Source organism: Oncorhynchus masou, chromosome 19 (genome assembly GCF_036934945.1).
Source record: "Oncorhynchus masou masou isolate Uvic2021 chromosome 19, UVic_Omas_1.1, whole genome shotgun sequence".
Lineage (NCBI taxonomy): Eukaryota > Metazoa > Chordata > Actinopteri > Salmoniformes > Salmonidae > Oncorhynchus > Oncorhynchus masou.
The window spans coordinates 32,589,384-32,733,562 of NC_088230.1; the positions used below are offsets into that span (position 1 = coordinate 32,589,384).

At 45.1% G+C, this 144,179-nt stretch overlaps 4 protein-coding genes across 10 annotated transcripts in view; all 4 read right to left on the reverse strand.

Moving 5' to 3' along the window:
- Window positions 1-58,323: 58,323 nt before the first annotated feature.
- On the reverse strand, window positions 58,324-87,393 carry LOC135506186 (serine/threonine-protein phosphatase 4 regulatory subunit 3). Of its 3 annotated transcripts, none has more exons than XM_064925673.1 (15): window positions 86,160-87,393; window positions 85,548-85,603; window positions 85,340-85,438; window positions 84,399-85,019; window positions 81,211-81,288; window positions 80,879-80,995; window positions 79,712-79,828; window positions 74,674-74,805; window positions 74,341-74,443; window positions 72,305-72,463; window positions 67,276-67,445; window positions 64,198-64,340; window positions 63,204-63,418; window positions 62,724-62,938; window positions 58,324-59,592 (listed from the first exon to the last, which is right to left on the reverse strand). In XM_064925673.1, exons 1-15 carry the CDS (start codon window positions 86,299-86,301, stop codon window positions 59,473-59,475), a joined length of 2,487 nt encoding a protein of 828 aa, XP_064781745.1. In that variant the 5' UTR covers window positions 86,302-87,393; the 3' UTR covers window positions 58,324-59,472. The 3 variants fall into 3 exon arrangements, with proteins under 3 accessions (XP_064781745.1, XP_064781742.1, XP_064781743.1); XM_064925670.1 differs by having other exon boundaries at window positions 86,151-87,392; XM_064925671.1 differs by having other exon boundaries at window positions 64,198-64,337; window positions 86,151-87,391.
- Window positions 87,394-94,206: 6,813 nt separating this feature from the next.
- On the reverse strand, window positions 94,207-97,247 carry LOC135506187 (enhancer of rudimentary homolog). Its single transcript, XM_064925674.1, has 4 exons — window positions 97,067-97,247; window positions 96,466-96,553; window positions 95,948-96,068; window positions 94,207-95,200 (listed from the first exon to the last, which is right to left on the reverse strand). Exons 1-4 carry the CDS (start codon window positions 97,067-97,069, stop codon window positions 95,098-95,100), a joined length of 315 nt encoding a protein of 104 aa, XP_064781746.1. The 5' UTR covers window positions 97,070-97,247; the 3' UTR covers window positions 94,207-95,097.
- A 560-nt stretch (window positions 97,248-97,807) lies between these two features.
- LOC135506188 (papilin-like) lies at window positions 97,808-114,018 on the reverse strand. Its single transcript, XM_064925675.1, has 13 exons — window positions 113,889-114,018; window positions 113,736-113,798; window positions 108,162-108,271; window positions 107,768-107,828; window positions 107,576-107,678; window positions 107,330-107,460; window positions 106,599-106,907; window positions 102,913-103,089; window positions 102,454-102,604; window positions 102,236-102,310; window positions 100,116-100,263; window positions 98,614-98,692; window positions 97,808-98,273 (listed from the first exon to the last, which is right to left on the reverse strand). The coding sequence occupies exons 2-13, from the start codon at window positions 113,790-113,792 to the stop codon at window positions 97,980-97,982; spliced, it is 1,695 nt and encodes a 564-aa protein (XP_064781747.1). The 5' UTR covers window positions 113,793-113,798; window positions 113,889-114,018; the 3' UTR covers window positions 97,808-97,979.
- A 10,976-nt stretch (window positions 114,019-124,994) lies between these two features.
- LOC135506189 (tumor necrosis factor receptor superfamily member 10C-like) overlaps window positions 124,995-144,179 on the reverse strand; it is a 28,679-nt gene continuing 9,494 nt past the window's right edge. Inside the window, exons 2-7 of one of the 5 annotated variants that reach the window (XR_010450349.1) lie at window positions 131,643-131,843; window positions 131,541-131,576; window positions 130,536-130,607; window positions 129,955-130,058; window positions 129,411-129,458; window positions 124,995-125,139 (exon numbers count right to left, since the gene is read on the reverse strand). Coding sequence is in view for 4 of the 5 variants with exons in the window: in XM_064925676.1 (XP_064781748.1) it covers window positions 125,030-125,139; window positions 129,411-129,458; window positions 130,266-130,607; window positions 131,541-131,576; window positions 131,643-131,843 (737 nt within the window). In the remaining variant the exon portion in view is untranslated. Of the gene's footprint in view, window positions 125,140-129,410; window positions 129,459-129,954; window positions 130,059-130,265; window positions 130,608-131,540; window positions 131,577-131,642; window positions 131,844-144,179 lie in introns of all 5 variants that reach the window. The other 4 variants (XM_064925679.1, XM_064925677.1, XM_064925676.1 and 1 more) reach the window with 4 other exon arrangements.

Sequence of the window (144,179 nt, forward strand, 5' to 3'; positions counted from 1 at the left end):
GTAGGGATGACCAGTGATGTTCTCTTGATAAGTACATGAATTAGACAATTATCTTGTCCTGCTAAGCATTGAAAATGTAAAGAGTACTTTTGGGTGTCAAGGAAAATGTTAGGAGTAAAAAGTACATTCTTTTCTTTAGAAATGTAGTGGAGTAAAACTAAAGTTGTCAAAAATAGAAATGGTAAAGTAAAGTATAGATAACTAAAAAACAACTTAAGTAGTACTTTAAAGTATTTTTACTTAAGTACTTTACACCACTGTAGTGCACTATGTACAGTTGAAGTCGGAAGTTTACATAAAGTTAGGTTGGAATCATTAAAACTCGTTTTTCAACCACTCCACAAATTTCTTGTTAACAAACTATAGTATTGGCAAGTCGGTTAGGACATCGACGTTGTGCATGACACGTCATTTTTAGAATAATTGTTTACAGACACATTATTTCACTTAAAATTCACTGTATCACAATTCCAGTGGGTCAGAAGTTTACATACACTAAGTTAACTGTGCCCTTTAAAAAGCTTGGAAAATTCCAGAAAATGATGTCATGGCTATAGAAGCTTCTGATAGGATAATTGACATCATTTGAGTCAATTGGAGGTGTATCTGTGGATGTATTTCAAGGCCTACCTTCAAACTCAGTGCCTCTTTGCCTGACATCATGGGAAAATCGAAAGAAATCCACAAAGACCTCAGAAAAAGAATTGTAGACCTCCACAAGTCTGGTTCATCCTTGGGAGCAATTTCCAAGTATGAACACCATGGGACCATGCAGTCGTCATACCGCTCAGGAAGAAGACGCGTTCTGTCTCCTAGAGATGAAAGTACGTTGGTGCGAAAAGTGGAAATCAATCCCAGAACAACAGCAAAGGACCTTGTGAAGATGCTGGAGGAAACAGGTACAAAAGTATCTATATCCACAGTAAAACGAGTCCTATATCGACATAACCTGAAAGGCCGCTCAGCAAGTTAGAAGCCACTGCTCCAAAACCGACATAAAAAAGCCAGACTACGGTTTGCAACTGCACATGAGGACAAAGATCGTACTTTCTGAAGAAATGTCCTCTGGTCCCATGAAACAAAAATAGAACTGTTTGGCCATAATGACCATTGTTTTGTTTGGAGGAAAAAGGGGGAGGCTTGCAAGCCTGAAGAATACCATCCCAACCGTGAAGCACAGGGTGGCAGCATCATGTTGTGGGGGTGCTTTGCTGCAGGAGGGACTGGTGCACTTTACAAAGTAGATGGCATCATGATGAAAGAAAATAATGTGGATATATGGAAACAAGATATCAAGACATCAGTCAGGAAGTTAAAGCTTGGTGGCAAATGGGTCTTCCAAATGGACAATGACCCCAAGCATACTTCCAAGGTTGTGGCAAAATGGCTTAAGGACAAATAAGTCAAGGTATTGGAGTGGCCATCACAAAGCCCTGACCTCAATCTCATAGAAAATTTGTGGGCAGAACTGAAAAAGCGTGTGCGAGCAAGGAGGCCTATAAACCTAACTCAGTTACACCAGCTCTGTCAGGAGGAATGGGCCAAAATTCCTCCAATTTATTGTGGGAAGCTTGTGGAAGGCTACCCGAAACGTTTGACCCAAGTTAAACAATTTAAAGACAATGCAACCAAATGCTAATTGAGTGTATGTACACTTCTGACCCACTGGGAATGTGATGAAAGAAATGAAAGCTAAAATAAATAATTCTCTCTACTATTATTCTGACATTTCACATTCTTAAAATAAAGTGGTGATCCTAACGGACCCGGAGACAGGGGATTTTTAACAGGATTAAATGTCAGGAATTGTGAAAAACTGAGTTTAAATGTGTTTGGCTAAGGTGTATGTAAACTTCCGACTTCAACTGTAGGGAGTAGGGTGCCATTTGAAATAACCCAGTAACCTCAGAATTTGGAGCGATCTGTACGATATGTTTGAGGTCCCCGGGTTCTGTGTCCGCCCGTATGTTTTGGGCCACGCTGTGTGTGTCCCCTGGCCTGTACTGCCCGGGATAAGAGCCCTGTCTGACCAATCAGCAGTCAGCCATCATTTCCATGGGAAAGAGAACAGAAAAAGAACCATCAATTAACGAACAATGTCTTCAAGCACCGGGAGAAAATAAGACAAAACGTTATTTTCCGTCTTTGAAGGCTGTCGCTGTTGGGACGGCTCGGGCTTCATGGAATTGAGGGTGACAGGCTCCCCTTAGCCCAGTGGGGTTTGTGTGTGTGTGTGTGTGTGTGTGTGTGTGTGTGTGTGTGTGTGTGTGTGTGTGTGTGTGTGCCATGCTTCCGTGCTAGGGTGTGTATGCACGTACCTGCATCAAGTGTTTTTCCGCATGTGTGTGTTTGCTATTCATGCGTGTGCACGTGTGTGTGCGCCCCCCAGAACAATGCCATTGTCCTATACTAGTAGGGACTGGAGGCTGGCATTGAGGGCAGCTGCAGATTGTCAGCCTGTAATTTGTCCCTCTGTTGATGTGGAGGGATCAGGGGGAAGTGAAGCGTGTGTAATTCCCTCTGTGGGGATCACATGGCCCTACCGGCCTCCAATCAAACTCCAACCTCCATCGTCCCGGTTACATAACCAAGTCCCGTCGTCACGGAGACCACCCAGCACTCCCCGCTGTAACCACGGCCAAGTAGGTCATCGCCGGTGCACACGATCGATAGGCATCAGACATAACGGCTCCGTAACGTCTGGTTAACGCTCCACTAACGCTCAGCTAACGCTGGGCTAACGTTCAATTAAAACCCCCATGAATGGTTTATCGATGATCAATAGGTAGCTTTGAAGCAGACAGGGTCGGATTGGGTGCACAGCTAATGTTCAGCAAACGTTTGAATTATGTGACCGTTGTGGCGTGCGTTGTGCAATCGATTATTCCTGTACATGATCAATGGCAAACAAACGTGTGTCGGTGCGGCGACAAACGTGGAGCTAACAACGTCTCTGCAGTGCTTTACCCTAATCCCATACTGTGGAGTTTCAACTGCTCATGTACGATCAATATTCTGTTGAAACTGATCTAAGTCACGTACCCCACTGTAGTTTATCAGATATTCCAAAGCTTTGCCGTAGTTGACATGACTAACAAGGAAAGAGAGAGAGAGAGAGAGAGAAAGAAAGAAAGAAAGAGGGTGGGGCGAGATGCTGCTAGCTAATGTGCTCAGACAGTAGCTTTGTGTCACTCATTGTCCTGTCCCGTTGTTTGACGGCTTCCCTGAGGCCTCTCACTAACCGGCCTCTCACTAACCGGCCTCTCACACTAACCGGCCTCTCTCACTAACCGGCCTCTCTCACTAACCGGCCTCTCTCACTAACCGGCCTCTCACTAACCGGCCTCTCACTAACCGGCCTCTCACTAACCGGCCTCTCTCACTAACCGGCCTCTCTCACTAACCGGCCTCTCTCACTAACCGGCCTCTCTCACTAACCGGCCTCTCTCACTAACCGGCCTCTCTCACTAACCGGCCTCTCTCACTAACCGGCCTCTCACTAACCGGCCTCTCACTAACCGGCCTCTCACTAACCGGCCTCTCACTAACCGGCCTCCACTAACCGGCCTCTCACTAACCGGCCTCTCACTAACCGGCCTCTCACTAACCGGCCTCTCACTAACCGGCCTCTCACTAACCGGCCTCTCACTAACCGGCCTCTCACTAACCGGCCTCTCACTAACCCGCCTCTCACTAACCGGCCTCTCACTAACCCGCCTCTCACTAACCGGCCTCTCACTAACCCGCCTCTCACTAACCGGCCTCTCACTAACCGGCCTCTCACTAACCGGCCTCTCACTAACCGGCCTCTCACTAACCGGCCTCTCACTAACCGGCCTCTCACTAACCGGCCTCTCTCACTAACCGGCCTCTCTCACTAACCGGCCTCCACTAGTCTTCGCTGGTGGCAATTTTCCTGTGTCACATCGGGTTCATTTCAAGCCACATGTTTACATGTTGACACACATCTAAAAAGACCTGCGGAGTGAGTGTCCCTATGGTGCCCTTTGGTTCCTGGTTCAAAGTTCCAGCTGTGGGTCCAACAGGGGTCTGACAGGCTAAGCCATGCCCGAGGTGACAGCTCTCTGTTTGGGGTAAAGAGAGACCCTGTAGGGGGGGTAACACTGAGGTCCCGGAGGGGTCCAACAGAGGTTCACAGACTGGGTCTGGACACTTGGGGCATGGGCAGCTATGAGGGCCGGGGGCTAGGATGGTGGTAGGGGGTGGAGGAGGGCTCGACGGGTTATTTTCACCACCTATCATCTCTCATTGCTCTGGTGGGGGTTGAACGGCCTGTTTTGGCTATTGTAAAATTCTCTTTCTTTTTTTGGATCCCATGACATTGGCTTCTCTCTCCTCCCCCCTTGTCTCCAGAGTATAAACACTACAGTCCCTCTTCATTTTAAGGGAATATCTACAATAACCAGAATGTCCTCTATTCCCCTTCAACGTCAATGACGTATTCACAGTACCACAATGACAAACTAACAAAGGGTCAGCAGACATGGAAACACTCCCGTTCTCCCCTCACCTCCCTCTAGCTACAGTACAGTAAACCGATCCATGAGATAGTTACTGCACACAGGGCTATCAGAGACAACCCCGAGGGTTCGGCTGAGGACACAAACAAGAACAAGAAGTCCCGCTACGACGTCCACAGAGACATCAAACAAGCAAATATGGGAATAAGGTGGAATCTTATTACACAGCCTGACGTATGTGGCAGGGGCTACAGTCCATTACGGATTACAAAGGAAGGCCCAGCCGTCATCTGCCCAATGATGCCCCTCTACCAGACGAACTCAATGCATTGTATGAACGCTTTGGCAAAACAACTCTGAGACATGCACGAGGGCCCCCGCTGACCCAGGGGACTGGGTGATCTAGCTCTCCAAGGCCGACGCGAGTGAGGTTTTTAAATCAGGTCAACACTCAGGTCAACACTTAGGTCAACACTAAGTCCGCGGGGTCCGGACGGTATTCCAAGGTGTGTTCTCAGAGCATGCACATAACAGCTGGCAGGCATATTCACAGTCATTTTCAATCTCTCCTTGTCCTCGCCTGTAATCCCCCTGTTTTAAGATGGCCACAATGACTACCACCCTGTAGCACTCACATCTATAATCATGAAGTGATTTGAGAAGCTGGTTATGGCACACATTAACTCCACCATCCCAGACACCCTAGACCCACCCCAATTTGCAAACCGCACCAATAGATCCATAGACGACGCAATCTCAATTGCTCTCCACACTTCCCTCACCCACCTAGATAAAGGGAATACCTATGTGAGAATATTGTTAATTCACTACAGCTTAGCATTCAACACCATAGTTCCCTCCAAGCTCATCACCAAGTTTAGGACCCTTGGACTGAACACCTCCCTCTGCAACTGGATACTGGACTACCTGACAGTCTGGCCCTAGGTGGTGAGGGTAGGTAACATTGCCTCCACCATGCTGACCCTCAACACGGGGGCCCCTCAGGGGTGTGTGCTTAGTCCCCTCCTGTAATCTCTGTTCACCCATGACTGCATGGCCCCGCACGACTCCAACACCGTCATCAAGTTGCTGACGACACAAAGTTGGTAGGCCTGATCACTGGCAATAATGAGACAGCCAGAACTGCAACAGCTTGTCCCTCAACGTCAGTAAGACCAAGGAGCCGATCGTGGACTACAGGAAGCTGGGGGGGGGGGTGAGCACGCCCCCATCTACATAGACAGGGCTGCAGTGGAGCGGGTTTGAGTGCTTCAAGTTCCTCAGTGTCCACATCACTAAGGACTTATAAAGGTCCACACACACACACACGCACACACACACACACACACGCACACCACAACAGTGGTGAAAAAAGTGTGACAGTCCCCCATTCCCCTTCAGGAGGTTGAAAAGATTTGTATGGGCCCACAAAAAGTTATACCACTGTACCATTGACTGTCTGGGCCGCCTTCGGCAGTATTATTTATGGCTAGGATACGGGGATTGAGCTCAGCCCGATTCTGGTGTGAGTTATCTGGCCCAAATATATTACTTAGCCTATAAGGCTCCTCTCTGGCAGAAGAACACGGGCTGCTTAATATAATTAACATGTCATTATTTATTTATTTTTCCATATTTTCCTAATTGTTTCTGTGATCAAACAATACAATTAACATTTAAACTCTTCAAGTGTCCTATGTAGTATTTTAGTAGATACTTTGTGCAAGACAATTGAATTGTGGATGGAGCTCTCCGAGTGGCGCAGTGGTCTAAGACACTGCATCGAAGTGCAAACTGCGTTTCTACAGATGCTGGATTGAGAACAGTGCCGGCCGCGACGGGGAGACCCATGAGGTGACGCACAATAGGCCCAGCGTCATCCAATTTAGGGGAGGGTTTGGCCGGCGGGGTGTCCTTGTCCAATCGCGCTGTAGCGACTCCTCTGGCGGGAAAGGCGCATGCACGCTGACATGGTCACCAGGTGTATGGACAAAATGACAAAATGTTTTTTGTGGGTGTGTATAATTTGTATGTATAAAATGTATAATAGTAATCTTTAAAATGACCAAATCAGGTAATTTTGTATACATTTATTTACATCGGGCTTCTGGGGCGATTCTGGTAAGATCCCGACAATGTCGGCTGAATTCCAGTAGACAGAAACGGCCCGATGTACTTGGGCCGATTCTCGCCAGTCATTCATTTAGATTCCGGGCCGAGTCTGACACCCGATTCCGGTCCGATTCAATCCGTTCCGGCCCCCCAGAAGAGGGCCGCTTCTGGGCCGATTCCTCATTACTAGCTGGGCTCTGACCTCCTCCCTATAGGCTGTCTCATCGTTGTTGGTGATCAGGCCTACCACTGTTGTGTCATCTGCAAACTTCATGATGGTGTTGGAGTTGTGCCTGGCCATGCAGTCATGAGTGAACAAGGAGTACAGGAGAGAACTGAACACGCACGTCAACAAAACAAAGGAGATGATTGTGGACTTCAGGAAACAGCAGAGGGAGCAGCCCCCTATCCACATCGACGGGACAGTAGTATCCACATCGACGGGACAGTAGTATCCACATCGACGGGACAGTAGTATCCACATCGACGGGACAGTAGTATCCACATCGACGGGACAGTAGTGGAGAAGGTGGAAAGGTTTATGTTCCTCTGGATACACATCACGGACAAACTGAAATGGTCCACCCACACAGACAGCGTGGTGAAGAAGGCGCAGCAGCACCTCTTCAACCTCAGGAGGCGGAAGAAATTTGGCCTTTCACCAAAAACACTCACAGACTTCTACAGATGCACAATCAAGAGCATCCTGTCGGGCTGTATCACCGCCTGGTACGGAAACTGCTCCGCCCACAACCGTAAGGCTCTCCAGAGGGTAGTGAGGGCTGCACAACGCATCACCGGGTGCAAACTACCTGCCCTCCAGGACACCTACACCACCCGATGTCACAGGAAGGCCAAAAAGATTATCAAGGACAACAACCACCCGAGCCACTGCCTGCTCACCCCGCTATCATCCAGAAGGCGAGGTCAGTACAGGTGCTTCAAAGCTGGGACCGAGAGACTGAAAAACAGCTTCTATCTCATGGCCATCAGACTGTTTAACAGCAATCACTAACATTGAGTGGCTGCTCCCAACACACTGACTCAAATCTCCAGCCACTTTAATAATTAAAAATTGGACGTAATAAATGTATCACTAGTCACTTTAAACAATGCCACTTTATATAATGTTTACATACCCTACATTACTCATCTCATATGTATATACTGTACTCTATACCATCTACTACATCTTGCCTATGCCGTTCGGCCATCGCTCATCCATATATTTATATGTACATATTCTTATTAATTCCTTTACACTTGTGTGTATAAGGTAGTTGTTGAGAAATGGTTAGATGACTTGTTAGTTATTACTGCATGGTCGGAACTAGAAGCACAAGCATTTCTCTACACTCGCATTAACATGTGCTAACCATGTGTACGTGACCAATAAAAATGGATTTGATTTGAATTGATTTGTTGAGGATCAGCATAGTGGATGTGTTGTTACCTACCTTTACCACCTGAGGGGCGGCCCGTCAGGAAGTCCAGGATCCACTTCCTGAGCTGTAGTTAATGAATAGCATTCTCACAGAGGTGTTCCTTTTGTCCAGGTGGGAAAGGGCAGCGTTGAGTGCAATAGAGATTGCACCATCTGTTGATCTGTTGGGGCGGTATGCAAATTGGAGTGGGTCTATGGTTTCTGGGATAATGGTGTTGATGTGAGCCTTGACCAGCCTTTCAAAGCATTTCATGGTTACAGATGTGAGTGCTACGGGTTGGTAGTCATTTAGGCAGGTTACTTTAGTGTTCTTGGGCACAGGGACTATGGTGGTCTGCTTGAAACATGATGGTATTACAGACTCAGTCAGGGAGAGGTTGAAAATGTCAGTGAAAACACTTGTCAGTTGGTCAGCGCATGCTCTGCGTACACGTCCTGGTAATCCGTCTGGCCCTGCGGCCTTATGAATGTTGACCTGTTTAAAGGTCTTACATCAGCTACGGAGAAGGTGATCACACAGTTGTCCGGAACAGCTGATGCTCCCATGTCAGTGCTTCAGTGTTACTTGCATGGAAGCGAGCAAAGAAGTTATTTAGCTCGTCTGGTAGGCTTGTGCCACGGCTGTGCTTCCCTTTGTAGTCTGTAATAGCTTGCAAGCCCTGCCATATCCGACATGCGTCGGAGCCGGTGTAGTACTATTCAATCTTAGTCCTGTATTGACGCTTTGCTTGTTTGATGGTTTGTCGGAGGTCATAATGGGATTTCTTACAAGCTTCCGGGTTAAAGTCCCGCTCCTTGAAAGTGGCAGCTCTATCCTTTAGCTCAGTGTGGATGTTGCCTGTAATATCCATGGCTTCTGGTTGGGGTATGTACGTACGGTCACTGTGGGGACAACGTCATCGATGCACTTATTGATGAAGCCATCGGAAGAATCCTGGAACATATTCCAGTCTGTGCTAGCAAAACAGTCCTGTAGCTTAGGATCTGCTTCATCTGATCGAGTCACTGGTGCTTCCTGTTTAAGTTTTTGCTTGTAGAGAGAATTATGGTCAGATTTGCCAAATGGAGGGTGAGGGAGAGCTTTATATGTGACTCTGTATGTGGAGTAAAGGTGGTGTAGAGTTTTTTCCCTCTGGTTTCACATTTAACATGAAATTAGGTAAAACGGATGCATTAAAGTCCCTGCATTAAAGTCCTCAGCCAAAAGGATTGCCACCTTTGGATGAGCGTTTTCCTGTTTGCTTATGGTGGTATACAGCTCATTGAGTTGGTCTTAGTGCCAACATCGGTGTGTGGTGGTATATAGACAGCTATGAAAAATGTAGATGGAAACTGTTGGTAAATAGTGTGGTCTACAGCTTATGATGAGATACTCTCTCAGGCGAGCAAAACCTTGAGACTTCCTTAGATTTTGTGTACACTGTCCACAAAATGAGGTGGAAACTGAGCTGCACTTCCTAACCTCCTGCCAAATGGATCACCATATTAGTGACACATATTTCCTTCAGATTACACAGATCCACAAAGACTTCAGAAACAAACCCGATTTTCATAAACTCCCATATCTACTGGGTGAAATTCCACAGTGTGCCATCACAGCAGCAAGATTTGTGACCTGTAGCCACAAGAAAAGGGCAACCAGTGAAGAACGAACACCAAGGTAAACACAGCCCATATTTATGTATATTTATTTTCCCTTTGTACTTTAACTATTTGCATATAATATGACATTTGTAATGTCTTTATTATTTTGGAACTTTTGTGAGTGTAATGTTAACAGCACATTTTAATTGTTTATTTTCACTTTTGCTTATTGTCTAGTTCACTTGCTTTGGCAAACATCTGTTTCCCCATTCCAATAAATCCCTTAAATGGAAATTGAATTGAGAGAGAGAGAAATAAAGAGACAAAGACAGTAATCAGTGAGACAGAAGGAGACAAAGATGACATTATCATCAACACCTGAACATCTCCTATAGTGTCTACTCTTAATAAAAACTGCTGTCTACATTTCTAACAATGGTTGCCTCCCAAATGGCCTAGGGGCCATACTCAATAGTAGTGCACTATATAGGGAATAGGGTGCCATTTGAGATATTTACTCCATGTCAACCTCCAAGCAAACAACGTTAAGCAATGAGTGCAACCTCTACAATGACATCATCTATACATTACAGCATGGACTGAGAAAGGGACAAAGAGAAGGAGGGAGAGAGAAAGAGAGAGGAGAAGGGAGGGAGGTAGACCACATGTCAGAAAGAGGGGAAGGGTGGAGGGGAGGAATGGATGGTGGGAAGGAGGGAGGGATAGGGAAAGTACACATGAGAGAGAGGGAGATACAGAGGGTAATGCTCTCTCTAAGACAAAGAGAAGGGAGGGAGGGATAGTACACATGAGAGGGAGATAGAGAGCATTACCCTCTAAGACAAAGAGAGCAAAAGACAGATGGGAGATTCATTTGTCAGAGTGCTCCTCCCCCTTTCAACACCCTGAAGTGCCGTCTTCTTCGTTGAGTGTGTAGGCGGAAAAATTACCAAGTCTCCAGCATAAAACACATTACTTAGCACCCCCTCCCTCCATTTACCACCCCATTCTCTTTGTTCCCATGCCCAGAAACAATAGAAAATATAGTACAGATCACCTCCTATTTTATTTGATCTAGGATAATGAATGGCCATCATGGAAATATTGGTCATCAGTCACGACATGAATAATGTTACTATGGTGCGACATTTTTTCTTTACCTTTATTTTACTTGGCAAGTCAGTTAAGAACAAGTTTTTGTTTTCAATGATGGCCTAGGAACAGTGGGTTAACTGCCTGTTCAGGGGCAGAACGACAGATTTTGTACCTTGTCAGCTCGGGGATTTGAACTTGCAACCTTTTGACTACTAGTCCAACGCTCTAACCACTAGGCTACCCTGCCGCCCCAGTAACATACATTGTGATGTGTGAAAATGCGGCCCAGATAAACCAAAGTACGATTCCTAATTTTGCTGGAGGTAATTTAAAGTCATTCTCAACCGAATGCCAATGAAATCTGTAGATATTTTTGAAATAAACTTCCAATTTATGACACGTTGTGAGAAATCCTTACAAAGAGAACACATTGGGGATGTATAGGCATACCACACTGGGCAGGTGAACTGTTAAATACATTAAAAACATCCATTTCAAAAAAGAGAACACTGCTAAAAACACATTTGGGGGAAAAAAAACAAGGTTTAAAACATCGTCATATTGAAAAGAATACTGGAGTCTTAGACCCCTCGACAGTGTTACTGTCACGGTCGTCGGTGGAAGGTGAGGACCAAAGCGCAGCGTCGTACTTGTTCATATTATTTATTTAAACTGAACAACATCAAAACAAAAAAACAAAAAGCACAACCGAAACAGCTCCGTCAGGTACAACACACACTAAACAGAAAGTATAATAACCCACAGCTCAAGGGTGAAAAAAGGCTGCCTAAGTATGGTTCTCAATCAGGGACACCGATTGACAGCTGCCTCTGATTGACAACCATACCAGGGCAAACACAGAAATCCCAAATCATAGAAAAAAGAACATAGACTGCCCATCCAACTCACGCCCTGACAAGATGTTATAGAATACAGTATATAATATGAGTAATGCAAAATATGTAAACATTATTAAAGACGTTTAAATGTCTTACATGATCTACATCCACACTACTGCAAAAACAAAACATGCCTCCCAGAAATGTCCGTTGTTAGTTTATATGAGAGTGCTTCTCTAAGGTACAACACCTACACTGTGTACCCTCACAGAAGACGAGGACAGAAAGGCAGGGGGCGACCCAGGGGCTATGAAAGGGGGCCACAGAGCCAGTTCTGACACCGCGGGAACTCTTCAGGAATTTACCGTGACAACAGAAACAGACTCCTCAGGTAGACCCTTATAACAAGACAAGAAACAAAAACATGTTTTGTCATCACATCCACTGGACAGGTGCAGTGAAATGTGTTGTTTTACAGACAGGTGCAGTGAAATGTGTTGTTTTACAGACAGGTGCAGTGAAGTGTGTTGTTTTACAGACAGGTGCAGTGAAATGTGTTGTTTTAGACAGGTGCAGTGAAATGTGTTGTTTTACAGACAGATGCAGTGAAATGTGTTGTTTTACAGACAGGTGCAGTGAAATGTGTTGTTTTACAGACAGGTGCAGTGAAATGTGTTGTTTTACAGACAGGTGCAGTGAAGTGTGTTGTTTTACAGACAGGTGCAGTGAAGTGTGTTGTTTTACAGACAGGTGCAGTGAAGTGTGTTGTTTTACAGACAGGTGCAGTGAAATGTGTTGTTTTACAGACAGGTGCAGTGAAATGTGTTGTTTTAGACAGGTGCAGTGAAATGTGTTGTTTTACAGACAGATGCAGTGAAATGTGTTGTTTTACAGACAGGTGCAGTGAAATGTGTTGTTTTACAGACAGGTGCAGTGAAGTGTGTTGTTTTACAGACAGGTGCAGTGAAATGTGTTGTTTTACAGACAGGTGCAGTGAAATGTGTTGTTTTAGACAGGTACAGTGAAATGTGTTGTTTTACAGACAGGTGCAGTGAAATGTGTTGTTTTACAGACAGGTGCAGTGAAATGTGTTGTTTTAGACAGGTACAGTGAAATGTGTTGTTTTAGACAGGTACAGTGAAATGTGTTTTACAGGGTCAGCCATAGTAGTACAGCGCCACTGGAGTAAATTAGGCCTACATGCTTTGCTCAAGGGCACATCGACTGATATTTCACCTTGTCGGCTCGGGTATTCAAACCAGCAACCTTTTGGTTACTGGCCCAACGCTCTAACCGCTAGGCCACACATGCATGCAAACCCCCATGCACAGATGGAGGATCTAGGCAGTGAACCCTTCCCATAACCTCCCCATAACCTTGGTGATGGTTCTATGACAAATGTGAGCCCCACGCTCAACCCTTTTGATCCCTCAAATGTTCTCCCACTCACTCAGTCATTGGTGCTGTCAACAATGTGTCAGGTGGAGACACTTTAAAAATAATAATTCTACGCAAATAATCCAAACGTAAGTCTTTTTCTCTGGTACAGGGGCCTAAATCCACATTGTTGTTACAACTTGAATTCAAAATCGATTCAATATCATTTCTCTCACCCATTTACGCACAATATCCCAATAACTGTTTGCAAAGATATTGAAAATTAAATACAGAATCTCATTTATATAAGTATTCAAACCCGAGTCAATACTTTGTCGAAGAACCTTTGGCTGTGATTAAAGCGATGTCTTTTCGGTCTTTAAGAGCTTTGCACACCTGGATTGTACAATATTTGCCCATTATTATTTTTGTTTAATTATTCAAGCTCTGTCAAGTTGATTGTTGATCGTTGCTAGACAGTCATTTAAGTTGTCATAGATTCTCTTGAAGATTTAAGTCAAAACTAACTACGCCACATTCAATGTCATCTTGGTGAGGAACTCCAGTATATATTTGACCTTGTGTTTCAGGTTGTTGTCCTGCTGAAAGGTGAATTTGCCTCACAGTGTCTGTTGGAAAGCAGACGAAACCAGGTTTTCCTTGAGGATTTTGTCTGCTCTATTCTATTTCTTTTTATCCTAAAAGACTGCCTGCCGATGACACGCATACCCATAACATGATGCAGCCACCACAATGCTTGATAATATGAAGAGTGGTACTCAGTGATGTGTTGGATTTGCCCCAAACATAAAGCTTTGTATTCAGGCCAAAAAGTTTTTTTGTTGCAGTTGCAGTTTTACTTAAGTGCCTTTTTGCAAACATGATGCATGTTTTGGAATATTTTTTATTCTGTACATGCTTCCTTCTTCTCACTGTCATTTAGGTTAGTGGAGTAACTACAATGTTGTTGATCCATCCTCAGAATACAGCCATTAAACTCTGTTTTAATTCTCCTTCCTTTACAGAATATGAGTTAGGAAGGATGCCTGTATCTTTGTAGTGACTGCGGGTTTTTATACAGCATCCAACACCCAATTAATATCTTCACCATGCTCAAAGGGACATTCAATATCTTCTTATTTTAATATTATTAATACCCATCGGGTGAGTCCATGCAACTTATTTTATGAATCGTTAAGCAAAGTTTTACTGAACTTTTTTAGGCTTGTCATAACAAAGGGGTTGACTACTTATTGACTCAAGACATTTAAACCTTTCCATTTTTTTTTTTACAAAACAATTCCACTGACATTATGGGATATTGTGTGTAGGCCAGTTTTTTTCCCCTCACCTTTATTTAACCAGGTAGGTTAGTTGAGAACTAGTTCTCATTTACAACTGCGACCTCACCAAGATAAAGCACAGCAGTTCAACACATACAACACAGAGTTGCACATGGAATGAACAAACATACAATCATTAATACAGTAGAAAAAAGGTCTATATACAGTGATGATATTCAACATCTTGTGTAGGCCAGTAACAAATATATATTTTTTTAAATCACTATTTAATCCAATTTAAAATCTGTCTGTAACAAAACATGTGTAAATGGTAAAGTGGTGTGAATACTCTGAAGGCTCTGTATGTCAGACAGCTAAATGAGACATCAAGGTGTTGAGTTGTATGAGCAACACCGTTTGGTTCCTAGAACTCTCATTTCCCAAGGGCATCATTAGAGGGTGAAACTTCCTGTTGCACAAAAAAATAAAAAAATAAATCCCCAAAAGCAGCGACAGTGGGGCCTTCACGTTACCGGGATGTTTGTTTAGCCTGTAGCAAATTACCTTTGTTGCAGGTCCAAATTGACCACACAAACACGACAGTACAGCCATGAAACGTTCAATTAACAAAGCTGGTAAACAAAAGCTGGGTTGGGATGCTTGAGCAGGCCTGTGCTTGATCAGCAGGGGTCGAAGCTAAATGGAGCCAACCTGGTTCTATAGGCACCAACGGGGAAAAAACGGACTGAAGCTGGGAGAGAACCTGAACTTGTCTAATAGGAACCACTTGTTCTATGTTTTCCGTTGGAAAATGTTTTGCTACAGTGTGCACTAACGAATACAACCTTGGATCTGCCTGAGCCCAGCGCACTGCCTGAGGGCAGAAAATTCCCTGGTTCTGATCCAGACCAATCAAAGAGGTATGCCTCTGAAGGTAGGTTGAACTCTGGCAACCTCAGAGAGGCAAGATAAAAACAACATGCATCCTGGGTAACTTCCAGGTATTTCCGGAGCGCTCCCGGTCTAACGCACCTTGGGCCGACTTTACAGTGAACTTCGTGGATCGGCTTTCAGCGCGTGCGCGTGCAGACATACAATCATGCCTGTGTGTCTTGGCCCAACATGTGTTTCTGATGAGTCAATATACATCTGCATTTCAAATAAAACTTAATGGGAAGCAGGAGAGAGGGATGGAGTGGGAGAAAGGAGAGAGGGATGAGTGGGAGAAAGGAGAGAGGGATGAGTGGGAGAAAGGAGGAGAGAGGGAGGACAAAATCTTGGGGGGGGGGGGGGTGACATTCTTGCGGCCTGATGTAGAATGGATGCAAAATTAAAAAATATCCCACGCTCCTGGAGGGGGTCCAAAACCTTGGACACACACACACACACACACTGTCAGGGGATCCTCCCCCAAAAAGAAAGGAATCGCTCTGGATCCGCTCACAACCAATTGCACTCCCCATACACCCCAGCCTACGGTCTTACTCCTCTGGCATATCAAACGCCAGTGAGAGGGAGCTGTCAAACCGCTGGGATCAAAAAGCAATGAAACGTGAGACTGACAGAGTCACAGGTGATGATTAATGAACTGTGTTTCTGTGTCGCTGAGAAGAAACGAAAGAAGCGGAGCAGGGAAATATACAGATGGGAGCTCTCATTGAAAGTAGAGTACAGTAAGTAGCCCAACGTGCTAAGAGAAGATGTGTGAGAGACTCACACGTTTCAGGGATGGACATTGACGCAATTATCTTTATTGGAGATGAAAGGTTGGAGTTTTGTTCAGTTGAGGGCAGAGGCTGTCCTTCAATTTTCTTAGGCTTCCCAGAGAATTAACAGTGGATACAAGGTTTTCTATTCATGTCTCTCTCAGGTTTCCACTGGCATACAGCCATGCACACACACACAGTCTCTCTCTCCTTCACTCTTTTGCCACTGGCGTAAAACCGGGCACAACGGTGGAAACCAAACACTCCAGTATTTTGACTGGCCGTGATCCGTGGTTCCGGGCGGGATGAGGCCAGAGCGGGATTGATGACTCTCACCTGGAGAAGGACATTTACAGGAAAAACTTCCTCGCTGGAATTCCCAAGTTCTTATATTGGATCCTGGACACACAAGGCCACAGTCATGCCTGTGTGAGGGCCAAGTGGTCCCTGAGTGAAAGTGAAGAGTCCCTGGCGACACATACCACACACATACAGACACACGTGAGCTTGAAAACTCATCGAAGCACAGACAAGCGAGCATGCACGCATGTGTGTGTGTGTGTTTGGGTTAGTGTTTTTAAGCTCACGTGTGTGTGTGTGTGTGTGTGTGTGTCTCTTTCTGTATGTGTCGCCAGAGACTTGCTTTTCACTCAGGGACCACTTGGCCCTCACACAGGCATATGAGAGAGAGACACCCACACACAGAGAGACCGAGAGAAATAATCTAATCAAAATGTTATTTGTCACATGAGCTGAATACTACAAGTGTAGACCTTACAGTGAAATGCTTACTTACAAGCTCTTAATTAACCAACTACGCAGAAGAGAGAAAATTGAGAGAGAGAGAGAGAGATCGATCATGAGCTCCTGCATTTTCCAGTATGTTCTTAGAAAAATATGTAGTTAGATAAACGTGGATTTTGTGGCAGAGACATATACAGGATGCTACCCTCCACAACATAGCCTTCACTCAAACACTACAACCTGATTTTGGACGGAATTAAATGGAAGGCCGAAGCTATACATCAAATGCTCTGGCAAAACAAACAAACTGAAAACAACATCCAACCTGGACATGAGTGAGTAATGTTGAGTCTGAAACTATATTTTATATTCAAAAGCCAAGAAGAAAAATACATTACAATGATATATTTGACTTTATAAGGACTGAATACTAAGTTAGACTACCAAGCTGCTTGGACAAGAGCTTCAATTAGCACTGACGTGTCAAGTGTGAATGTTGCCAAAGTCCTTTAGCCCAGCAATGGCAGGAGAATCAAAACAGGCTACCCCAACCAAATTCAGAGCTGCCTCCCGCTGTTCAGAGGTAATTAAAATACCCTCTGTATGTAATAAATGACAAGGCAAGAAAATACACTGCTCAAAAATTAAAGGGAACACTTAAACAACACAATGTAACTCCAAGTCAAATCACACTTCTGTGAAATCAAACTGTCCACTTAGGAAGCAACACTGATTGACAATACATTTCACATGCTGTTGTGCAAATGGAATAGACAACAGGTGGAAATTATAGGCAATTAGCAAGACACCCCCAATAAAGGAGTGGTTCTGCAGGTGGTGACCACATCCTGGCTGATGTTTTGGTAACTTTTGAATGCTGGCGGTGCTTTCACTCTAGTGGTAGCATGAGACGGAGTCTACAACCTACACAAGTGACTCAGGTAGTGCAGCTCATCCAGGATTGCACATCAATGCGAGTTGTGGCAAGAAGGTTTGCTGTGTCTGTCAGCGTAGTGTCCAGAGCATGGAGGTGCTACCAGGAGACAGGCCAGTACATCAGGAGACGTGGAGGAGGCCGTAGCAGCAGGACCGCTACCTCCGCCGTTGTGCAAGGAGGAGTAGGAGGAGCACTGCCAGAGCCCTGCAAAATGACTTCCAGCAGGCCACAAATGTGCATGTGTCTGCTTAAACGGTCAGAAACAGACTCCATGAGGGCCCGACGTCCACAGGTGGGGGTTGTGCTTACAGCCCAACACCGTGCAGGACGTTTTTCATTTGCCAGAGAACACCAAGATGGGCAAATTCACCACTGGTGCCCTGTGCTCTTCACAGATGAAAGCAGGTTCACACTGAGCACGTGACAAACGTGACAGTCTGGAGACGCCGTGGAGAACGTTCTGCTGCCTGCAACATCCTCCAGCATGACCGGTTTGGTGGTGGGTCAGTCATGGTGTGGGGTGGCATTTCTTTGGGGGGCAGCACAGCCCTCCATGTGCTCGCCAGAGGTAGCCTGACTGCCATTAGGTACCGAGATGACATCCTCAGACCCCTTGTGAGACCATATGCTGGTGCGGTTGGCCCTGGGTTCCTCCTAATGCAAGACAATGCTAGACCTCATATGGCTGGAGTGTGTCAGCAGTTCCTGCAAGAGGAAGGCATTGATGCTATGGACTGCCCCGCCCGTTCCCCAGACCTGAATCCAATTGAGCACATCTGGGACATCATGTCTCGCTCCATCCACCAATGCCACGTTGCGCCACAGACTGTCCAGGAGTTGGCGGATGCTTTAGTCCAGGTCTGGGAGGAGATCCCTCAGGAGACCATCCACCAACTCATCAGGAGCATGCCCAGACATTGTAGGGAGGTCATACAGGCACGTGGAGGCCACACACACACTACTGAGCCTCATTTTGACTTGTTTTAAGGACATTACATCAAAGTTGGATCAGCCTGTAGTGTGGTTTTCCACTTTAATTTTGAGTGTGACTCCAAATCCAGACCTCCATGGGTTGATAAATTTGATTTCCATTGATCATTTGTATGATTTTGTTGTCAGCACATTCAACTATGTAAAGAAAAAAGTATTTAATAAGAATATTTCATTCATTCAGATCTAGGATGTGTTATTTTAGTGTTCCCTTTATTTTTTTGAGCAGTGTAGTTTAAAATGAAGCTCCTTATGGAAAATCAAGAGACAATTTTTGCTGACTTATTAATCTTCCACACAGATGGCACAGTGCTATATTAACTAGAGGACGACCGATTAATCGGAATGGCCGATTAATTAGGGCCGATTTCAAGTTTTCATAACAATCGGAAATCTGTATTTACTTAACTAGTCAAGTCATTCTTATTTTCCATGGCGGCCTAGGAACAGTGGGTTTACTGCCTGTTCAGGGGCAGAACAACAGATTTGTACCTAGTCAGGTAGGGGATTTGAACTTGCAACCTTCTGGTTACTAGTCCAATGCTCTAACCACTAGGCTACCCTGCCACCCCAATAGTCAAAGGTTAATGAAATACAAATGGTATAGAGGGAAATAGTCCTATAATTCTTATAATAATGACAACCTAAAACTTTTTACCTGGGAATATTGAAGAGTCATGTTAAAGGGAACCACCAGCTTTCATATGTTCTCATGTTCTGAACAAGGAACTGAAACGTTAGCTTTCTTACATGGCACATATTGCACTTTTACTTTCTTCTCCAACACTTTGTTTTTGCATTATTTAAACAAAATTGAACATGTTTCATTATTTACTTGAGGCTAAATTGATTTTATTGGTGTATTATATTAAGTTAAAATAAGTGTTCATTCAGTACTGTTGTAATTGTCATTATTACAAATAAATAAATAAAATCGGATGATTAATCGGTATCGACTTTTTTGATCCTCCAATAAATCGGTATCGGCGTTGAAAAATCATGATCGGTCGACCTCCAATACTGTTAAAACTCCAGATATTAGACAATGAGGACTCGGAGTCAGCCAATATAGATAAGTCTGGAACAGTAACGGTACAGGGTAACCCCAAACAGTTTCAGCTGGACTTTCACCCAAACAAAGAATTAGCTCAGCAGGAGAAGCTCTCCCTTGAGAAAGATACCCCCACCCCGAGTGGGTCAGACCAGACCTCTTCATTATATAACCCCACCAACAAGCAACCCCAGGCTGAAAGTCAACCTCCCAGCCCAGAGTACTACTCCCTCATTGAAATGAAGGATGAATTCACCCAGCTGGAGGTAAGGCAGGTGGAGCTGGAACAGCAGGTGAACACACTAGTCAGCACAGACCCAGACCACAGTCCAGCACAACACCCCCTTAACTAGACCTGGAGAGAGACATATCTGCACTCTGGACTGTAGTGAGACAACATCAACAGGAGAAAGAGCAGGAGAAGAACAGAGCACTGGAGGAGAGGATCAGACTGCTGGAGGAGAGGGTGAGGGGATGGCGTGTGACAGAACAACCTACTAGAGAGGTGGACACCCCTACAGAGAAGCCAGCAGAACAGCCCACTAGAGAGGTGGCCACCCCTACAGAGTAGCCAGCAGAACAGCCCACTAGAGAGGTGGCCACCCCTACAGAGAAGCCAGCAGAACAGCCCACTAGAGAGGTGGACACCCCTACAGAGAAGCCAGCAGAACAACCTACTAGAGAGGTGGCCACCCCTACAGAGAAGCCAGCAGAACAGCCCACTAGAAAGGTGGACACCCCTACAGAGAAGCCAGCAGAACAACCTACTAGAGAGGTGGCCACCCCTACAGAGAAGCCAGCAGAACAACCCCCTAGAGAGGTGGACACCCCTACAGAGAAGCCAGCAGAACAACATACTAGAGGTGGCCACCCCTACAGAGAAGCCAGCAGAACAGCCCATTTCAGCTCCTGACAAAAGTCTCGACATCATAGCAGAACAGTCCACCCCAGAACCTGACCATAGCGTCAAAATCACAGTGGGACAGACAAATTAAGAACCCCAGGCTAGCGGCATGGTAGCCTAGTAGTTAGAGCATTGGACTAGTAACCAAAAGGTTGCAAGTTCAAATCCCCGAGCTGACAAGGTACAAAGTCTGTCGTTCTGCCCCTGAACAGGCAGTTAACCCACTGTTCCTAGGCCGTCATTGAAAATAAGAATTTGTTCTTAACCTCTTACACTTATGGTGGCGCTATTTCATTTTTGGAAGAAAAACGTTCCCGTTTTAAACAAGATATTTTGTCACAAAAAGATGCTCGACTATGCATATAATTGCTACTGTTCGAAAGAAAACACTCTGACGTGTCCAGAAATACAAATATCTTCTCTGTGCGTGCCCTAGAACGTGAGCTTCAGGCAAAACCAAGATGACTTGGCATCCAGGAAATGACAAGGATTTTTGAGGCTCTGTCTTTCATGATCTCCTTATATGGCTGTGAACGCAAGAGGAATGAGTCTGCCCTTTCTGTCGTTTCCCCAAGGTGTCTGCAGCATTGTGACGTATTTGTAGGCAGATCGTTGGAAGATTGACCATAAGAGACCACATTTACCACGTGTCCGCCCGGTGTCCTGCGCCGAAATTGGTGCGCAAAAGTCACCTGCCAGTATTTTTCCATGGGGCAGAGAGAGAGAAGCAAGCTTCCAAGAACTGCATGTCAATGAAGAGATATGTGAAAAAACACCTTGAGGATTGATTCCAAACAACGTTTGCCATGTTTCGGTCGATATTATGTAGTTAATCCGGAAAAAGTTTCACGTTGTAGGTGACTGCATTTTCGGTTCGTTTCGGTAGCCAGGCGCAATGTAGAAAACGGAACGATTTCTCCTACACACAGACGCTTTCAGGAAACACTGCGCATTTGGTATGTGGCTGGGAGTCTCCTCATTGAAAACATCAGAAGCTCTTCAAAGGTAAATGATTTTATTTATTTGGTTATCTGGCTTTTGTGAAAATGTTGCGTGCTACATGCTACACAAAATGCTATGCTAGCTTTGCATACTCTTACACAAATTAGTCAATTTCTATGGTTCAAAAGCATATTTTGAAAATCTGAGATGACAGTGTTGTTAAGAAAAGGCTAAGCTTGAGAGCAAACGCATTATTTTAATTTTATTTGCGATTTTCAGAAATCGTTAACGTTGCGTTATGCTAATGAGCCTGAGGCTTAGTCACAATCCCGGATCCGGGATGGGGAGTTTCAAGAGTTAACTGACTTGCCTAGTAAAATAGAAGGTAAAAAAAATAAAAAATAAAAAGCCCCCTCTGAGAACACCCCTACATCTACTGAGGACATACACAAAACAAATTGTACTCCTTATGGACTCAAACGGGAAATATATACAAAACATATATACTTTTTCCCCAGACACAGTGTCTAAACACCCAGCGCGCCCTAGACCTTCTGTCTGAGGACCAACTAGGTTCACCAAGCCACATAATAATACACACAGGCACAAACGACCTGAAAGCACAGCACGGAAGGGTGGCCACAGCACTGAAGGGAGGGATTGAAAAAACTTCTCCCACTTTCCCCAATGCACAAGTGGTTATCTCCACCCTGCTACTACGAAAAGACTTCCACACAGCGGGAAAACGCAAGAATTTCCTGTGACTGTGCCTGAAAACCAGATGTTTACCTGGTCCACCACTCCACCCTGGACTTGAACAGACTTTACGACCAGTTCCACCTATACAAGGCAGCAGTGCCCATCTTCGCAAGGACATCGCTCTCAACCGCAGCCCCAACACTTAAAAACAGGAGCAGCAGATCAATAGACACCAACACCCCCGGACCTACACATAGAGGACCCACGCCAAGAGGACCTACATCAAGATCACACCCCCACCAATCAACACCCCCCCAAGTCAGCCATGCCCACACCCCATTTAGACCCCTAGAGATCAGACCTATGCCCCTTCTGCCCACCCCATGCCCCCGCAAAGAGAGCCTCAACATGGAAGTCACACATACACCCAGGCTGTGAGCAGGGGCAGGCCAACCCCCACTCTTTCACTAGCCCAAGTCAATGGAATGTACCAGATGCTCTGCAGGCTCTGCTCACACTTACTGGCCTGAGGCCAAACCACACAACACTTTATGGAACACAAAGCCTTCACTATCTCATCCTGGAATATCCAAGGCCTGAGGTCATCTGCCTTTAGCCTAAATAGCATGAACCTGGACTTTATCAAAGAAATACAGACATTGTCATACTACAAGAAACATGGTGTAAAGGAGACAGACCCACTGGTAGCCCTCTAGGTTACAGAGAGCTGGTAGTCCCATCCACCAAACTACCAGGTGTGAAACAGGGAAGGGACTCAGGGGGTATGCTAATTTGGTATAGCGCAGACCTAACTCACTATTAAATTCATCAGAACAGGAACATTTTACATTTGGCTAGAAATTCAAAGGAAATGATCTCAACAGAGAAAAATGTCCTCCTGTGTGCTACCTAAATCCCCCCACTAGAATACCCATACTGAAGACAGCTTCTCCATCCTGGAGGGGGAAAATCAGTCATTTCCAGGCCCAGGGACATGTAGCCTGTAGCGACCTAAATGCCAGACCTGGACAAGAACCTGACACCCTCAGCACACAAGGGGACAAACACCTGCCTGGAGGTGACAGCATTCCCTCCCCCATTTGCCCCCTAGGCACAACTATGACAATATAACCAATAAAATAAACAGGTCACAACTCCTGCAGCTCTGTCACACGCTGGGTATATACATGGTCAATTGTAGTCTTCGAGGGGACTCCTATGGTAGGTACACCTATCGCTCATCTCTTGGTAGTAGTACTGTAGACTACTTTATCACTGACCTCAACCCAGAGACTCTCAGAGCGTTCACAGTCAGCCTACTGACACCACAATCAGCCCACTGATCACAGCAAAATCCTAGTCTACTTGAACAGAGCAATACTCAATCATGAGGCATCAAAGCCAAAGGAACTGAGTAATATTAAGAAATGCTTTAGATGGAAGGAATATAGTGTGGAAACCTACCAAAAAACAATTAGACAACAACAAATTCAATCCCTTTTAGACAACTTCCTGGACAAAACATTCCACTGTAATAGTGAAGGTGTAACCGTGGCAGTAGAAAATCTTAGCAGTATGTTTGACCTCTCAGCTTCCCCATCAAATCTAAACATTTCAAACAGAAAACCAAAGAAAAATGAACAACAATGATAAATAGTTTGATGAAGAATGCAAAAACCTAAGAAATTGAGAAACCTGTCCAACCAAAAAGTCCAGAAACCCTGAGTCTAATCCTTCACTATGATGAATCACTAACAATACAGAATCACCATGGGAAAAGGAACGTTACAGAAATCAGGACAAATGTAATTGAAGAATCCATAGACTCTAACCACTTCTGGGAAAATTGGAAAACACTAAAACAACACAAAGAATTATCTATCCAAAATGGAGACGTATTGGTAAACCACTTCTGCCATCTGTTCCGCTCTATCACAAAAGAACAAACAGTAAAACATATACATGATCAAATACAAATCTTAGAATCAATTATTAAAAGACTACCAGAACCCTCTGGAGTATCCAATTACCTTGAATGAACTACAAGACAAAATAGAAACTCTCCAACCCAAAAAAAGGCCTGTGATGTTGATGGTATCCTCAATGAAATGATAAAATATACAGACCACAAATTCCAATTGGCTATACTTAAACTCTTTAACATGATCCTTAGCTCTGGCATCTTCCCCAATATTTGGAACCAAAGACTGATCACCCCAATCGAGGAGACAAGTTTGACCCCAATAACTACCGTGGGATATGCGTCAACAGCAACTTTGGGAAAATCCTCTGCATTTCTCACACCCTGATCTGTTTCACCTGTCCTTGTGATTGTCTCCACCCCCTCCAGGTGTCGCTTATTTTCCCCAGTGTATTTATCCCTGTGTTTCGATGTTCGTCTTGTATGTTTCCAAGTAAACCAGTGTGTTTTTTCCCCCGTGCTCCTGTTTTCTAGTCTTCCTGGCGTTGACCCGTCTCTTTTTCTAGTCTTCCTGGCGTTGACCCGTCTCTTTTTCTAGCCTTCCTGGCGTTGACCCGTCTCTTTTTCTAGCCTTCCTGGCGTTGACCCGTCTCTTTTTCTAGCCTTCCTGGCGTTGACCCGTCTCTTTTTCTAGTCTTCCTGGCGTTGACCCGTCTCTTTTTCTAGTCTTCCTGGCGTTGACCCGTCTCTTTTTCTAGTCTTCCTGGCGTTGACCCGTCTCTTTTTCTAGTCTTCCTGGCGTTGACCCGTCTCTTTTTCTAGTCTTCCTGGCGTTGACCCGTCTCTTTTTCTAGTCTTCCTGGCATTGACCCGTCTCTTTTTCTAGTCTTCCTGGCGTTGACCCGTCTCTTTTTCTAGTCTTCCTGGCGTTGACCCGTCTCTTTTTCTAGTCTTCCTGGCGTTGACCCGTCTCTTTTTCTAGTCTTCCTGGCGTTGACCCGTCTCTTTTTCTAGTCTTCCTGGCGTTGACCCGTCTCTTTTTCTAGTCTTCCTGGCGTTGACCCGTCTCTTTTTCTAGTCTTCCTGGCGTTGACCCGTCTCTTTTTCTAGTCTTCCTGGCGTTGACCCGTCTCTTTTTCTAGTCTTCCTGGCGTTGGCCCGTCTCTTTTTCTAGTCTTCCTGGCGTTGGCCCGTCTCTTTTTCTGGACCCGCCTGTCTTCCACTCTTTACCTCTTAAACTCAGAATCTCGTTTTGACCTTTTGCCTGTCCATGACCATTCTCTTGCCAACTCCTTTTGGATAAAAATAAACAACAAAGACTAACCATCTGCCTCCTGTGTCTGCATTTGGGTCTCGCCTTGTGCTCTTATAGCATTATCATTAACAGCAGACTCGTACATTTCCTCAGTGAAAACAATGTACTGAGCAAATAACAAATTGGATTTTTAGCAAATGATTGTATGACAGACCACGTATTCCCCATGCACACCCTAATTGACAAACAGACAAACCAAAGCAAAGGCAAAGTCCTCTCATGCTTGGTTGATTTCAAAAAAGCCTTCCGACTCAATTTGGAATGAGGGTCTGCTATACAAATTGATGGAAAGTGATGTTGGGGGAAAAACATACAACATTAGAAGATCCATGTACAAACAACAATTGTGTGGTAAAAATTGGCAAACACATTTCTTCCCACAGGGCCATGGGGTGAGACAGGGATCCCGCTTAAGCATCACCCTCTTCAACATATATATCAACGAATTGGCGAAGGCACTAGAACAGTTTGCAGCACCCGGCCTCACCCTATTAGAATCTGAAGTAAAATGTCTAATGTTTGTTGATGATCTGGTGCTTCTGTCACCAACCAAGGAGGGCCTACAGCAGCACTTAGATCTTCTGCACAGATTCTGAAAGATCTGGGCCCTGACAGTAAATCTCAGTAAGACCAAAATAATGGTGTTCCAAAAAAGGTCCGGTCGCCAGGACCACAAATACAAATTCCATCTAGACACTGTTGTACTAGAGCACACAAAAAAACAATTTATACCTTGGCCTAAACATCAGGCCACAGGTATCCTCCACAAAGCTGTGAACGATCTGAGAGACAAGGCAAGAAGGGACTTCTATGCCATCAAAAGGAACATAAAATTTGACATACCAATTAGGATCTGGCTAAAATACTTGAGTTATAGAATCCATTGCCCTTTATGGTTGTGAGGTCTGGGGTCCGCTCACTAACCAAGAATTCACCAAATTTGACAAACACCAAATTGAGACTGCATGCAGAATTCTGCAAAAATATCCTCAGTGTACAACGTAAAACACCAAATATTGCATGCAGAGCAGAATTAGGCCGATACCCACTAATGATCAAAATCCAGAGAAGAGCCGTTAAATTCTACAACCATCTAAAAGGAAGCGATTCCCAAATCGTCCATAACAAAGCCATCACCTACAGAGAGATGAACCTGGACAAGAGTCCCCTGGGGCTCTGTTCACATACAGACCCCACAGAGACCCAGGACAAAAACACAATTAGAACCAACCAAATCATGAGAAAACAAAAAGATAATTACTTGACACATTGGAAACAATTAACAAAAAAAACTGAACAAACTAGAATGCTATTTGGCACTAAACAGAGAGTACACAGTGGCAGAATACCTGACTACTGTGACTGACCCACAATTAAGGAAAGCTTTGACTATGTACAGACTCAGTGAGTATAGCCTTGCTATTGAGAAAGGCCGCCGTAGGCAGACATGTCTCTCAAGAGGAGACAGGGTATGTGCACACTGCCCACAAAATGAGGTGGAAACTGAGCTGCACTTCCAAACCTCCTGCCAAATGTGTGACCATATTGGAGACACATATTTCCCTCAGATTACACAGACCTACAAAGAATTTGAAAACAATCCCGATTTTGATAAACTCCCATATCTACTGGGTGAAATTCCACAGTGTGCCATCACAGCAGCAAGATTTGTGACCTGTTGCCACAAGAAAAGGGCAACCAGTGAAGAACAAACACCATGGTAAATACAACCCATATTTATGTTTATTTATTTTCCCTTGTGTACTTTATTAACTATTTGCACATCATTACAACACCGTATGTAACATAATATGACATTTGAAATGTCTTTCTTCTTTTGGGAGTATTTACTGCTCATTTTTATTGTCTATTTCACTTTTGTATATTATCTACTTCACTTGCTTTGTCAATGTTAACATATGTTTCCCATGCTAATAAAGCCCCTTGAATTGAATTGAGAGAGATTGTTGAGAGAGAGAGAGAGAGAGAGAGAGAGAAAAAGAGATCATTGAGAGACAGAGAGATCATTAAGAGAGAGAAAATATAGGACAAATAGATGGGGGTAAGGGTGGGGTAGGAGGAGACCCCAGAGACTAGTCAGAGGGGCGAGCCCATCGATCTGGTACACTGAGTGGGGTTGCATTTCACCTCCTCAGCAGAACACTGGCGCTTGGCCCATGGAATTGAGCCCTGTCCCATCTGTTCAGGGTCACCTCCAGGTGTGTGTGTGTGTGTGTGTGTGTGTGTGTGTGTGTGTGTGTGTGTGTGTGTGTGTGTGTGTGTGTGTGTGTGTGTGTGTGTGTCAAATCACATTTTATTTGTCACATACTTTGTGAACAACTAACAGTTGTCAAACAATTTCTGTATGGACCTCACTTTGTGCACGGAGGCGGTGTTATGTTGAAACAGGAAAGGGCCTTCCCCAAACTGTTGCCACAAAGTTAGAAGAACAAAATCATCTAGGATCTAATCAAATTGTATTTGTCACATGCGCCGAATACAACCTGTCACAGACCTCACAGTGAAACTTACAAGCCCTTAACCAACAATGCTTTAAGAAACAAAAAAAGTGTTAAACGTGTTCACACTACACGTTCCCCAAGGGCACCCCCCCACCCCCTCAACTCAAAAAGTGGCGCACAGAATGCAAAAATATTCTTAGAAATATTTAACCTCCACACATTAACAAGTCCAATAGCTCAAATGAAAGATAAACACCTTGTTCATCTACCCAGCGAGTCAGATTTCTAAAATGTTTTACGGCGAAAACATAGCACATATGTATGTCGAACCACCACAAAGACACAGACGATATGTAGCCATTTTGTCGAACAAAAGATGCAATCACAAACGCAGGATTAAAAGAAAAATAATTCACTAACCTTTTGAAAATCTTCATCAGATGACAGTAATAGGACATGTTACACAGTACATTTGTTTTTTTCAATAATATGCAATTTATATCCATAAATCTCCATTTACATTGACGCCATGTTCAGAAAATGCTACAAAATGTCCGGAGAAATTATAGATAGCTCCGCCAGATAACGCCAGATAACAGCAATACACATCATAAACTTTGACTAAATATACATGTTCTACATATAGTTAGAAAGATACACTGCTTCTTAATGCAATCGCTTTGTCACATTTCTTTTTAACGTTACAGAAATCGGTTACTATTCAATAATCTGAGACGGCGCTCAGACATAAGCAATATTTCTCCGCTATGTTGGAGTCAACAGAAACACAAAATTACAACATAAATATTCCCTTACCTTTGATGGTCTTCGATCAGAATGTAGTGGAAGGAGTCATACTTACCCAAAACATCGTTTGGTTTCAAGTCGTGTGTCTTTGTATTAGCATATGCTTCAAGTTCCAGCTGAAATACATCCAAAATTACTTCTGGTCCCGAACAGTTGCGCATCAAAACTTCAAAATTACATAATATATGTTGACTAAACTGGTCAAACTAAGTGCAGAATCAAGCTTTAGGATGTTATAAACGTACAAAACAATTGGCGATTCAACTGGACAAAAGCAATTCCTCTTAGACAATCTGGAACGGAGGAATGACTGTGTACAATTCGCGCCCGAACGCGCATCTATTTTCTCGCGACACCCACTATTTTGCCTGCCAAAGGGTCAAAGCTCGCGGGAGTTGCACAATTAAACGCTCTACTGATAGAAGACATCTCGCTGAAGACATAGAAACTGTTCCCAGATCCATAGCTGGTTGGGAAGGGTGGGGGCGATGATGTCAAAGTTGGCCCAACTTTATGAATGAGAAAACTAGTTTGGGAGATTGGCTGCCCTGTGAGTTCTGCTATACATACAGACATAATTCAAATGGTTTTAGAAGCTTCAGAGTGTTTTCTATTCAGTAATAATTATTATATGCATATATTAGCAATTTTGGACAGATTTCAGTTTACTATGGGCACGCAATTCATCCAAAGGGGGCAGTATTGTCCCGAGCCTTAACAGGTTTAAGTAAAAAAATAGATAATTTACTCCGCTACTTGAGTCATCCCTCTCCTGTCTCTCTCTCTCTCTCTCTCCATGCTGCTTTCCACACAGACCTAGTCCCGCCCCCTGTCACTCAAGGAGCGCATTTGTTGTTGTTTGACCGCAAGATACTTTCGTTCAGTCTGCATCGTCTATACAGCACATGCAACAATGTTGATGACAACAATGTTGTTTCCACTTTGATCTTAATGTAAATCCACAAGCATTCTATAATTACAACATTAGTGTTTCTTACATCTTCAAAGAGATATTTTCTTAGCAAGTTAAGCTAAATAATGTTAGCCACTAATGCTAATCCCTAGTTAGCTGGCTAGCTAACTTGCTAATAAAAGTACTGAGTCAGAGCAAACGTAGCTAGCTAATACAGCCTGATACCAGTGCTGGTGAAGGCTTAAATCAGCATGTTGTTTGTGCAACAGTATCTTCTAAATCAAAGAGGAATAGGCTAAGCATGAATATGTCGGCTATACGAATAAAGATTTTATGTATCCTAAGATTATAGGGTCCCCTAGGAAACACTGAACATCACTTTGGTTCCTACCCTGTCACAATAATCCATCCATGGTATTTTCATTCATTGTCATGTCAAACAACACTGTATTCAATGTGCCCACTGTTATTTATGTTCTAACTATATAATTATGTCCCTAAGTTTGTTTTACTCACTGCTTTAGCACACTCTGCCAACCCGGATGTCTTTGTCGTGTCTGAATCCTGGCTGCGGAAAACCACCAAAAACCTTGAAATCTCCATCGCTAACTACAGAATTTTCTGTCAAGATAGAACTGCCAAAGGGGGCAGTGTTGCAATCTACTGCAAAGATAGCATGCAGAGTTCTGTATTACTATCCAAGTCTGTACCCAAACAATTCGAGCTTCTACTTCTAAAAATTCACCTTTCCAGAAACAAGTCTCTAACTGTTGCCGCTTGCTATAGACCTCCCTCTTCCCCCAGCTGCGCCCTCGATACCATATGTGAATTGATTGCCCCCGATCTACTGAGCTCGTGTTAATAGGTGACCTAAACTGGGACATGCTTAACACCCCGGCCATCCTACAATCCAAGTTTGATGCCCTCAATCTCACACAAATTATCAATGAACCTACCAGGTACAACACCAAATCCGTAAACATGGGCACCCTCATAGATGTCCTCCTAACTAACTCACCCTCCAAATACACCTTTGGTGTTTTCAATCAAGATCTCAATGATCAATGCCTCATTGCCTGCATCCGTAATAGGTCATCGGTCAAACGGCCTTCACTCATCACTGTCAAACGCTCCTTAAAACACTTCTGCGAGCAGGCCTTTCTAATTGACCTGGCTGGGGTATCCTGGAATGACATTGACCTCATCCCGTCAGTAGATGATGCCTGGCTATTCCTCACCATCTTAAATAAGCATGCCCCGTTCAAAAAATGTAGAACTAGGAATAGATATAGTCCTTGGTTCACTCCAGACCTGTCTGCCCTTGACCAGCACAAAAACATCCTGTGGCGTTCTGCATTAGCATCGAATATCCCCCGTGATATGAAACTTTTCAGGGAAGTTAGGAACAAATATATACAGGCAGTTAGGAAAGCTAAGGCTAGCTTTTTCAAACAGAAATTTGCATTCTGTAGTACTAACTCAAAAAAGTTCTGAGACACTGTAAAGTCTATGGAGAATAAGAGCACCTCCTCCCAGCTGCCCACTACTCTGAGGCTAGGAAACACTGTCACCACCGATAAATACACTATAATTGAGAATTACAATAAGCATTTCTCTACGGCTGGCTATGCTTTCCACCTGGCTACCCCTACCCCGGTCAACTGCCCGGCACACCACATTCTTATTGGCAGACTCGACAGCCTTGGTTTCTCAAAATATTGCCTCGCCTGGTTTACCAACTACTTATTCGACAGAGTTCAGTGTGTCAAATCAGAGGGCCTGTTGTCCGGACCTCTGGCAGTCTCTATGGGGGTGCCACAGGGTTCAGTCCTCGGGCCTAGTCTCTTCTCTGTATACATCAATGATGTTGCTCTTGCTGCTGGTGATTCTCTGGTACACCTCTACGCAGACGACACCATTCTGTATACTTCTGGCCCCTCTACGTGGACAATTACAAATACCTAGGTGTCTGGTTAGACTGTAAACTCTCCTTCCAGACTCACATTAAGCATCTCCAATCCAAAATTAAATCTAGAATTGGCTTCCTATATCGCAACAAAACATCCTTCACTCATGCTGCCAAACATACCCTCGTAAAACTGACCATCCTACCGATCCTCAACTTCGGTGAGGTCATCTATAAAATAGCCTCCAACACTCTACTCAACAAACTGGATGCAGTCTATCACAATGGCATCTGTTTTGTTACCAAAGCCCCATACACTACCCACCATTGCGACCTGTACGCTCTCGTTGGTTGGCCCTCGCTTCATACGCGTCGCCAAACCCACTGGCTAGAGGTTATCTACAAGTCTCTCAAGTCCCCACCTTATCTCAGCTCACTGGTCACCATAGCAACACCCACTCGTAGCACGCGCTCCAGCAGGTAAGTCTCACTGGTCACCCCAAAAGCCAATTCCTCCTTTGGTCATCTTTCACAGATCACTGCACCTGTACATAGCCCATCTGTAAACAGCCCATCTATCTACCTACCTCATCCCCATACAGTATTTATTTATTTATCTTGCTCCTTTGCACCCCAGTATCTCTACTTGCACATTCAGTGTTTAATTGCTATATTGTAATTACTTCGCCACCATGGCCTATTTATTGCCTTAACTCCCTTATCTTACCTCATTTGCACTCACTGTATATAGACTTTTTGTTTTCTTTTGTTCTACTGTATTATTGACTATGTTTTGTTTATTCCATGTGTAACTCTCTGTTGTTGTATGTGTCGAATTGCTATGCTTTATCTTGGCCAGGTCGCAGTTGCAAATGAGAACTTGTTCTCAACTAGCCTACCTGGTTAAATAAAGGTGAAATAAAATAAATATTTAAAAAAATATAATAAACATTATATTTCCATGATTCCAAAATTTTACCCAAGGGTTTTGATCTAAATCGCAATTGCAACATTTGGTTAAAAATAAGGCCTAGTATTTTGGCCCATATCATGGCAGTTTGGATCTCAAATGAGTGCAGGAAATGTAGAAATGGATGGAAATGCGGGATATTATTTTAGGTTGAAGTTGACTGGAACAGTATAAAACAATCAGAATGGAGAAAGACACATTGAAATCACTTAGAATATATATGTTGCCACCCCTAGGATCATTCACTACTCATTAAGCAAATTTAGAACTTTAATTCATCATAAACATAGAACCATGATATGATATTTTGGCCAAATCACCCAGCCCTACATCTAGGTAGAGTTAAAGTGACTATGCATAGATCATAAACAGAGAGGAGCAGCAGCGTAAAAGAGGGGTCTGGGTAACCCTTTGATTAGCTGTTCAGGAGTCTTATGGCTTGGGGTTGAAGCTGTTAAGAAGCCTTGTGTATCAAGAACTGGCGCTCTGGTACAGCTTTCCGTGTGGGACCAGAGAGAACAGTCTATGACTAGGGTGGCTGGAGTCTTTGACCATTTTTAGGGCCCCCCTCTGCCACTGCCTGGTATAGAGGTCCTGGATGGCAGGAATCTTGGCCCCAGTGATGTACTGGGCCGTACGCACTACCCTCTGTAATGCCTTGCAGAGGTCTTGTGGTCAAGCAGTTGCCACCCCAGGCAGTGATGCAACCAGTCAAGATGCTCTCGATGGTGCAGCTGTAGAACCTTTTGAGGACCTGAGGACCCATGACAAATATTTTCAGTCTCCTGAGGGGTAATAGGTTTTGTCGTGCCCTCTTTTTACGACTGTCTAAGTGTGTTTGGACCATGATAGTTTGATGGTGATGTGGACACCAAAGAACTTGAATCTCCCAACCTGCTCCACTACAGCCCCGTCGATGAGAATGGGGGCGTGCTCAGTCCTCCCTTTCCTGTAGTCCACAATCATCTCCTTTGTCTTGATCACGTTGAAGGAGAGGTTGTTGTCCTGGCACCACACGGCCAGGTCTCTGACCTCCTCCCTATAGTCTGTCTCATCATTGTTGGTGATTAGGCCTACCACTGTTGTGTCATCTGCAAACTTGATGGTGTTGGAGTTGTGCCTGGCCACTCAGTCATAAGTGAACAGGGAGTACAGGCGGGGACTGAGCACGCACCCCTGAGGGGCCCCTGTGTTGAGGGTCAGTGTGGAACATGTGTTTTTACCTACCCTTACAACCTGAGGGCGGCCCATCAGGAAGTCCAGGATCCAGTTGCAGAGGGAGGTGTTTAGTCCCAGGGTCCTTAGCTTAGTGATGAGCTTTAGTCAATGAATAGCATTCTCACATAGGTGTTCCTTTTTTCCCGGTGGGAAAGGGCAGTGTTGAATGCAATAGAGATTGCATCATCTGTGGATCTGTTGGGGCGGTATGCAAATTGGATTGGGTGTAGGGTTTCTGGGATAATTGATGTGATTGTATGCTGTAGCGTCACATACATGTTTAGCAGATGTTATTGCGGGTGTAGCGAAACGCTTGTGCTTCTGTACCTACGGGACAGGTACAGGATGGCAACAACAACTGCCCGAGTTACACCAGGAACACACAATCCCTCCATCAGTGCTCAGACTGTCCGCAATAGGCTGAGGGAGGCTGGACTGAGGGCTTGTAGGCCTGTTGTAAGGCAGGTCCTCACCAGACATTACCGGCAACAACATTGCCTATGGGCACAAACCCACCGTCGCTGGACCAGACAGGACTGGCAAAAAGTGCTCTTCACTGACGAGTCGCGGTTTTGTTTCACCAATGGGTGATGGTCGGATTTGAGTTTATCGTCAAAGGAATGAGCATTATACCGAGGCCTGTACTCTGATGCGGGATCGATTTGGAGGTAGAAGGTCCATCAAGGTCTGGGGTGGTGTGTCTCAGCATCATTGCAGGCATTCTCAATGCTGTGCGTTACAGGGAAGGCATCCTCCTCCAACATGTGGTGCCCTTCCTGCAGGCTCATCTTGACATGACCCTCAAGCATGACAATGCCACCAGCCATACTGCTCATTCAGTGCGTGATTTCCTGCAAGACAGGAATGTCAGTGTTCTGCCATGGCCAGCGAAGAGCCCGGATCTCAATCTCACGTCTGGGACCTGTTGAATCGGAGTGTGAGGGCTAGGGCCATTCCCCTCAGAAATGTCCGGGAACTTGCAGGTGCCTTGGTGGAAGAGCTGGGTAACATCCCACAGCAAGAACTGGCAAATCTTGTGCAGTCCATGAGGAGGAGATGCACTGCAGTACTAAATGCAGCTGGTGGCCACACCACACCAGTTCTTGCTGTTGGTGTGGCCACCAGATTTGCCAGTTCTTGCTGTTATTTTTGATTTTTGAAACCCACCCAACTTTGTTCAGAGACACATTATTCAATTTCTGTTAGTCACATGTCTGTGGAACTTGTTCAGTTAATTTCTCAGTTGTTGAATCTTATGTTCATTTTAATATTTACACGTTAAGTTTTCTGAAAATAAACGCAGCTGACAGTGAGAGGACGTTTCTTTTTTTGCTGAGTTCATATACCTGTACATATATGTCATAGCGGCATTGGGCTAAGATACAGTGGCATATTATAGAATACAGTATCTACATATGAAATGTTTGATGCAATATTTACACACAATTGACCCTTACACACCATTAAAGGGACTAAGATACCGTATAATATTATAGAGTTTATACATATGGGATGAGTAAATACAAGATACAGAGACATTATTAAAGAGGCAAATTTTTCATTTCCTTAAAGTGGCCAGTGATTCCTAATCTATGTCTATAGGCAGCCGCCTCTGATGTGCTAGTGATGGCTGTTTAGCAGTCTGATGGCCTTGAGATAGAAGTGTTTTTTCAGTCTTTCGGGCCCTGCTTTGATGCACCTGTACTGACCTCGCCATCTGGATGATAGTGGGGGAAACAAGTAGTGGCTCGGGTGGTTGTTGTCCTTGATGATCTTTTTGGCCTTCCTATGGCATCGGGTGCTGTAGGTGTCCTGGAGGGAAGGTAGTTTTCCCCCGGTGATGCGTTGGGCAGACCGCACCACCCTCTGGAGAGCCCTGCGGTTGCGGGTGGTGCAGTTGCCGTACCAGGCAGTAATACAGCCAGACAGGATGCTCTCAATTGTGCTTCTGTAAAGGTTTGTGAAGGTTTTAGGAGTTAAGCCAAATTTCTTTAGCCTCCTGAGATTGAAGAGGCGTGTCTTCTTCACCACACTGTGTGGGTGGACCATTTAAGTTTGTCAGTGACGTGTATGCTGAGGAACTTGAAGCTTTCACCTTCTCCACCGCGGTCCCATTGATGTGGATAGGGGGGTGCTCCTTCTGCTGTTTCCTGAAGTCCGTAGTTTTGTTGACATTGAGTGAGAGGTTATTTATCCTGGCACCACACTCCCAGAGCCGCTCTTATATGTTATTCAATTATTGCACGAGCGTCTGCGACACCATGGGCTAAAATAGAACTCATTCCTATTTCTGATGCAGATCGCGCTGATAGTCCTGCATCTCCCATCTCCTCAATTGTTTATAGAAGCAGGTACCCACATGCCATCTCCTCATTGTTTATACCCACGTGGGTGACTGAAAGACTAACTGTTTTGCCGGTAGTCGTGGTAATACAATGAAAGTTTAGATGCGATCTCCATATAAGTTAAACAAAGAAAAAGCCTGGAAGGAGGAGAGATGACTAGAAACGATTCGGTTGGCTGTTTTTGTCAGAGTAGAGGTCCTTGTGCATTTCAGGTAAAATAACAACTCAATGTTTATACCCCAGGACAAATTAGCTAGCAAGCTAGCTAAATAGGACAAATTAACGTTAGCTAGCAAGTGCAAGCTAACTAGCTAAATTGCCATACATGTTTAATGATTTTCAACCTGTCCCCAAATGAATGCCATTGGTTCTGAGTTTGTTTTGATATTTTAACCTACGTGTTGTGATCGTTGTGGGGGGGCAAAATGAATTTATGCACGATAGCTCACGATAGCGCATGACGGCGCACGTGCGGAGCCGGTTTGGGTTCCGTGTTACACTATTCCAGCGGACGCTTGGCATTGGGCATAATGATCTTAGGCTTGTGTGCAGCTGCTCGGCCACGGAAACCCATTTCATGAAGCTCCCAACGGACAGTGATTGTGTTTACATTGCTTTCATTGGCAGTTTGGAACATGGTAGTGAGTGTTACAGACTATTTCTACGTGCTACGCGTTTAGCCCTCGGCGGTCCCGTTCTGTGAGCTTGTGTGGCCTACCACTTCGCGGCTGAGCCGTTGTTGCTCCTAGATGTTTCCACTTCACAATAACAGCACTTACAGTTGACCGGGGCAGCTCTAGCAGGGAAGAAATTTGATGAACTGACTTGTTGGAAAGATGGCATCCTATGATGGTGCCATGTTGAAAGTCACTTAGGTCTTCAGTAAGTCCAGTCTACTGCCAATGTTTGTCTATGGAGATTGCATGGCTGTGTGCTCGTTTGTATACACCAGTCTGTATTGGATGTGACTGAAATAGCCAAATCCACAAATTTGAATCCACATACTTTTGTATACATAGTGTACCTTGTGAAAAGCCTGATGACCACCAACAGCGGATTTGTCTCTCCCGTTGGAACAATAAACACCTGGTACAGTGATGTTATAGTACTGTTGGATTGTTTCACACTTTATTCACTAGCGGATCAAGGCAAGAGAACTTGTGAGGGGAAACGGCTCATATCCCCTCTTATCCTCTTTCGCTCGACCGAACCAAACCCACCAACCCTGTTTCCTGATCATAATGTAAATATAGCTCACCCCATGAAGAACACAGACTGTGCTGAAAACACAATATATCCTCAAATAAAACATGAAAGAAAAAGAAAAACACTATTTACAGTAAGGTTTAAATCACAGTTAACATGAAAGAAAAAGAAAAACACTATTTACAGTAAGGTTTAAATCACAGTTAACATGAAAGAAAAAGAAAAACAATATTTAGAGTAAGGTTTAAATCACAGTTAACATGAAAGAAAAAGAAAAACACTATTTACAGTAAGGTTTAAATCACAGTTAACATGAAAAACGAAAAAAAGCTGTAATGTATAAAATAACTTATTGTTAAATCTTAGGACTTCTTACACTTATCTTAGAATCTTTTCTTTTTTTCATGACAGAAAAGTGAACCTTTTCAAGTAGGCACTCCCTGTACTTCTAAACTCTGGTTCCATGTCAGATTTTAACACAGGGGGGTAGTTTGAAGCATTCCTAAACTCACAGACCTTTAATTCTAGGGTCAGATTGAAAACACTGTGGGGAGCTCTACAGCATTCCTAAACTAACATCAAACTGGTCTTGAGTCAGATATTGAACAGTGGGGAAAAGCACAGATGAACACTGGGTCTTGTTCTCTGGTCTACAGAAATCTAAGACATTCCTAAACTAACATCAAACTGGTCTTGGGTCAGATATTGAACAGAGGGTAAAAGCCCTGGGAAACATTACTGAACACTGGGTCTTGTTCTCTGGTCAGGTTGAGACCACTGGGGTGTAGTTTTCTACTTTTTAGTAGGATGGTTCACTTGTGTTTTGCACACGTTCTTGACTTAAAGTTCAGCAAAGTCTCGTACACACACACACACACACACACACACACACACACACCAGTCGTCAGAGACTGTGGACAGATTTACCTGTCAATCTCGAGGGTTTTCTCCTGAGAGGTGGTGCAGACAGTCATCCTGGTCTTGTTTTCTTTGTGTGGGTGTTCGTGCCAGACACAGAAGCCTCCACTCAAAGTACATTTGCTCACTTTTCTTTCACTTTCCTTTTGTGCCTTTAATAACTCTTCTCAATTTCTATAAACCATTTAAAAACGTGTCAATGTCTATAAACCATTTAAAAACTTGTCAATGTCTCAATGCCCTTTAAATTATTTTCAATGTCTCAAAGCCCTTTAAATTCTTGTCAATGTCTCAAAGCCCTTTAAATTCTTGTCAATGTCTCAAAGCCCTTTAAATTCTTGTCAATGTCTCAAAGCCCTTTAAATTCTTGTCAATGTCTCAAAGCCCTTTAAATTCTTGTCAATGTCTCAAAGCCCTTTAAATTCTTGTCAATGTCTCAAAGCCCTTTAAATTCTTGTCAATGTCTCAAAGCCCTTTAAATTCTTGTCAATGTCTCAAAGCCCTTTAAATTCTTGTCAATGTCTCAAAGCCCTTTAAATTCTTGTCAATGTCTCAAAGCCCTTTAAATTCTTGTCAATGTCTCAAAGCCCTTTAAATTCTTGTCAATGTCTCAATGCCCTTTAAATTCTTGTCAATGTCTCAAGGACACAAACAAATCTGGACTTAATGGGGCTGAATTAAAGTGTCAGGACATCAAAGCCAGGATGTGGGCCCGGCATGGCATGGGAAAGTGTGTGTGTGTGTGTGTGTGTCTGCCAGTGTGTAAGTGTATGTAGGTAGGTATGTATGTAGGTTCAAACCGATCTACACACTGATTAGCTACATCTACAGATCCATCTATATACAGCTGTGTCAGATTGAGAGCAGTCTGTATTTCATGTAGCTCAGATTCAGAGCTGTTTGTATTTCATGTAGCTCAGATTCAGAGCTGTCTGTATTTCATGTCACTCAGATTCAGAGTTTTACTTCTAAATGGCACTCTATTTCCTATATAGTGCACTACTTTTGACCAGAGCTCCATGGGCCCTGGTCTAAAGTAGTGCACTACATGTGGAATAGGGTGCCATTTGGGAAACACCCAGATTATGAAACACTAGTATAAAAAAGTGGAGGGGGAAAAAAACACAACCATGGAAGAGAGGGCTAAGAATAGCAGCTAATTGTGTGAAACCTGCCACTGGCTCTCTCTCTTACACACACACATTCCTTGGAAACGAGTCTGAACAGTAACCTAAGCTGTCCCACCACAGAAACCAAGGCAATCAGAAAATCAAAGTGCTGTGTGTGTGTCTCTCTCTGCAATCTGATGTATAGGTGAATGAGAGATTTTGTTCACTCATCCCCTCATCTTCCCCCTTCCTTCACTCCTGGAGAGCATCTGAAGTCCATTCTCTCCCCTCTTCTTCCACCACACACAAATACAACATCTCTCTCTGATGGGCCACTCTCCTCTAACTGTGCCCGGACAATTTCTTAACATGAGATAAAAGGGAACGAAGGATAGTGGAGGGGTTCAGTGAGGAAGGAGAGAGGAGGAGAGGAGTGGAGGGGTTAGGTGAAGAAGGAGAGCAGAGTGGAGGGGTTAGGTGATGAAGGAGAGCAGAGAGGAGAGGAGAGTGGAGGGGTTAGGTGAGGAAGGAGAGCAGAGAGGAGAATTGGTGAAAGGAGGGTGAGTGCAGAGTTGGAGAGACAGAGACAAAGAGACCGAGAGAAAGAGAGCGAGATGAAGGGTGAGGGTGAAGGAAAGAGTGGAGAGGGGTGGAGAGGAGAAGAGAGAGGAGTGGAGAGGAGTAGAGAGGAAATGAGAGAGAGAATGGTGAAGTGGAGAGGAGAGGGGTGGAGTGGAGGAGAAGAGAGGGGTGGAGTGGAGGAGAAGAGAGAAGAGCAGGGTGGAGAGGAGAGGGGTGGAGAGGAGAGGGGTGGAGAGGAGGAGAGGAGAGTGGAGAAGGGTGGAGTGAGAAAGAGGAGAGGGGTAGAGTGGAGAAGAGAGAGAGAGAGAGAGAGAGAAGAGAGGAGAGGAGTGGAGAGGAGCAGAGAAGAGTGGAGAGGAGAGAGAGGAGTGGAGAAGAGAGAGAGGAGAAGAGTAGAGAGACGAGAGCGAGGAGAGAGGTGGAGAGGAGAGGGTGGAGAGGAGAGGGTGGAGAGGAGAGAGAGGAGTGGAGAAGAGAGAGAGGAGAAGAGTAGAGAGAAGAGAGCAAGGAGAGGGGTAGAGAGGAGAGGGTGGAGAAGAGAGCAAGGAGAGGAGAAGAGAGAGAGAGGAGAGGGGTGGAGAGGAGAAGAAAGAGAGGAGAAGAGGGAGAGAGGAGAGGAGTGGAGAGGAAAAGAGAGGAGTCAAAGGAGAAGAAATTAAGTGTTTGTTCACAACCACCAGCTGATAACTTCTCTTATCTCTTGCCCAGCTAAACCACATGCCCCTAGGCCACACCGAGGGAGCTGTGTGTGTGCGTGCATGAACAAGACAGGGCACGTGCCAGGCAGACAGAGAAGAGAGAAAGTGTGAAAGAAAAAGGTCAAATAGGATGAATGGAGAAAGTGAGAGAATAAGAGAAAATATGGCCATGGAGAAAGAAGGCGAGAGAGCAAGAGAGTAACAGACAGACAGATGGGGGAAAGATGAGTGGAGTTAGCAGGGGCTCGGCTTTGACCTGGTTCCACTCTCTCCCCCATGGTCACCCAGTCGCCTGATGACCACACACATCGCCGGCTCGCCGTGGTGCAACTGGCAGGGCACAGACGCCATCGCCCCACGACACAGAGCCGCCGCCACAATCCTCCAGACACCCCAGCGGGCCACCATTTTTGCTTGACAGCCCTGACTTAACATCTTTGGAGATGATAGTTCGCCGTAACAAAAAAAAAAATGACCGTTGTGTCCGTGGAAAATTTTGGAGGGAAAGTGTGAATGTCAAACAACACTTAGACTGCTACCATATGTAGAAAACATATATATATATGTTGCTTAGTTTTGTATTACTAGCAAAAGATAGCGGCTGCTAAGACATTAACATAAAATCTACAGGTTTATGAATTATTGAGTTAAACGTGAAGTTAAATAAGGAGTGAAATGTACACAGAGTATAACAGTGTGTATCCAGACAACGGTGACTGGGGGTTGGGACGCAAATCAGCGACTTGCTCTACATGTTCCGTCTCCGGTTGAACCTTTAGGTCCTCGACTTCTGACTCCCCTGTTAATTGCTTATCATTCATTTATTAAAATTACTATTTATTACTGTTTATTTGGGACGCGATATCTTTAAGGCTTTATTTGTTCCAGCTTTAAAAGGCCTGGTGCAGTCAAAAATGTGATTTACCTGTGTTTTATATACAGGAGTGTACAAAACCTGCTCTTTCCATGACATAGACTGACCAGGTGAAAGCTATGATCCCTAATTGATATCACTTGTTAAATCCACTTCAAATCTGCATAAATGAAGGGGAGGAGACTGGTTAAAGAAGGAGTTTTAAGCATTGAGACAGTTGAGACATGGATTTTGTGCGTGCCATTTAGATGGTGAATGGACAGGACAGATTGTAGTAGGTTTGAGTGGGTCAACAACTGCAATGCTGCTGGGTTTTTCACAATCAACAGTTTCCTGTGCTTATCAAGAATGGTCTACCACCCAAAGGACATCCAGCCAACTTGACAACTGTGGGAAGCCAGCATCCCTGTGGAACGCTTTCGACACCTTGTAGGGTCCACGCCCCAACAACGTCAGGCTGTTCTGAGGGCAAAAGGGGGTGCAACTCAATATTAGGAAGTGGTTCCCAATGTTTTGTACACTAAGTGTATATTTCCACACTATGAGTTTGTAATAATAATGTGAAATTGTGAAAAATACGATAATGCCCTTTTAGTATAAAAGCTGTTTGAAAAGGCTGATTTAAATTTCTGCCTGTTTTTGGGCTTCCTTGTGACATCACCAGGTGGTAAATGAGTTAGACTAATAAGGAAGAGGGATCCAAACATTTCTGCCAAAAACAACTCGTTTTCAGTTTCCCCCTCCACACTCAGGTCACTTCCAGACGGTCCTTGAAACATTTTTTGCTTGAGAAATTGCTCTTTGCTAAGAATGTATTTTTTACCTTTTTAATTTCAAACAATCAACACCATAGTGCCCACCAAGCTCACGACTAAACTAAGGACCCTGGGATTAACCAGTTATTTATCTTTATTTACCTAGGCAAGTCAATTAAGAACAAATTCTTATTTACAATGACGGCCTACCCCGGCCAAACTCGGACAACGCTGTGCCAATTGTGTGCCACCCTATGGGACTCCCAATCACGGCGGGATGAGATACAACCTGGATTCAAACCAGGGACTGTAGTGACACTGAGATGTGATGCACTGAGATACAGTGCCTTAAACAGCTGCGCCACTTGGGAGCCCAAATGTAATCAAAAATCTACATAAAACCCTAAAGTCATTATTTATCATGAGAGGGTCATAACCAATAACTGGTAGTGCTGCATACTCAGAGAAAGGATCAAATCCTACTTTTCTGGTTTAAAATTAAGAGTTATATATTGCTGAGGTCACAAGTTCACAGTACAAATGTGAAATATTTGATATGATGCATTTCCTATTCAACAACACTATGAATCAGGCTGGAAATGACATAAGCTTTCTAAATTTAACATAATCAAATTAGAAAACGACTAACTAAATCAAATCAAATCTTTTATTTGTCACATACACATGGTTAGCAGATGTTAATGCGAGTGTAGCGAAATGCTTGTGCTTCTAGTTCCGACAATGCAGTAATAACCAACAAGTAATCTAACTAACAATTCCTAATCTACTGTCTTATACACAGTGTAAGGTGATAAAGAATATGTACATAAGGATATATGAATGAGTGATGGTACAGAGCAGCATAGGCAAGATACAGTAGATGGTATCGAGTACAGTATATACATATGAGATGAGTATGTAAACAAAGTGATTTCCCCTGTAAAATGCATATGTTCATGTTAGATAAATGTGCTTATTTTCTTAAGGTCTCTTCTCTTCCCACATCGCTTTGAACGTCTCAGAGCTCATTTCATTTCATATTAGTCTTGTCCATCTATGACAAACAGAAAGTGTTTTTGTTTGAAATCTATTAACTATTTTAGATGAATGGCTATAAATAGATCTCTGAATGTGCTACCGTGATGAAACCACTCTTCTACTGCGCTCGCATGTAACAATTACAGGCAGGTGTGTTTTGTCAGTGGCTGCAATGTGGGGTTCAGTGGGGATTGATGGACAGTCAGAAGAGCTAATTAAATGGTATATGGAACATCCCAGCTTCAAATGGTTTCAGATTGCACGTCCTACGTCACACAGGCTCAAAACAAATACTACTGGGTCCGTGAAAACCAAGGCTATCACTCAATGTAAGGCATTTCAATCTACCGTGTCCACAGATCGATGTATAAGTGAAAATGTCAGTCGGAACCAGTACCAGAACCACACAGTTCCCCAAAACAGGGGTCCTTACATCGCAGAGGTTTTAAACTCTTCCCTCTGCAACTGTATCCTGGACTTACTGACGGACTGCCCCCAGGTGGTGAGGGTAGACAACAACGCATCCTCCCCGCTGACCCTCCACACAGTGGCCCCACTGGGGTGCGTGCTTAGTCACCTTCTATACACACTGTTCACCCACGACGGCGTGTCTGCGCACAACTCCAAAGCCATCATTAAGTTTGTTGACGACACGATGGTGGTAGACCTGATCACCGACGACGACGAGGGAGGAGGTCAGAGAGCTGGCAGTGTGGTGCAAAACAACGGAGCTTATCGTGGACTACAGGCAACGGAGGGCCGAGCACGCCCCCATTCAGATCGACAGGGCTGTAGTGGAGGAGGTCAAGAGCTTCAAGTTCCTCAGTGTCCACATCACTAAGGACCTATTATGGTCCACACACATCAACACAGTCCTGAAGAGGACACGACAATGCCTCTTCTCCCTCAGGAGGCTGAATAGATATGGCATGGGGCCTCAGATCCTCAAAACGTTCTACAGCTGCACCATTGAGAGCATCCTGACTGGTTGCATCACTGCTTGGTATGGCAAATGCTCGACATCCGAACGCAAGGGTAGTGTGCACGGCCCAGTAAATCACTGGGGCCGAGCTTCCTGCTGTCCAGGACCTCTATACCAGGTGGTGTCAGAGGAAAGGCCTAAAAATTGTCAGAGACTACAGCCACCCAAGTCATGGACTGTTCTCTCTGCTACCGCACGGCAAGAAATACCAGAGCGCCAAGTTTGGTACCAAAAGGATTCTCAACCGTTTTTACCCCCAAACCATAAGACTACTGAACAGTTAGTCAAATTTATTTCCAGACTACTTACATAAACCCCCTTTATTTTAAATTCAGAAACATTACACTGACTCTATGCACACTCACTAGACTTTATCCACACATACTACACTGACTCTATGCTCACTAGACTTTATCCACATATACTACACTGACTCTATGCACACTCACTAGACATTATCCACACATACTACACTGACTCTATGCACACTCACTAGACTTTATCCACACATACTACACTGACTCTATGCACACTCACTAGACTCTACCCACACATACTACACTGACTCTATGCACACTCACTAGACTTTATCCACACATACTACACTGGCTCTATGCTCACTCACTAGACTTTATCCACACATACTACACTGGCTCTATGCACACTCACTAGACTTTATCCACACATACTGCACTGACTCTATGCACACTCACTAGACTTTATCCACACATACTACACTGGCTCTATGCACACTCACTAGACTTTATCCACACATACTACACTGGCTCTATGCTCATTTGACTTTATCCACACTGACTCTGCACACTAGACTTTATCCACACATACTACACTGACTCTATGCACACTAGACTTTATCCACACTGACTCTATGCTCACTAGACTTTATCCACACATACTACACTGGCTCTATGCTCACTCACTAGACTTTATCCACACATACTACACTGGCTCTATGCTCACTCACTAGACTTTATCCACACATACTACACTGGCTCTATGCTCACTCACTAGACTTTATCCACACATACTACACTGGCTCTATGCTCACTAGACTTTATCCACACATACTACACTGGCTCTATGCTCACTAGACTTTATCCACACATACTACACTGGCTCTATGCTCACTAGACTTTATCCACACATACTACACCCACTCTATGCTCACTAGACTTTATCCACACATACTACACTGACTCTATGCTCACTAGACTTTATCCACACATACTACACTGGCTCTATGCTCACTAGACTTTATCCACACTGACTCTGCACACTAGACTTTATCCACACATACTACACTGACTCTATGCACACTCACTAGACTTTATCCACACATACTACACTGGCTCTATGCTCACTAGACTTTATCCACACATACTACACTGGCTCTATGCTCACTAGACTTTATCCACACATACTACACCCACTCTATGCTCACTAGACTTTATCCACACATACTACACTGGCTCTATGCTCACTAGACTTTATCCACACATACTACACTGGCTCTATGCTCACTAGACTTTATCCACACATACTACACTGGCTCTATGCTCACTAGACTTTATCCACACATACTACACCCACTCTATGCTCACTAGACTTTATCCACACATACTACACTGACTCTATGCTCACTAGACTTTATCCACACATACTACACTGGCTCTATGCTCACTAGACTTTATCCACACTGACTCTGCACACTAGACTTTATCCACACATACTACACTGACTCTATGCACACTCACTAGACTTTATCCACACATACTACACTGACTCTATGCACACTAGACTTTATCCACACATACTACACTGACTCTATGCTCACTAGACTTTGTCCACACATACTACACTGACTCTATGCACACTCACTAGACTTTATCCACACATACTACACTGGCTCTATGCTCACTAGACTTTATCCACACATACTACACTGACTATGCTCACTCACTAGACTTTATCCACACATACTACACTGGCTTTATGCTCACTAGACTTTATCCACACTGACTCTGCACACTAGACTTTATCCACACATACTACACTGACTCTATGCACACTCACTAGACTTTATCCACACATACTACACTGACTATGCACACTCACTAGACATTATCCACACATACTACACTGACTCTATGCTCACTAGACTTTATCCACATATACTACACTGGCTCTATGCTCACTAGACTTTATCCACATATACTACACTGGCTCTATGCACACTAGACTTTATCCACATATACTACACTGACTCTATGCACACTAGACTTTATCCACACATACTACACTGGCTCTATGCACACTCACTAGACTTTATCCACACATACTACACTGGCTCTATGCACACTCACTAGACTTTATCCACAGATACTACACTGGCTCTATGCTCACTAACTAGACTTTATCCACACATACTACACTGGCTCTATGCACACTCACTAGACTTTATCCACAGATACTACACTGGCTCTATGCTCACTAACTAGACTTTATCCACACATACTACACTGGCTCTATGCTCACTAGACTTTATCCACACATACTACACTGACTATGCTCACTCACTAGACTTTATCCACACATACTACACTGGCTTTATGCTCACTAGACTTTATCCACACTGACTCTGCACACTAGACTTTATCCACACATACTACACTGACTCTATGCACACTCACTAGACTTTATCCACACATACTACACTGACTATGCACACTCACTAGACATTATCCACACATACTACACTGACTCTATGCTCACTAGACTTTATCCACATATACTACACTGGCTCTATGCTCACTAGACTTTATCCACATATACTACACTGGCTCTATGCACACTAGACTTTATCCACACATACTACACTGGCTCTATGTACACTCACTAGACATTATCCACACATACTACACTGACTCTATGCACACTAGACTTTATCCACATATACTACACTGGCTCTATGCTCACTAGACTTTATCCACACATACTACACTGGCTCTATGCACACTCACTAGACTTTATCCACAGATACTACACTGGCTCTATGCTCACTAACTAGACTTTATCCACACATACTACACTGGCTCTATGCTCACTAGACTTTATCCACACATACTACACTGGCTCTATGCTCACTCACTAGACTTTATCCACACATACTACACTGGCTCTATGCTCACTAGACTTTATCCACACATACTACACTGGCTCTATGCTCACTAGACTTTATCCACATATACTACACTGGCTCTATGCTCACTCACTAGACTTTATCCACACATACTACACTGGCTCTATGCTCACTAGACTTTATCCACATATACTACACTGGCTCTATGCACACTAGACTTTATCCACATATACTACACTGACTCTATGCACACTAGACTTTATCCACACATACTACACTGGCTCTATGCACACTCACTAGACTTTATCCACAGATACTACACTGGCTCTATGCACACTCACTAGACTTTATCCACAGATACTACACTGGCTCTATGCTCACTAGACTTTATCCACACATACTACACTGACTCTATGCTCACTCACTAGACTTTATCCACACATACTACACTGACTCTATGCACACTAGACTTTATCCACACATACTACACTGGCTCTATGCTCACTAGACTTTATCCACACTGACTCTGCACACTAGACTTTATCCACACATACTACACTGACTCTATGCACACTCACTAGACTTTATCCACACATACTACACTGGCTCTATGCTCACTCACCAGACTTTATCCACATATACTGCACTGGCTCTATGCACACTAGACTTCATCCACATATACTACACTGACTCTATGCACACTAGACTTTATCCACATATACTACACTGGCTCTATGCTCACTCACCAGACTTTATCCACATATACTACACTGGCTCTATGCACACTAGACTTTATGCACACATACTACACTGACTCTATGCACACTAGACTTTATCCACACATACTACACTGACTCTATGCTCACTAGACTTTATCCACACATACTACACTGGCTCTATGCTCACTAGACTTTATCCACACATACTACACTGACTCTATGCTCACTCACTAGACTTTATCCACACATACTACACTGACTCTATGCACACTCACTAGACTTTATCCACACATACTACACTGGCTCTATGCTCACTAGACTTTATCCACACATACTACACTGGCTCTATGCACACTAGACTTTATCCACATATACTACACTGGCTCTATGCACACTAGACTTTATCCACATATACTACACTGGCTCTATGCTCACTCACCAGACTTTATCCACATATACTACACTGGCTCTATGCACACTAGACTTTATCCACATATACTACACTGACTATGCACACTAGACTTTATCCACATATACTGCACTGGCTCTATGCTCACTCACCAGACTTTATCCACATATACTACACTGGCTCTATGCACACTAGACTTTATCCACACATACTACACTGACTCTATGCACACTAGACTTTATCCACACATACTACACTGACTCTATGCTCACTAGACTTTATCCACACATACTACACTGACTATGCTCACTCACTATACTTTTTCCACACATACTACAATGACGCTTCAACACACACACAATATATACGGTCTCACACACACACACACACACACTTTCACATATGCTGCTACTCTGTTCATTGTCTATCCTCATCTAATTTGTTTTGAGTAGGCCTGAGGTTCTTCATTGTTTCCCAGAAATGATTTGATATTGAGATAAAAACAGCTGCATTGGACCTTTCTACTTCCCTACCAAGCAAAAAAAGACAGTAGCTGCTCATTGCGTGGAAGTGAGAAAAACAGCTTTTATTTACCTTTGGTTTCATAGTAACTTTATACAGTTACTGCTAACATGACCCCCATTCTCTCCAAAACACAAGAGGCAGGATACTTGTACATTGTTAAGCATGTATTTAATGAAGCAAAAATGTCATTAGATCATTTTCAACCAAATGAGCAGTTACTGCCTTTTTGCTTGGTAGGGCAGAATACTTCGGTGAATGAAGTGAATTGATTGCTGTTGGCAGTTTCCCTCTATGCCAAGTGATGTTACACTGCTGTGAGTGAGGTTGGCTAACCCCTGGTCCCATTCATTAGGCACGAAACAAAAAGAAACAGGGGAGGGACTAGCTGAACTTGCCCAATGTGAAACGCTCATATTCGTTTTCCGTTGTAAAACATTTTGCTTTGGCATGCCCTAATGAATACGACCCCTGTCTGGATGTTTGTCTCTCTCTGCCTCTGGGCTGCGTTCAGAGGAGTTATGTTCCTGAATGTTCCCCAGCGCGCTCCCGTTCCTCAATAACACCTCCTGAACAGCCTACTGTACAAGCCTTTGGGGCCTTTTCACTGTTAGTTTCACTCAGTGTGAGTTTTATACGTCTGTTAATGGAGGGGAGAAATTCACACCTGTGGACGTTTTTATCTGCTTGATCACAATGCATGACTTTACATAGCAATTTTTAAAAATTGTACCTTTATTCAACTAGGCAAGTCAGTTAAGAACAAATTCTTATTTACAAAGATGGCGTACACCGGCCAAACCCGGACGACGCTGGGCGAATTGTGCGCCACCCTATGGGACTCCCAATCACGGCCAGTTGTGATACAGCCTGGAATCGAACCAGGGTGTCTGTAGTGACGCCTCTAGCACTGAGATGCAGTGGCTTATACCGCTGCGCCTCTCGGGAGCCCTTTCTCTAGACTCTAGAGAGTAGTAGTACAACTGCAATTGGGAGTCGTAGCGATTGTGGAATAGTCTCTCTCACACACTCTCTGTCTCTCACACACTCTCTGTCTCTCACATTATCTCTCACACACATTCTCTCTCACACACAAACGCACTTCCGGTGCTGGAGGTGCGCTCTTTATCACTGTGACAGTTCCATTTAACACGCGGCTCGAACGCACTTAGCCTCACATCCTTGTTTCCTCTGCCCCCATAGTGAGCAATAACACCCCCCCACCACTTAACATTTGAGACGGGCGTAAAGCAGGAACAGATCCCATCGCCATTCACTGAAACGCTCATCATATCCCTCCAGATCTGGAGTGACAGCAGACTGATGGTGGGATTGGGGGTTTGCTGTTATCCAAGACAAAGAGAAGAGGCGATGTATTCAAGCTGCAAAACGTATTGAGAATTGAGAAACAGATGTATGTAACCGAGTCACATTGAATAGCTGGGTTATACTGTATGCCTATACACTGAGTATACAAAACATTAAGGACGCCTGATCATTCCATGACATAGCTTTCCCTTGGATTCTCCTGGTCAGTCTATGATCCCCTATTGATGTCACTCGTTAACTCCAAAAGATTTAAGTGCCTTTGAACGGGGTATGGTAGTTGGTGACAGGCGCACCGGTTTGTGTCAATAGCTGCAATGCTGCTGGGGCTTTCCTGCCGAACAGTATCCTGTGTGTATCCAGAATGGTCCACCAACCAAAGGAGATCCAGCCAACTTGACACAACTGTGGGAATCATTGGAGTCAACATGTGGAATGCTTTCGTCACCTTGTAGAGTCCATACCCCAGATGAATTGAGACTGTTCTGAGGGCAAAATGGGGAGCAACTCAATATTAAAGGTGTTCCTAATGTTTTGTACACTCAGTGTATGTTGCCACTTGAGAAAGCACAATTTGTACTGGTCATCTGACCTGGTAGGCCTTCCGTTTTCTTATGGAAGACAAGTCTGCTTATTTAAGTAGTGTTGTACAGGAAATCACAGATGTACAACACGTGGCCATTTGTAGATGGGATAAGGGATATGAGTGATATAGGCAGGCAACGAACACACGCACACACACTTCAGGCCTACATATTGGATAATGCTTGGCACAACTCAAAATACAAATTAGGTTACTGAATAGGGCAGGACGACATGTTTTATATCCAAGAATACGGGATTCATCCAAGGCCTACATCTGACCTTTCCAGTGAAGCATGTTATCACCAGAGACCCTGAGCTCTAATGTCTCTCATCAACGCACCTACTGACAATTAAAAAGAAAACTCCAGGGCTGGCAGAAAGCCAACAGTGTAGTGCTGCAGTGAGGCCTCTTCTCTCCCAGCAGCGGCATTAAATCTAAAACACATGGCGAAACAGATGACTTTTTTTCTCAGGTCTTTCATTACAGCTACCGACGGACGGATGCTGTTGTGGAGACGGATGCCGACTTGCTGTGACCTCGGGCATGGGGCGGCTACTACCAATTTCGCAACGCGAGCGGCAGCCATCTGCACAGTTGGACCTCCCGCCACTCTCTCACCCCGTAGGACACAGAGATCCGGCCGTTTTCACATGGTGATTAATCACAGCGGACACGCTGTGCTGAACATGGCCAATCACCTCTATTAGCCCGGGAACCGCCGCCAAACACAAGGCGAGACAGAGGAGACTTTGTTGGCGAGAACACAGGTCATTGTCCGCCGGTCGCGGCCGCGACGCCTGGGTCCATTTTGCGGACATTGTGCGGGGCTTGTTTCGACAACCTCGCCATGCACGGCCATGTATTTCCTCCCCGGCATAGGCTACGTTACCTATTTCATATTTTGCCACAAGATTCATTTTTCATGAATGTTTCATATTAGGCCTACATGCTAGAAGATTAAAAAGGGCACTTACTTAGCAAAAGGTAGCAGAAATTACATCTGGGGTGGCTTCCTCCACAGCAATAATTGGCACATGAAAGTTGTTTTGCACGTTGATACTCAAACCCTAACTTCTAATTATATTTCACTTTCTCCGAAGGGCCCGTGGCGGGGGTTCGATGAGAAAACGACCAGGTTACAATGAATTTCCTTTCTACAGTTGAATCCAAGCCCAAGTAGCAGCAGCAAAGACTCAATCACTCTCCTTTGTTACAGCTGACGGGTGATTCCTCACTAAAAATATACCACTTTGGAACGTATTATTTTTAATATTCATGTTTATATATTTCTATATTCATAAATTTAGAAAATTGTTATTGAAATCAACTTACTACTCATATTACAGCGCAAGAGGTAGAGCTTCATTTGACACACAGTCCTTTATAGCGCATACATATGAAACGTTACATAGTATTAAAGGAGGTCTGGGTAAGGCCAACAAAAATTCAAAATTAAAACATAATTGAGAAATAATTAAGATACAAATGTCAATTGTACTGTACGTCAACAATTCTTTCTCCAAAAGACCATTTGATGGATAAAAAAAGAATATATATGTATATATATCCTGGTCGTGTTTTCTTATAGTTTGGTGAGGAATCACCCTCTCACCTCTCAGGTGCAGGTGAGCATTAGAAGGGTAGCCTACTGTGAAAATAAAAGTCCCTAACGTCTCAATGGCAATGCCATAATAAAAGTATCAGATACACAACATTTCTGATTCGGATTATAAAACATTTATTTCAAATCCATGGCTTCTTATAGCAGGTAGCCTAACGGTTAAGTGCATTGGGCCAGTAACAGAAAGGTCATTGGTTTTGTATCCCTGAGCTGAAAAAATCTGCCATTCTGCCCTTGAGCAAGGCAGTATACCCCCAGCAACAACTGCTCTCTGGGAACCGTGGACGTGGATTAAGGCAGCAGCCCCCCGGACCTCTCTTATTCGGAGGGGTTGGGTTAATTGCCGAAGACACATTTTGGTTGAATGCATTCAGGTTGTGCAACTGACTAGGTATCCCCTTTCCATTCCCTGTACCTGCTTTCAAGACCAGATAAGAGGACAAGATTGACCTACCTGAAGTGTGAGGTGACCAATTCAGGACTGTACACAGCAGAAGGGCCGCTGGTTGCTCTAGTTATAGTGTCATACAGAAGGTTCAGGGCCCATATCCACAAAGTATCTCAGAGTAAGAGTATTGATCTAGGATCAGTCCATATAACCTTATTATGATCTAAAAAGAAAAAAAAAATGATCGTAGATCAGCACTCTTACTCTGAATTGCTTTGTGAATATGGGCCGTGATCCTCATCGACCTCCTAATTAGGGGATCCGAAGCCATCTCACCGTTCAACACATTGTGTTAGCCTACCTCACAACCTCGATATCAAGGGTGGAAATCAGTCTGGGAACCCACTAATGTAAAATCCTTGAATTCACCTTATATTAATTCTTTTACATGTCAAAATGATTTCACTCCCAGAATCAGGTCCATGCCTGTATATAAACACTCAATTCCAAGGCTACTGATTTACATACACAAATTACCACTGCCATAAGCATTCTGTATGCTTAGCCGGTTTCATCTCAACCAAATGCCATTGACATTTGCCGACATTTCCCTCTGCAGGAACCCACGACAGTCACAGCCCATTGGCACGAAGATGATGCAGTCGTCTGGATTCTTAATACAACTGGGGTAGTAGGACTTAACATATGGGCTAAATATAGGCTACATACCTACGCCCTCCCAGGCCCACCCATAAACTAGGGGAAATACTGGCCTAAGGGACCTAGGCTAGATAGCATTTAAGTGAACCAGTTATGTAGCGTTGTCAGTTACCTGCATTGCTGTTCATGCTCATCCTGGACTGGCCAGACGACGGAACAGCTCCTGATCGCTCCCAGACAAAACTGTGGGCAGCAATGCCGGCGAAGACAGGGAGTCATGCCAATCAAAAGAGCTGTCAAAGAGGGTATTCAATGGCACGCCAGGATGTCCACGGCACGCCAGCAGTTCCGCCAGTGGGGATGCCTTCAGGCTGGCAGACACACAGGCGGGCAACGCAAGGGGGCAAGGGTCTTGGCAAAAACCTTGCGTTGGGTTGGCATGCCTTTTGGTCGAGTAGAGCTGGCATCACTAGGCCACTACCAGACTGCCCCTGTCCCCAGTCCGATAGGGAGTCGAGAGAGAGAACACACAGTCATGCTGTGGAACAAAAGTAGCATTGGCAGGGAGAAAGGTTGTTTTTGAAACGCATCTTGTCTCTGAAGTCAATAAAGGCTTTGTAGTGAATGGGGTTGGAAATAGGCGTTGTGAATCACAATGAATCGCGGCCTGCTGAGCTTTGTGGATCAGATGGGTTTAATCAGATGGTTTTAATTAATAGCAGACGTTTGATAGCCGACTCTGCTATTGAAGGGATGAGGCAGGATAATGCGAGGCGCACCATGTCACAGTTAGCTTTTTGGTTTAGTTCCAGGGCCCACTGAGGAACAGATAAGACAAGACTAATCAATGTTTATCGTAAAGAGAACTGTCAGTCACACATCTATCCTGGTCTTAACCATAAAAATGGTGTGTAGTTACCTTCAACAATTGCCCCTTGGGTATTAATAGAGTGGATGGAATTAAAACTAATCTCCCCTGGCCCATAGACTACCTGCAAATTGGGAAATATTTAAATCATTGACATTTTAAATGAGCATACGAAGGCAATCTAATACAGATGAGATACAATACAATTAAATGTAAAGTGTTATTGTAATCCCAGAGGAGGTGCTTGTTGCTTTAGCGGTCAAACCCTGCTATCAAACGTTACACAGCGGGTCTAAGTGGACTACAGATGCTCTTCTCTTTGAAGAAACCTGCACGACTGTAGTAGAACAAAGTAGCAGTTTATCAAAATAAGCAAGTTTGTTGAGAAAATAAGAACCATGACAACCTGATTAACCTGCATGTGAGAACTCAAAACTCAATATAGACAAAGGCCCACAAAGGCCCTCAACAAAGGACCTCAACAAAGGCCCTCAACAAAGGCCCACAAAGGATCTCAACAAAGGCCCACAAAGGACCTCAACAAAGGCCCACAAAGGACCTCAACAAAGGCCCACAAAGGACCTCAACAAAGGCCCACAAAGGACCTCAACAAAGGCCCACAAAGGACCTCAACAAAGGCCCACAAAGGACTTTGAATGGAGAGGATGGCTGCCATTATACGGGCTACTAACCAACTGTGCTATGTTAGTTTTTTTGCATTGCTTGTAACACATTTTGTACATAATGCTGCTGCTACCGTCTCTTATGATCGAAAATAACTTCTTTGAACTTCATGAAGAACAGATAGAGAAAAAGGGGAAGGTGGGGTGCCGTGTAAGAATTTGCTGATGAGTAGGTAAACCACCACTACCCTCCGTTTTATTGGAAATGTGCAATCACTGGAAAACAAACTGGACAATCTACGATTAAGACAATCCTACAAACCGGACATTAAAAACAAATAACTTATGTTTCACCGAGACGTGGCTGAACGACGACACAGATAATATAGAGCTGGCTGGCTTCTCCGTGCAGCGGCAGGACAGAGCAGCTACGTCTGGTAAGACAAGGGGTGGGGCTGTATGTCTATTTGTCAATAACTGCTGGTGCACGATGTCTAATATTAAAGAAGTCTTGAGGTGTTGTTTGCCTGAGGTAAAATACTTCACGATAAGCTGTAGACCACACTATCTACCAATAGAGTTTTTAATCTAGATTATTGGTGGACATCTATTTACCGCCAAACTGATGCTGGGACTAAGACCGCTGTATAAGGACATAAGCAAACAAGAAAATGCTCAACCAGAAGCAGCACTCCTAGTGGCCAGGGACTTTAATGCAGGCAAACTTAAATCAGATTTACCTCATTTCTACCAGCATGTCACCTGCAACCAGAGGGGGAAAAAAAAATACTCTGGACCACCTTTACCCCACACACAGAGAGGCATACAAAGCTCTCCCTCACCCTCCATTTGGCAAATCTGACCATAATTCTATCCTTCTGATTTCTGTTTACAAGTAATAACTAAAGCAGGAAGTACCAGTGACCCGCTCAATACGGAAGTGTTCAGATGACATGGATGCTATGCTAAAGGACCACTTTGCTAGCACAGACTGGAATATGTTCCGGGATTCATCCAATGGCATTGAAGAGTATACCACCTCAGTCACCGACTTCATCAATGACGTCGTCCCCACAGTGACCGTAAGTACATTTCCCAAACTGAGGCCATGGATTACAGGCAAAATCTGCACCGAGCTAAAGGCTAGAGTTGCCGCTTTCGAGGAGTGGGACACTAATTCGGATGTTTATAATAAATCCAGATATGCTCTCAGATGAACCATCAAATAGGCAAAGCTTCAATACAGGACTAAGATTGAATCATACTACACCGGCTCTGACGCTCGTCGGATGTGGCAGGGGTAGAAAAATATTACGGTCTACAAAGGGAAACCCAGCCACAAGCTGCCCAGTGACGCGAGCCTACCATACAGGCTATATGCCTTTTATGTTCGCTTCGAGGCAAGCAACACTGAAGCATGCATGAAAGCACCAGCTGTTCCAGACGACTGTGTGATCACGCACTCCATAGCCGATGTGAGCAAGACCTTTAAACAGGTCAACATTCACAAAGCCGCGGGGCCAGACGGATTACTGACATGTCCTGACATGTACTCAAAGCATGTGCTTACCAACTGGCAAGTGTCATCACTGACATTATCAACCTCTCCCTAACAAGTCTAATATCTACATGTTTCAAACAGACCACCATAGTCCCTGTGCCTAAGAAAGTGAAGGTAACCTGCCTACATGATTACCACTCACGTCGGTAGCCATCAAGTGCTTTGAAAGGCTGGTCATGGCTCACAACACCATCATCCCGGGAACGCTAGACCCACTCCAGTACGTATTCCGCCCCACAAGATCCTCAGATTACGCAATCGTGTCCACATCACCAACAAACTATCATAGTCCAAACCGAGAGAGTCGTGAAAAAAAGTTATATAGCTGCAGCATCAAGAGCATCCTGACCGGTTACATCACCGCCTGGTACAGCAAATGCTCTGCATCTGACCTTAAGGTGCTACAGAGGGCAGTGCATCGCAGGTACATCCAGGACCTATATATACTAGGCGGTGTCAGAGGAAGGCCCCAAAAAACTGTCAATAACTCCAGTCACCCAAGTCATAGTCTGTTCTTTCTGCTAATGCACGGCAAGTCTAGGACCAAAAGGCTCCTTAACAGCTTCTACACCAAAGCCATTAGACTGCTGAAAAATTCAACAAATGCCCCTCCCCCCTTTTGTTTTTACACTGCTGCTACACGCTGTTAATTATCTATGCATAGTCCCTTTACAAATTACCTCGACTAACCTGTACCCCCACACATTAACTAGGTACCAGTACCCCTGTATATAGACTCATTATTGTTGTGTGATTTTCTTGTGTTACTTTATTTAGTAAATATTTCTTTAAATCAATTTCTTTAACTGCATTGTTGGTTAAGGGTTTGTAAGTAAGCATTTCACAGTAAGGTCTACACCTGTTGTATTCGGCGCATGTGACAAATACAATTTGATTTGAACAAAACAATGGATTTCAACAAAGACCAACAAAGGACTTCAACAAAGACCAACAAAGGACTTCAACAAAGACCAACAAAGGACTTCAACAAAGACCCAGATTGAACTTCAACACATAATGAGTAGCTAAGACCAGAAAGAACAACCTTCCACCTCCCAAAGACCCCCAGTATAACTTTTCCAAACGGACTGGCAGGTCTTGTGATGCGAGGGCACCACCTGGAGGAGATGTTGAATGTGTGCACTGACTGAGGTTTACCCATGTCAATATTTAGAACTGATCATTGACGAGGTCAGCTTCAAACTATTACAAAATTGTTAGAAATAGGTTTAAAGTATAAAAAGTTCCCATTCACAATAAAAACAATATTCCACTAGACTTTTCAACATCAGTTTGGGTCCTATAATTATATTTGATTAATTTAGTATTTTTAATCCCAGCCCCCATCCCCACAGGAGGCCTTTTGCCTTTTGGTAGGCCGGCATTGTAACTAAGAATTTGTTAACTGACTTGCCTAGTTAAATAAAGAAATGAAAAATCAAATCCCCCCCCAAAATGTTTGAGGTGTCAGGTGAAAAGCAGCTAGAGAACATTTAAACATGAGCCTGGTCCCAGCTGTTTGCTTTGCCAACTCCTATGGTCATTGTCAAACCACTATAGGAGTTGGCAAGACGGCACAAACAGATCTGGGACCAGGCTCCAGCAACATAGGAGTGCAGAGATAACACAATTCAGTCTTGCGAGTCGCCATCACAAAAGGTAGTAGGACATCATACAGCAAAGATAATTTTTAATGGTCCCAAATATTTCTGAACTACTAAGTATACACTTATGTAAAAGAAAACAAAAAAGAAGCGAAGATATGACAAAATTGATCACATCTACAATTCCACTCAATCTTTAATCAAGACGGGATTACAAATTCTTTTTCCCAAAAAATCTGCAGTTTCAAAGGGCAAAAAAGGGTCAAACTAGATCAACCTACTGAGGTCTTTAAAAACCTGTTCAAGTGCGACTGAAAATGTCCTGAACATGTAAAGGCTGGGTTGTTTACAAAAACAGGAGAGGGGGAGAGAGAGCGAGAGAGAGACAGAGACAAAAAGAGAGTAAAAAGACAAAATAAGAAACCTCTGTCTTTTTTCAAATCAAGAGGAAGAACTTCCCTCTGAGCGACGACAATGACATCATCAAAACGAAAAACAGACAGCATTTTCGCCGCGCCGGTGTCTGCCGTCTCCCGTCTGGTCCTAGAAACTAACTTCTTTAAAAAAACAACGTAAAAACAACAAAAAAACGGAGAGAGAAAAAGGGGGGAAATGTAGCGGAGGGAGGAGAGACAGAAAAAAAGGAGCTGGGTGAAGGAGGAGTCAGCGTAGGGGGTGAGTGGTGGTTCTGCGTCTGGATTGGCCGGCCCCATTTTGGGGGTCGTTGCGATGTCCTTCCCTGAGTGGGGGGTTGGGGGTGGGGCAGGGGGTCATGGTCTGAGCCAGCAAGCTCTTTGGGGTTTTAGTTTGTATGCGAGTGTGTGTGTGGATAAATGTGTCTATTTTTCCGGTATTTTAGCTTTGTTTAATTATTTATCGTCAGTCCGCCCCTTTTATCTGACGGTAATATAGGAGATGGTCATTTCTCCACGCCTTCCTCTCTCGTCCATTCGTTCGCTGCGTTCGCTCCTAGCTCCGCGGCCTCCCGATTGGCACTTGTATATTGGGATTAGTCCGAGGAGACGCGTTTCCATTCATAGTCCGCTCCTCAACAAGAGCCCCCATTAAAAAAACCAAGGGGGTGAAGTCATTCATGGTTTTAACAGTTTTTGTTAGTTTCTGTGCCTATCGTGGGATCGGTGGGAAATAGTCTGGCGCTCGGAGCGAGAGAGAACAACAACATTAACGGTTTATTTTATTTTATTATTATTATTATTTTTAGGAGCTCAGCTTGGACTTCTTGGACAGGGGAGGAGTCTCCTCTTTACTCTCGCCGCTCACGTCCTCTTCGTCTTCCTCGTCGTCGTCGGGGTAGTCCACCAGCCCCACCAGACCTCCCTGAGAGAGGGAGAAAGTGATAGAAGGGGGTGAGAAAGCGAGAGTTGGAGAGAGAGAGAAAGCGAGAGAGAGAAAGCGAGAGTTGGAGAGAGAGAGAGAAAGCGAGAGTTGGAGAGAGAGAGAGAGAAAGCGAGAGTTGGAGAGAGAGAGAGAGAAAGCGAGAGTTGGAGAGAGAGAGAAAGAAAGCGAGAGTTGGAGAGAGAGAGAAAGAAAGCGAGAGAAAGCAAGAGTTGGAGAGAGAGAGAAAGCGAGAGAAAGAGAGAGAAAGCGAGAGAAAGCGAGAGAAAGCGAGAGAGAGAGAGAGAAAGCAAGAGTTGGAGAGAGAGAGAAAGCGAGAGATGGAGAGAGAGAAAGCGAGAGAAAGCGAGAGAGAGAGAGAAAGCGAGAGATGGAGAGAGCGAGAGAGAAAGCGAGAGATGGAGAGAGAGAGAGAGAAAGCGAGAGATGGAGAGAGAGAGAGAAAGCGAGAGATGGAGAGAGAGAGAGAAAGCGAGAGATGGAGAGAGAGAGAGAGAAAGCGAGAGATGGAGAGAGAGAGAGAAAGCGAGAGATGGAGAGAGAGAGAGAAAGCGAGAGATGGAGAGAGAGGGAGAGAGAAAGCGAGAGATAGAGAGAGAGAGAGAAAGCGAGAGATGGAGAGAGAGAGAGAGAAAGCGAGAGATGGAGGAGAGAGAGCGAGAGATGGAGAGAGAGAGAGAGAAAGCGAGAGATGGAGAGAGGGAGAGAGAAAGCGAGAAAGCGAGAGATGGAGAGAGAGGAGAGAAAGCGAGATGGAGAGAGAGAGATGGAGAGAGAGATGGAGAGAGAAAGCGAGAGATGGAGAGAGAGAGAGAAAGCGAGAGATGGAGAGAGAGAGAAAGCGAGATGGAGAGAGAGAGAAAGCGAGAGATGGAGAGAGAGAGAGAAAGCGAGAGATGGAGAGAGAGAAAGCGAGAGATGGAGAGAGAAAGCGAGAGATGGAGAGAGAGAGAAAGCGCGAGATGGAGAGAGAGAGAGAAAGCGCGAGATGGAGAGAGAGAGAGAAAGCGCGAGATGGAGAGAGAGAGAGAAAGCGCGAGATGGAGAGAGAGAGAGAAAGCGCGAGATGGAGAGAGAGAGAGAGAAAGCGAGAGATGGAGAGAGAGGGAGAAAGAAAGCGAGAGATGGAGAGAGAGGGAGAGAGAAAGCGAGAGATGGAGAGAGAGAGATGGAGAGAGATGGAGAGAGAGAGAGAGAAAGCGAGAGATGAGAGAGAAAGCGAGAGATGGAGAGAGAGAGAGAAAGCGAGAGATGGAGAGAGAGAGAAAGCGAGAGATGGAGAGAGAGAGAAAGCGAGAGATGGAGAGAGAAAAAGCGAGAGATGGAGAGAGAGAGAGAAAGCGAGAGTTGGAGAGAGAGAGAGAAAGCGAGAGATGGAGAGAGAGAGAAAAAGCGAGAGATGGAGAGAGAGAGAAAAAGCGAGAGATGGAGAGAGAGAGAAAAAGCGAGAGATGGAGAGAGAGAGAGAGAGAGAGAAAGCGAGAGATGGAGAGAGAGAGAGAGAAAGCGAGAGATGGAGAGAGAGAGAAAGCGAGAGATGGAGAGAGAGAGAGAGAAAGCGAGAGAAAGCGAGAGAGAGAAAGCGAGAGAGAGAAAGCGAGAGAGAGAGAGAGAGAGAAAGCGAGAGATGGAGAGAGAGCGAGAGATGGAGAGAGAGAGAGAGAGAGAAAGCGAGAGAGAGAGAAAAAGCGAGAGATGGAGAGAGAAAGCGAGAGATGGAGAGAGAAAGCGAGAGATGGAGAGAGAGAGAGAAAGCGAGAGTTGGAGAGAGAGAGAGAAAGCGAGAGTTGGAGAGAGAGAGAGAAAGCGAGAGTTGGAGAGAGAGAGAGAGAAAGCGAGAGTTGGAGAGAGAGAGAGAGAAAGCGAGAGTTGGAGAGAGAGAGAGAAAGCGAGAGTTGGAGAGAGAGAGAAAGCGAGAGTTGAGAGAGAGAGAAAGCGAGAGTTGGAGAGAGAGAGAGAAAGCGAGAGTTGGAGAGAGAGAGAGAAAGCGAGAGTTGGAGAGAGAGAGAGAAAGCGAGAGTTGGAGAGAGAGAGAGAAAGCGAGAGTTGGAGAGAGAGAAAGCGAGAGTTGGAGAGAGAGAAAGCGAGAGTTGGAGAGAGAGAAAGCGAGAGTTGGAGAGAGAGAAAGCGAGAGTTGGAGAGAGAGAAAGCGAGAGTTGGAGAGAGAGAAAGCGAGAGTTGGAGAGAGAGAAAGCGAGAGTTGGAGAGAGAGAGAGAGAAAGCGAGAGTTGGAGAGAGAGAGAGAGAAAGCGAGAGTTGGAGAGAGAGAAAGCGAGAGTTGGAGAGAGAGAGAGAGAAAGCGAGAGAAGGGGGATAGATAATTTATCTATTCAGATCTGCTCCTCTGATTTGCAGGAAAACTAAATAACTCCACTATAGTCTTTACCTACTAACTCTACTCAACACAAGGCCCGGGGGCCACATCTGGACCGCAAGCTACTTTCTTGGGGACCACAGACTGATATCTGATTCCCATCCAGAGGACTTATTCCCTATTGGAACAATTACGTTTATTACCATTGCATATTACAGGCCACATATCTTTGGAGTAACCAATCTACATGCAGGACGCAACAACCACTAACATAGAATGCTGGCAAATATGTTAATGAGCCCCCAACACCACACAAATAATATTTTGTACAATGTGGGCATTACTCAAAATGGCCACCTATAACAGCAGCAAGACTCCGGCATCAGACTGTGCAAAGCTAGCATACACTGCACCTGCTAATTTGGGGTAAATTGACTACTGGTAAAAGTCAGCGGTTGTTGGTAGTGGCTCTGTAAACAAACCCAAAGAGTGGATTGCAGTCTGTCCTTCTCCAGACTGCGTTCAAGGTAAGGAAACAAATGTCAATTTTCTATTATGGGTAAACTATCCCCGTCTTCTGTAAGACCTAAACTACTAAAACACCCCCCCCCAGCCCAAAAACAAAATCACCCCATTACTAGACACAGAACAAAGACAACTGACAAACTGGCAGGGTTACCTGGACTTGTCCAATAAGACATTTTCATTTTCCATCGGGAAAACATTTAAAATGTTTTCTGTTCTTACGGGCCTTAATGAACACAATTCAGGTCCCCGTGGGTTAGGTACTACTACCCACCTTTGTGGTGACTGCTGTCGGGGGCGAGCCCTTGGCCCCTGATCCTGGTGATCCTGGAGAGCCTGGCGAGCCGGGGTGCAACGAGGCGGAGGGAGGCGGGCTGGACAAGCTGGTCTTGGTCGTGGAGCCGGAGAAGGACAGCTTGAAGCTGGGGCTTTGGCGGCCCGACAGACTACTGGACTTGCCCAGAACTTCCTTCTCGTCTGAGTCTTTCACTGTGGGGTGGAGAGACCAAGATAGACAGTTGTAGAAAGTCAGTTTGACCATTTTTAAAGACACAACTTTCTTCTCAGTACATAGAGTGTGTCAAATACTTTCGAATGAATGAGCTGCGCTTACATTTAGTTAACCAATTGAATAATCCCAAAAGTACAAATCCCAAGCTAATCCATGTGTAACTATACAATGTATTTCACATAACTGGCCTGGGTCAAATACATGTTTTGCCAGGAATTCATGCATTCTTTCCCTGCGACTTACGTTTCTTCCTCTCCATGAACTTGCTGATGGGGTCCATGAGGTCTTCGTTCTCGCCGGCGCCGCCGCTACTCTTGGTGGTCTTGTTGTCCGAGGGGGGCACCACCGCCTCGCCGTCCTCCAGCTCGTCCTCGTCCGCGTTGAACCACATCTCCTCGTCGTCATCCAATGTCCGCGCGTCCCGGCGAAACCTGTGGTTCCTCAGGATCGACCTCATGCTGTGTGAGGGGAGACGACCCACGGTTAAACCTGACCATGACTGTAGAGCTTATTTACAGATACATAATGAATAGCAATCAATAAAGAACCGGCAGATTCCAAACTGTAAACATTTTAAAACTATTGGTAAAGTCAATAGTGGAGGGGCATAAATATAGCGGCCCCCCATGCACTTATCACAAATTCCACATTTGTTAAGTTCTCTGCATTGTACAGTGCTCTCCTTTACTCTTTTCTTGTATGGTCATTAGCAAAATATGCATGATGCCAATTTTCCATCCATCCATCCATCCAATCATTCATCCACCCACCCACCTTCCATCCATCCATTCAATCATTCATCCACCCACCTTCCACCCATCCATCCAATCATTCATCCACCCACCTTCCACCCATCCATCCATTCAATCATTCATCCACCCACCTTCAATCCATCCATCTATCCATTCAATCATTCATCCACCCACCATCCATCCATCCATTCAATCATTCATCCACCCACCTTCCTTCCATCCATCCATTCATCCACCCACCATCCATCCAATCATTCATCCACCCACCTTCCATCCATCCATCCCCCTCCCTCCATATTACAGTAGTCTTTACTATCCCAGAGGGGGAAATCCTTTTGCACCACATAGTAAAAACAATTGACACATGACAAACACACACACAAAAACAATATTACCCGTCCAGTTTGGGGTTGTCAATATATTACCCGTCCAGTTTGGGGTTGTCAATATATTACCTGTCCAGTTTGGGGTTGTCAATATATTACCTGTCCAGTTTGGGGTTGTCTTGCCTCTCCCTCTGCTGTTCGTAGCGCAGCTTCAGTCCTTTAAAGGTCTGCACATAGTTCACGTCCTCCAGAGCCTTCCAGTAGTTCTCCACTATGTGGGCCGTCAGGGACTTCACATCCTCCTGGGGGGAACGGGAGAGTATAAAGGGAGAAAGAGAGAGAGGGAGGAAGGGAGAGGAGGAAGGGGGGAGGGAGGCAGGGAGGGATTGGAAGAGGGAGAACGTACCAGTCTTGTTTAATACAATGTCCTGTGTCATGTATACATGTGCACATTAGTACGTGGACTCTAATGAAATTTGTGGATTGGGCTATTTCCAGCAACACCTGTTGCTGACTGCTGTATAAAAATCGAGCACACAGCCATGAAATCTCCATAAACAAACATTGGCAGTAGAATGACCTTACTGACTTTCAACGTGGCACCGTCATAGGATGCCACCTTTCCAACAACTCACAGTTCATCAAATTTCTGCCCTGCAAGAGCTGTCCCGGTCAACTGTAAGTGCTGTTATTATGAAGTGGAAACGTCTAGGGGCAACATCTGCTCAGCCGCGAAGTGGTAGGCCACACAAGCCCACAGAACAGGACCAACGAGTGCTGAACGCGTAGAGCGTAGAAATTCTGTCCTCGGTCGTAACATTCACTACCAGTTCCAAACTGCCTCTGGAAGCAACAACAGCACAAGAACTGTTCGTCTGGAGCTTCATTAAATAGGTTGTTTTCTTGGCCGAGCAACCGCACACAAGCCTAAGATCACCAAGTGCAATGCCAAGCGTTGGGGCTGGAGTGGTGTACAGCTCAAACAACATTGGGCTCTGGAGCAGAGGAGACGCGTCCTCTGGAGTGATGAATCACGCTTAACCACCTGGCAGTCCGATGGACAAATCTAGGATTGGCGGGTGCCAGTGAAATCCCACACCATCACACCTCCTCCTCCATGCTTCAGGGTGAAAACTACACATGCGGAGAACACCCGTTCACCTACTCTGTGTCTCACAAGACACGGCGGTTGGAACCAAAAATCTCAAATTTGGACTCATCAGACCAAAGGACAGATTTTCACCGGTCTACTGTCCATTGCTCGTGTTTCTTGGACTAGCAAGTCTCTTGTTCTTATTGGTGTCCTTTAGTAATGGTTTATTTGCAGCAATTCGACCATGAAGGCCTGATTCACACAGTCTCCTCTGAACAGTTTATGTTGAAATGTCTCTGTTACTTGAACTCTGCGAAGCATTCATTCAGACTACAATCTGGAGTGCAGTTAACTTTAATGAACTTATCCTCTGCAGCAGAGGTAACTCTGGTTCTTCCTTTCCTGTGGGGGTCCTCATGAGAGCCATTTTCATCATAGCGCTTGATTTTTGCGACCACTTGAAGAAACTTTGAAAGTTATTGAAATTCTCATTTGACTGACCTTCATGTCTTAAAGGAATGATGGACCGTCATTTCTCTTTGCTTATTTGAGCTGTTATTGCCATAATATGGACTTGGTCTTTTACCAAATAGGGCTGTCTTCTATATACCACCCCTACCTTGTCACAACACAGCGGACTGGCTGAAATGCATTAAGGAAAGAAATTCCACAAATTAACTTTTAACAAGGCAGACCTGTTAATTGAAATACATTCCAGGTGACTGAATACCTCATGAAGCTGGTTGAGAGAATGCCAAGTGTGCAAAGCTGTCATCAAGGCTACTTTGAAGAATCTCAAATATAAACACTTCTTTGGCTAATACATGATTCCATGTATGTTACTTCATCGTTTTGATGTCTTCACAATGAATCTACAATGTAGAAAATAGTTTAAAAATGTAAATAAATAAAACCTAGAATGATTAAGTGTGTCCCAACTTCTGACTGGTACTGTATATAGATAACATTTTGTGCACAAATCTGTTTACATCCCTGTCGGTGAGCATTTCTCCTTTGCCAAGATAATCCATCCACCTGGCATATCAAGAAGATGATTAAACAGCAGGATCATTAAACAGGTGCGCCTTGTGCTGGAGGAAATAAAAGGCCACTAAAATGTGAGGTTGTCACACAACACAATGTCACAGATGTCTCAAGTTTGGATGGAGCGTGCAATTGGCATGCTGACTGCAGGAATGTCCACGAGAGCTGTTACCAGAGAATTAAATGTTAATTTATCTATCATAAGCCTCCTGACCACGTGTAACCACACCAGCCCAAGACCACACCCGGCATCTTCACCTGCGGTATCGTCTGAGACCGGCCACACGGATAGCCCAGGAAACTGTGGGTTTGCGCAACTGAATTGTTTTTTGCACAAACTGTCAGAAACTCCCTCTGGGAAGCTCATCTACATGCTCGTCGTCCTCACCAGGTTCTTGAGTGCCCCACGGTGGCAGTGGGGTTTCAGTTTGGACTGGCATAATCGACAAACAATGAATTGCAATTTTATCGGTGGTATCTCTGTGCATTCAAATTGCCATCGATGGCAATTGCATTTTATCGATGGCAATTTGAATGCACAGAGATACCGTGACAAAATCCTGGAGGCCCATTGTTGTTCCATTCATCCACCAGCATCACCTCATGTTTCAGCTTGATAATGCACGGCCTCATGTCGCAAGGATCTGTACTAAATCTCTGGAAGCTGAAAATGTCCCTGTTCTTCCATGGCCTGCATACTCACCAGACATGTCACCCATTCAGCATGTTTGGGATGCTCTGGATCGACAGTGTTCCAGTTCCCGCCAATATCCAGTAACTTCACACAGCCATTGAAGAGGAGTAGGACAACATTCCACAGGCCACAATCAAACAGCCTGATAAACTCTATGTGAAGGAGTTGTGTCGTGCTGAATGAGTCTAATGGTGGTCACACCAGATACTGACTGGTTTTCTGATCCACACACCTCTTTTACTTGTTTTAAAAGGTATCTGTGATCAACAGATGCATATCTGTATTCCCAGTCATGTGAAATCCAAAAATAAGGGCCTAATTACTTTATTTCAGTGTATATATTTGAAAATTACAAAAAAACTTAAATCACAAAATTACCAGACACAGGAAGCGGAAAAATACTCACCACGCGGACATACTCAAACATCTCTATGATGGCTGAGTTCATGAGGTTGTAGCGTGCTCCGTTGTTGAGGAAGGCCTTGACCACGGGTTCAAACAGGAAGTTCCTTATGATGTAGCGGTTGTAAAACTCGTCCTTCAGACCAATGATCCGCCGCATGAAGCGCAGCGCGCCTGGAGGAGAGAGAGGGCGGTGTAGGAGGAGGAGGAGAGAGAGAGAGGGTGGTGTAGGAGGAGGAGGAGGAGAGAGGGTGGAGGAGTAGGAGAGAGAGAGGGTGGAGGAGTAGGAGAGAGAGAGAGGGTGGAGGAGTAGGAGAGAGAGAGAGGGTGGAGGAGTAGGAGAGAGAGAGAGGGTGGAGGAGTAGAGAGAGAGAGAGGGTGGAGGAGTAGGAGAGAGAGAGGGTGGAGGAGTAGGAGAGAGAGAGAGGGTGGAGGAGTAGGAGAGAGAGAGAGGGTGGAGGAGTAGAAGAGAGAGAGAGGGTGGAGGAGTAGGAGAGAGAGAGAGGGTGGAGGAGGAGGAGAGAGAGAGGGGGTGGAGGAGGAGGAGAGAGAGAGGGGGTGGAGGAGGAGGAGAGAGAGGGGGTGGAGGAGGAGAGAGAGAGAGGGTGGAGGAGAGAGAGAGAGAGGGTGGAGGAGGAGAGAGAGAGAGAGGGTGGAGGGAGAGAGAGAGAGAGGGTGGAGGGAGAGAGAGAGAGGGTGGAGGAGTAGGGAGAGAGAGGGTGGAGGAGTAGGAGAGAGAGAGAGGGTGGAGGAGTAGGAGAGAGAGAGAGGGTGGAGGAGTAGGAGAGAGAGAGAGGGTGGAGGAGTAGGAGGAGAGAGAGGGTGGAGGAGTAGGAGAGAGAGAGGGTGGAGGAGTAGGAGAGAGAGAGGGTAGAGGAGTAGGGGAGAGAGAGAGGGTAGAGGAGGAGGAGAGAGAGAGAGGGTGGAGGAGGAAAGAGGGTGGAGGAGGAGAGAGAGGGTGGAGGAGGAGAGAGAGGGTGGAGGAGGAGAGAGAGGGTGGAGGAGGGGAGAGAGGGTGGAGGAGGGGAGAGAGGGTGGAGGAGGAGAGAGAGGGTGGAGGAGAGAGAGGGTGGAAGAGGAGGAGAGAGAGGGTGGAGGAGGAGGAGAGAGAGGGTGGAGGAGGAGGAGAGAGAGGGAGGAGGAGGAGAGAGAGAGAGGGAGGAGGAGGAGAGAGAGAGAGAGGAGGAGGAGGAGAGAGAGAGAGGGAGGAGGAGGAGGAGAGAGAGAGAGGGAGGAGGAGGAGAGAGAGGGTGGAGGAGAGAGAGAGAGGGTGGAGGGGGGGAGAGAGAGAGGGTGGAGGAGGAGGAGGAGAGAGAGAGAGGGTGGAGGAGGAGAGAGAGGGTGGAGGAGGAGGAGAGAGAGGGTGGAGGAGGAGGAGAGAGAGAGAGGGTGGAGGAGGAGGAGAGAGAGAGGGTGGAGGAGGAGGAGAGAGAGGGTGGAGGAGGAGGAGAGAGAGAGGGTGGAGGAGGAGGAGAGAGAGGGTGGAGGGGAGAGAGAGGGTGGAGGAGGAGGAGAGAGGGTGGAGGAGGAGGGAGAGAGAGAGGGTGGAGGAGGAGGAGAGAGAGGGTGGAGGAGGAGGAGAGAGAGGGGGGTGGAGGAGGAGGAGAGAGAGGGGGTGGAGGAGGAGGAGAGAGAGGGGGTGGAGGAGGAGGAGAGAGAGGGGGTGGAGGAGGAGGAGAGAGGGGTGGTGGAGGAGGAGGAGAGAGAGGGGGTGGAGGAGGGAGAGAGAGGGGGTGGAGGAGGAGGAGAGAGAGAGGATGGAGGAGGAGGAGAGAGAGGGAGGAGGAGAGAGAGAGAGGGAGGAGGAGAGAGAGAGAGGGAGGAGGAGAGAGAGAGAGGGAGGAGGAGAGAGAGAGGGTGGAGGAGGAGAGAGAGAGGGTGGAGGAGGAGAGAGAGAGAGGGTGGAGGAGGAGGAGAGAGAGAGAGGGTGGAGGAGGAGAGAGAGGGTGGAGGAGGAGAGAGAGGGTGGAGGAGGAGGAGAGAGTGGGTGGAGGAGGAGAGAGGGGGTGGAGGAGGAGAGAGAGAGGGTGGAGGAGGAGGAGGAGAGAGAGGGTGTGGAGGAGGAGGAGGAGAGAGGGTGGTGGAGGAAGAGGAGGAGAGGGTGGTGGAGGAAGAGGGTGGTGGAGGAAGAGGAGGAGGAGAGAGGGTGGTGGAGGAAGAGGAGAGAGAGGGTGGTGGAGGAAGAGGAGAGAGAGGGTGGAGGATGAGAGGAAATGTCAGCACTGTGTGACAATATAGCATCCATCCCTGTCTGTCCAAAGCAGAGTGAAACCCAAAGAGACTAAGAGAATGACTTCGCCAGCAGCTACCGTAGGCTACACGCCGCTGCCACAGTGATGTGCATTATAGACCTGTTAATTCCCTTCTTCTGAACATCGGAGCGTCCGCAAACAATCGTGCATGTCAGTTCAGCGCACGGTGTAAGAGAAAGTAAAATATTTGAGATATATTCCCAGATAAATGTATATTTCTTAGAACAGACATGGGTATGTTTTAGGCCAAACAAGCCCCCCCCCCCCCCAAGATATACATTTTTATTTCAGATCTACACTGACCTGATAAGAAAGAAATAATCCAGAATCCATATGAGGGAAACCCGTCGTAATAAGAGTTACAGGCTGACTACACCACGCGCGCGAGCGTTGCAAAATGTTACTCAATTATTGCACCCACACTGCTCGCGTGGCAACAAGTGTCTGCGTTGCCAAGGGCTGAAATAGAAGTCAGTTCTATTTGTGACGCAGATCCCGCTGCAAGTCCCGTCTCTCCCATCTCCTCAATGGTTTATAGAAGCAAGTACCCACGTGCCATCTCCTCATTGGTTATACCCACGTGGGTGACTGAAAGATGAACGAGGTCAGTGGCGGTAATGCACCTAATTTATGAAAGTTTCCAATCGCAATATAAAGTCAAAAGAAGAAAAAGCCTAGAAGGAGGAGAAATATGTAAACTAGAAACGATTCGGTTGACCGTTTTATGTGTGGATTAATTGGCAGAGTAGAGGACCTTGTGCACTTCAGGTAAAATACCATCTCAATGTTTATATCTCAGGACAAATTAGCTAGCAACAGCAAGCAAGCTAAAAATGACAAATTAGCTCGCAAGTGCAAGCTAGCTAGCTAAATTGCCATAAATGTTTAATGCTTATCGACCTGTCCCCAAAATAAAATAATTGGTTCAGAGTTTTGATATTTTAACCTGTGTGTCGTGATCTCGTTTGGTGTGGGGGGACAAAATACATTTATGCACGATGGTGAACGTGCACAGCCGGTTTGGGTTCTGTGTCAGGGATGCAAACTGCTGAGGGCCCAAAATGGTGACACTTTTTTTTTGTTACACTGAAACATGCAAATAAAATCCCTGCTAGGAGGAAATGCAGATTTGAACTAATTAAACAACAAAGAATATGATCTACATGATCAGTCTCTGTGTGTAAAATAAAAAGTGGTTCATGTGAACCTGACTCACAGCTAAAACATGTAAAGAAAGCAATCTAATGGTATTTGTTACCTGGACTTTACTGTAAGTCTTGAGAACAAAACAATACTCTAATATTGCAGTTAGCCATGATGGCCTTTACAATAGAATACTTGTTACCATGACAGCCTTTATAATAGAATGCTTGTTACCATGACAGCATGAATCCAATAGAATGCTTGTTACCATGACAGCCTTCATAATAGAACGCTTATGACCACACACATAAATATTGCACTTGGGGAAAAAACATCTTAAAGTAGAAATAGAATGAAACAGGCATTCTATTGTTGCTGTATTATAGTGGCCGCTATTGTAAACATTGATCAAGTGCACAAGGCTGTGTGCAAAAATAACATTCACCGAGTTTAAAAAAATGATAATCCCCCTCATTCACACGTGTTACTGTCAAGTTCAAAACAACAAAAGCATTATCTTTGGGCTACACATTAGTACATTGTACACTTTCTGCCTGTGGACATCTGTTCTACAATGTGAAAGCAAAAGTGGGAAAGAGGGAAGTGTGGTGTTCCTTTCACCTCTATAGTGGCATCCAGTTTAAGCCAGGCCCAGCTCCAGCTACACTTTAACCCTGAATCTACTTGTTTATCAAGCAACACCTCATTTTCACCTAATTCTCCCATTCTGAAAATGAACCACATACTTTAGAGGGGAAAAAAAATCATTTCACAGATAGTAGTTAGTTAGCTCGTGAACATTTCACACTGATTGCCAGGGTCCAGAAAGCACTAACGCGTTATAACAAGGAGTTGTATCCCAGTAAATACTATAGCGAATTGGTTAGGTTACTAACGTTAGCTGTCTGACTATTAGCAAGCAAATTTTCACAGCATAAGCTCAATTATTTGATCAGATGAGTTGTCTAATGTTGCTCAACATTTCTCTGGCCAGCTAACGGAGATCCAGCTAGCAAGATACTTAACAATGCTAACAATACTTGTTCCACCACACTTTCTCCCCTCACCTCAAACTTTCCAAATGCCAGCTGTTTTTTTAGGATACAGTTCATGAAGTGATCTTCATCACCCCTGTCTCCGTGGTCAGGCTGCTACCTTCATCACCCCCGTCTCCGTAGTCAGGCTGCTCACCTAACGTTACCTTCATCACCCCCGTCTCCGTGGTCAGGCTGCTCACCTAACGTTACCTTCATCACCCCCGTCTCCGTGGTCAGGCTGCTCACCTAACGTTACCTCTTCGTTATCGTTTAGGGGACGGCGCTGATGCTGTAACTAGTAAGTTTGTTGTCTCTTCTCTCTTCAGTCGAGGTGCTGCGCTGCATTCTGTTGTTATGTGAACAATTGGCTGAGTCTTGGATACAGACAGTATTGCTCCGAACGCACATCACTCGTCCCCTTACAGCCAGTAGTGATCCAAAGCCCCCCCTCCCAACCTTTTCTGATCGGATCTACACGAATCGCGAAGGTCACCTATTTTGGAATCAAAACGGCGAATTTCACCTAAAGGTGACTAGTTTGCATCCCTGAACAGTGAACTTTAACCCCTGCCTTTACGGTATATATATATAGGGGACTCACAAAGGGCCAGGAAGGCGTGCTGCGAGGCGGTGAGCACCAGGACACGGCGTAAGACATCCTTGTTGATGATGTAGTTCTTGATGTGGTAGGTGTGGTGCTCCACGCAGAACGTCAGCAGCTCCAGGATCAGAGCCAGCAGCTGAGACGTCTGGAAGTCATCTGGGGGAGAGAGGTGGTGTTTTGGGGGGTTCATAACTATCATAAAGCACTCACACACATACAGTACATGGTGAGGGTGTGTGTGTAAGATTGGTGGTTATTCACTCACACATACAGTAGCTCATCTCAGGTGAGCGTGCCTGTATGTATACAGTGCCTTGCGAAAGTATTCGGCCCCCTTGAACTTTGCGAACTTTTGCCACATTTCAGGCTTCAAACAAAGATATAAAACTGTATTTTTTTGTGAAGAATCAACAACAAGTGGAACACAATCATGAAGTGGAATGACATTTATTGGATATTACAAACTTTTTTAACAAATCAAAAACTGAAAAATTGGGCGTGCAAAATTATTCAGCCCCTTTACTTTCAGTGCAGCAAACTCTCCAGAAGTTCAGTGAGGATCTCTGAATGATCCAATGTTGACCTAAATGACTAATGATGATAAATACAATCCACCTGTGTGTAATCAAGTCTCCGTATAAATGCACCTGCACTGTGATTTCCTCACAGATCCGTTAAAAGCGCAGAGAGCATCATGAAGAACAAGGAACACACCAGGCAGGTCCGAGATACTGTTGTGAAGAAGTTTAAAGCCGGATTTGGATACAAAAAGATTTCCCAAGCTTTAGACATCCCAAGGAGCACTGTGCAAGCGATAATATTTAAATGGAAGGAGTATCAGACCACTGCAAATCTACCAAGACCTGGCCGTCCCTCTAAACTTTCAGCTCATACAAGGAGAAGACTGATCAGAGACGCAGCCAAGAGGCCCATGATCACTCTGGATGAACTGCAGAGATCTACAGCTGAGGTGGGAGACTCTGTCCATAGGACAACATTCAGTCGTATATTGCACAAATCTGGCCTTTATGGAAGAGTGGCAAGAAGAAAGCCATTTCTTAAAGATATCCATAAAAAGTGTTGTTTAAAGTTTGCCACAAGCCACCTGGGAGACACACCAAACATGTGGAAGAAGGTGCTCTGGTCAGATGAAACCAAAATTGAACTTTTTGGCAACAATGCAAAACGTTATGTTTGGCGTAAAAGCAACACAGCTCATCACCCTGAACACACCATACCCACTGTCAAACATGGTGGTGGCAGCATCATGGTTTGGGCCTGCTTTTCTTCAGCAGGGACAGGGAAGATGGATGGAGCCAAATACAGGACCATTCTGGAAGAAAACCTGATGGAGTCTCCAAAAGACCTGAGACTGGGACGGAGATTTGTCTTCCAACAAGACAATGATCCAAAACATAAAAGCAAAATCTACAATGGAATGGTTCAAAAATAAACATATCCAGGTGTTAGAATGGCCAAGTCAAAGTCCAGACCTGAATCCAATCGAGAATCTGTGGAAAGAACTGAAAACTACTGTTCATAAATGCTCTCCATCCAACCTCACTGAGCTCGAGCTGTTTTGCAAGGAGGAATGGGAAAAAATGTCAGTCTCTCGATGTGCTTAACTGATAGAGACATACCCCAAGCGACTTACAGCTGTAATCGCAGCAAAAGGTGGCGCTACAAAGTATTAACTTAAGGGGGCTGAATAATTTTGCACGCCCAATTTTTCAGTTTTTGATTTGTTAAAAAAGATTGAAATATCCAATAAATGTCGTTCCACTTCATGATTGTGTCCCACTTGTTGTTGATTCTTCACAAAAAAATACAGTTTTATATCTTTATGTTTGAAGCCTGAAATGTGGCAAAAGGTCGCAAAGTTCAAGCGGGCTGAAAACTTTCGCAAGGCACTGTAACTTTCAGTGAATGTGTCCTCATGATAATCAGAGAACTCACACATTTACAGTGGGCCATGGACAGGTCAAAAATAATGTCATCTTTGCACACACACGTACAGGGGATTGATGACTCACCTTTGCTGAGTTTGTCGTCTGTGGTGTTGGCCAGTAGAGGAGCAGAGAGGATGTGCATGCAGTGCTTGTAGAAGAAGCTTAGGAACTCAGTCTTCTCCGTTTTCTGCAGAAGGACCAGAGACAAACTGAGTTACAAACACTCCCAAGTAAAAAAAAAGATTCAACAAAACACAGGAGGTGTACACCAGGGGTTAGACGAGAGAGGCCTGGTCTCCGGACGAGAGGAGAGAGGTGTGAGAAGGAGCTAGACTTTCGTTGACGATGACAAGCATGTTCCCGGGTGAGGGTTGTTAGCTCAGGGTGAGAGGTTAAGAGTTAAGAAGCTCTACTCACGTTGGCGGTAGCCAGCATGTTCTCAGGGTCCACCAGGGTGCGCAGTAGGCCCATCAGCTGCACGGCGCCGCCCAGCTCGGGGTCCGTGTCACAGATCATGTGCTCGATGATCAGGTTGATCAGCAGAATGTCCTGGGAGAGACACGGTGGGAGATACAAGAGAGACTTTAGACAGACACCATTAGCACTGCTCCCCTAGGGACAGATCTGGGATCAGCTTCCCCTCCCCCAAACCTAACCTTAAACATTTGTGGGGGGAAATGCAAAACTGACCCAAGATCAGCGTCTAGAGGCAATATTACCACTAGCACTCATGCTACCTTTAAAAACACATAGGCGACTCAAAGAACGTCAGACCGGATGACGTGAAAGCTTGGACTACCCTGTTGCTTGGCAGTTTGCCTGGCTGGCTGATTTGAAGAACATGCTAGCTTAGCTTCATCCAAAATTCCAAACTGAAAAAATATGGCACTTTGAACATCCAAACATCCTAGCTAAACTGTAGGTGATGTTGCTAAACATATCCCGATAGACATTAAAATGAGCCTAGCTATTGCTTTAGTTAGTCTTCATGACTAGTCTTATGCAAACAGAAGGCAAAAGGTTCAACATTTTAGGCACCACTGTCTCATTGCAAACAATGACATCAGGTTTCGTCCTGGCATGATGAGTCGCCTATGTGAACGCAGCATCATGCACAATGGTGGCGTTCCAGGTCATTTATTGCAGTCAAGCTGTGCAGATTACCAAAAGGATTCAAGATCACAAAGCCTGGAAAGGTGTGTAACGTCTCAGGAAACTCATTGATGGGACATAAGCCTAGAAATATTCTGAAATGCACAGCAGCGCAACAGCAAAAACGACAACCTGGAACGTCACCCCTCACAATGTTCCAACCAGTTCAGGGAACAGAATCGAAACCTGGAAAATCATGACATTTTGAGAAACGGAAACAGAACTGAAAGGGATCCGTGTTTCCGGAACAGTCCGTTTATTTGGTTGTTTCATATTTGTCCAATTTCGATAGTCCATAACTCTGAGGTTAGCTCCTCGGATGTCCTAACTAAGGGAATGCAGGGGTGTATTCATTAGACAAACCACATAGCAAATTCAGTTCCAAATTTAAAAACGGACACCGTTTAAACCAAACGGAAAACATTTTTTGCAAAGACAATGAGAGTTTCTATTGCACAAATTCAGGTACAGTTAAAGTTGGAAGTTTACACCTTACAGTTAAAAGTTGTTTTTGTTACACCTTAGCCACATACATATAAACTCAGTTTCACAATTCCTGACATTTAATCTTAGTACAAATTCTCTGTCATAGGTCAGTTAGGATCACCACTTTACTATAAGAATGTGAAATGTCAGAATAATAATAGAGCGAATGATTTCAGCTTTTATTTCTTTCATCACATTCCCAGTGGGTCAGAAGTTTACATACACTCAATTACTACTTGGTAGCATTGCCTAGCCTTCCACAAGCTACCCACAATAAGTTGGATGAATTTTGGCCCAATCCTCCTGACAGAGTTGGTGTAACTGAGTCAGGTTTGTAGGCCTCCTTGCTCACACACACTTTTTCAGTTCTGCCCACAAATGTTCTATAGGATTGAGGTCAGGGCTTTGTGATGGCCACTCCAATACCTTGACTTTGTTGTCCTTATGCCATTTTGCCTCAACTTTGGAAGTATGCTTGGGGTCATTGTCCATTTGGAAGACCCATTTGCGACCAAGCTTTAACTTTCCGACTGTGGTCTTGAGATGTTGCTTAAATATATCCACGTAATTTTCTCCTCATGATGCCATCTATTTTGTGAAGTGCACCAGTCCCTCCTGCAGCAAAGGTCCCCTACAACATGATGCTGCCATCCCCGTGCTTCACGGTTGGGATGGTGTTCTTTGGCTTGCAAGCCCCCTTTTCCCCCAAACATAACGATGGTCATTATAGCCAAACAGTTCTATTTTTGTTTCATCAGACCAGAGGACATTTCTCCAAAAAGTAAGATTTGTCCCCATGTGCAGCTTCAAACCGTAGTCTGGCTTTTTCGTGGCAGTTTTGGAGCAGTGGCTTCTTCCTTGCTGAATGGCTTTCATGTTATGTTGATATAGGACTCGTTTTACTGTGGATATAGATACTTTTGTACCCGTTTCCTCCAGCATCTTCACAAGGTCCTTTGCTGTTGTTCTGGGATTGATTGGCACTTTTTGCACCAAAGTACTTTCATCTCTAGGAGACAGAACGCGTCTTCTTCCTGAGCGGTATGACGACTGCGTGGTCCCATGGTGTTTATACTTGCGTACTATTGTTTGTTCAGATGAAGGTGGTACCTTCAGGCATTTGGAAATTGCTCCCAAGGATGAACAAGACATGTGGAGGTCTATAATTTATTGTCTGAGGTCTTGGCTGATTTCTTTTGATTTTCCCGTGATGTCAAGCAAAGATGCACTGAGTTTGAAGGTAGGCCTTGAACTACATCCACAGGTACACCTCCAATTGACTCAAATGATGTCAATTAGCCTATCAGAAGCTTCTAAAGCCATGACAATTTTCTGGAATTTTCCAAGCTGTTTAAAGGCACAGTCAACTTAGTGTAATGTAAACTTCTGACCCACTAGAATTGTGATACAGTGAATTATAAGTGAAATAATCTGTCTGTCAACAATAGTTGGAAAATTACTTGTGTCATGCACAAAGTCGATGTCCCACCGACTTGCCAAAACTATAGTTTGTTAATTTTTATTTCACCTTTATTTAACCAGGTAGGCTAGTTGAGAACAACTGCGACCTGGCCAAGATAAAGCATAGCAGTATGAACAGACAACAACACAATGTAGCAGTGTGAACAGACAACAACACAGAGTTACACATGGAGTAAACAATAAACAAGTCAATAACACAGTAGACAAATTAAAAAGAGTATATACATTGTGTGCAAAAGGCATGAGGAGGTAGGCGAATAATTACAATTTTGCAGATTAACACTGGAGTGATAAATGATCAGATGGTCATGTGCAGGTAGAGATACTGGTGTGCACAAGAGCAGAAAAGTAAATAAATAAAAACAGTATGGGGATGAGGTAGGTGAATTGGGTGGGCTATTTACCGATGGACTATGTACAGCTGCAGCGATCGATTAGCTGCTCAGATAGCAGATGTTTAAAGTTGGTGAGGGAGATAAAAGTCTCCAACTTCAGTGATTTTTGCAATTCGTTCCAGTCACAGGCAGCAGAGAACTGGAAGGAAAGGCGGCCAAATTAGGTGTTGGATTTAGGGATGATCAGTGAGATACACTTGCTGGAGCGCGTGCTACGGGAGGGTGTTGCCATCGTGACCAGTGAACTGAGATAAGGCGGAGCTTTACCTAGCATGGACTTGTAGATGACCTGGAGCCAGTGGGTCTGGCGACGAATATGTAGCGAGGGCCAGCCGACTAGAGCATACAGGTCGCAGTGGTGGGTGGTATAAGGTGCTTTAGTAACAAAACGGATGGCACTGTGATAAACTGCATCCAGTTTGCTAAGTAGAGTGTTGGAAGCTATTTTGTAGAGGACATCGCCGAAGTCGAGGATCGTTAGGATAGTCAGTTTTACTAGGATAAGTTTGGCGGCGTGAATGAAGAAGGCTTTGTTGCGGAATAGAAATCAGACTCTAGATTTGATTTTAGATTGGAGATGTTTGATATGAGTCTGTGAAGGAGAGTGTACAGTCTAGCCAGACACCTAGATGTCCACATATTCTAGGTCGGAACCATCCAGGGTGGTGATGCTAGTCGGGCGTGCGGGTGCAGGCAGCGAACAGTTGAAAAGCATGCATTTTGTTTTACTAGCGTTTAAGAGCAGTTGGAGGCCACGGAAGGAGTGTTGTATGGCATTGAAGCTCGTTTGGAGGTTAGATAGCACAGTGTCCAAGGAAGGGCCAGAAGTATACAGAATGGTGTCGTCTGCGTAGAGGTGGATCAGGGAATCGCCCGCAGCAAGAGCAACATCATTGATATATACAGAGAAAAGAGTCGGCCCGAGAATTGAACCCTGTGGCACCCCCATAGAGACTGCCAGAGGACCGGACAACATGCCCTCCGATTTGACACATTGAACGCTGTCTGCAAAGTAGTTGGTGAACCAGGCAAGGCAGTCATTAGAAAAACCGAGGCTAATGAGTCTGCCGATAAGAATATGGTGATTGACAGAGGCGAAAGCCTTGGCCAGGTCGATGAAGACGGCTGCACAGTACTGTCTTTTATCGATGGCGGTTATGATAGCTTTTAGTACCTTGTGCGTGGCTGAGGTGCACCCGTGACCGGCTCGGAAACCAGATTGCACAATGAAGAAGGTACGGCGGGATTCGAGATGGTCAGTGATCTGTTTGTTGACATGGCTTTCGAAGACCTTAGATAGGCAGGGCAGGATGGATATAGGTCTGTAACAGTTTGGGTCCAGGGTGTCTCCCCATTTGAAGAGGGGGATGACTGCGGCAGCTTTCCAATCCTTGGGGATCTCAGACGATATGAAAGAGAGGTTGAACAGGCTGGTAATAGGGGTTGCGACAATGGCGGCGGATAGTTTCACAAATAGAGGGTCCAGATTGTCAAGCCCAGCTGATTTGTACGGGTCCAGGTTTTGCAGCTCTTTCAGAACATCTGCGATCTGGATTTCGGAAAAGAAGAAGCTGGGGAGGCTTGGGTGAGTAGCTGCGGGGGGTGGAGCTGTTGGCCGAGGATGGAGTAGCCAGGAGGAAGGCATGGCCAGCCGTTGAGAAATGCTTGTTGAAGTTTTCGATTATCATGGATTTATCGGTGGTGACCGTGTTACCTAGCCTCAGTACAGTGGACAGCTGGGAGGAGGTGCTCTTGTTCTCCATGGACTTTACAGTGTTAACAAGAAATGTGTGGAGTGGTTGAAAAACGAGTTAATGAACCCAACCTAAGTGTATGTAAACTTCCGACTTCAACTGTAGGTCCCTCCTCGCTTAATTGTGTTTTCTTATGTTTGGTTCATATTAATACACATCCCTGGTATAGGTGAGAGCTGTACTCACGTCGTCGTTCTGCTGGGACTCCTGCATGACAAACTCTCGTACCATAGAGGGGTTGTACTCCACCAGATAGGAGAAGATATCGGTGGCCGCACCACGCACCTGCACATCATCCATCCCCTGATGGCACGAACACACACACCACATCAGTCACAGAACACAATGGAATAGAATATTACGGAGTAGAACAGAAAAGCCTAGAATAACAACAAGTAGTTAGTGAAGGAAAAAAAACGTGAATTTGTTCGTAATTGTTAAGCCCGATGGCACCTTAGTACGACTGGTCGCAGGGTCAACAGGTCTGCTGGTGTTTAGCTGTCCCACCATGCAGTGTTAACCCTCGAGTTTGACTCCCAAGTGGCTATGGTTGGAGAGGGGTAAGCTGATCGTAGCTCTGTGCCTATGAAGGCTATTTGTATCTGAAGCTTGCAGGGTCAACAGGTCTGCTGGTGTTTAGCTGTCCCAACATGCAGTGTTAACCCTGGGGTTGTTTCAATAGGCACGAAACAAGAGAACGTTTTACAATGCTTGAGCGGTATTTGGTTTAGTTTGCCTGGTCAAATGGAATGCTTCCAAAAGTTATTTTACCATTTCTGACCCTGACGCCCAAGCTTAATTAACTGATTGTTGACTGATATTCCAGTGTCATACACCTATTGGTGGCCAGCTCACATGGGCTTATAAGTAACACTATTATTTATTTATGTACACAAAACTAAAATTACATGATCGCTAAATACTGGACAATTTAAACACTTCACCAATCCTCTCTTCTACAAACATGTGTAAATATTGTACTATAAATTGGGCCTCCTGTATTCTACTGATGTTAACATGTTTATTCTGTTCTTCTGAGACATTAACTTTATGTTCCTATTATTATTTATTATTGTTGTTGCATTGTCCAGAAGGAACCTGCAAGCAAGCATTTCATTGGAGGGTGTATACCAGGAATTTCATTGGAGGGTGTATACCAGGAATTTCATTGGACGGTGTATACCATACATACAACTAATACAACTAATCATGGCAAGACCAGCTGCCCGTATGTCACATTTTTACAAACAATACATTTCTCCTTCTCCCCAAGACTATGAAAATAAAATCCTCAAACACTTTCAAGTATTTGTCGTGTATGACCCAGGTCTGGAGTGCTGTGTGGGCTCTCACCAGTACCACCTCTAGTGCAGGGAGAATGCCCATGTTCGACAGCGTCTTGAAGAAGGCTTCTCTGTTTTGAGGTTGTAACGTTTGGGAGAAGGCGCAGAACTCCTTTAGGAAGTTTACCTGTGGGGAAGAGAACTTCATGTTAGCCAATGACTACTATACAATGTGTGGGAAATGTGGTAATAATTGTCAATTTTGTCCAAATAAACCCTTGTGCTTGATTCACATTATAAGGCCAAGCCAAGCCCCACGGCCTGGTAATGCGACCTAGTTTTGTAGGGCCCATAGTGGGAGTCCAGCATTAGTTGCGTCTGTGCGGATGTCAGTTGGCGTACCAGTTCGTATCGCTTGTCGTCGTCTGTGGCCTCGTCTGTGAGCTGTGCAAAGAGGTCTGTCAGGAACTTCTCATCGTCCTGACCGTGAAGGAAAGAAAAACAAGAGAACAAAGGATGAGGACAACGGCATAAAGTTGTTACACGGACAGAGATCTGTCCGTTCTCGAGTTTGACTCCCAAGTGGCTATGGTTGGAGAGGGGTAAGCTGATCGTAGCTCTGTGCCTATGAAGGCTATTTGTATCTGAAGCTTGCAGGGTCAACAGGTCTGCTGGTGTTTAGCTGTCCCACCATGCAGTGTTAACCCTGGGGTTGTTTCAATAGGCACGAAACAAGAGAATGTTTTTCCAAAAAGAGGAAGTACTACCGTTCCTTGTCCAATAAGAACACTCATTTGAACTTTTAATTGAAAACACATTTGAGCTTAACAAACCTGACTCACTGTAAGAGGAAGTTGAAAACCATTTCCTAGATAAAGGACCTTTATGAGAAGTCCTCATTAGTGATGGGAGGGGGAAAATGATTGTTACATGTCGGCATATTTATTTACTTATACTGCATATATATTTTTTCATTAATCACAATATTCTTTTTGCACTAGTGGGCAGTACCTGTGACAAAACTCTGTTTCCTTCTACAGCACGTTCTCCTCTTTTTAAAATGGTGCGCCAACATGTTTTCAGTACTTATTTCCATGACTGATCAAAACCTAGTTTTGGAATGGCTCTCGCTTATCCCACTGCAGCAGACATATAGTGAGCAATATGTTTGGAACATTTAAAATAACAGAAACTAAATGAGTTTAGAATCGTAACATATTGAACAAAAATATAAAAAAACGCAACATGCAAAAATTGACAATTTTTACTGAGTTACAGTTCAATATAAGGAAATCAGTTATTCATTAGACCCTAATGTATGGATTTATCACGACTGGGAATACAGATATGCATATGTCGGTCACAGAAAACCAGTCGGTATCTGGTGTGACCACCATTTGCCTCAAGCAGTTTGACATCTCCTTTGCATAGAGCTAATCAGGCTGTTGATTGTGGCCTGTGGAATGTTGTCCCACTCCTCTTAAATGGTTGTGCGAAGTTGCTGGATATTGGCGGGAACTGGAACACGCTGTCATACACGCCGGCCCTGAACATCCCAAACATGATCAATGGGTCACATGTACGGTGAGCACGCAGGACATGGAAGAACTGGGATAATTACAACTTTGAGGAATTTTGTTCAAATCCTTGCGACATGAGGTGATGGCGGCGGATGAATGGCACGACTATGGGCCTCAGGATCTTATCACGGCACCACTGTGCATTCAGATTGCCATCGATAAAATGTAAGTGTTTGTTGTCCGTAGCTTATGCCTGCCCACACCATAACCCCACCATGTGGCACTCTGTTCACAACGTTGGCATGAGCAAACCACTCGCCCACACGACACCATACACGTGTTCTGTGGTAGTGAGGCCGGTTGGACATAACTGCCAAATTCTCTAAAACGATGTTGGAGGTGGCTCATGGTAGAGAAATTAATTCAATTCTCTAGCAAAAGATCTGGTGGACATTCCTACAGTCAGCATGCCAATTGTACACCCCTTCAAAACATCTGTGGCATTGAGTTATGACAAAACTTTAGAGTGGCCTTTTATTTCCCCCAGCACAAGGTGCACCTGTGTAATGATTATGCTGTTTAATCAGCTTTTGATATGCCACACCTGTCAGGCTCACAAGTGTATGGACAATATCTGGGAACTTTTATTTCAACTCATAAAACATGGGGCCAACACTTTACATATTGCGTTTATATTTTTGTTCAGTATACACATTGTATCAGCACCTAAGCATTTCCTAGTCACAACATTTTACCGTAGTTAACAAATTAACTTTTCTTATTGGACAAGCCCAGCTAGTCCCTCGCTGCTTCAGTCTGCTTTCTTCCCTTTGGTGCCTGATTAACACAGCCCATGTCTGTCCGTTTCCCCCCAAACAGCATAACCCGTTTACAAAACACTCTTCCGTTTCCACGGAGACGAGCGTACACAAACAAGGTGTGGAGTTGACAGTGCAACAACCATAAGGTCACTTGACCATAAAAGCAGCCAATCATTGACCATGGGTACAGCACATACAAGTAAAAAGCACAGGCTTCCTTTATAGTGAGAACACACAGCAGTTATTTATACTAGACTTTATCTGGTGCCTCTGTAATGACACAAATGCTGACCATTTATTTTAGTTCCAAGGGGTGTGGTTAGGGCCAGGAGAACGAACCTCTGGGCTCTAGGTATGGTTCATATAGCCTGGGTACCAGTCTCCTTACTAGCTAATCCACTTCCTGTACTCAATGTCATGTGCCAAAGACACTGGCCTTTCTGCCATCTTCAAATATGAACACTATCAATAATGAGCTTGAGATCACCATCACAGTTATCGTCCAATCACAACAATTATGCAAATATTGGAACACTATCACTTTCTCCTCACAGAACATGTTGGTATCTGGTTGCTAAGCAACAGTTTGTTTGTCCAGATGAAACCAGTCTGTCAAAAGTTTGTAGCTCACATCTCACATGCATAATGCAATTCAAACCACAAAATGCCTTAAAATACAACAACTGGCCGAGCTAACTGCTAAATGTTTATTTTAGACTTTGTTATAACTTATAATTCTATTTAAGGCTCCACATGTCATCATGGAAAATATTCAATGTTATTTCCAACAACCAATGAGCAACTCCACTGTAAATCCAGCACATATTGAATGTTGAGATTGCCGAAAGGCCCGTTTATTTGCCAATGACAAGGAGTGGAACGTTAGCAACTGGTACTCAGACTGGGGTTTATATGGCTATCATCATAAAAACAAAAACAAAATAAAAACCAAAACACAGAAAGGGCTGACATTTCACCATGCTCCCCATGTGTACACCTGCATGTGTATAGTACCTTACTCTGGCCTATGTTGTCCTGACTGTGGCCACTTAAATCAAAATCAAATCTTATTTGTCACATCATTGGTAAACAACAGGTGCAGATTAACAGTGAAATGCTTACTGACGGGACAACAATGTAGAGATAAAATGGTAGCAATTATAGGAAAAAATTAACAAGGAAAAAAATACAAAACATGTTTGTGTTTACTGTGCATGCTGGTGCCCTCCCCGTGTCCCCACAATCTCACCTGCAGCATGCCCACGATCTCCACCTTGTTGAAGAAGATGAATGAGTGCAGCGTGGAGAGCATGTTCTCCTCGAACACCGACGGCGTGGGCAGCACCATGTCCTGGATGTACTGCACCCGGTACGTCTGGTGGATCTTGGCGCGCAACTCAGGGTCGCCGATAGGGATCACCTCCTTGAAGCGGGCAGTCTTGGTGAGGAAGTCACGGTGGCGCCGCGGCGCAGCCCCCAGCACCGGGTCGTGCTCCAGGCAGCCAATCACGTCCATGATGCACTCTTCTGAGAACATAACCTCGAACAGTGCCGTGCGGTTCAGCAGGAAAATGCCCTTGACGATCTCGTAGAGGTGGTGGAGGCCGTCGGCGTTCTCCAGGTCCTCGCACTGGCGGAAGAGCTCCAGGAGCTTGCGGATGTAGCCCTCGTTCTCCACAGCCAGGGCCAGTTTCTCACGGCGTAAGGGCGAGGGGAGGGAGGAGGCCACAAGTTCTGCGAGCTCCTCGAGGCGGCCCAGCTCGCAGGGTGGGAGCTCGAGCCCCGGGGAGGACATGTCGTCGAAGCGCTCCTCCTCCGACTCATCCACCAGCTCTTGGGTGATGTCCACCGACGGGTCCTTGCCCTGGACCTAGTAGAGACGGAGACACGGGAGTCAAAAATCACATGAACAAACCAATGAGTTATAACACCACAACATTAGGGACAGAACAGAGAGAAACACGAGTCAAAACAACGCACGAAGGCATTAGTTATACATGAACATGCAAGCTCTAACCTTTAAACCATACTTAGAAATGTAGAACATTACATTCTCACATTAAGTGAGAGCTAAACATATAATTATACTTCATTATTAAGGGACTTTTGGCTTCTAGCCACAAGACAATAGAGTTGAGTATGTTCCACCTTCATCTTATACGCACACACAGAGAAGAAAAGTGGGATTACCTGACAGATTTTCTCCCAGATCTCATCGCAGCCAGCCTTCTCCTGGAAGCTGAGGGCCAGGTCATAGTTCTCAGCCTCCGACCATACTATCAACGTGTCCTGATGGAAAGAGACAAAACAGCACTATTACTATCATAAATACGCAGCTAGAATAAGACAGGAGACATGGCGCTAACATTCAAGTGTCTTCGTCTTGCAAGTGACTGACCTGTTGTTTCTGGTAGGCTGTGTTTGGGTTTATCTTCGACTCCAGCAGCAGGGAACCTGGGGGTGTGAAAAAACACAGAGTGAGTTAGCGATAACAACAAAAACTAACATGCAGCTTTGCGCAAAGATTTCGACAGCTGAAGTGGACGCAGCTCACTGCTGCAAAAGGACGGCGGGGGGCTAAATCGGGAATTGTGTATCTCGGCCCCTCTTTGGGTGGCTGTGGGGACAGTGTGGTTATGTAACTGGAAGGCCATGACAGTGTTTAGACTGAGCTGCATTTACAACAGGGGCCTGGCTGAGATGGGGCATTGTATTCCATGATCACTTCTAGCTATGTATTTATATATTTTAGTGCACATAGTATGAGGATTCAGGGTCAGTGACTTGTGTAGGACTCAAGGGATCAATGAACCAACCACTAATTAGATATCGAGGCTCCTCTTTTGACTGTCTTGATAATAGTACACAAAAACGAGGCTACGTAGTTTGTTTACAGATAGCTTGCTAGGTGTTATCGACAACATCGTGAAGTTATCAGAACAAGAGTATCGTAATCAATCAATGGTTGTGAGTATTTGTGAGAGTATAACAATACTTTTACCTGACTCACCATCGCTCTCCGCTCGCACCAGCAGAGACATGCCTTTCAGCCGCTCTACATAGCCCGAGGAGACGTGTCCGGTGCCGCGGTCGTCCCATTGTCTGTCCTCGTTGAGCGTATAAACTTTGACTCGGCGGCGGGTGTCCGTCATCTTGGCAGGTGGTCGTGACCGCTTTCCCCAGCCGACTCCTGTTTACCTTGCTCCGCAACGCGCCAACTCTACCGACTGCCTAGTATGGTGGTTGTAAGGATCAACTACCGTAGATCCACTTAGTCAGAAGAGTTAAAAACTAGATTAACTAGCTAGTTATCACAGTTCTCTATGTGTAGCTTGCTACAGATGCTAGCTGGCAACCACAAAACTTGCCTCGCTCAGACCAAAAAGCCTACGACGCGTCCGTTCGCACTGTCTAGCAGATCGGTTAGCTAGCTACCGACAGTCTCCTTCAGAAACTAGCTACACAAACAGTACAACCATAGACCAAATAATACGTATATAAACTAGGTTCGAATGGGAAACATTCCGTGTAATATTACAAATATACTATGTTAGAGGACTTCAGCTATAGTACACTGAGATAATTGCTATATGCTAGCTAGCTAGCTATCTACCGGAGCTAACTAGCTAGCACGTTAGCTAGCTAGTCGGTTAATTGCCTTGCTACATTCAACATCTTATGAAAACAGTACATTATTATACATCGACAAATACCATACACCGGTTACATTATTGCCCGTTTACGAACCGCAACCAGTGTCGTTAAATGTAGCCCGACTTTTCCGATCAGCAATAGGGCTTTCTATAATACGTTAGCTGCTAGCTAGCTATTTCTTTCCCAAGTGTTCCGCCATGTTCTGGCTCCGGGCCGCGGAGAAATCCGTCTCTCTCCTCACTGGGTGTCCTTGCATTTCAAAATGAGGAAGACCATCAAGCTGTAATCGTATAACTCCCCCCAATGTTATGTTTCACATACTAACATTATTTGTCATTCATTTCCATCATATCGCTTATCTAGATAATTGTTAACTACAGCCCCTGTGACCATTCAGCCATCTTGGGTCCCTTCAGAAAGTCAGTACGGGGTTTCCAGCACAGCAACAACAGGGCAGCACAATAGTATCCAGCTGCAGCCCCGCAGTAGCCTGTCACTAAAAGCAATACTATCTCCATCTTCAGGCCGTGGTTAATCCCTAGCACATACATGTGAACTTTTTCTTTCCTCCTTTCCTAACTTTAAGGAAAGGGAGCTAGAGAAGGAGGGGAGGAAAGGGTGGTAGGGATGGAAAGGAATCTAGGAAAGGAGGTAAGGAAGCTAGGAAAGAGGAAAGGATAGGGAGTTAGAAAATGGAGTGAGGAAAGCTAGAAAGGAATCAAGGAAAGAAAATGAGTAAAGGAAAGGAAGCTAGGAAAATAGCTAGGCAAGGAAAGGAGATAAGGAAATAGCGATAGGGGAATAGCGGAATGAGAAGTAGGGAAGGAAAGGAAGACTTTTTTTCACTATTGCTACTCGCTGTTCATTATCTGTGCTTCCGGGGCGGCAGGGTGGCCTAGTAGTTGGAGCGTTGGACTAGTAACCAAAAGTTTGCAAGTTCAAATCCCTGAGCTGACAAGGTACAAATCTGTTGTTCTGCCCCTGAACAGGCAGTTAACCCACTGTTCCTAGGCCGTCATTGAAAATAAGAACTTGTTCTTAACTGATTTGCCTAGTAAAATAAAGGTAAAATATAAAAATCTATGCATACTCGCTTTACCCCTATGTACATATTACCTCAACTAACCTGCACATTGACTCGGTACCTATATAAGCCTTGTTATTGCTGTTTTATTATGTTATTTTTTTTTACATTAGTTTATTAAGTCAATTTTTTATCAACTCTATTTTCTTAAAACTGCATTGTTGGTTAAAACATCTTATGGCTGCAGGGACAGTATTGAGTAGCTTGGATGAAAGGTGCCCAGAGTAAACAGCCTGCTTCTCAGGCCCCGTTGCTAATATATGCATATTATTAGTATTGGATAGAAAACACTCTGAAGTTTCTAAAACTGTTTGAATGATGTCTGTGAGTATAACAGAACTCATATGTCAGGCAAAAACCTGAGAAGAAATCCAAACAGGAAGTGGGAAATCTGAGGTTGGTGGATTTTCAACCCAGCCCCGATTGAATACACAGTGGGATATTGGTTATGTTGCACTTCCTAAGGCTTCCAGGTTTACACCTTTTGTATTCAGCGCATGTGACAAATAAAATTTGATTTGATTTGGAAAAGAAAGGGAGCTAGGAAATGAGGTTGGAAAGGGAGCGAGGAAAGGAGAAAAGGAATCTAAGAAAGAAAATGAGGAGTTCACATGTATCTGGTAGGAATGAACCATGTCCAGTAGATGGCATATTTTCTCATAGAAAATTGATTCAACAATTTCCTGCTATGATGCGATCACATTTAATTGTCTTGTATCTGTAAAACTGCTGGACATAATGATGTCACACCTAAAAAACATATTTTTTAAATACTAAAAGCTAGAATGTCAAATAAAAATTAAGTGGTCAAATGCACATGTGTATCTGTTTCATTTCTCAGGTAGCATGAAAAAGCCAGTATAGATAGAATGCAAGAATTTACTCATATTTGCCATATTCTAGTAATTCTCATGTGTCAAATTTCTGCCCTGCTAGAGCTACCCCGGTCTGTAAGTGCTGTTGTTGTGAAGTGGAAACATCTAGGAGCAACAACAGCTCAGCCACGAAGTGGTAGGCCACACAAGCTCACAGGACAGGACCGGCAAGTGATGAAACATGTAGCGTGTAAAAATTCTCTGTCCTCAGTTGAAACACTCATTACCGAGTTCCAAACTGCCTCTGGAAGCAACATCAGCACAAGAACTGTTCGTCGGGAGCTTCATGAAATGGGTTTCCATGGCCAAGCAGCTGCACACAAGCCTAAGATCACCAAACACAGCAGCTGCACACAAGCCTAAGATCACCAAACACAATGCCAGGCGTCGGCTGGAGTGGTGTAAAACTAACCGCCATTGTTCTCATGACCAGTGGAAACGCGTTCTCTAGAGTGATCAATCACGCTTCCCCATCTGGCAGTCCGACTGGACTAATCTGGGTTTGGCGGGTTTGCTAGGAGAACACTACCTGCCCCAATGCAAAGTGCCAACTGTAAAGTTTGGTGGAGGAGGAATAATGGTCTGGGACAGTTTTTCATGGTTCAGGCTAGGCCACTTACAATGAAGGGAAATCGTAACACTACAGCATAAAATGACATTCTAGACGATTCTGTGCTTCCAACTTTGTGGCAACAGTTTGGGGAAGGCCTTTTCCTGTTTCAGAATGACAATGCCCCCGTGCACAAAGCAAGGTCCACTCAGAAATGGTTTGTCGCGATCTGTGTGTAAGAACTTAACTGACCTGCACAGAGCCCTGAACGCCGACTGCATTCAAGGCCTATTCACCCGACCTCACTAATGCTCTTGTGGCTGAATGGAAGCAAGTCCCCGCAGCAATATTCCAACATCTAGTGGAAAGCCTTCCCAGAAGAGTGGAGGCTGTTATAGCAGCAATGTTCCTACATCTAGTGGAAAGCCTTCCCAGAAGAGTGGACGCTGTTATATCAGCAATGTTCCTACATCTAGTGGAAAGCCTTCCCAGAAGAGTAGACACTGTTATAGCAGCAATGTTCCTACATCTAGTGGAAAGCCTTCCCAGAGAAGTGGAGGCTGTTACAGCAGCAATGTTCCAACATCTAGTGGAAAGTCTCCCCAGAAGAGTCGAGGCTGTTATAGCAGCAATGTTCCAACATCTAGTGGAAAGCCTTCCCAGAAGAGTGGACACTGTTATAGCAGCAAAGTGGGGACCAACTCCATATTAATGCCCATGATTTTGGAATGAGATGTTCGACAAGCACATGTCCAAATACTTTTGGCCATGTAGTGTATGTTGTATCTACATAGGCCTTATTATATGGGCTAGCCAACTAATTTTCAGCATTTCTTCAGTTAGTAGCAAAGTAGGCTACAGCCTCATGATAAGCCAATGCCAACCTAATAGTTTCTTAAGAGGAATTTATACAAAAGCCTACCTGTAGGTACTCTCTCCCGGGTGTCATCCTCAGCGTTGTCTACGGACGCTTCTCCCTCAGGGCAATTGTCATCACCTATGTGGAGATTGAGAATCACAACATTATTGCAAGTTACCTTGCTGAAGTCCTATAGCCTAATGTAACATTACTTACCAGCACGTGAGCTGTTTATGTTGGTGTGCATTGAAACAACAGGTCTTTGTCCTAGGATTTCATTCTTTCCGATAGAAAAATATCCCAATCATGCTTTTACCTCCAGGACCACTTCGAAGAAGCTCTGTTTTTTCACTCAGGTAGCGCTGTTTCAAGGCCTTCCACTTGGATCTTTAAGATGTGCCAGGCTTTGTTATAGCCCTTACTCTGCATGTCTTATTTACAGTAATTGTTCAAATAATCAGGCGTTTCTTGGAGCGTTTTCCATACTTTTGAATCAAACCCAAAAACTATTTTGTCTCTTCCTCCGTACACTTGAATCTTTGTGTGCTCGGCAGGGTTTGAATGGCGCTGGAAGGTATAGCAGCCGTTTTACAGGCTCCTGACCAATTGTGCTATTTTGTGTGTTAACTTCTTTAGTACATAATGTTTCCGCCATCTTTTCTTATGACAGAAAAGAGCTTCTGGACATCAGAACAGCGATAACTAACATCGATTTGAATGAGGATTTCTACTTCAATGAGTCGGAGGTCGAAGGACATACTGCTCATTCCGGACCAGGCCCAAATCCCTGAGACTCGGAAAAAGGAAGAGGCCGGAGTGCGGGATACCTGACTACTTTGCCGGAAAAGGGGCTGCATATCGGGCAGCCTTCTGAGAATCCGGAGGCGAGCAGGTAAACTCCCACTGACATCCGTTCTTCTTGCTAATGTGCAATCATTGGAAAATAAAATTGATGACCTACAATTAAGATTATCCTGCCAACGGGACATTAAAAAACTGTAACATCTTATGTTTCACCGAGACGTGGCTGAACGAAGACACAGACAATATAGAGCTAGCGGGATTTTCCATGCACTGGCAAAACAGAGACTCTACCTCTGGTAAGACGAGGGGTGGAGGGGTGTGGCTATTTGTCAATAACAGCTGGTGGGCAATGTCTTATATTAAAGAAGTCTCGAGGTAATGCTCGCCTGAGGTAGAGTACCTTATGATAAGCTGTAGACCACAATATCTACCAAGAGAGTTCTCATCTGTATTATTCGTAGCCGTCTATTTACCACCACAGAACGAAGCTGGCACTAAGACCGCTCTCAACCAACTCTATAAGAACATAAGCAAAGAAGAAAATGCTCACCCAAAAGCTGTGCTCCTAATGGCCGGGGACTTTAATGCAGGCAAACTTAAATCAATTTTATAACATGTGCAACCGGGGGGGGGGGGGGGGATCCTAGACCACCTTTACTCCACACACAGAGATGCATACAAAGCTCTCCCTCGCCCCCATTTGGCAAATCTGACCATATTTCTATCCTTCTGATTCCTGCATACAAGCAAAAACTAAAGCAGGAAGTACCAGTGACTCGTTCAGTACGGAAGTGGTCAGATGATGTGGATGCAACACTACAGGACTGTCTTACTAGCACTGACTGGAATATGTTCCGGGATTCATCCAATGGCATACACCACCTCAGTCATCGGCTTCATCAATAAGTGCATCGATGACGTCGTCCCCACAGTGACTGTACGTACATATCCCAACCAGAAACCATGGATTACAGGCAACATCCGCATCAAGGTAAACGGCTAGAGCTGCCACTTTCAAGGAGCGGGAGACTAATCATGACGCTTATAAGAAATACCGCTATGCCCTCAGACAAACCATCAAACATGCAAAGCGTCAATACAGGAATAAGATTGAATCCTACTACTCCTGCTGACGCTCGTCAGATGTGGCAGGGCTTGAAATTTATTACGGACTACAAAGGGAAACACAGACGTGAGCTGCCCAGTGACGCAAGCCTACGAGATGAGCTGAATGCCTTTTATGCTCGCTTCTAGGCAAGCCACACTGAAGCATGCACAAGAGCACCAGCTGCTTTGGATGACTGTGTGATAACACTCTCGGTTGCTGATGTGAACAAAACCTTTAAAAACAGGTCAACATTCACAATGCCGCTGGGCCAGACAGATTACCAGGATGTGTACTCAAAGCATGAGCGGAGTGTCTTCACTAACATTTTCAACCTCTCCCTGACCGAGTCTGTAATACCTACAGGTTTCAAGCAGACCACCATAATCCCCGATCCCAAGGAAGCAAAGGTAACCTGCCTAAATTATTACCACCCTGTGGTACTCACATCGGTAGACATAACGTGCTTTGAAAGGCTGGTCATGGCTCACATCAACAGCATCCTCCCGGACACCCTAGACCCACTCCAATTCACATACCGCCCCAACAGATCCACAGATGACGCAATCTCAATCACACTCCACACTGCCCTTTCTCACCTGGACAAAAGGAACACCTATGTGAGAATTCTGTTCATTGACTACATACAGCTTAGCGTTCAACGCCATAGTGCCCACAAAGCTTATCACTAAGCTAAGGACTCTGGGACTAAACACCTCCCTCTGCAACTGGATCCTGGACTTCCTGACGGGCCTCCCCCAGGTGGTAAGAGTAGGCAACAACACGTCTTCCACGCTGATCCTAAACACTGGGGCCCCTCAGCGATGTGTACTTAGTCCCCTCCTGTATTCCCTGTTCACCCACAACTGCGTGGCCAAACATGACTCTAACACCATCATTAAGTTTGCTTACAACACAACAGTGGTAGGCCTGATCACCGACAACGATGAGACGGCCTATAGGGAGGTCAGAGTACTGGCAGTGTAGTGCCAGGACAACAAACCCTATATCAATGTCAGCAAAACAAAGGAGCTTACTGTGGACTACAGGAAACAGAGGGCCGAACACACCCCCATCTTCATAGGCCGCGTTTTTGTTGTTGTTCCACTGTCTCTACCCACACACACGCATATTTACGCTACACACATACACGGCTGCCTAGCTACTTTTACCCCTACTTACATGTACACCTGCACATTGACTTGGTACCGGTACTCCTTGTAGATAGCCTTGGTATTGTTTACTATTTTTTAATTTTTTATAAGCACATCTTTCTCACTTTTTAACTCAGCATTGTTAGCTCATAAGTAAGCATTTCACAGTAAAGTCTACACCTATTGTATTTGGTGCATGTGACAAATACATTTAACGTGTTGCTCTGTCCTGCAAGCATACGCTATATTAGAATGAATTAAATGTGGACTGGTGATTTCTAGTTACGTGATATTACATGTCCCGCGTAACTTCAAAACGAGTCAGCGTTAATCACTTATTTGAAAATCACTGTTTCTATCATTTGTTCGCAATAAAGTTTTACCAAAATATAAATCCACCACTGTTGAAAGGATAAAAACTTTCATTTTTAGAAAATGTCTCTATATATTCCTTTTCACGTCACACGTGCGACATTGCTTTTGTTTAATAAGCCTGGGTCAATGGAAACCTGCTTACTTTTAGTGGCAGGCTTCTGTTAGGCTGCAGCTGGGTGCATATCGAGCAGCCCGCCACATTTTAAAGCTACAGTACACAGGTTTCAAAACGTAAGACAAGAGCCTCAGCATCACTTGGTGCAAAATATGAAGATATATGCAGCGAATGACAAGGAATCATAACTACCACACGTGCACAGTAATATTAAATTATTTGGAAGAATCTTTTCAGATTCAGGTCTTCCCAGAGAATGTCATGTTTCATCCTCTGGTAATTTACCAAATGTTTCTATCTAAACAATTCAATCCATTTGTGAATCTTCATTACACCAAAGATGAGCTATATATTAATAATATTTACATAAAGATTTGCCTCTTCCGCTCTGCCTGTTCACATCTTCTCTGTATAAAAGCATAGATGCAGTCTGTACCATAAGTAGTATATTGATATGCTTTCAGTAAAAAAGACACTCCAAATCAAATCTGAAAACAATAGTTCATTTCCTGTATTCAGAAAAATTAACAAAATTAACATGAAATCAGATGCCAGGCAAATACATTTACAAAAACAGACAGGTTTAAAATGAGAATGACAGTAAGAGGTGCAAATATGGAAATTAATCTACTGACACTAATATCACACTAAATCAAAAATCAACATTTTAATTTCATTTTTTTTAATGAACAAATCACACCCTTAGTGGCATGTTACAATTCAATTCTCCCTTAAAATGTATAAAAACAAAGCAAATAGTCACTTATATCCATCTTCCTTGAACAGAACAGAAATTGCTGAAAGAAAAACAGTACTTAAATAGTTGTCCTGTTTTTAGCTCGTTTTTCTTCTGTTCAATAGATCCATCTTCACCAAGCAACTAGCCCCTCCCACAAATAGACCCAAACAAATCACAGGCTTGTCTCCCAAGCCCCACCCCATAGATCACTGTCCCGTCACCCCACCCCCAGATCAGTCCCTGTTCGAATACCTTCAATATAGTTGCTTTCTCTCTTCCTTGGAGTACTCACTGATCTGGTTGGATTGGCGAAAGCAATAGGTTGATAACCTTGTTCGCATCTATCCAATCACTTGTAGATCTGTGATTCTCAAGGAAGGGAGGCTGCACTTTGTTTTGTGTGTACTCGAAAACAGGGCCACTGTCCCCCTCCCTTCATACAGCCCAGTAATAACCCAGAGCAATAAAACCAAGGCCCACCCCTACACCCATCTGATGAAGTTGCCCCCATGCACTGTTCCAGAATCAGGGTTTTTACCTCCTAGTGGTTTGGGTTCTGACCGTGGTAGAGCAAACTGACCCTAGATCTGTGCAATGGGGGCAACCTCTTGGCTACCCCCCTTCCTGCCTGCCTTTACTTCCCAGCTTGTTGGGCCTGACGCCGCAGGAGCACGTAAATCTTCTCCTTGATCCAGTCTTTGTTGTATGGCTGGTACGTCTGAGTGTCCGCACGGTACCTGAATGAAGAGCAGGAGGTTAGTATTCATTAGCCACCAAACAGAATAACAACAGACAACCGGGAGGAAATACATCAACATTTCCAACAAGAACCCCTCTTTTTTCCAATTTTTTTTTTTACATTTAACTAGGCAAGTCAGTTAAGAATTTGTTCTTATTTACAATGACGGCCTACTGCCTTGTTCAGGGGTAGAACCACAGATTTTTACTCTGGGATTCGATCCAGCAACCTTTGGGTTACTGGCCCAATGCTCTAACCACTAGGCTACCTGCTACTCCCAAAATAAGACCCAGGAGAGACATGTCATGAACATAAGATTGTTCTCCCATGACATTAAGCCTTGTGCTCAATTGGTAGATAGGCTATTTGACCCCGGGAAATAAATTCTACCAGACCTAATTACCCGGGGGAAAAACAGAAGGCAATTCTTAGTCGCGATCCAAAATGGAACCCTAGTCCCCTAAAACCTTGGCAGAGCTGTGAAATGACAGGATAGACCAGGGTGGTATTCACTAAGAATGGAAGCAAACAAGACAAAACGATGTGGGACTACCTGAATTGGTCCAATAAGAAAACATTGTTTGTTTGTTTGTCGTCGTCGTCGTCCCCCCATTGCAAAACATTTTGCTACGGTGTCAACTAACAAATACAACCATACCTAATAATAATAGCACCTCTGGAATGCAAGGAGGATTTATTGCTAAACCATTGGGCTCTAACGGTGAGGTTGCACAGTACTACTTACACTAGACAGCTGAGGTCTGCCAAGTCATCAATGAAGTCAAACAGCTGGCTGATGTCATAGGTGATGGAGGGACTGTTGGGATTCATCCTCTTCAGGTGCTCTTCGTACATTTTACACACACCTGGATCAGGAGGGACACAGGTTGAGGCAGTGATACATAGAACGAGGCTACACGTGAAAATACTTCTGGGTTCAGGACAAAACAAACCGCGCTGACCAACAGTCAACAGCAGAATGTCACCATGTAGAATCGTCTGGATATTAACAGTAAGCCGATGGCCAATGTTCTGGTCAGAGGCAATAGGACGGCCAACCGCTTCTTTTAACCATTCGTTGGCACAGTGTGTTCTTTATGTGGGGCCTACACCAGGGGTCGTGTTCAGTAGAGCACACCGTAGCAAAACGTTTTGAAACTAAACATGAACATCTGTCTTCTTATTGGGGGGGGGTATCCCTACCGGGAACAACCACTTCAGAGACCCAAACAGCACCACTCAGTGTCTGTCGCTGATTCTCACCTTCCATGCATTCGTTGACTGACTCGTAGTCTGCATATGTTCGCCCCTCTGGTCTCTTAGTTGGCTGGACAAGCAGAATGGTGTGTGACTGTAAAGAAGAGAAAAACACTGTCGGTTTTTTACATATGTAAGTGTGTATTTTGCCTATACTGTAACAACCAAAACACACCGACCATGACGTTGTCTTCCACAATTGCATCAAGTAAATGTTGTTACACACTTTACCACTGCTCAAATGGTATTTTATTATACAGACAAAGTTACAATTAATCCAATAAGAATAGAGCAGATGGAATTTGGTCTGACGAACCTCATAACAGTTCCTAACGGATCAGCTTTGCTTACTGTCTCGATAACGCATAGAGTTACTATTCTTGTATGATACGCATCAACATCCGCGAAGCTTGCTAACATTAGTGTAAATGACCGCATTTGGCAAATGTGTATCTAGCTAGTAAAGTTGCGAGCTCCTGCCAGAGCCCTGTAGCTCGGGCTAGCCAGCTAGCCACAGTTTTAGCTAACTAGCTCAGCAAGAGTCGAATGATTGGATAATGTAGTTCAGATTATTTTTGCTCTTCGTACAGTGCAAAATCACACTTACCATGTTTGTGTTGGTGTCCGATTATACTTTTAAAGATCGACTTACAGATTCAGCGTTTAAATGGCTGTTATATTGCTCTGCTAGCCCCGTGAAATGTAGCTGTTTGGAAAGAAATTGCGAGAAAGGAAGTAGTGATGGTTCGTTCGGGAACGGCTCCTTTGAACGGATATTTTTTTGCTGAACGTCGGGAACCGAATCGCAGTGGTGAAAGAGCCGGACGTTTGACTCCCTGGCTTGCGTACTGCTACGATTATGTTTGGAGCACACAAGTCATTTCTCTAAAGAGAGAAATTCCTCACTGCAGAAACAATAAATAGTGGTGAGAGCGCGTCAATCTGGTCCACGCAGATTTATTCAGTGAGTAAGAAAAAAAAAATATAAAATACTTTGCTCGGGTACAAATGTATTTGAACGCACAATCTGACAACATTTTGCTTTACATGGTTCTAGGTCGATTTTTAAGCATTTTGAACGAAGAGCCGTTTTGGAGCCAAACAGGCCAGCTCTTTTACGTGAAAGGAGCCAAGTTGGCTGCTCACCGAAAAGACTCCGAATGGCCATCACTAAAAAGTGGAGAAAATGTCTATCTATTTCAAAGTAAAAGCACCTATTCAAAATAAAAGTCTCCATTTACTACGTGATATTTATAACGCCCGTGATAAACTGGGGCCACTCTTCAAGTGTAAAAAGTAAATACAAATATATTATGACACAAGAAGAAGGATAACATGATTCAACAGATTTGTTCAGTTCAGTTTATTGATATTAACAATGACAGAAAGCACAGGGAAATGTTGCAGGTCAGATTTTGGAAGACATTTGTTCACATATGAAGTAATATATGGAAAACTTCATATCTTTCCTTTCGTCTGTACGCTGTTCGTATGACTGAAACACATTCATCCTGTGTCTCTTAAGACCGGGCACGGTATGCCCTCGCCCTCGCGCCCACCCTTACTCTCATGCCTGACCGTGCGGGTGGGGATGCCTGTCGTGGTGTCACGACGGCGCCGCCACACTCCCTCTGGCAAACGTCCCTGGACACAAAGTTGTTGGCGTTGCCATGGCAACCGCCATACCAGAACTGGGTGCAGCTGCCAGTGGCTGAGTTGTAGTAGAAGCGGGATGTCCAGTTGGCACAGGATCCATCGTCACGTGACAGGGAGCACATATGGCCGGACTGAGCATAAGCTGGGGCAGAGTGGTCCTGCAGAGAGAGAGAGAGAAAGTCAGACACACGCACACACAGAGAGACATATATACAGAAAAACAGGCAGACAGACGGTATGACATATATATATTTAACCTTTATTTAATTAGGCAAGTCAGTTTAAGTACAAATTCTTATTTACAATGACGGCCTACACCAGCCAAACCCATGACGACGCTGTGCCCATTGTGCACCGCCCTATGGGACTCCTAATCACGGACGGTTGTGATACAGCCAGGATTTGAACCAGGGTGTCTGTAGTGATGCCTCTCGCACTGAGATACAGTTTCTTAGAACTCTGTGCCACTCTGGTATAATGGGTGGTAGCAGCTATTACCTCACGTGGTTGGTAATCAGCACATCCTGCCCTTCCATGACCCTGAGCAGTAGTCACCCCATCCAGACAGCAGCCGTACCTGACAACCAGACACACACACACAGGTAAGATATAGAAAACAAACCATAGCAGGTAGCTGGTATAGACAGGCACACACAAAGACAGGTGAGACAGAAACACGGACGGCATCCATATAGGCCAGGGCTGCCCAACCCTCTTCCTGTTGGTTTTCAGTCCAACCCACTTCCTGTTGGTTTTCAGTCCAACCCTCTTCCTGTTGGGTTTCAGCCCAACCCTCTTCCTGTTGGGTTTCAGCCCAACCCTCTTCCTGTTGGTTTTCAGCCCAACCCTCTTCCTGTTGGTTTTCAGTCCAACCCTCTTCCTGTTGGTTTTCAGCCCAACCCACTTCCTGTTGGTTTTCAGTCCAACCCTCTTCCTGTTGGTTTTCAGCCCAACCCTCTTCCTGTTGGTTTTCAGTCCAACCCTCTTCCTGTTGGTTTTCAGCCCAACCCTCTTCCTGTTGGGTTTCAGCCCAACCCTCTTCCTGTTGGTTTTCAGCCCAACCCTCTTCCTGTTGGTTTTCAGCCCAACCCTCTTCCTGTTGGTTTTCAGTCCAACCCTCTTCCTGTTGGTTTTCAGCCCAACCCTCTTCCTGTTGGGTTTCAGCCCAACCCTCTTCCTGTTGGGTTTCAGTCCAACCCTCTTCCTGTTGGTTTTCAGCCCAACCCTCTTCCTGTTGGGTTTCAGCCCAACCCTCTTCCTGTTGGTTTTCAGCCCAACCCTCTTCCTGTTGGTTTTCAGCCCAACCCTCTTCCTGTTGGTTTTCAGTCCAACCCTCTTCCTGTTGGTTTTCAGCCCAACCCTCTTCCTGCTGGTTTTCAGCCCAACCCTCTTCCTGTTGGGTTTCAGCCCAACCCTCTTCCTGTTGGTTTTCAGTCCAACCCTCTTCCTGTTGGTTTTCAGCCCAACCCTCTTCCTGTTGGGTTTCAGCCCAACCCTCTTCCTGTTGGTTTTTAGCCCAACCCTCTTCCTGTTGGTTTTCAGCCCAACCCTCTTCCTGTTGGTTTTCAGTCCAACCCTCTTCCTGTTGGTTTTCAGTCCAAGGGGGTTGGACTGAAAACCAACAGGACAGTAGATCTCCAGGATGAGGGTTGGACTGAAAACCGACAGGATGGTAGTTCTCCAGGATGAGGGTTGGACTGAAAACCGACAGGATGGTAGATCTCCAGGATGAGGGTTGGACTGAAAACCGACAGGATGGTAGATCTCCAGGATGAGGGTTGGACTGAAAACCCACAGGACAGTAGGTCTCCAGGAAGAGGGTTGGGCAGCCTTAATATAGGCCATCGAGTTGTAAGTCACTAGTTGGACTGCAAGTAAAATACCTTTTTGTCACAATCAACCTCTTTGTACCATGTGTGTTCAACACAACGCTATCTCTATCTGAACGTTTTGTAATGTTCTGTAACTTTGTGCCGTACTGAGCAGACCCAAAGTCTTACCGGGTGCGTTCACAGTCATCTGTGGGACAGCCCTCTCCTCTATGCCCACCAGCGGATGTGTGGCCGTCCGGGCAGCAGCCATAGTGTGACTGGGCACAGTGGGGACCAACCACGGCGGTGGAGTAAGGGTCATACACTGTGTTAGTGGCTAAAGAGAGCAAACACATGTAAGGTCACATGTTTACATAATGTATAAAAATAGCCTCTCCTTAATGAGAGTGGCTTACCAAGGCAAACTTCCAAAAGGACTCTTTCAAGATGAAAGGAGTTGGAGCGCTCCACAAAGAATGGCAGAGATTTGGGGGGATTTCACTCTGAGGAAGACGTTAACTTGACGTTGAAACGTCAGTCGTCTGTTCGTATCCTGTACAATGGATTAAAATGAGCTCTGCCTTTTCTTTGTGGAGGGCTACAACTCCTTTTCACATCAAATTAGCCCTTTTGGAAGTTTTTGTGATTGTTGTTGATCAACCCTCCTTTCCTTTGTTTGGTGAGGCACGAAGGCCCACCTGAACTCTATATTATACTTGAAGTACATATACAAAAAGTAAACACCCACCCGGATAACAATGAGCATGTTGAGAATATTTAGAACTGGGTGTGTTTATTTTTTGCTATTGTATATTTAGTCGTGGTAGGTATGTTTAGCTAGACAGTATATTTAGTAGTAGTAGGTATGTTTAGCTTGACAGTATATTTAGTCGTGGTAGGTATGTTTAGCTAGACAGTATATTTAGTAGTGGTAGGTATGTTTAGCTAGACAGTATATTTAGTAGTAGTAGGTATGTTTAGCTAGACAGTATATTTAGTAGTAGTAGGTATGTTTAGCTTGACAGTATATTTAGTCGTGGTAGGTGTGTTTAGCTATATAGTACATTTAGTAATGGTATGTATGTTTAATAGTAGTGGTAGGTATGTTTAGCTAGACAGTATATTTAGTAGTGGTAGGTATGTTTAGCTAGACAGTATATTTATTTTTTATATATCCCATTTAGCAGACGCTTTTGTCCAAAGCGACTTACAAGTCGGCTGGGGCCACTACTTTTACATATGGGTGGTCCCAGCGGGAATCGAACCCATGACGCTTGGCGTTGCAAGCGCCATGCTCTACCGACTGAGCCACACATATTTAGTAGTGGTAGGTATGTTTAGCTAGACAGTATATTTAGTAGTGGTAGGTATGTTTAGCTAGACAGTATATTTAGTAGTGGTAGGTATGTTTAGCTAGACAGTATATTTAGTAGTGGTAGGTATGTTTAGCTAGACAGTGTATTTTTTAGATGTAGGCCTACCAGTTTGGCAAGTGGAACCTGTATTGTATATATGTAGCTATGACTTTATGATGGATTACAACATTGTCTAGACCGCTGAAATTCAACTCTGGAACTCAAAGCTAATTCCTGGACTGATTCAGACCTGGGACACCAGGTGGGTACAATTAGTTATCAGGTAGAAGAGAAACCCAGCAGGATCCGGACCTCGTAGGGTCAGAGTTGGATACCTTTGGTCTCGACAGGGAGGACTGGGACATACAGTATGTACCATGAGAGAAGTGTGTTTTAGCACCACTACCACCACCACAGGAGGTTGGTGTCACCTTAATGTGGGAGGACGGGCTCGTGTTAATGGCTGGAGTGGAATAGGTGGAATGGTATCAAATACATGAAACCTCTGGTTTCCCAGGTGTGTCATTCCAGACCTTATTATGAGCCGACCCTCCCCTCAGCAGCTTCAACTGACCACCACCAATCAACTTACACCACTGTGCACACGCCCATCGTTACTATGACAACTAGCATAGCTATGTCAGCAAATGACTGCTGTCTGAACATGCACAAATCCCATTTGGACACTTGCAACTTGCTGATTGGACAGTCTGTAGAAAAAAACGGATTTGAAAAACAGAACTGTTTGGATCATTAAGGCTTGCAGGGAGAACAAGTCTTCAGAGAAGTGTGTTTTAACCTGAGGATGGATAGTCTCATAGTCAACTCTGATTTGTTAAAGTGAGAAATGAGTGAGAAATAAACGGTAAGCTATATCTGTCTCTACTTGAATTATCCCAAGACAGTCTACTCACAAGGATGATTATAATTTCACGCACAAACAGATACACACACCTGAAGGGTCATAAGGCACAAATCCTCTCAGAGTTCTATCATGTCCTCTTGGGTCATGGACACTTGGTACACCTACTGTATACAGAGAGAGACAAGGATGAACAGAAACACACACACACACACACACACACACACACACACACACACACACACACACACACACACACACACACACACACACACACACACACACACACACACACAGGGATTGGACTCACTCTGGTTTTCATGGCAGGCCTGGGTGTTACAGTGCTCCACAGTGGGGGGTCTGGGGTGGGGGGAACATCTGTCCTCCCCATGTGGGTTCTGTTCTATGTCCATGCACACCACCCTTCTCTCACGCACCCCCCCACCACACTTCTTAGAGCACTATAGGGACAAGGAGAGGGACAGAGAAGGAGGGAGAGAGAGAGAGAGAGAGGGAGAGGACAATGAGATAGAGTAGGATAGAAGGATAGAGAGGGACAGAGAAGGAGAGAGAGAGAGGGAGAGGACAGTGAGAGAGAGAGGGATAGAGTGACAAAAAAACAAAAAAAAGTATGGAAAGATGAGAGGATACATAAGAGTGTACTGTAGTCTGTCAAAAGTACCTCACGCTCTCATTGTTTATGTATGTTGTTTAAAGTGCTTTGTAATGTATGATTTTGACCCAATAAGAAAGAAAATCTCTCTCTCACCAGTCCGAAGTCATTGACATGCCAGCTGATGTGGGTATGGCAGGCTAGTTTGCGGCAGGCCTGGACTGTGGGTGGGCGTGCCAGACCGCTGCAGGCCTGCTCCCCAAGGCGCTCTCCTCCCGCCCCCACACAGAACACCTCCCTGGTCTGCTGGCCATCACCACAGCTCACTGAGCACTGGACATTGGACATATCAATTAGAGAATTTAACAGCAAAACAAAATCTGCAATCTGAAAATCATTCTGTGGCAACAGTGTAGTTGGTTAGTACAGTACTTTACAACTTGCTGGAGAAGTACAGTATATTGAACATGATTTTGCGTACCGACAGATACATCTTGTTGACAGAGAGGTTTGGGAAACACTCTCCTAATCTACCCTCTGTTATACTGTTAACGTTGACTCTATACTGGCCATACTGGTACCCGGTACCCAGTACCCAGTACTCACCACACTGTAGCTACCCAGTACTAACCACACTGTAGCTACCCAGTACTCACTACACTGTAGCTACCCAGGACTCGCTACACTGTAGCTACCCAGTACCCAGTATTCACCACACTGTAGCTACCCAGTACCCAGTACTCACCACACTGTAGCTACCCAGTACCCAGTACTCACCACACTGTAGCTACCCAGTACCCAGTACCCACCACACTGTAGCTACCCAGTACTCACCACACTGTAGCTACCCAGTACTCACTACACTGTAGCTACCCAGTACCCAGTATTCACCACACTGTAGCTACCCGGTACTCACCACACTGTAGCTACCCAGTACTCACTACACTGTAGCTACCCAGTACCCAGTACTCACCACACTGTAGCTACCCAGTACCCAGTACTCACCACACTGTAGCTATCCAGTACCCAGTACTCACCACACTGTAGCTACCCAGTACCCAGTACTCACCACACTGTAGCTACCCAGTACTCACCACACTGTAGCTACCCAGTACTCACCACACTGTAGCTACCCAGTACCTGGTACCCACCACACTGTAGCTACCCAGTACTCACTACACTGTAGCTACCCAGTACCTGGTACCCACCACACTGTAGCTACCCAGTACTCACTACACTGTAGCTACCCAGTACTCACTACACTGTAGCTACCCAGTACCTGGTACCCACCACACTGTAGCTACCCAGTACTCACTACACTGTAGCTACCCAGTACTCACCACACTGTAGCTACCCAGTACCTGGTACCTACCACACTGTAGCTACCCAGTACTCACTACACTGTAGCTACCCAGTACTCACTACACTGTAGCTACCCAGTACCCAGTACTCACCACACTGTAGCTACCCAGTACTCACCACACTGTAGCTACCCAGTACCCAGTACTCACCACACTGTAGCTACCCAATACCCAGTACTCACCACACTGTAGCTACCCAGTACTCACTACACTGTAGCTACCCAGTACCTGGTACCCACCACACTGTAGCTACCCAGTACCCAGTACTCACCACACTGTAGCTACCCAGTACCCAGTACTCACCACACTGTAGCTACCCAGTACTCACCACACTGTAGCTACCCAGTACCCAGTACTCACCACACTGTAGCTACCCAGTACCCAGTACTCACCACACTGTAGCTACCCAGTACTCACTACACTGTAGCTACCCAGTACCTGGTACCCACCACACTGTAGCTACCCAGTACCCAGTACTCACCACACTGTAGCTACCCAGTACTCACCACACTGTAGCTACCCAGTACTCACTACATTGTAGCTACCCAGTACCTGGTACCCACCACACTGTAGCTACCCAGTACTCACTACACTGTAGCTACCCAGTACCTGGTACCCACCACACTGTAGCTACCCAGTACCCAGTACTCACCACACTGTAGCTATCCAGTACCCAGTACTCACCACACTGTAGCTACCCAGTACCCAGTACTCACCACACTGTAGCTATCCAGTACCCAGTACTCACCACACTGTAGCTACCCAGTACCTGGTACCCAGTACTCACCACACTGTAGCTACCCAGTACCCAGTACCCAGTACTCACCACACTGTAGCTACCCAGTACCCAGTACTCACCACACTGTAGCTACCCAGTTCCTGGTACCCAGTACCCACCACACAGTAGCTACCCAGTTCCCGGTACCCAGTACCCACCACACTGTAGCAACCCAGTACCCAGTACCCACCACACTGTAGCTATCCAGTACCTGGTACCCAAAACCCACCACACTGTAGCTACCCAGTACCCAGCATCCAGTACACAGTACCCGGTACCCACCACACTGTAGCTACCCAGTACCCAAAACACAGTAGCTACCCAGTACCCACCACACAGTAGCTACCCAGTACCCACCACACTATAGCTACCCAGTACCCAGTACCAACCACACTGTAGCTATCCAGTACCCAGTACCCACCACACTGTAGCTATCCAGTACTCAGTACCCACCACACTGTAGCTATCCAGTACCCACCACACTGTAGCTGCCCAGTACCCAGTACCCACCACACTGTAGCTGCCCAGTACCCAGTACTCACCACACTGTAGCTACCCAGTACCCAGTACCCACCACACAGTAGCTACCCAGTACCCACCACACTGTAGCTGCCCAGTACCCAGTACCCACCACACTGTAGCTATCCAGTACCCACCACACTGTAGCTGCCCAGTACCCAGTACCCACCACACTGTAGCTACCCAGTACCCACCACACAGTAGCTACCCAGTACCCACCACACTGTAGCTACCCAGTACCCACCACACTGTAGCTGCCCAGTACCCAGTACCCACCACACAGTAGCTACCCAGTACCCACCACACTGTAGCTACCCAGTACCCAGTACCAACCACACTGTAGCTACCCAGTACCCACCACACAGTAGCTACCCAGTATCCAGTACCCAGTACCCACCACACAGTAGCTACCCAGTTCCTGTTACCCAGTACACACCACACTGTAGCTATCCAGTACCCAGTACCCACCACACTGTAGCTACCAGGTTCCTGGTACCCAGTACCCACCACACTGTAGCTACCCAGTTCCCGGTACCCAGTACCCACCACACAGTAGCTACCCAGTACCCACCACACAGTAGCTACCCAGTACCGAGTACCCACCACACAGTAGCTACCCAGTACCCACCACACTGTAGCTACCCAGTACCCAGTACCCACCACACTGTAGCTACCCAGTACCCACCACACTGTAGCTACCCAGTACCCACCACACAGTAGCTACCCAGTACCCAGTACCAACCACACTGTAGCTACCCAGTACCCACCACACTGTAGCTACCCAGTACCCAGTACCCACCACACTGTAGCTACCCAGTACCCACCACACTGTAGCTACCCAGTACCCAGTACCCACCACACTGTAGCTACCCAGTACCCAGTACCTACCACACAGTAACTACCCAGTATCCAGTACTCACCACACTGTAGCTACCCAGTACCCACCACACTGTAGCTACCCAGTACCCAGTACCCACCACACTGTAGCTACCCAGTACCCAGTACCTACCACACAGTAGCTACCCAGTACCTACCACACAGTAGCTACCCAGTACCCACCACACAGTAGCTACCCAGTACCCACCACACAGTAGCTACCCAGTACCCACCACACTGTAGCTACCCAGTACCCACCACACTGTAGCTACCCAGTACCCACCACACTGTAGCTACCCAGTACCCACCACACTGTAGCTGGACACACTGTACTCGGCACACTGCTGCTGGTTGCAGGCCTGCTGGCTGGCCGGCCTGGGTAGTCCCTGGGAGTCGCAGTAAGAGTCATCCACCACGTGGGGTGCCGTCGAGTCCTGGACCATGCACTGTACACTGCGGTGCTGTGTGCCTCCGTTGCAGGGGGCTGAGCACTCGGACCAGGCGCTGTATGTGTAGGCGTACGTGAGGGACTCGCGGTGGCGCAAGTTGGCGGCAGGAGCGGGAAGGGCCGGCACCACGTCACGGTCCATGCCGAGGATCTCTTCGTTGATCACCGCCTAGGTATCAGATAACACAGATTAAGACAATATGAGTGTGTGTATGTGTGTCTGTGAGTCTGTGTGTGTGCGTATGTGTGTGTGTGTGCATGCGTATGTGTGTCTGTGAGTGTGTGTGTGTGCGTATGTATGTCTGTGAGTGTGTATGTTTGTCTGTGTGTGTGTGTGCTTGTCTGTGTGTGTGTCTGTGTGCGTGTGTGTGTGTGCATGCGTATGTGTGTCTGTGAGTGTGTGTGTGTGCGTATGTGTGTCTGTGAGTGTGTGTGCTTGTCTGTGTGTGTGTCTGTGTGCGTATGTGTGCGTGTGCATGCGTATGTGTGTCTGTGAGTGTGTGTGTTTGTCTGTGTGTGTGTCTGTGTGCGTGGCATGTTGAACTATTAAATGTGGAATGAAAAGAAGGATATAAAAGTAGGTACTAATACCCTGCAGATGCCTGCGATACAGATGTCACTGCGCCCCACATAGCAGGGTGTCCCGTCCACCACGGCAGGCCTGTGTCTGTAGAAGAAGTTCTCTCCACGGGGGACGCAGTTCAGCTCACATGGGTTCGACGCTTCACAGGTAAACAGCAAACATTAGCCATTCTTCATGTATGTATAATGAGGATATGGGTAATAATCCACAGTGAAATGTTACACTTTATAATTTGCATGTCATTCCTATCCTACCTCCATGGTAAGGCAGCCAGGTGTATCGTTTACTCTGGAAGTCCATCCTATTAAACTGGGCACACTGCTCCTCACGGATATCCCTGGAACCCACTGGACATGCCTGCATGGAGCAATTACAGACAATCTCATTCTGTTTTCATTGGGGGGGGGGGTGGTTGTGTGTGTGTGTGTGTGTGTGTGTGTGTGTACCTGCGTATTACAGGTGCGGTAAGATTTTGAAGATCCCACGCAGTTGTTTCCTCCGTCTGTCCTGCAAATCAAAGAGGAAAATCAGAAAGACATACAATCCTCATACACACAGTCTCTCAACTCTATCTTTCTCTGTCTCTTTCTTTTCTCTCTCTCTCTCCCTCTCTCCCCCTCTCTCACACTCTCACAACTCTCTCTTTCTCTGTCTCTCTCTTTTCTCTCTCTCTGTCTCTCTCTTTTTTCTCTCTCTCTGCCTCTCTTTTCTCTCTCTCTCTCTCCCTCTCTCTCTCACACTCTCTCTTTCTTTCTGTCTCTCTTTTCTCTCTCTCTCTCCATCTCTCTCTCTCACATACACACAAACACTCTCTCACATTCATTTATTTGTATTTTTTACCTTGCAGTAATACATTGCCTGGTCCTCATGGCTACTCCAGTACCACAGGGGCGGCTGCATGGCCCATAGGTTCCGTATTCCCCCCAGTAGTCATTGCTGGGCGCCGTTAGCTGGAACATAACAGCAGTGAGCACACCAAATGCCATAACCCAACAGTAAACACAGTACTCGGTAAGTATACACCAGAATAGCAAGTGGAAAACATCCTATCGCCACAAACAATTACATATCATTACACAAACCTTTTACACACCACTATGGTAACGATATAAAATCCCCACATTCCAGCTGTTTTTGTAAACAAAATATGACTGTGTGCCTTTAATGTGTAATAACATGAGTTGTATTGTATTATTGGTGTTTTAAATACATGTTGTATGTTACGTAGTAGTATTAGATCAGCATATGTATTTCCGGTTTGTTTTTGTTGTCTTCCCTTGAGGACCTCACTGAAAATCTGCTTTGTATATAACATTGATATATAGTGAGCATCAACAGTGTTGGGAAAGCGACACATGTATTGTTGTTTCGGCTCTGTACCCCAGGACTTTGGATTTTAAATGTTACAATGATCATGAGGTTAAAGTATGGATAGTCAGCTTTAATTTGAGGGTATTTTCATCCATATCGGGTGAACTGTTTAGAAATTACATCACTTTTTGAACACCCCCCCCCATTTTAGGGGACCAAAAGTATTGGAAAAAATCACTTATATGTGTATTTAAGTATACTGAACAAAGATATAAACCAACATGCAATAATTTCATCGATTTTACTGAGTTACAGTTCATATGAGGAAATCAGTCAATTGAAATAAATTCATTCGGCCCTAATCTATGGATTTCACATGACTGGGCAGGGGCGCAGCCATGGGTTGTCCTGGCCCAGCCAATCAGAGTCTTTCCCCACAAAAGGGCTTTATAACAGACAGAAATACTCCTCAGTTTCATCAGCTGTCTGGGTGGCTGGTCTCAGACGATCCCGTAAGTGAATAGGCTGGATGTGGAGATCCTGGGTTGGCGTGGTTACACGTGGTTTGCGGTTGTGAGGCCAGCTGGACGTACTGCCAAATTCTCCAAACGACGTTGCAGGTTGGACATTCTTGCAGTCACTATGCTAATTGCACGATCTCTGAAAACTTGAGACATATGTGGCATTGTGTTGTGTGACAAAACTGCATATGTGAGAGTGGCCTTTTATTGTCCCCAGCACAAGGTGCGCCTGTGTAATGATCATGCTGTTAAATCGGCTTCTTGATATGCCACATCTGTCAGGTGGATGGATTATCTTGGCAAAGGGGAAATGCTCACTAACAGGGATGAAAACAAATTTGTAAATTTGTGCACAACATTTCTGGAAAACATGGAACATTTCTGGAAAATATGGAACATTTCTGGGATCTTTTATTTCAGCACATGAAACCAACACTTTATATTTTGTATTTACATTTTTGTTCAGTATAGTTAAATGTTAAGTGTTTGTTCCCATATTCCTAGCACGCAATGATTACATCAAGCTTATGGTTTAGCTTGTGACTACAAACTTGTTGAATGGATTTGCTGTTTGTTTTGGTTGTGTTCTGGATCATTTTGTGCCCAATAGAAATGAATGGTGAATAATGTATTGTGTCATTTTGGGGTCACTTTTATTGTAAATAAGAACAGAATATGTTTCTAAACACTTCTACGTTATTGTGGATGCGACCAAGATTACATATTAGCCTTAAACGAATTGAGAATAATGATGAGTGAGAAAGTTACAGAAGCACAAATATCATACCCCCAAGACATGCTAACCTCTCACCATCAAATCAAATGAAGTCACGCAATGTGCTTTACAAGAAAAAACATATTTAAAAAAAACAATGAAAATAAAGCGGAAATAATTTACGACACAAAAAACACGAGATAAAAAACAAAAGAAGGACAAACTGAACTAAAAAGCACCCTGAGGAAAAGCTAATCTAAAAATGTGTTTTAATATGTTCGCAGTTTCAGCCCCCCTCAGGTTCTCTGATAGGCTATTCCAGAGGCTGGGGGCATAGTAACTAAAGACTGTCTCTCCATGCCTCTTGGTCCCCCTCAGGTTCTCTGTCAGGCTATTCCAGAGGCTGGGGGAAGGCTATTCCAGAGGCTGGGGGAAGGTTATTCCAGAGGCTGGGGTCATAATAACTAAAGGCTGTCTCTCCATGCCTCTTGGTCCCCCTCAGGTTCTCTGATAGGCTATTCCAGAGGCTGGGGGCATAGTAACTAAAGGCTGCCTCTCCATGCCTCTTGGTCCCCCTCAGGTTCTCTGATAGGCTATTCCAGAGGCTGGGGTCATAATAACTAAAGGCTGTCTCTCCATGCCTCTTGGTCCCCCTCAGGTTCTCTGATAGGTTATTCCAGAGGCTGGGGTCATAATAACTAAAGACTGTCTCTCCATGCATCTTGGTCCCCCTCAGGTTCTCTGTCAGGTTATTCCAGAGGCTGAGGTCATAGTAACTAAAGACTGTCTCTCCATGCCTCTTGGTCCTCCTCAGGTTCTCTGTCAGGCTATTCCAGAGGCTGGGGGCATAGTAACTAAAGGCTGTCTCTCCATGCCTCTTGGTCCCCCTCAGGTTCTCTGTCAGGCTATTCCAGAGGCTGGGGGCATAGTAACTAAAGACTGTCTCTCCATGCCTCTTGGTCCCCCTCAGGTTCTCTGATAGGTTATTCCAGAGGCTGGGGGCATAATAACTAAAGACTGTCTCTCCATGCCTCTTGGTCCTCCTCAGGTTCTCTGTCAGGTTATTCCAGAGGCTGAGGTCATAGTAACTAAAGACTGTCTCTCCATGCCTCTTGGTCCTCCTCAGGTTCTCTGGCAGGCTATTCCAGAGGCTGAGGGCATAATAACTAAAGGCTGTCTCTCCATGCCTCTTGGTCCTCCTCAGGTTCTCTGGCAGGCTATTCCAGAGGCTGGGGTCATAATAACTAAAGGCTGCCTCTCCATGCCTCTTGGTCCTCCTCAGGTTCTCTGTCAGGCTATTCCAGAGGCTGGGGGCATAGTAACTAAAGGCTGTCTCTCCATGCCTCTTGGTCCCCCTCAGGTTCTCTGGCAGGTTATTCCAGAGGCTGGGGGCATAGTAACTAAAGACTGCCTCTCCATGCCTCTTGGTCCCCCTCAGGTTCTCTGGCAGGTTATTCCAGAGGCTGGGGTCATAATAACTAAAGACCGCCTCTCCATGCCTCTTGGTCCCCCTCAGGTTCTCTGTCTGGTTATTCCAGAGGCTGGGGGCATAGTAACTAAAGGCTGCCTCTCCATGCCTCTTGGTCCCCCTCAGGTTCTCTGTCTGGTTATTCCAGAGGCTGGGGGCATAGTAACTAAAGGCTGTCTCTCCATGCCTCTTGGTCCCCCTCAGGTTCTCTGTCTGGTTATTCCAGAGGCTGGGGGCATAGTAACTAAAGGCTGCCTCTCCATGCCTCTTGGTCCCCCTCAGGTTCTCTGGCAGGCTATTCCAGAGGCTGGGGGCATAGTAACTAAAGGCTGTCTCTCCATGCCTCTTGGTCCCCCTCAGGTTCTCTGATAGGCTATTCCAGAGGCTGGGGGCATAATAACTAAAGGCTGTCTCTCCATGCCTCTTGGTCCCCCTCAGGTTCTCTGATAGGCTATTCCAGAGGCTGGGGTCATAGTAACTAAAGGCTGCCTCTCCATGCCTCTTGGTCACAACCCATGGTGCAGCATTCTGTATGTTTTACTGTTGACAAATTACTTTCTTGGGTAGACCAGACAGAAAAGCATTATAATAGTCAAGCCTGCTTGTAATAAAAGCATGGATGAGTCTCTCTGTATCAGCCTGAGAGAGAAACAGCAGCACCTTGGCAATGTTTCTCAGGTGGTAAAAAACTATTTTGGTCACATTTCTAATGTGTGATTTGAAATGTAGTACAGAATTTAAAATAACAGCTTGGTTTTTTAGTTGGTATTTTATCTTCATTGCCTGTGAATTAAACATTTGTGGTCAGATTTTCTCTCTGTGCTTTGGCTCCAACAATAAGTACCTTGTCTTGATTTAGCTACAGGAAGTTGTGAGCCATCCAAGTATTTAAATCACTAATACAGTCTAATCATTTATTTGCGGAGCTAAAAATCCTCTGGTAACACAGAAATGTAAAGTTGTGTATTATCTGCTTAGCAGGGAAAATCAATGCTGTGCTTTCTGATAACGCTGCCAAGGGGTAACATATATAAACTGAACAGTATCGAGTCCAAAATGTGACAAAAATACAACTCTCGACCGGTTAAATAGGTCCTAAACCAATTTCGAAGTGGACCGGAGAGACCAAGCCACCTCTCCAGTCTGTCCAGAAGCACAACATGGTCACCAGTGTTGAATGGAGCACTTACATCTAAGAGTACAAGGACAGACAGGTGTTTGGCATCTGTGTTGACTCTAAGATCATATAAGGCTGTTTCTATGCTGTGGTGGGCACGGAAACCTGATTGGATTTTATTTTAAATACGGTTGGCACTTAAAAAATACTTCAGCTCATTGAACACTAATTTCTCCAGAATTTTGCTTAAGAATGGAAGGTTGGAGATTGGCTGAAACTTGCTAAGAGCTGAAGAATCTAGATTACTTTTCTTCAGAAGGGGTTTCACCATAGCAGTTTTAAGTGCAGTGGGGAAAATGCCTGTAACAATAGCTTGCATTTTTCAGATATGCAATTCAAAACAGATTTGAAGAAGGTGGTGGGGTTAGGATGGAGAAGGCAGGTAGAAGACTTAAGTTGTGATGTCACTTTCCTGAGCATGTCTGTGTCAACCAGGGAAAATAAATCCATAGTGCCTTTGCGTGCTAGGTTAGAGGACATATCATCAAACTTCTCATCAGATCTTGACTGATACTCAGCCTAATGTTGCTTATTTTATCTCTGAAATATGCCACAAACTCATCACATTTAGATGTGGAGGAAAGTTCACATGGGTTTGCAGGGGATAGGATTGATCAGGCCATCAATGGTCGAGAAGAGCACTCTCTAATTAAGCTGAATGTTAGTGATCCAAGTTAGAAAATGAGCCCGTCTGGCATTTCTAATTGCCTTGTTATATATGCCAATTTGCTCTCTCAGAATAGCATAATCAACCTGTAACTTTGACTTTCTCCACTTTTGCTCTGCCTTTCTGCAACTTCTCTTTAATTGATTAGTTTGATCACTCGTCCAAGAGCCTCACCGTTTGGATGTGGCCCTTTTCAACTTTACTGGAGCCATGGCATCAAAGGTTGCCCATATTTAGCTATTAAAGTCATCAACTAAATCATCACAAGAGGAAAGCAGAATAGGTGGTGGAGTATTGGTCAGACACTCAATAAAATCTATAGCAACTTCAGAGGTAAGATAGCGTTTCTTAATAATGTGTTCAGTGTTACCCTGTGCTATGGGCAACAGGGAAGTAGAAAAAAATCAAAAATCAAATACAATAACAAGGGATGTTAGTATTTTTGAGGTGGGGGGTTTGGTATTGGTAAGTCTGTAACTTTCTCACTCATCATTATTCACCTGTATGTTTTTTTTAAACCCAAGCAACACATCAAATGAAATAAGTAGCACTCACAGAAAGTGATGGTACAGCCAGTAACTGCAGAGGAACCAGGATCAGTAGGATGTTCATGTTTAGCTGCAGAGGATAGGAAAAATACAAAGGTGCCTAAACATTTGCAAAAATGTCCAAAATACTATAGAATATATGATTATCATTCTATCATACCTTTTCAAGATCTCTGTAGTTCAAATCCACTCCTCTTGCTCAGAGTCCCAGAAGGATGTGCACTCGCCCAGGAAACAGGAAGCCGACTGACACTCAGTTCTCAGCCCTCTTAACTTCCCAGCTCTCAGAGCTGTTAGCTATATATAGTACAGGTGTCCAGTTACAAGTAACTCCTTGCATGAAATTAACATTTTTTTAAATTCAATTCACTTTGTTCCTTTCCACTTGGATTTCCCCCATCACTATTTGCTGTTGTTCCTTTCCACTTGGATTTCCCCCATCACTATTTGTTGTTGTTCTTTTCCACTTGGATTTCCCCATCACTATTTGTTGTTGTTCTTTTCCACTTGGATTTCCCCCATCACTATTTGTTGTTGTTCCTTTCCACTTGGATTTCCCCCATCACTATTTGTTGTTGTTCTTTTCCACTTGGATTTCCCCATCACTATTTGTTGTTGTTCTTTTCCACTTGGATTTCCCCCATCACTATTTGTTGTTGTTCTTTTCCACTTGGATTTCCCCCATCACTATTTGTTGTTGTTCTTTTCCACTTGGATTTCCCCCATCACTATTTGTTGTTGTTCCTTTCCACTTGGATTTCCCCCATCACTAATTGTTGTTGTTCCTTTCCACTTGGATTTCCCCATCACTATTTGTTGTTGTTCCTTTCCACTTGGATTTTCCCCATCACTATTTGTTGTTGTTCCTTTCTACTTGGATTTCCCCCATCACTATTTGTTGTTGTTCCTTTCCACTTGGATTTCCCCCATCACTATTTGTTGTTGTTCCTTTCCACTTGGATTTCCCCCATCACTATTTGTTGTTGTTCCTTTCCACTTGGATTTCCCCCATCACTATTTGTTGTTGTTCCTTTCCACTTGGATTTCCCCCATCACTAGTTGTTGTTGTTCCTTTCCACTTGGATTTCCCCCATCACTATTTGTTGTTGTTCCTTTCCACTTGGATTTCCCCCATCACTAGTTGTTGTTGTTCCTTTCCACTTGGATTTCCCCCATCACTAGTTGTTGTTGTTCCTTTCCACTTGGATTTCCCCCATCACTAGTTGTTGTTGTTCCTTTCCACTTGGATTTCCCCCATCACTAGTTGTTGTTGTTCCTTTCCACTTGGATTTCCCCATCACTATTTGTTGTTGTTCCTTTCCACTTGGATTTCCCCCATCACTAGTTGTTGTTGTTCCTTTCCACTTGGATTTCCCCCATCACTAGTTGTTGTTGTTGCTTTTCATCAGGATACACACCTATTTTGGGGTAAAACTTTTCTTCTGTTCATTCTGGCAAACTATGATATTCAACTCTGTCTGAAGTGACATCCAGGCCAATAATGTGTTGGTATGTTATTGTGTACAGTATTTGATACATCAACCTTGTTTCACACAGACGTTGATATATTGTAAGTTAGGGCAGAGCAGGACACCGTAAAAAGCAAACAATAACACAAAATGTACCTTCAATTTTACAGTGAAAAAATTACCTCTGATTTACTTTAAAAAATGGTTAAAACAGTCATTACACAATAATAACCTAGGAATTACAACACTGAATTACTCTTTCTCTGGGAATCAGTCTATCAAGTACCACTAGGAAAAACAGGTAGTTAGTTAGCAGTTATATTGTTTGAAGAAAGTACCAGAAGGTACCCATTATAATTCCACAACCATTCCTATAGGACCAGGTAAGAGGTAAGTATCCGTGGTATCAGTAACGTAGAATAAAGTGAACAAAGATCATTGGAAGGACAATGAAATGATCCTAGAATTCAGAACGTATATTGTGATGGGGAAATGATAACAAATGTCTATAGTGTGAAGGTGTGGGCTGATTGTCTCTAGACTTGATTCTGTCTGTTATAATAAATTGTTCTCATATCTGATGATAATGATTGACGACAGAGCTGGTTACTGAAGGTCCAAGGACCGAGGACACACTGACGATTCACATGAATGTATACACACATAGGCATTGTATTACACCATTATGTATCAAGTATATACGGTACCCACTGTGTTTCAGTCGAAGACTGCAACAATCTTCTGCTATGATGTGGATTGTTGTCCCCTTTTTGCTATTATTGAACCTAATTCATTCTACCATCTGCCACTCTTTCTTAGAGGCCTGAGTTTTCCTTATTACAAATATAAACATCCATAAAAGCATAGAGTATAACAGTTGGCAAAGACATGGTTACACACGTCCAGACACAACAGTTAGTTAAGTCCTTTAAATGTTTGTTTGTGGCTCAACTTCGTGTGACGTTTACCACTCCAACCGCTGAAAGTTCCTTTCGCACACCCCACAACCCCACTAAACACACACCAAGTCACTGAAATCACCTCAGGGGGTTATTTCTGAGTTATTTCAGTGTGAAAACAGAGGAAGAGCAATGCCAGGCTGGGGAAGGAATCATGCCCTGTTTCTGTGTGTTAGGGTACCATTAGTAGCGGTTCCCATGCCACGTTTTCACCAGACAGGAGAAGACAGTAGACATTACGGTTTCTCTGCTGGGGAACAAACAGCCACACGGAACCCTGGAATATATACTTTAATCTAATCAGTAGGCCATTTATCCTGGGGAGAGAAAGGGGAGTGAGAGGGAGAGAGAGAGAGGGAGAGACACAAGGAAGAAACATTTCTCAGTCAAAAGCAGACAAGACAGAGAGCAGGAGAAAGGGACAACACAGAGAGCAGGAGAAAGGGACAACACAGAGAGCAGGAGAAAGGGACAAGACAGAGAGCAGGAGAAAGGGACAAGATGGAGAGCAGGAGAAATGGACAACACAGAGAGCAGGAGAAATGGACAACACAGAGAGCAGGAGAAATGAACAACACAGAAAGCAGGAGAAAGGGACAGAGAAAGGGACAAGACAGAGAGCAGGAGAAAGGGACAAGACAGAGAGCAGGAGAAAGGGACAAGACAGAGAGCAGGAGAAAGGGACAGAGACAGGGACAAGACAGAGAGCATGAGTAGGGGACAATACAGAGAGCAGGAGAAAGGGACAAGACAGAGAGCAGGAGAAAGGGACAAGACAGAGAGCAGGAGAAAGGGACAAGACAGAGAGCAGGAGAAAGGGACAAGACAGAGAGCATGAGTAGGGGACAATACAGAGAGCAGGAGAAAGGGACAGAGACAGGGACAAGACAGAGAGCAGGAGAAAGGGACAAGACAGAGAGCTGACGTGGAGAAGTGTCCTCCGATGACCTGAGAGCCCAAATAAAAAATACCTACAGTATGTAATGTGTAGAACTGGAGTTCTTTCTGGTCGGTCCTGAACTACTTTGGTGACCATAATTCAGGTGCTCCCAACTGGGTTAAAACGCACGGTCTCCTTCATGTTACTGCGTTAGCTGTGAACTAAAGCCTAGGCATTAGCTCAGGGAGCTAACGCTAGTCTTCAGGTCTCAAACAAGACTGTTAAACTTGCATAGGCTCAGATCTGACAGATTGCTCTTTGATTGACTCATCGCTCAACATCACAAACAGCTAAAAACACTAAAAACACCATTCCACCAAGCCGTCTCCCCCCTCTCGTATCTCCACATAGTGATACATCTCTATCCTCTCCAACCCCACCACACAGTCTCTGCTCTCTCAAGTGTCCATTTGGTTTTCCATAGAGCAGTCTGTGACAGAATCTGAATCAGTCAGTCTCTCATGGGTTGTGTTCAGTACATCGCAAAACATTTCGCAGAGCAAATGAAAATCTTCACTCTCATTGGGAACATCCAGGTAGTATCTCTTGGTTTCACTCCATTTCAAAATGTTTTCTGCCTACTGAACACCACAGTGCTCTTTTCCCCTCAGAGCTGCCTGTTGAGCTTCTGGGCTTGCCTCTCCTTGGAGTGGAAGGCGAACCTGGTGTCCTGCAGCTCCTCCATGGCATCCATGGCCTCCTGCATGTCACGGGACAATGCGTCGTACCTCTCCGCCAGCTCTCTCCGCTCCTGCCTCAGCTCCAGCACCATGCGGGTCAGCTCTGTCATGTTGTGGCCGCAGTGACCCCGGAGCTGCTCCACGTCGGAGAGGAGAAGCTCCATGCAGTTCATCAGCTGCTCCAGGCGCTCGGCAGACACCAGCATCCCGCCCTCCCCCATCCAGACTGAGTCAAAAGGCTGTAGTGAAGAGGCTTCACAGGAAGACTAGTGATTGCTATGGAGTCAGCTAATGGGGATCCAAAGAAAGAAGAAAGAGAAATCCAAACCAGGAAACAGAAATGTAGCAGTGATCAAACCAGGAAACAGAAATGTAGCAGTGATCAAACCAGGAAACAGAAATGTAGCGGTAATCAGAGGTGCTGATGATCAACAAGTAAAGTGGGAAAGAAATATGAGTACAGAGTTGAAGGAAAATGCTATAAAAAACAAGAAGAAAGTAACAGCGAAAGAGATGGCTCCTGCTCTTATTCTCTCTGTAAAAGTTTGTTAAGCTTCTTCTGGCTAAATACAGGTCTAAGGGTAATCCTCTGTGCCTGTGTGTGTGTGTGTGTGTGTGTGTGTGCGTGCGTGCGTGCGTGCGTGTGTGTAATAGAGAGTAGAGTACATGTGTATGTCTGCACCTGTGTGTGTGCGTGTGTGTGTGTGTGTGTGTGTGTGTGTGTGTGTGTGTGTGTGTGTGTGTGTGTGTGTGTGTGTGTGTGTGTGTGTGTGTGTGTGTGTGTGTGTGTGTGTAATAGAGAGTAGAGTACATGTGTGTGTGTGTGCGTGTGCGTGCGTGCGTGCGTGCGTGTGTGTGTGTGTAACAGAGAGTAGAGTACATGTGTATATCTGCACCTGTGTGTGTTCAGCCCGCTGTCTGACGTCTGCTGCTCACTAATCCGCTTACAGCAGCTAACCTGACCTCCACCCCACAGTCAGGTAGCCTGCTTACCTCCCAATCCATCGTCCTTCCCAGCACTGAACTTGTCTGTCTGAGTCAAGGTGATCATAGATCACAGAATTCCATTATGGTGTTTAGCAGCGCAGCCGCAGGTAACCTACTTTTTGAAGTGATTTGTTTGAGTATTAGATGAAAATATCATGACTGGTTGTTCATGTCACATTAAAATGTAATACATTTCTACTGTTAAATTACATGTCTTTACTATTAGACCCATTAAAATATGTGTTCCATGCGAAAATACCCGATAGAGGCTCCTCTGAATGTCACAGTATACGTTTCCCTCTGCAGAGGCTTTTTCTCTGGCTTCATTATGGTGATAGAAACTGTGAAGACACACAATTCATGAATGTGTAAGGCAATACAATCTATGTACAAGACGTCTAGCATGGGAATATTAAACCGAACCGAAATGACCATGATGTATGAGATGCAGATTGACAGCTGCACCATTTGATCAGCAGAGATCAGCTGCACCATTTGATCAGCAGAGATCAGCTGCACCATTTGATCAGCAGAGGTCAGCTGCACCATTTGATCAGCAGAGATCAGCTGCACCATTTGATCAGCAGAGATCAGCTGCACCATTTGATCAGCAGAGATCAGCTGCACCATTTGATCAGCAGAGATCAGCTGCACCATTTGATCAGCAGAGATCAGCTGCACCATTTGATCAGCAGAGATCAGCTGCACCATTTGATCAGCAGAGATCAGCTGCACCATCAGCAGAGATCACTTTCAACATGGGAATGTAGTAATTTTGGTTACATTAGGACAAGATATTTATGACACAAACATATTTGACCCAATACCCCACAAGGACCTGGACAAAAAGAACACCTACAGTACGTGAGAATGCTTTTTATGAACTACAGCTCAGCGTTCAACACCATAGTGCCCTCCAAGCTCAACACTAAGCTAAGGACCTTGACTATTTACATAAATCCCCTTTATTATTTATTTATGCATCTTAAGTGTTTTGCACTGACTCTATGCACACTCACTAGACTCTACCCACACTTACTACACTGACTCTATACACACTCACTAGACTCTACCCACACATACTACACTGACTCTATGCACACTCACTAGACTCTACCCACACATACTACACTGACTGTATGCACACTAACTAGACTCTACCCACACATACTACACTGACTCTATGCACACTCACTAGACTCTACCCACACATACTACACTGACTCTATGCACACTCACTACTCTACCCACACATACTACACTGACTCTATGCACACTCACTAGACTCTACCCACACATACTACACTGACTCTATGCACACTCACTAGACTCTACCCACACATACTACAATGACCCTATGCACACTCACTAGACTCTACCCACACATACTACAATGACTCTATGCACACTCACTAGACTCTACCCACACATACTACACTGACTCTATGCACACTCACTAGACTCTACCCACACATACTACACTGACTCTATGCACACTCACTAGACTCTACCCACACATACTACACTGACTCTATGCACACTCACTAGACTCTACCCACACACACTACACTGACTCTATGCACACTCAGTAGACTCTACCCACACATACTACACTGACTCTATGCACACTCACTAGACTCTACCCACACATACTACACTGACTCTATGCACACTCACTAGACTCTACCCACACATACTACACTGACTCTATGCACACTCACTAGACTCTACCCACACATACTACACTGACTCTATGCACACTCACTAGACTCTACCCACACATACTACACTGACTCTATGCACACTCACTAGACTCTACCCACACATACTACACTGACCCAGCGACAAACACACAGACTAGTCTGACACTTATTAACTAGACTAGTCTGACACTTATTAACCAGACTAGTCTGACACTTATTAACTAGACTAGTCTGACACCTATTAACCAGACTAGTCTGACACTTATTAACCAGACTAGTCTGACACTTATTAACCAGACTAGTCTGACACTTATTAACCAGACTAGTCTGACACCTATTAACTAGACTAGTCTGACACTTATTAACCAGACTAGTCTGACACCTATTAACCAGACTAGTCTGACACTTATTAACTAGACTAGTCTGACACTTATTAACCAGACTAGTCTGACACTTATTAACCAGACTAGTCTGATACCTATTAACCAGACTAGTCTGACACTTATTAACTAGACTAGTCTGACACCTATTAACCAGACTAGTCTGACACTTATTAACCAGGCTAGTCTGACACTTATTAACCAGACTAGTCTGACACTTATTAACCAGACTAGTCTGACACTTATTAACCAGACTAGTCTGACACTTATTAACCAGACTAGTCTGACACTTATTAACCAGACTAGTCTGACACTTATTAACCAGACTAGTCTGACACTTATTAACCAGACTAGTCTGACACTTATTAACCAGACTAGTCTGACACCTATTAACCAGACTAGTCTGACACTTATTAACTAGACTAGTCTGACACTTATTAACCAGACTAGTCTGACACTTATTAACCAGACTAGTCTGACACTTATTAACCAGACTAGTCTGACACTTATTAACCAGACTAGTCTGACACTTATTAACCAGACTAGTCTGACACTTATTAACCAGACTAGTCTGACACTTATTAACCAGACTAGTCTGACACCTATTAACCAGACTAGTCTGACACTTATTAACTAGACTAGTCTGACACCTATTAACCAGACTAGTCTGACACTTATTAACCAGACTAGTCTGACACTAATTAACTAGACTAGTCTGACACCTATTAACCAGACTAGTCTGACACTTATTAACCAGACTAGTCTGACACTTATTAACCAGACTAGTCTGACACTTATTAACCAGACTAGTCTGACACTTATTAACCAGACTAGTCTGACACTTATTAACCAGACTAGTCTGACACTTATTAACCAGACTAGTCTGACACCTATTAACCAGGCTAGTCTGACACTTATTAACCAGACTAGTCTGACACTTATTAACCAGACTAGTCTGACACTTATTAACCAGACTAGTCTGACACTTATTAACTAGACTAGTCTGACACTTATTAACCAGACTAGTCTGACACTTCATATACGTGCTTTTGAGGCAGCTCTGTTGTGTCTGCTGGTATGAAGGAACAGAGAAAACGTAAAATATTGCATGATATAGCAGCACAACTAGCTACTTCAATTATTACCTCAGCTTCTTCAGTATCAAACATTGGCTTTATTTGCCTCCAACTTTGACGTTTGTGAGTTTTGTTCTGTTAAGCATGTCCTCCGTTGCCTGTCGCTCAGTGTGTGTGTTTTCTTGTACCACTTTACACCAGAAGAAGTTCCTTCAAATCAAATCAACTTTTTTTTGTCACATACACATGGTTAGCGGATGTTAATGCGAGTGTAGCGAAATGCTTGTGCTTCTAGTTCCGACAATGCACTAATAACCAACGAGTAATCTAACCTAACAATTTCACAACAGCTACCTCATACACACAAGTGTAAAGGGATGAATAATATGTACATAAAGATATATGAATGAGTGATGGTACAGAACGGCATAGGCAAGATGCAGTAGATGGTATCCAGTACAGTATATCTATATGAGATGAGTAATGTAGGGTATGCAAACATTATACTAAGTGTCATTGTTTAAAGTGGCTAGTGATACATTTTATACATGTATGGCAGAAACCACTCAATGTTAGTGGTGGCTGTTTAACAGTCTGATGGCCTTGAGATAGAAGCTGTTTTTCAGTCTCTCGGTCCCAGCTTTGATGCACCTGTACTGACCACGCCTTCTGGATGATAGCGGGGTGAACAGGCAGTGGCTCGGGTGGTTGTTGTCCTTGATGATCTTTATGGCCTTCCTGTGACATTGGGTGGTGTAGGTGTCCTGGAGGGCAGGTAGTTTTCCCCCGGTGATGCGTTGTGCAGACCTCACTACCCTCTGGAGAGCCTTACGGTTGTGGGCGGAGCAGTTGCCGTACCAGGCAGTGATACAGCGTGACAGGTTTGTGAGTGCTTTTGGTGACAAGCCAAATTTCTTCAGCTTCCTGAGGTTGAAGAGACGCTGCTGCGCCTTCTTCACCACGCTGTCTGTGTGGGTGGACCAATTCAGTTTGTCCGTGATGTGTATCCAGAGGAACTTAAAGCTTTCTACCCTTTTCACTACTGTCCCCACTACTGTCAATACTTCATATGAACAATAAATATATTTAAGTTGAATTGAAAGGTATTTACTTCCTGGTAACTATGTATGATTCAGTGATCATTTCTATCTTCAAGTACCAGAAAACACCCAGATGAAGTGTATAGTTGGAGCTTGGAAGTACTCTTGTAAATGTTCTTGTTCTTCCCTCCAAAGGCAACAGACAGCACAGCAGGTACAAATACAGAGCGATGATTGAGCTCTGTACTGAAGTTGTAGTACCGCCAAGTAGCCACCAGATGTCAGTCTATACCCATCAATGTAAAATGTCAATATGAGGAATATAATAATAATAATAATTTGGGATGTTTATATTTTTCATTTATTTAAGTGTGAAATGGAAAATAGGTTTTTGTTTATTTCAAATCCCCCCGAGACACCTACAGGGAGGGAAGTCAGGGTCACCATTATCCAGCACCACTGGAGAAATTGACATTACGTGCCTTGCTCAAGGGCACAGACAGATTTTCCCCCTTGTCAGCTCGGAGATTCGAACAAACAACCTTTCAGTTACTGTCCCAACGCTTTAACCTCAAGGCTACCTGCCGCATATCACATTTTACCAAACACAAATTCAATAATTATGCAACCTAACTTCACAAATAAAACAGTACCTACCTAGACCCTGTCACAGTGGCTAAAATATCCTAACTCTTTTATTTTGAGAAAAAAAATCGACTGTTTAACATTGATTGAATCTTATGAAAATGTGTTATTGTAACATCCATTCACAGTTACTCTTAAGAACTCAAAAATACTTCTGAGCAGAATGCAGCAGGTAGGTCAGGGATGGGCAGCATTGAGGGAGGGGGCCACAGTTGTTCACTAAGCTGCGTACCAACATCCAATACAATCTACCTGCAGTGAAGACGCTCCGTTTGCACATATTTTCTCGTCATAAAGTTAATTCACGAAAATCGCTATTTAGCAAGTTATCTGACTAGCTAACATTAGCCAGACAGCTAGTGTTATGACATGAGAATGAATTTGTAATTCGTGTTGTTTAATGTTTTAGGGACTCCTGAGAAAACCAGACTGTCGTCTTGTGAAACAGTGGATGTAAAGAATCTAGCTAGTGTTAGAGTTGCGTAAATTTGAATCCGGTATCAGAACAAGTTATAACACTGAGTCACTGACTGTACTCTATGTACTTTTATTAGCTAAGCAATAAATGGCAAATGCAACGTTCGTATATACGGGCTCACTGTAATACCACGCAGGGCAGAACAGGGAGCTGACAGGATCTACGTAAACAGTTGTTCTTATACTGTGATAGACATTGTTCCAACCCGTCTTTTGGCCTATCACAGTAGAGGCAGAGAGTGGTTTAGACTTGCTCAGCCTATCGCAGGCGCTCATGTAGATCCCGCCTCTTGGCGCTTCTTGGAGTCCTCCCTCCGTCGATGTATAGATTCTTACTGTTCTGGTATCAACCCCTAGTTATAACAGTTGCTCAGTTCCTGTTATTGTGTTGTTCAGTATTTCTTCATCTCAGTTAAACCTCATGATGACCACCCCTCCCTATATCTGATTAACCACAACTTTGTAAGATACAGCAAGTCACACCATGTGTTTGAAGTAGTGTTTCCCCTTGTTTCGAGGGTGACTGTTGACCTGTGCAGAGCGTCCCTGGTTCCCCACATTGCAGCCTGTACATTGAATATATTCACTGATCATGTTCTCTTCCTTGGCAAATAAAGGTGTGGTTCAAGTATAAATCTCTGAGACGTTCTTTTTCAGTCATATCAAACTCCACCATTTTAATGATGCAGTGTCTGCATGTATGAATTACAATTATACACTTCAACAGTGTTTGCTACTCCTGCTCCTGGGACATCAATGGTTATCAGCTACCAGCCCAAGCTGCAAACCGCCAGGCCACCAGCCCTCCAAGATCCCCCAAACAGTTCTCCTGAGACCCCCCCCCCCAAGTCACCATCCCCCAACGCACCAACAACCGACAAAATGAACAAAAGAGAAAAAACAGAAAATCTAAGGAAAACAGATATATTTCCAAAACAAAAGCCATCAAGGACAACAACAAGACATAGAGTCCAACTTCTTCCAGTGTTTGTAGGATGCCGTTCCCAGTAGAATCACAGCTGCCATGCTGACTGGGAGTAACAGGAACAGTCTACCTGAAATGAGAATGAGAGAAAGAGAATGAGTTAACCAATGAGTTCATGAGACATTTCTCTGTCTATCCATGAAGCGAAACCTCTAAAAAGGAATGATGGAATAATATCAACAACGTAGACAACCTCAAGGGACACGACACTTTCAAATAGAAATCTGTTAGATGTTTTCAGGTCTCTAAAGTAGTCTGCCAAAATGAAACCACGTCCAACAAAACCGGTTGTTTAGATCAAGCGTCACGTACCATGACATTGTTTGTGTAGATCCAACTATATTCCTCCACCCCAAATGAATAGAAAAATAGGCACTGAATAAAACCAAGACAACAGGATATTAGACAGGGATGATCTTTTCCAATCATCTGGGTTGGAGGCATATAGCTGGATCTACACAAACAATGTCATGGGACGTGGCTTCATCTTTCAGGAATACAAACTGCTGAGGGCCCAAAAAGGTGACACTGAAATATGCACAAAATCCCTGCTAGGAGGAAATGCAGATTTGAACTAATTAAACAACAAAGAATATGATCTACATGATCAGTCTCTGTGTGTAAAATAAAAAGTGATTCATGTGAACCTGACTCACAGCTAAAACATGTAAAGAAAGCAATCTAATGGTATTTGTTACCAAGACTTTACTGTAAGTCTTGAGAACAAAACAATACTCTAATATTGCAGTTAGCCATGATGGCCTGTACAATAGAATACTTGTTACCATGACAGCCTTCATAATAGAATGCTTGTTACCATGACAGCATGAATCCAATAGAATGCTTGTTACCATGACAGCCTTCATAATAGAATGCTTGTTACCATGACAGCCTTTATAATAGAATGCTTGTTACCATGACAGCCTTCATAATAGAACGCTTATGACCACACACATAAATATTGCACTTGGGGAAAAAACATCTTAAAGTAGAAATAGAATGAAACAGGCATTCTATTGTTGCTGTATTATAGTGGCCACTATAGTAAACATTGATCAAGTGCACAAGGCTGTGTGCAAAAATAACATTCACCGAGTTTAAAAAAATGATAATCCCCCTCATTCACACGTGTTACTGTCAAGTTCAAAACAACAAAAGCATTATCTTTGGGCTACACATTAGTACATTGTACACTTTCTGCCTGTGGACATCTGTTCTACAATGTGCCAGCAAAAGTGGGAAAGAGGGAAGTGTGGTGTTCCTTTCACCTCTATAGTGGCATCCAGTTTAAGCCAGGCCCAGCTCCAGCTACACTTTAACCCCAAATCTACTTGTTTATCAAGCAACACCTCATTTTAAACTAATTCTCCCATTCTGAAAATGAACCACATACTTTAGAGGGAAACATTAGTTCGTTAGCTAGTTAACATTTCACACAGATTGCTTACTGGAGGACCCTGGCAACTAACCCGTTGCGTTATAACTTGAGGAACGGTGTTGTGCCCGAAAAACTCCCCCCTGCTAGAAGGCAGGAGTAATGTCTGCAGTTTTCAGTTTGGCTATTTGTTTCAAGTGTATTAGTCTATAAATAAATATCTTTGCCAAAATGTGTCATCTCTCCAATGTATTATTTGACTAGTAGTTGTTCTGAAATGTTTATTGCTTGCCTACATTTTACTCCCTCCTCTGTTTAATATAACACACATACACGCACAACAACGGCCAGTAATCATATACCAGTTAATACTATTGCGAATTGGTTTGGTTACTAACGTTAGCGCATCAACGTTAGCCGTCTGACTTTATTAGACAGCTAATTTTCGCACCATAAAAACTCAATTATTTGATCAGTTAAGCTAATCAAGCTAGCAAGATACTTAACAATGCTAACAATATGTGTTCCATCACACCTTCTCCCCTCACCTCAAACTTTCCAAATGCCAGGTGTTTTTTTAGGATACAGTTCATGAAGTGATCTTCATCACCCCCGTCTCCGTGGTCAGGCTGCTACCTTCATCACCCCCGTCTCCGTGGTCAGGCTGCTCACCTAACTTTACCTTCATCACCCCCGTCTCCGTGGTCAGGCTGCTCACCTAACGTTACCTTCATCACCCCCGTCTCCGTGGTCAGGCTGCTCACCTAACGTTACCTTCATCACCCCCGTCTCCGTGGTCAGGCTGCTCATCTAACGTTATCTTCATCACCCCCGTCTCCGTGGTCAGGCTGCTCACCTAACGTTACCTTCATCACCCCCGTCTCCGTGGTCAGGCTGCTCACCTAACGTTACCTTCATCACCCCCGTCTCTGTAGTCAGGCTGCTCACCTAACGTTACCTTCATCACCCCCGTCTCCGTGGTCAGGCTGCTCACCTAACGTTACCTTCATCACCCCCGTCTCTGTAGTCAGGCTGCTCACCTAACGTTACCTTCATCACCCCCGTCTCCGTGGTCAGGCTGCTCACCTAACGTTACCTTCATCACCCCCGTCTCCGTGGTCAGGCTGCTACCTTCATCACCCCCGTCTCCGTGGTCAGGCTGCTCACCTAACGTTACCTTCATCACCCCCGTCTCTGTAGTCAGGCTGCTCACCTAACGTTACCTTCATCACCCCCGTCTCTGTAGTCAGGCTGCTCACCTAACGTTACCTCTTCGTTATCGTTTAGGGGACGGCGCTGATGCTGTAACTAGTAAGTTTGTTGTCTCTTCTCTCTTCAGTCGAGGTGCTGCGCTGCATTCTGTTGTTATGTGAACAATTGGCTGAGTCTTGGATACAGTCAGTATTGATCCAAACGCACATCATTCATCCTCTTACAGTCAGTATTGATCCAAAACGCACATCATTCATCCTCTTACAGTCAGTATTGATCCAAAACGCACATCATTCATCCTCTTACAGTCAGTATTGATCCAAAACGCACATCATTCATCCTCTTACAGTCAGTATTGATCCAAAACGCACATCATTCATCCTCTTACAGTCAGTATTGATCCAAACGCACATCATTCATCCTCTTACAGTCAGTATTGATCCAAAACGCACATCATTCATCCTCTTACAGTCAGTATTGATCCAAACGCACATCACTCATCCTCTTACAGTCAGTATTGATCCAAACGCACATCACTCGTCCTCTTACAGTCAGTATTGATCCAAACGCACATCACTCGTCCTCTTACAGTCAGTATTGATCCAAACGCACATCACTCGTCCTCTTACAGTCAGTATTGATCCAAACGCACATTACTCGTCCTCTTACAGTCAGTATTGATCCAAACGCACATCACTCGTCCTCTTACAGTCAGTATTGATCCAAACGCACATTACTCGTCCTCTTACAGTCAGTATTGATCCAAACGCACATCACTCGTCCTCTTACAGTCAGTATTGATCCAAACGCACATCACTCATCCTCTTACAGTCAGTATTGATCCAAACGCACATCACTCATCCTCTTACAGTCAGTATTGATCCAAACGCACATCACTCATCCTCTTACAGTCAGTATTGATCCAAACGCACATCACTCATCCTCTTACAGTCAGTATTGATCCAAACGCACATCACTCGTCCTCTTACAGTCAGTATTGATCCAAACGCACATCACTCATCCTCTTACAGTCAGTATTGATCCAAATGCACATCACTCGTCCTCTTACAGTCAGTATTGATCCAAATGCACATCACTCGTCCTCTTACAGTCAGTATTGATCCAAACGCACATCACTCGTCCTCTTACAGTCAGTATTGATCCAAACGCACATCACTCATCCTCTTACAGTCAGTATTGATCCAAACGCACATCACTCGTCCTCTTACAGTCAGTATTGATCCAAATGCACATCACTCATCCTCTTACAGTCAGTATTGATCCAAACGCACATCACTCATCCTCTTACAGTCAGTATTGATCCAAACGCACATCACTCGTCCTCTTACAGTCAGTATTGATCCAAACGCACATCACTCATCCTCTTACAGTCAGTATTGATCCAAACGCACATCACTCGTCCTCTTACAGTCAGTATTGATCCAAACGCACATCACTCGTCCTCTTACAGTCAGTATTGATCCAAACGCACATCACTCGTCCTCTTACAGTCAGTATTGATCCAAAGCCCCCCTCCCTCCCAACCTTTTCTAATCGGATCTACACGAATCACGTATTTTGGATTCAAAACGGCGAATTTCACCTAAAGGTGACAAGTTTGCATCCCTGAGTTTTAAGCGCATCCATGGTCTTTGAATCGCTATTAATTTCTCTAGGAGGCACACGGCATCTACTGCACAAAAATATCCAACAACAAACGCAAGTGTGTCTGGCTGTTTTGCCAAAAAACGTACCTCTTGGTCTGGCAGTGGGTGTCCCGTTCTGGGTAGTGTTCTGCTGTCCTGTGAAAGTCAGTGTTACAGTGAAATCAATTGTAATGTAACAAATTCAACTCAGATGTTATATCTTGTCTGTAGAACTAAAAGAGGAAAAGCAAGTGTAGTTCAAGACCTGAATGCTGATTGGCTGACAGCCGTGGTATATCAGACTGTACACCACGGGTATGTATTTTTACAGCTCTAATTACAACAGTAACAACAGTTTATAATAGCAATAAGGCACCTCGGGTTTTTTGTGATATATGGCCAATATACCACACTTAAGGGCTGTATCCAGGCACTCTGTGTTGCGTCGCGCATAAGAACAGCCTTTACGTGTGGTATACTGGCCATATACCACACCCCCTTCGGGCCTTATTGCTTAATTCTCATACAAATAAACAAAACCATGGGGTCATAACCTGAAAGCAGGTCTCATTCACAGAGTGAGTGCTGCTTTAACGTAATTGTGTGCATTTTTATCTTAAAGGCTAAAGTGATTATAGATCAGCACTCTTACTCTCAGGTACTTTGTGAATACGTGTCCATATTCAACATCCGGTCAAATCAACCAGGTCAACCAGGTGGCATACACTCCCACCCATCTAGCTTTGGGCATTTGTTCTGGGGAGAAGCAGCACATAGACATGTGGGGAGGAACATAGATACTGCACTCCCACTGGGGGGGGTCTATTGGGTCTGTCCTCCATTACTGTTTTACCTGTGATAAGCATTTATACATGTGTATTTATCAAAGTTATTTTAAACCGGTTAGGTTATGACAAATGGACACATAAAAGATAGCTAATAATGTTTGAAATAGGTTTGTACCAGGTGTGTCTGTGCCAGGTGTGTCTGTGCCAGGTGTGTCTGTGCCAGGTGTGTCTGTACCAGGTGTGTCTGTGCCAGGTGTGTCTGTGCCAGGTGTGTCTGTGCCAGGTGTGTCTGTGCCAGGTGTGTCTGTGCCAGGTGTGTCTGTACCAGGTGTGTCTGTGCCAGGTGTGTCTGTGCCAGGTGTGTCTGTGCCAGGTGTGTCTGTACCAGGTGTGTCTGTGCCAGGTGTGTCTGTACCAGGTGTGTCTGTGCCAGGTGTGTCTGTACCAGGTGTGTCTGTGCCAGGTGTGTCTGTGCCAGGTGTCGTGTTGGCAGAAATCTCTCCATCACAGTCAAGGCCTGACAGAGAAAAACAAAGGTTCTGTGGTGTTTTCTGTCATACTTATGCCAAACTGTTGGAGACAGGGGGGAAAGAGGAGATGGACAGGGGGGAAAGAGGAGATGGACAGGGGGGAAAGAGGAGATGGACAGGGGGAAAGAGGAGATGGACAGGGGAGATGGACAGGGGGAAAGAGGAGATGGACAGGGGGAAAGAGGAGATGGACAGGGGGAAAGAGGAGATGGACAGGGGGAAAGAGGAGATGGACAGGGGGAAAGAGGAGATGGACAGGGGGAAAGAGGAGATGGACAGGGGGAAAGAGGAGATGGACAGGGGGAAAGAGGAGATGGACAGGGGAGATGGACAGGGGGGAAAGAGGAGATGGACAGGGGGGAAAGAGGAGATGGACAGGGGGAAAGAGGAGATGGACAGGGGGGAAAGAGGAGATGGAAAGGGGGAAAGAGGAGATGGACAGGGGAGATGGACAGGGGGAAAGAGGAGATGGACAGGGGGAAAGAGGAGATGGACAGGGGGAAAGAGGAGATGGACAGGGGAGATGGACAGGGGGAAAGAGGAGATGGACAGGGGGAAAGAGGAGATGGACAGGGGGAAAGAGGAGATGGACAGGGGGAAAGAGGAGATGGACAGGGGAGAAGGACCGGGGGGAAAGAGGAGATGGACAGGGGGAAAGAGGAGATGGACAGGGGAGAAAGAAGAGATGGACAGGGGAGAAAGAGGAGATGGACAGGGGGGAAAGAGGAGATGGACAGGGGGAAAGAGGAGATGGACAGGGGGGAAAGAGGAGATGGACAGGGGGGAAAGAGGAGATGGACAGGGGAGAAAGAGGAGATGGACAGGGGGGAAAGAGTATAGAGCATAGATTTGCCTTTTCAGAACTGTCTAGTCAGTGTAAGTTGTCTATTATGTTGAGGAGACTACTATCTTTTACTCACTAGATTGATTGCTGGCACATTCACCATCGCTGTTCCCTGAAACAAAAATAGATTTGAATTAATATTTTCTCACACAACACACAGACTAATTAGAGTCCTCACCATAATGTGTGCTGTCACATCGCAATGTTATTTTCTCGTCCCACTTCAACCACGCCTGGTCGTTTGTAATGTAAACACAGCAGCCCTCCGAGCTTTTCAATCCTGTCCTGCACACAGGGTCATTACTTCCTCTTGGCTCAAAACAAGACACCGTTTCATCTCCTCTATTGGAAACCCTGGCTGTCCTGAATCTGCAAGCGGCTGTAAGAGAGAGACAGAGAGACACAGACAATTGACCATTGTGTCAGTTTGAGACAGGTATGTACGATGATTGAGTCTTTCTGAATAGGAGCTGGTCATGGACTTCTGGAGGAAGAGGGGAGAGCATGCCTCATCCACATCAACGTCTGAATAGGAGCTGGTCGTGGACTTCTGGAGGAAGAGGGGAGAGCATGCCTCATCCACATCAACGTCTGAATAGGAGCTGGTCGGGGACTACAGTAGGAAGAGTGGAGAGCATGCCTCATCCACATCAACGTCTGAATAGGAACTGGTCGGGGACTACAGGAGGAAGAGGGGAGAGCATGCCTCATCCACATCAACGTCTGAATAGGAGCTGGTCATGGACTACAGGAGGAAGAGGGGAGAGCTTCATCCACATCAACGTCTGAATAGGAGCTGGTCGTGGACTACAGGAGGAAGAGTGGAGAGCATGCCTCATCCACATCAACGTCTGAATAGGAGCTGGTCGTGGACTACAGGAGGAAGAGTGGAGAGCATGCCTCATCCACATCAACGTCTGAATAGGAGCTGGTCGTGGACTTCTGGAGGAAGAGGGGAGAGCATGCCTCATCCACATCAACGTCTGAATAGGAGCTGGTCGGGGACTACAGGAGGAAGAGTGGAGAGCATGCCTCATCCACATCAACGTCTGAATAGGAACTGGTCGGGGACTACAGGAGGAAGAGGGGAGAGCATGCCTCATCCACATCAACGTCTGAATAGGAGCTGGTCATGGACTACAGGAGGAAGAGTGGAGAGCATGCCTCATCCACATCAACGTCTGAATAGGAGCTGGTCGGGGACTACAGGAGGAAGAGTGGAGAGCATGCCTCATCCACATCAACATCTGAATAGGAGCTGGTCGGGGACTACAGGAGGAAGAGTGGAGAGCATGCCTCATCCACATCAACGTCTGAATAGGAGCTGGTCGTGGACTTCAGGAGGAAGAGGGGAGAGCACGCCTCATCCACATCAACGTCTGAATAGGAGCTGGTCATGGACTACAGGAGGAAGAGTGGAGAGCATGCCTCATCCACATCAACATCTGAATAGGAGCTGGTCGGGGACTACAGGAGGAAGAGGGGAGAGCATGCCTCATCCACATCAACGTCTGAATAGGAGCTGGTCGGGGACTACAGGAGGAAGAGTGGAGAGCATGCCTCATCCACATCAACGTCTGAATAGGAACTGGTCATGGACTTCAGGAGGAAGAGTGGAGAGCATGCCTCATCCACATCAACGTCTGAATAGGAGCTGGTCATGGACTACAGGAGGAAGAGTGGAGAGCATGCCTCATCCACATCAACATCTGAATAGGAGCTGGTCATGGACTACAGGAGGAAGAGTGGAGAGCATGCCTCATCCACATCAACATCTGAATAGGAGCTGGTCATGGACTACAGGAGGAAGAGTGGAGAGCATGCCTCATCCACATCAACATCTGAATAGGAGCTGGTCGGGGACTACAGGAGGAAGAGTGGAGAGCATGCCTCATCCACATCAACGTCTGAATAGGAGCTGGTCGGGGACTACAGGAGGAAGAGTGGAGAGCATGCCTCATCCACATCAACATCTGAATAGGAGCTGGTCGGGGACTACAGGAGGAAGAGTGGAGAGCATGCCTCATCCACATCAACATCTGAATAGGAGCTGGTCGGGGACTACAGGAGGAAGAGTGGAGAGCATGCCTCATCCACATCAACATCTGAATAGGAGCTGGTCATGGACTACAGGAGGAAGAGTGGAGAGCATGCCTCATCCACATCAACATCTGAATAGGAGCTGGTCGGGGACTACAGGAGGAAGAGTGGAGAGCATGCCTCATCCACATCAACGTCTGAATAGGAGCTGGTCATGGACTACAGGAGGAAGAGTGGAGAGCATGCCTCATCCACATCAACATCTGAATAGGAGCTGGTCGGGGACTACAGGAGGAAGAGTGGAGAGCATGCCTCATCCACATCAACATCTGAATAGGAGCTGGTCGGGGACTACAGGAGGAAGAGGGGAGAGCATGCCTCATCCACATCAACATCTGAATAGGAACTGGTCATGGACTTCAGGAGGAAGAGTGGAGAGCATGCCTCATCCACATCAACGTCTGAATAGGAACTGGTCATGGACTACAGGAGGAAGAGTGGAGAGCATGCCTCATCCACATCAACGTCTGAATAGGAACTGGTCATGGACTTCAGGAGGAAGAGTGGAGAGCATGCCTCATCCACATCAACGTCTGAATAGGAACTGGTCATGGACTTCAGGAGGAAGAGTGGAGAGCATGCCTCATCCACATCAACGTCTGAATAGGAGCTGGTCATGGACTTCAGGAGGAAGAGTGGAGAGCATGCCTCATCCACATCAACGTCTGAATAGGAGCTGGTCGTGGACTACAGGAGGAAGAGGGGAGAGCATGCCTCATCCACATCAACATCTGAATAGGAGCTGGTCGTGGACTTCAGGAGGAAGAGGGGAGAGCATGCCTCATCCACATCAACATCTGAATAGGAGCTGGTCGTGGACTTCAGGAGGAAGAGGGGAGAGCATGCCTCATCCACATCAACATCTGAATAGGAGCTGGTCGTGGACTTCAGGAGGAAGAGTGGAGAGCATGCCTCATCCACATCAACATCTGAATAGGAGCTGGTCGGGGACTACAGGAGGAAGAGTGGAGAGCATGCCTCATCCACATCAACGTCTGAATAGGAGCTGGTCGGGGACTACAGGAGGAAGAGGGAGAGCATGCCTCATCCACATCAACGTCTGAATAGGAGCTGGTCGGGGACTACAGGAGGAAGAGTGGAGAGCATGCCTCATCCACATCAACGTCTGAATAGGAGCTGGTCGGGGACTACAGGAGGAAGAGTGGAGAGCATGCCTCATCCACATCAACGTCTGAATAGGAGCTGGTCGTGGACTTCAGGAGGAAGAGTGGAGAGCATGCCTCATCCACATCAACATCTGAATAGGAGCTGGTCGTGGACTTCAGGAGGAAGAGTGGAGAGCACGCCTCATCCACATCAACGTCTGAATAGGAGCTGGTCGGGGACTACAGGAGGAAGAGTGGAGAGCTTCATCCACATCAACGTCTGAATAGGAGCTGGTCATGGACTTCAGGAGGAAGAGGGGAGAGCATGCCTCATCCACATCAACGTCTGAATAGGAGCTGGTCGTGGACTTCAGGAGGAAGAGGGGAGAGCTTCATCCACATCAACGTCTGAATAGGAGCTGGTCATGGACTTCAGGAGGAAGAGTGGAGAGCACGCCTCATCCACATCAACGTCTGAATAGGAGCTGGTCGTGGACTTCAGGAGGAAGAGGGTAGAGCTTCATCCACATCAACGTCTGAATAGGAGCTGGTCGTGGACTTCTGGAGGAAGAGTGGAGAGCATGCCTCATCCACATCAACATCTGAATAGGAGCTGGTCGTGGACTTCAGGAGGAAGAGTGGAGAGCACGCCTCATCCACATCAACGTCTGAATAGGAGCTGGTCGGGTACTACAGGAGGAAGAGTGGAGAGCTTCATCCACATCAACGTCTGAATAGGAGCTGGTCATGGACTTCAGGAGGAAGAGGGGAGAGCATGCCTCATCCACATCAACGTCTGAATAGGAGCTGGTCATGGACTTCAGGAGGAAGAGTGGAGAGCATGCCTCATCCACATCAACGTCTGAATAGGAGCTGGTCGGGGACTACAGGAGGAAGAGTGGAGAGCTTCATCCACATCAACGTCTGAATAGGAGCTGGTCATGGACTTCAGGAGGAAGAGGGGAGAGCATGCCTCATCCACATCAACGTCTGAATAGGAGCTGGTCATGGACTACAGGAGGAAGAGGGGAGAGCTTCATCCACATCAACGTCTGAATAGGAGCTGGTCATGGACTTCAGGAGGAAGAGGGTAGAGCTTCATCCACATCAACGTCTGAATAGGAACTGGTCGTGGACTTCTGGAGGAAGAGTGGAGAGCTTCATCCACATCAACGTCTGAATAGGAGCTGGTCGTGGACTTCTGGAGGAAGAGTGGAGAGCTTCATCCACATCAACGTCTGAATAGGAGCTGGTCATGGACTTCAGGAGGAAGAGTGGAGAGCATGCCTCATCCACATCAACGTCTGAATAGGAGCTGGTCATGGACTTCAGGAGGAAGAGGGGAGAGCATGCCTCATCCACATCAACGTCTGAATAGGAGCTGGTCATGGACTTCAGGAGGAAGAGGGGAGAGCATGCCTCATCCACATCAACGTCTGAATAGGAGCTGGTCGGGGACTACAGGAGGAAGAGGGTAGAGCTTCATCCACATCAATGTCTGAATAGGAGCTGGTCATGGACTTCAGGAGGAAGAGGGGAGAGCATGCCTCATCCACATCAATGTCTGAATAGGAGCTGGTCATGGACTTCAGGAGGAAGAGGGGAGAGCATGCCTCATCCACATCAACATCTGAATAGGAGCTGGTCGTGGACTACAGGAGGAAGAGGGGAGAGCATGCCTCATCCACATCAACGTCTGAATAGGAGCTGGTCATGGACTTCTGGAGGAAGAGTGGAGAGCATGCCTCATCCACATCAACGTCTGAATAGGAGCTGGTCGGGGACTACAGGAGGAAGAGTGGAGAGCATGCCTCATCCACATCAATGTCTGAATAGGAGCTGGTCATGGACTTCAGGAGGAAGAGGGGAGAGCATGCCTCATCCACATCAACATCTGAATAGGAGCTGGTCGTGGACTACAGGAGGAAGAGGGGAGAGCATGCCTCATCCACATCAACGTCTGAATAGGAGCTGGTCATGGACTTCTGGAGGAAGAGTGGAGAGCATGCCTCATCCACATCAACGTCTGAATAGGAGCTGGTCGGGGACTACAGGAGGAAGAGTGGAGAGCATGCCTCATCCACATCAACATCTGAATAGGAGCTGGTCATGGACTTCAGGAGGAAGAGGGGAGAGCATGCCTCATCCACATCAATGTCTGAATAGGAGCTGGTCATGGACTTCAGGAGGAAGAGGGGAGAGCATGCCTCATCCACATCAACGTCTGAATAGGAGCTGGTCGGGGACTACAGGAGGAAGAGTGGAGAGCATGCCTCATCCACATCAACGTCTGAATAGGAGCTGGTCATGGACTACAGGAGGAAGAGTGGAGAGCTTCATCCACATCAACGTCTGAATAGGAGCTGGTCGGGGACTACAGGAGGAAGAGTGGAGAGCATGCCTCATCCACATCAACGTCTGAATAGGAGCTGGTCGTGGACTTCAGGAGGAAGAGGGTAGAGCTTCATCCACATCAACGTCTGAATAGGAGCTGGTCGTGGACTTCTGGAGGAAGAGGGGAGAGCATGCCTCATCCACATCAACGTCTGAATAGGAGCTGGTCATGGACTTCAGGAGGAAGAGGGGAGAGCATGCCTCATCCACATCAACGTCTGAATAGGAGCTGGTCGTGGACTTCAGGAGGAAGAGTGGAGAGCATGCCTCATCCACATCAACGTCTGAATAGGAGCTGGTCGGGGACTACAGGAGGAAGAGTGGAGAGCATGCCTCATCCACATCAACGTCTGAATAGGAGCTGGTCGGGGACTACAGGAGGAAGAGTGGAGAGCATGCCTCATCCACATCAACGTCTGAATAGGAGCTGGTCGTGGACTTCAGGAGGAAGAGTGGAGAGCACGCCTCATCCACATCAACGTCTGAATAGGAGCTGGTCGGGGACTACAGGAGGAAGAGTGGAGAGCTTCATCCACATCAACGTCTGAATAGGAGCTGGTCGGGGACTACAGGAGGAAGAGTGGAGAGCTTCATCCACATCAACGTCTGAATAGGAGCTGGTCGTGGACTTCAGGAGGAAGAGTGGAGAGCACGCCTCATCCACATCAACGTCTGAATAGGAGCTGGTCGGGGACTACAGGAGGAAGAGTGGAGAGCTTCATCCACATCAACGTCTGAATAGGAGCTGGTCATGGACTTCAGGAGGAAGAGGGTAGAGCATGCCTCATCCACAACAACGTCTGAATAGGAGCTGGTCGGGGACTACAGGAGGAAGAGTGGAGAGCTTCATCCACATCAACGTCTGAATAGGAGCTGGTCATGGACTTCAGGAGGAAGAGTGGAGAGCCTCATCCACATCAACGTCTGAATAGGAGCTGGTCATGGACTACAGGAGGAAGAGGGTAGAGCCTCATCCACATCAACGTCTGAATAGGAGCTGGTCGTGGACTTCAGGAGGAAGAGGGGAGAGCACGCCTCATCCACATCAACGTCTGAATAGGAGCTGGTCATGGACTTCAGGAGGAAGAGGGGAGAGCTTCATCCACATCAACGTCTGAATAGGAGCTGGTCGTGGACTTCAGGAGGAAGAGTGGAGAGCCTCATCCACATCAACGTCTGAATAGGAGCTGGTCATGGACTTCAGGAGGAAGAGGGGAGAGCTTCATCCACATCAACGTCTGAATAGGAGCTGGTCATGGACTTCTGGAGGAAGAGGGGAGAGCACGCCTCATCCACATCAACGTCTGAATAGGAGCTGGTCATGGACTACAGGAGGAAGAGTGTAGAGCATGCCTCATCCACATCAACGTCTGAATAGGAGCTGGTCGGGGACTACAGGAGGAAGAGGGGAGAGCCTCATCCACATCAACGTCTGAATAGGAGCTGGTCGTGGACTTCAGGAGGAAGAGTGGAGAGCCTCATCCACATCAACGTCTGAATAGGAGCTGGTCGGGGACTACAGGAGGAAGAGTGGAGAGCATGCCTCATCCACATCAACGTCTGAATAGGAGCTGGTCGGGGACTACAGGAGGAAGAGTGGAGAGCATGCCTCATCCACATCAATGTCTGAATAGGAGCTGGTCGGGGACTACAGGAGGAAGAGTGGAGAGCATGCCTCATCCACATCAACGTCTGAATAGGAGCTGGTCATGGACTTCTGGAGGAAGAGGGTAGAGCTTCATCCACATCAACGTCTGAATAGGAGCTGGTCGTGGACTACAGGAGGAAGAGGGTAGAGCATGCCTCATCCACATCAACGTCTGAATAGGAGCTGGTCGGGGACTACAGGAGGAAGAGTGGAGAGCATGCCTCATCCACATCAACGTCTGAATAGGAGCTGGTCATGGACTTCTGGAGGAAGAGGGTAGAGCATGCCTCATCCACATCAACGTCTGAATAGGAGCTGGTCATGGACTTCTGGAGGAAGAGGGTAGAGCATGCCTCATCCACATCAACGTCTGAATAGGAGCTGGTCGGGGACTACAGGAGGAAGAGGGTAGAGCTTCATCCACATCAACAGGGCTGTAGTGGAGCGCGTCGAGAGCTTCAAGTTCCTTGGTGTCGACATTTCAACGGACTTAACAATGTCCATTGACACACACCCGCACGACAACACCTCTTCACCCTCAGAAGGCTGAAAAGACTTGGCATGGGCCCTCAGATCCTCAAGACACTCTACAGTTGCACCATCGAGAGCATTTTGACTGGCTGCACCACTGCTTGGTATGGTAAACGCACCGCCCTCGACCACAATGCACTACAGAGGAAAGCCCGAAAAATATCCAAAGAATTCAGTCACCCATCAGCCATGTATATGCTTAAAATGATGTCTTGTAATGCTTGTTAAGTCTTTGTAACTCAAGCTTTAGGTCTTGTATGTGAATCCATTAATTTTACAAAGTTATTATATAATACTTGCTTCTCATGACCATTCCTTGATACATATGATATTATAAATACCTCACATGCGACTCACAATAAAGACTAAGCAATTATTAGCCTATTAAAATGTTTATCTGACCTCATAAAGATAATTAGCAATATGCAAAAATTCCCAATCTGGCCCTCATACAGTTACGGCCACCTAATCATCCCCAGCGTACAATTGGCTCATTCATCCCCACTCTTCTCCCCTGTAACTATTCCCCAGGTCGTTGCTGTAAATGATAACATGTTCTCAGTCAACGCACCTGGTAAAATTAGGGTACAAAAAATAAAAATAAATGGTTTAGCCACATGAAATCAAGTATTATGAGTTTAGCTGGCTAAGATCAAGGAATGGTCATGAGAAGCGAATATCAAAAGGAAGTGTTATATAACAACTTTGTCAAATGAATGGATTCACATACAAGACATGAAGCTAGAAGATAGAGAACAATTTTATTTTGTTTACATTTATTAGATCTGAAGGTATAACCTTCTCAACCCCAAACCAACGACCAGTCAAACGATACCAAGTTTACAGTGTAACCTAACCACCAAGGCCAAATCTCCTCAGGGTGTCACAACATCTAAGGGCTGGTGTGGGGGATGAGACCAACAGAGAGAAAAAGACACAATTCCTGAGAAGACAATAAAACCTCTTTGCATATAGTACATCAGAGTTCCCTCTGTCCAGATACAAGTTACCACAGAGATCATACATCCATATAGGAGATCAGAGATCCCTCTGTCCAGATACAAGTTACCACAGAGATCATACATCCATATAGTACATCAGAGTTCCCTCTGTCCAGATACAAGTTACCACAGAGATCATACATCCATATAGGAGATCAGAGATCCCTCTGTCCAGATACAAGTTACCACAGAGATCATACATCCATATAGGAGATCAGAGTTCCCTCTGTCCAGATACAAGTTACCACAGAGATCATACATCCATATAGTACATCAGAGTTCCCTCTGTCCAGATACAAGTTACCACAGAGATCATACATCCATATAGTACATCAGAGTTCCCTCTGTCCAGATACAAGTTACCACAGAGATCATACATCCATATAGGAGATCAGAGATCCCTCTGTCCAGATACAAGTTACCACAGGGATCATACATCCATATAGGAGATCAGAGATCCCTCTGTCCAGATACAAGTTACCACAGAGATCATACATCCATATAGGAGATCAGAGTTCCCTCTGTCCAGATACAAGTTACCACAGAGATCATACATCCATATAGTACATCAGAGTTCCCTCTGTCCAGATACAAGTTACCACAGAGATCATACATCCATATAGTACATCAGAGTTCCCTCTGTCCAGATACAAGTTACCACAGAGATCATACATCCATATAGGAGATCAGAGATCCCTCTGTCCAGATACAAGTTACCACAGAGATCATACAACCATATAGATAGCATCAGAGTTATCCTTAGTGAACAGTTACCACAGAGATCATACAAACATATACAGTTGAAGTCGGAAATTACATACACTGTTGTATGTGAATCCATTCATTTTACAAAAATGTTATATAACACTTCCTTAGATATTCATTAAAACATATTTCATCACATTCCCTGTGGGTCAGAAGTTTACATACACTCAATTAGTATTTGGTAGCATTGCCTTTAAATCGTTTAACTTGGGTAGTTTTCCAATTGCTTCCCACAATAAGTTGGGTGAATTTTGGTCCATTCCTCCTGACAGAGCTGGCGTAACTGAGTCAGGTTTGTAGGCCTCCTTGCTCGCACACGCTTTTCCAGTTCTGCCCACAAATTTTCTATGGAATTGAAGTCAGGGCTTTGTGATGGCCACTAAAATACCTAGACTTTGTTGTCCTTAAGCCATTTTGACACAACTTTGGAAGTATGCTTGGGGTCATTGTCCATTTGGAAGACCCATTTGCGACCAAGCATTAACTTCCTGACTGATGTCTTGAGATGTTGGTTCAGTATATCCACGTAATTATCTTCCTCATGATGCAATCTATTTTGTGAAATGCACTAGTCCCTCCTGCGGCAAAGCACCCCCACAACATGATGCTGCCACCCCCGTGCTTCACGGTTGGGATGGTGTTCTTCGGCTTGTAAGCCTCCCCCTTTTTCCTCCAAACATAACGATGGTCATTATGGCCAAACAGTTCTATTTTTGTTTCATCAGATCAGAGGATATTTCTCCAAAAAGTACGACCTTTGTCCCCATGTGCATTTGCAAACCGTAGTCTGGCTTTTTTATGGTGGCTTTGGAGCAGTGGCTTCTTCCTTGCTGAGCGGCCTTTCAGGTTATGTCGATATAGGACTCCTTTTACTATGGATATAAATATTTTTGTACCTGTTTCCTCCAGCATCTTCACACGGTCCTTTGCTGTTGTTCTGGGATTGATTTGCACTTTTCGCAGCAAAGCACGTTCATCTTTAGGAGACAGAATGCGTCTCCTTCCGGAGCGGTATGACGGCTGCATGGTCCCATGGTGTTAATACTTGCATATTATTGTTTGTACAGATGAAAGTCGTACCTTCAGGCGATTGGAAATTGCTCCCAAGGATGAACAAGACTTGTGGAGGTCTACAATTTGTTTTGAGGTCTTGGCTGATTTCTTTTGATTTTCCCCTGATGTCAAGCAAAGAGGCACTGAGTTTGAAGGTCGGTGTCATGCCCTGGTCTTAGTATTTGTTGTTTTCTTTATTTATTTGGTGAGGCCAGGGTGTGACATGGGTTTTGGTATGTGGTGTGTTTCTGTCTTGGGGTTTTTCACAGGTATGGGGATTGTAGCTTAGTGGGGTTTTCTAGCTTAGTCTATGGCTGTCTGAAGTGGTTCTCAATCAGAGGCAGGTGTTTATCGCTGTCTCTGATTGGGAACCATATTTAGGCAGCCATATTCTTTGAGTGTGTCGTGGGTGATTGTTCCTGTCTTGTTTTAGTTTACACCAGTTTAAGCTGTTTCAGTTTTCACGTTACGTTTATTGTTTTGTACTGATTCGTGTTTCCTTTGTTTTTTCATTAAACATGAATCTCAATAGCCACGCCGCATTTTATTCCGACTCTCTTTCACATGAAGAATACCGTTACAGTAGGCCTTGAAATACATCCACAGGTACACCTCCAATTGACTCAAGTGATGTCAATTAGCCTATCAGAAGCTTCTAAAGCCATGACATAATTTGCTGGAATTTTACAAGCTGTTTTAAGGCACAGTCAAATTAGTGTTTGTAAATGCTTGACCCACTGGAATTGTGATACAGTGAATTGTAAGTGGCGGCAGGGTGGCCTAGTGGTTATAGAGTTGGACCAGTAACCAAAAGGTTGTAAGTTCAAACCCCCGAGCTGACAAGGTACAAATCTGTCATTCTGCCCCTGAACAGGCAGTTAACCCACTGTTCTTAACTGACTTGCCTTTTAAATAAAGGTTAAAAAAAATACAATTTTTGGAAAAATTCAGTGTCATGCACAAAGTAGATGTCCTAACCGACTTGCCAAAACTATAGTTTGTTAACAAGAAATGTAGGGAGTGGTTGGAGTTTTAATGACTCCAACCAAAGTGTATGTAAACTTCCGACTTGAACTGTACATATGGACAGAACCAAAACAAATCAAATGATTCTGTCTCTTCGCAGCACAGTCTGCAGAGCAGGGATGGTTGTATCCCCCCTATATATAACATTCTGTTCCTAGGCCATCAAAAGTATTTGTTCTTAACTGACTTACCTAGTTAAATAAAGGTCAAATATATATACATTTTAAATTCTATTGGTTGCAAAAATGTTGTATAAAAATTTAAATCTAACGTTGTTTTGTGTATCAGTTCATAATCCCTGTGCGATTGAAGCTGTCAGTTTTTTGTCCTTCAATGAAACGAGTATCTTTTTTTATTCATCACAACTTTCTTTCACCAATTTTGTTTGTTAATTCAGGACCAACAGACAAGTTCCTTACTCTCTTCCCCTTCCACCTGCCTCTTCCATGTCCTTACTCTCTCCCCCTTCCACTTGCCTCTTCCATTTCCTTACTCTCTCCCCCTTCCACCTGCCTCTTCCATTTCCTTACTCTCTCCCTCTTCCACCTGCCTCTTCCATTTCCTTACTCTCTCCCCCTTCCACCTGCCTCTTCCATTTTCTTACTCTCTCCCCCTTCCACCTGCCTCTTCCATTTCCTTACTCTCTCCCCCTTCCACCTGCCTCTTCCATTTCCTTACTCTCTCCCCCTTCCACCTGCCTCTTCCATTTCCGTACTCTCTCCCCCTTCCACCTGCCTCTTCCATTTCCGTACTATCTCCCCCTTCCACCTGCCTCTTCCATGTCCTTACTCTCTCCCTCTTCCACTTGCCTCTTCCATTTCCTTACTCTCTCCCTCTTCCACCTGCCTCTTCCATTTTCTTACTCTCTCCCCTTCCCCCTGCCTCTTCCATTTCCTTACTCTCTCCCTCTTCCACTTGCCTCTTCCATTTCCTTACTCTCTCCCTCTTCCACCTGCCTCTTCCATTTCCTTACTCTCTCCCCCTTCCACCTGCCTCTTCCATTTCCTTACTCTCTCCCTCTTCCACCTGCCTCTTCCATTTCCTTACTCTCTCCCCCTTCCACCTGCCTCTTCCATTTCCTTACTCTCTCC

Coding starts and splice junctions, on each gene's coding strand:
- LOC135506186 (XM_064925670.1), bottom strand. CDS start 86,301: ATGACGGACACCCGCCGCCGAGTCAAAGTTTATACGCTCAACGAGGAC. Junction 85,020..85,339: donor TCTGGGAGAAAATCTGTCAG/GTAATCCCACTT, acceptor CGTCTCTACTAG/GTCCAGGGCAAGGACCCGTC. Junction 81,289..84,398: donor AGATCGTGGGCATGCTGCAG/GTGAGATTGTGG, acceptor CTTCACGGTCAG/GACGATGAGAAGTTCCTGAC.
- LOC135506187 (XM_064925674.1), bottom strand. Junction 96,069..96,465: donor AGTCAACGAATGCATGGAAG/GTGAGAATCAGC, acceptor CTCCTGATCCAG/GTGTGTGTAAAATGTACGAA. Junction 95,201..95,947: donor GCAGACCTCAGCTGTCTAGT/GTAAGTAGTACT, acceptor CTCTTCATTCAG/GTACCGTGCGGACACTCAGA.
- LOC135506188 (XM_064925675.1), bottom strand. CDS start 113,792: ATGAACATCCTACTGATCCTGGTTCCTCTGCAGTTACTGGCTGTACCA. Junction 108,272..113,735: donor TGGCTGTACCATCACTTTCT/GTGAGTGCTACT, acceptor GTTATGTTCCAG/CTAACGGCGCCCAGCAATGA. Junction 106,908..107,329: donor GTATCGCAGGCATCTGCAGG/GTATTAGTACCT, acceptor TCTGATACCTAG/GCGGTGATCAACGAAGAGAT.